This window comes from Heteronotia binoei, chromosome 1 (genome assembly GCF_032191835.1).
Source record: "Heteronotia binoei isolate CCM8104 ecotype False Entrance Well chromosome 1, APGP_CSIRO_Hbin_v1, whole genome shotgun sequence".
Taxonomy (NCBI): domain Eukaryota; kingdom Metazoa; phylum Chordata; class Lepidosauria; order Squamata; family Gekkonidae; genus Heteronotia; species Heteronotia binoei.
This window is the reverse complement of record NC_083223.1, coordinates 46,471,365-46,593,260: the sequence shown is the minus strand read 5'-3', so window position 1 is coordinate 46,593,260 and position 121,896 is coordinate 46,471,365. Positions and strand designations below refer to the sequence as shown.

General features: G+C 44.9%; 2 protein-coding genes across 4 annotated transcripts; one reads left to right on the top strand and one right to left on the bottom strand.

Annotated features, from left to right (window-relative positions):
* Positions 1–577: 577 nt before the first annotated feature.
* Positions 578–35,016, top strand: ATP6V1C2 (ATPase H+ transporting V1 subunit C2). Of its 3 annotated transcripts, none has more exons than XM_060233904.1 (14): positions 578–714; positions 4,141–4,299; positions 6,244–6,311; positions 14,028–14,113; positions 15,860–15,889; positions 21,679–21,773; positions 23,592–23,683; positions 24,203–24,301; positions 24,996–25,064; positions 26,701–26,793; positions 27,539–27,632; positions 30,319–30,416; positions 33,137–33,266; positions 34,574–35,016. In XM_060233904.1, the coding sequence occupies exons 2-14, from the start codon at positions 4,171–4,173 to the stop codon at positions 34,667–34,669; spliced, it is 1,179 nt and encodes a 392-aa protein (XP_060089887.1). In that variant the 5' UTR covers positions 578–714; positions 4,141–4,170; the 3' UTR covers positions 34,670–35,016. The 3 variants fall into 3 exon arrangements, with proteins under 3 accessions (XP_060089887.1, XP_060089903.1, XP_060089896.1); XM_060233913.1 differs by lacking the exon at positions 578–714 and adding an exon at positions 3,984–4,013; XM_060233920.1 differs by lacking the exon at positions 15,860–15,889 and having other exon boundaries at positions 580–714.
* Positions 35,017–36,669: 1,653 nt separating this feature from the next.
* Positions 36,670–59,191, bottom strand: PDIA6 (protein disulfide isomerase family A member 6). The gene is made up of 14 exons (XM_060254884.1): positions 59,142–59,191; positions 50,351–50,705; positions 48,382–48,533; positions 46,928–46,985; positions 45,570–45,696; positions 44,320–44,426; positions 43,428–43,564; positions 42,658–42,772; positions 41,837–41,977; positions 39,458–39,542; positions 39,293–39,365; positions 38,783–38,941; positions 38,250–38,346; positions 36,670–37,141 (listed from the first exon to the last, which is right to left on the bottom strand). Exons 1-14 carry the CDS (start codon positions 59,189–59,191, stop codon positions 37,073–37,075), a joined length of 1,725 nt encoding a protein of 574 aa, XP_060110867.1. The 3' UTR covers positions 36,670–37,072.
* Positions 59,192–121,896: the final 62,705 nt, after the last annotated feature.

The window sequence follows — 121,896 nt, the reverse complement described above, 5'->3', positions numbered from 1 at the left end:
GAAGCTAATGCTAGGAAAAGTTGAAAGCAGCAAGAAAAGCGGAAGACTCGACATGAGAAGCGGCTTACAATCTCCTATATCTTCTCCCAGCACAACAGACACGCTGTGAGGTGGGTGGGGCTGAGAGGACTCAGGGCCGGATCTAGGGGGGCGGTGAGGGGGGTGTTTGCCCCGGGCGCCACCAGAGGGGGGGCGCCAAATTGGGTATGGAGTCCATTCTATTCTATGGGCCCATAAGGAAGAATGGGACCATGGGGGGGGTGCAATTTTTTAATTTCGCCCCCCCTCAAAAAACATGTAGATCTGGTCCTGGGGCTCTCACAGCAGCTGCCCTTTCAAGGGCAACTCCTGCAATAGCTATGGCTAACCCAAGGCCATTCCAGCAGCTGCAAGTGGAGGAGTGGGGAATCAAACCCCAGTTCTCCCAGATAAGAGTTCCTACACTTAACCACTACACCAGCTCTCATAACCGGGGGAGGAGCTAAGAGATGCAAAGGAGGAGGAGCTTCAGACAGCACCGCCGCGGAGGGGGGGGCAGCAAGCCAGAGGCTATACAAGACACAGCATGCAGAATACGAAGCAGCTTCAGCCTCTGGCGAAGCAACGTGCGGCTGGTTGGTTCTTTCCCCTCGACGCGCCGAGCTGGATCTCTTGCTCGGCCGGCAGCAAGAAGGAGGTGGCGCGGAGCCTTCGCTGGGGATCCAACGTCGGCAGGTAAGGGAGGCCAGCCGCTCGCATTCCCGAAGGTCTTGGGTGGAGAGGCAACAGGATCCCCTGGCCCCCGTCCGGCTTTTCTGCAGGCCTCCTGGGGGGGTTGTTTGCCAGCTCGTGAGCTGCGGAACAAGGCGAACTTCTCCGAGCTCAGCAGAGGAGCGCGGCTGCGATTTGGTGCGCCTGGAGACGGCTGTGCGCGACTGCGGGCAGAGCGTAGCTGTCGCCGCCGGTTGCGCCTGCGGTTGTGTTCCGCAGGGGATCCAAAGTAGCTAAAGCCGAGAAGAGCGAGCTGGCCTGAAGTGCTCCAGTCGCAGTCGCTACTTTATGATGAGACTAGAAGGCTTTAATTGTGCCAGGCTGGCCGTTTTTAATTTCTCAAATCAATTTGAGCAGGGGTCATTTTGTAGAAAAAGGGGTTCCGGAGCGCATAGCACAAGTCATTTGCAATATGCCACACGCCCCTGTCATCACTGGAAGATATACTCAATTACAGCAGCTCCGCATTTTCCTTAAAATGCTTCTTGAATTATGATTGTCATAATAAAACCTTACTCCCATCACACTTTTAAAATTAATTTCTCCTATGTGGTCACAGTGGCATGAAGAAGATTTCCATGCGTCTGTTTTATATGTTTTGGTTATGTTCTCATTTTTTAGAGGGGAAACATATTAGAAAGTTTGTCATATCCTAGAGTACAGCAAAATTCTCACATGGGGTTTAGACAATGGAGTCCAGAAGCAAGTATTTTTTTTTGGGGGGGGGGGGGGTTAAGAAAGAAGGAAATTAAAGGTCCCCTGTGCAAACACCAGTAGTTTCTGACTCTGGGGTGAGGTTTGAGGTTGCTTTCACAACGTTTTCACAGCAGACTTTTTGGGGTGGTTTGCCATTGCCTTCCCCAGTCTTTTACACTCCCCACCCCCCACCAGCAAGCTGGGTACTCATTTTACCGACCTCAGAAGGATGGAAGGCTGAGTCAACCTTGGGTCGGCCACCAGAACCAGCTTTCGCTGGGATAGAACTCAGGTCGTGAGCAGAGAGTTCAGATCACAGTACTGCAGTACTGCTGCTTTACCACTGCGCCACTGGGCCGCTATAAGAAAGAAAGGGCACAAAAAGTTTAGAGGTTCTGGAGCTCTGCTTCTGTGAGCTCCTGCCCAAAATGAGGCCTGAATTTGAGGTAGTACCTTTCTTGTTTGATGACGCACTATCAAACAGCCTAAATAAAACAGGTGACTGTGACTTATCACAGTAAAACAACATTAAAAAAAAACAACCAAGCATTGATAAAAATTATTTGACCAATCTGGGTTAGCCTGAGAGAAACAAACTTTTGGATTTTAGAAGATTTATGCAAAGCAAACAGTACTAATCCATGCTTTACATTTTAAAACTGGCTCCCAAAAGTACGTGTGTTTAAATGGCAAGACTTAAAATGGCACAGAGGACAGCTTTGAATGTTAAGCATGCTGTTGCAGAGTTTCAAAGGTTCACTCTTGGATAGAAGGTTCTGAAGGGGGAAGTAGATGTTGTATTTTGGGAGAATTGTGGGTGGACAGCTGGATTGTTCTGCAGCAAAATAAAACAGTCCAACAGGATTTTTAAAGATTAACAATTTATTCCAGCATAAACTGGGAGTCAGAGCTTTCCTTATCAACTACATTGGGATGCATCCATCTTTGCTGTGATTTCACTGGATAGTCAACTCAGTCACACGTTGCTTAGGGTTCTTTCACCTTTTGGGTACACACAGCGTACATATAGGATTTTTCCCCTTTCTTTTGGCTGTGCACAGAGTACACGTAGGCTCATTTGATTATTTCTTTATTATAACAATTGTCATTGTATATGCTTTGAAACTTGAGGTGCAAGATTGCCTATTGGTGACCTCATGGTACATATTGGCTTAAACAGTTGAACCTCTCCACAATAAACAGAGCAACGTGTTTAGAAATTCAGCACTGCGTATACTTACTTGTAAGCAAGCTTCTTGTTGAAAACTGGCTGCCTTTTCTCTAGAATGTTAGCTATAAAAATGCTTTAAAATCTCTTGTTTGAACACATTCTTGTCCTGTAGGTTATCTGGTTCATTTGTTTTTTGCAAGTTGGGGGAAAAGGCTGGTTTGCACAATACTGACGGAGTCAGAATTTGACCCCACCTGGTCAGATAATTTTGGGAAGGGGCCGTGGCCAGTGAATCAGCCTTTGCAGAAGGTCCCAGGTTGAGTCCCTGACATCTCCAGTGAAAAAGATCAGGTAGTAGGCATTGTTAAAGGCCTCAGCCTGAGACCCTGGAGATTATGTAGTAATACTTTCCCTCATACTAAGAGAAGGAGTTCTTTTTGTTTACTTACGGTGAAGCCTTTTAAGGGCAATCCTGGTGGTGGAAAGTGCCATATCTTTCTGGGCCTATTAACTTCAATGGACATAGAGGGTTATATAAGTCTAAGGATAGCACTGCAAATACCTTAATGAAAAATGTAAAGGCAGTACTGGTCCCCAACCCTGATGATGCTATTTTCAGAAAGGGCGTTGATGCCTTTCTTAATAATATCAGATCATCCCTTAACTTGCAATTCACAGTGTGCTTATTTGAAACAGTTCTGCAGTCCAAGCTCTGCTCACAACCTGAGTTCAATCCCGGCGGAAGCTGGATTCAGGTAGCTGGCTCAAGGTTGATTCAGCCTTCCATCCTTCCGAGGTCAGTAAAATGAGTACCCAGCTTGCTGGGAGGAAAGTGCAGATGACTGGGGAAGGCAATGGCAAACAACCCTGTAAAAAGTCTGCCAAGAAAACATTGTGATGTGACATCACCCCATGGGTTGGTAACAACTTGGTGCTTGCACAGGGGACTACCTTTTTAGTTGCATTTGCCCTGACCTGATCTCAGAAGCTAAGCAGGGTTTGAAAGCTAACCTGATCTCAAAAGCTAAGCAGGGTTTGAAAGGAAGACTACCAAGGAATACCAGGATCACTACACAGAGTCAGGCAATGGAACATCTCTTACCTTGAGAAGCCTGCATGGTCACCATAAGTCAGCTGTGACTAGATGGCATTTCCCACCACTGCCACAAGTTGCATTTCAGTTAATAACGCTCCTCTAGGACTATTTTTTTTTTAAATGCATTATTACTTTTGCAATCAAAAAGTTGTGGATTGCAGTGTCAGACCACTAATGCCTGAAGCAGACTCCTCCCCACAGACCAGATGAAACAACCCAGAGCAGGAAAAAAGGAACCATTGTTTCCTTTTTCTGGCATTCAGGAGAAGGTCACATTTAATTCAAGAGCTGAATTGGAAGGTGAGTTAATTCTCTTTCTCATCTGTGCTTATAGGCTGAAATGCTAACCTGAAACAGAGAGGATTGCCTTTAGATTTATTTGCTTTGTTTTTCCCCGTATGCATGTGTGTGTTCTTTTTGGCTACAGTGACTCAGAGGGAAGGGGACTGCTTACACCATGACAGAATTCTGGTTAATTTCGGCACCGGGGGATACGGCAAATCTGGTGGCCTGGGAAAGAATGAACACAGTGACTCTCAAAGCCAACCTGTCCAGCAACAGCAAGTTCATCATCCCTGACCTCAAGGTAAAGATTGAGGGGTGGGGGAGAGGCAGGAGAAGGAAAAAAATCAGAATTTCAGCAACATGGAAGGGGGAGGCAAAGAGTAGGGATATTTTTATTTATTTCTTTATGAGGCAGATATGCATAGAAATACTAAAATAATTGTACAAGACGTCGGTGAAGATAGGGTAAACAAACAGCTTTATTTTGTCCTTGTTCTTTTAGATGTGTATTTATATCAAGGACGGAAGCAATAACTCCATTTTGCATAGTTAATAAATAGGTTAATTACCAGCAGACACAAAAGGATTTTGGATTTGCATTCACTCTTTCATCACTGAAGTTCTGCTGTAATTGAATTTAGTAGTCTGCCTGTGCTTGTCAACATGTTGAACCTGGGGGGATCCCCCTCATAATGGAAGCTAATAACAAATTTGGGAAGGGTTGATTCTGTTGGGGAAATGGGTGAGTGGGTTAGCCTCCTTTCTGCAGCATCCCAACTTTCATCTAATCTTACCCCCCCCCCCCCCCGGGCTCCTTTTTAGTGTTAAAGTTGATGCTGAGATCTCCAACCAGCCCTGCTTTGTACAGATACGTCACATTGAATTCAATGGGACCCACTCCCAAGTAAAGGGTCATAAGACTGTAGCTACAACATTTACTTGGAAATAAGCCCCATTGAATTTAGCAGAAATGTGCGCAGGATTTGACAAAACTTCAGTCAGATTACAACCCTGCTTTCCAGAGTTTGAGCTTCTAGTGAAATTCTGAGCAGAGTTTTTCACTCTTCTTTAAAAGGATATTGATGAAAATGTGTTCCTTTTTTTTGTGAGAGTAGTCGAGCCCTTATTCAGCATCAGCTGTGACCTTGCTATATAGATCTTGCTCAGACTTTTCTGTCAATACCCTGTTTTCTTTTTCATAGGCACCTGCGCTGATGTCCGTCTTAACAGAACCAGTGACATTAAAGCAGTAGACATGGCATAGGCATTTAGGAGAGGGGCTGTGGCTCATTGGTAGAACATCTGTTTGGCAGAATGTCCCAGGTTCCGTTTCCTGACACCTCCACACTTAAAAGCACCAGGCAGCAGATGATGAGAAAGGCCACTGCCCAAGGCCATCTTAACAGCATTATGGGCCCCAGGCAAAGCAGTGTACCGGGCCCCTGCGACAACTACTCACAGGAATAAAAATGTAAATGGTTATTAGTACTATATCATACACAGATTTGTATGGGGCTCCTATGCTCGTGGGGCCCGCAGGCAGGTGCCCATCAGGCTCATGCGTTAAGACAGCCCTGCCCAAGGCACTGGAGAGCTTCTGCCAGTCTAAGTAGGCAATACTGCCCTTGATAGTCCAAGAACTGATTCAGTAATAGGGTAGCTGCATGTGGTCATATGGCAAAAGACTGTGGTATCATAATCATGAGACTATGATTAAGGTGTTACTTCATACAAAAGGGGAAGCTGGTTGTAAGAAAGAACAGACAGCAGTAACTTATTTGGCATGACTGCTTTCCACGTGCTTTCCACAACTTTGGTGGTTGTAGTGAGAAGATGGTTCATTTAGAATGAAGTAGTCATGTTTCCTCCTTGCTGAAGCTGGGCAGCAAAGCCTGCCCAATGTGACATATCTGTACAAAGCAGGGCTGCACTTACTTGAGCAGTTCAGGATTTCATTTTCAGTCTTTTACAGTGTATATTACAAAGCTGTAGAGGAACCAAAAACAGGAAGAAGGCAGCACGGGGATATTATCATGGGAGGGACAGTCTTGTGTTACTCAGAATAAGTTCCCAGCATCTAAGAGGTATTACAGCCATTTTATATTGAGGAAGAAGTTCCCTAGACTTACCATATATGTGCTTATAAACGTGATAATTTAGGTATTTGCCAAATAAAGGTTGCTTAAAAAAAAGATCTGATAGGCATGCAGGTAGCCTGTTTATGCTTTTGCATTTCCTTCTGCAGGTAGGAACCCTGGATGCTCTTGTTGGCCTCTCAGATGAGTTGGGGAAACTTGATACCTTTGCTGAAAGGTAAAATAGGCCTTATTTACTGCACACAGATAGCAACTGGATGCTGTTTTTATAGCACACAGTATTCCTGTGTTGACCTCACTCTGACTTGTTTAGCCAGAGTTGGCAGGTTTGATGTTATTTTACTCAAAGGAGGGCTACTCTAACTATGTCCTAGGTGACTAAACTTCAGCTCAGGAACCACATGTGGCTCTTTCACACATATTATATAACTCTTGAAGCCTCCACCACCCAGTCGGCAGACTTGGAAAAGGCATTGCTCTCTGACAGGTGTATGCATAAGAAGGAAGAATAAGGTGCAAAAGCTATCAAATACCCAAAACCTTGCCACATCTTTGGGGCCAGCTGTGAAACAGTAACATGCTAAAGCAGGGGTGTCAGACTCATTTGTTATGAGGGTTGGATCTGACATAAATGGGACTTTGTTGGGCCAGGCCATGGGTATCATAAAATGTAATGCCAGGTAGTGGAGATACGAACCTTATAAAGGATACAGAGAAACATATTATTTTAAATTTAAAATACAAACTTACTTAAAACATTTGCAGTGTTTTGTTTAAAATGGAAAGGTGGGGGAATAGTGGGATTTGGCAATGCAATTTTTAAAAATAAAACATCAAGAAAAAGCACAAGAATCACAGCAGAAACTAAGGATTTAAACCAAAAACATAAAATGCTTTGGGCTTAGGAAAACATGAAATGGCTGTGCATTGCAGGCTTCTCCCCCTGCCCTCAGGTCTACTCAGATTGGCAATGGCTCTTCAGTGTAATATCCCCCTTTGGCTGTGGGTTCCCAGGTTTGAGTGCTCTCTAGACACCAGTTCTAAGGCCCATTTAGCAGAGACATGCTGGCTCAAAGCATCAACCCTTTACAGGGCCAGATCTAGGGGGAAGCAGGGGGGGGCGCTTACCTTGGGTGCCGCCAGAGGGGGGCGCCAAATTGGATATGGCGTCTATCCTTTTCTATGGACCCATAAGATAGAATGGGCCAATAAGGGGGCACCATTTTTAATTTTGCCCCCCCCTCAAAAAACAAGTAGATCTGGCCTTGACCCTTTATTTGCAAGGTGACACAACAGCAGCAAGTAGGGTTCCCAAGTCCATCCCCAGAAATATCTGGGGACTTTGGGGGTGGAGCCAGGAGACTTTGGGGGTGGAGCCAGGAGACACTGGGGTGGAGCTAGGGGAGGGGGGGGAAACGGCGAGCCCCGGCCGGCCTCCACGTCCCCGGCCCGCCTCCACCCCCCCTCCGCTTCCACCCCAGAAGCGGGCGAGGCGGCAGCGGCGGCCTTTTCTCCGCTCGCTGTGGCTGCTCCTCGCGCACGTCGAGGCCTTGGGGGCGCAGCTGGGGCTCCAGCGCCTCCAGGGCCAGGCTCAGGGCGGGTTGGACGCGCGGCCAGGCCCAGGGGTAGCCAAGGTTGCGCTCCGGCGGCAGCACCCCCACCGTCACCTCCACCGTCGGGGCGGCGCTGGCTTTGGTGGCCACGGAGGAGGGCACCCCCAGCAGGGTTACCAGCAGGGCCCCGAGGAGCAGCGGCCTCCGCGGTACCATGGACGGGGCGGGCGAGGAGCTCTCGGAGACAGCAGCTGCAGAAGCCAGAGAGAGCTCGTCTGTGGGGGAAAGGTGCCCCCCTCCCGCCGGATGTCTGGGCAGGGGCGGGGCGAAGTTGGACGTGGCCACCCCTCTGCGCCCTCGGGCGCAGCCATCCCGGACCCAGGACTGGCTGAGGCAGGCAGGAACCAGAGCTGAAGGCCGAGCAGCGCTCAGCCTTCTGAGCCCACCCCCCCCTTGCCCACTGAGCTGTCGAGGATTGTTAATAGATCCGCCCAGGGTAGCAGCCACGGCGAGCGGAGAAGAGGCCGCCGCGCCGCTGCCGCCTCGCCCGCTCCGCTTCTGGGGTGGAAGCGGAGGGGGGGGGTGGAGATGGGCCAGGGGCGTGGGGAGCCGCGAGTCCGGGTCCTAGAAGGGCCCGGATTCGCGGCTCGCCATGCTCCTGGCCTGCCTCGCCCTCCCCTGCGCTGCTGCCACCTCTTGGCTGCTCCTCTGAGATGGGCTCAGCCTGGGCTCATCTCGGAGGAGCAGCTGCAGTGGGAGGGGAGGGGACAGCAGCGGCACGGCAGCCTCACCGGCTCCGGGATGCGGCGGCTCGCCATGCTCCCCGGCGCCGTTTCCACCCCCTCCCCCCGCTTCCGTTTTTTGGGGGAGTGGGGGAAGAGGGTGGAAATCCTGGGGACCCCCGCCAGGGCGGGAGGGTTGGGAAGCCTAGCAGCAAGGAACAGCTTCTAACTGGCCATATAAACTGAAAAGTAAAACTGAGCTCCACGCCATTAAAATACATTGCAGCATAGACAAAGCTGGAAGGAAAACACGGAATGGACATTCCATTAAGGCCTCTGTGCCTGGATAGTCTGTCACTAGTCTATCTGGGCACAGAGGCCTTAATGAAAAGTTCGTTCTGCATTTTCTTTGCAGCTTTGCAAGCCCAGAATTGCTTTCTGCTTCTGCCTGCAAAGACAAGGAAGAAGGAGCTGGGAAGTTTGGCAGCCTTGGAGCTTCAAAGGGTGAGGACAGGAGGGGGGAAAGGGGGAGAAAAGAGCCTTGGGGGCCTGATTAGGCCCTGGGTGGGTCGGTTATGGCCCATGGGCCACATATCTTATACCCTTGCACCAGGGCTTTTTTTGTATCAGGAACTCCTTTGCATATTAGGCTACACCTCCCTGATGTAGCCAATCCTCCAAGAGCTTGCAGTAGGTACTGTAAGAAGAGCCCTGTAAGCACTTGGAGGATTGGCTACATCATGGAGGTGTAGCTTAATATGCAAAAGAGTTCCTGCTACAATAAAAGCCCTGCATAAATGCTCAATTCATTAATTAATGCCTATGTAAACTTTACAAAAGCATAGTAAAGTAACCCAATTTTACTGTCTCCATATTTCAGATTGGATTAATGAGGAGGAGAAATAAAGCCGCAGTATATTGCTTAAGGCGCTTTATGCACTTCTTTATAGCTCATGTTTTTTCCCGAGTGGGGGCCCAAAGTGGCTTGTTTCTTCCATTTTTTTATCCACACAACAATGCAGTAAGGTAGGTTTGGCTGTGTGTCACTGGCCCAAGTTTACCTGGCAAGCATCCATGGCAGAGTGGGAATTTGAACTGGAGTCTCTCAGATCTTAGTCCCAAACAGTAGCACCACTGTGATTCTACATGGGATTTACTTGTCTTACTTACTTGCCCCATGCTTACTTATTTCTCTGCATGTAGGATCAGGCTGTATTTCAATAGGTGGAGATCTAAACTAGGGGTGTATCAGAGTTTTCATTTTTACCCACCATGCTGTACTAGTTCTCACAAGGCCAACCAAGGAAAGGAAAGGAAAGGTCCCCTGTGCAAGCACCAGTCGTTTCTGACTCTGGGGTGATGTTGCTTTCACAACGTTTTCACAGCAGACTTTTTTACGGGGTGGTTTGCTATTGCCTTCCGCAGTCTTTTGCACTTTCCCCCCCAGCAAGCTGAGTACTCATTTTACCGACCTCGAAAGAATGGAAGACTAAGTGAACCTTGGGCCAGCTACCTGAACCAGCTTCCGCTGGGATTGAACTCAGGTCGTGAGCAGAGAGTTCAGACCACAGTACTGCAGTACTGCTGCTTTACCACTCTGCGCCATGGGGCTACTAAGGCCAACCAAATGGTGGCATTAAACAGTATATTTTGTACAGTGCCGAAGGAGCAGTGGATTTTCAAAAGAGACCTGTGGCTTCAAGGCTTAAAATGACAAATACCAAAGCCCAGTCTGGAAAGTGATTGTAAGAAGCAAGACAAAGGAAGTAGATATTTAAATTTCTGTTCCACTGAAACATGCTGGTGGTGGAACTGTTATTAGATAAACACATGTGAGAAGCCTGGTGGTAAACCTAGCTAGGCAGCAGAAACCTGTCAGCACTGCTTCTGGCCAGGACAGCAGAGCAGGGGCAAGTATCTACAGGGTCTATTGTTTCCATGTACTTTTATTATTTATTTACACACGGAGAGAGAGTATTTTTCCATGTCACAATAAGGCAGCATTTGGCACTCTGATGTTTCCTGCCTCTTCATTCTTGATTCGTTCCCTTATCAAATAGCATGTTTTCTTTCTATCTCTCTCTCATTTAAAAATTACTGGCAAAGGGGTACAGAAGGAACTTAAATAGAAAGTCTACTATTGCCAGTGGGTGTTAATTGTTAAAGAGCATTGGACTAGGAACAATTCCCAACTCCACCACAAAAACTCCTGGATGGCCTTGGGTCCCTCCCTCTCTCTCTCTTTTTGTCACAGCCTAACCTAACTTGCAGGGTTGATGTGAGGATAAAATGAAGGGGGGGGGGGGGGCAATGTATGCTTCACTGAACTCCGGGCGGGGGTGGGGGGGAGGAAGGGCAAGATAGAAAATTTGCTAAATGGACAGCTTTAGAAGCACTGCAAAATTAAACCTTATAGTTTTGTAAATCGGAGGGCAAGCACCCAGATAAGTTGGGATTTGCCAGATGATTTATTTGCCCTAGTTATGCATCCTGCCCTTTCCTTTTCCAGGAGGGTGGGGGCTTCAAGGAGCCTAGGCTGATAGAAATTGACAGGCCCAAGATGGCTGAAGAGATATTTAAACCTGGGTATGCCCACTCTCTACCCAGTATATTATCTCACCAAGCAACAGAACCTACTTGAGGGTATATAAAAACTTTTATATAAACATATACCTGCAGATATATACCTTAAGTAAATAAAATAAATGTAAATGAACCAAGGATAAGGCTATACTGAAAATGGTCAGAGTCACTAGGGCTAAGGATACCTTTATTGGTGGTAACTAGTAATGCTGTGGCTTTTAAAAGTTACATCATATTCGTCTTTCCACATCCTAGACCGCTTATGGACTACAGACTAGGCTCTGATCAAGCCAGTCAGGGAACTGCTTGGGGAGGCACGGTGATGCATTGCAAAACTTGCCTCTCTCCTAGCCATCTGTGGTGCATGGAGTGATGGGTATTACTTCCAGAATTCGTACTGTTGCCATCTGGGGCCAGGCGAAGCCTGAGAGGTAGAGTTGTCATTTGTCCACCCTTGGTGGGTAAATTTCCTTCCTCAGCCCCAATCCCCAGCTTCAAAAACTGAGGAGTGGGAGGAAAAAAATGCCCCTCATGCTGTAGCAATTTCCTCTTGTCTTTAATAGTCTTTACCATAGAGAAATTAGGGGAAATTCCTAGAGCATCACCCAGAAGTGATGTCACCAAACTCAACTCTCCCAGCTAGTGCCCTCAGATGTTCCCAGCATTTGCCAAGACAGTGCTAATGACCCTACTCAGAAGTGTTCCTGCTGTTGCAACTTTGTGGGAGGCACCATTGATGGCAGTGCCTGAGGAGGCATACTTTCCCAATTGGACTACTACTGCCGGGACCTCCCCGCCAATTTAGATACACTATGTGAACTCGAGGCCCCGAGCCCGTCACATGTTCCAACGCTAGACCATTTTGCTCCACTTGGTCTGAGGGAAGTCAAGGTCCTCTGTTCTGTGCGTCTGATTACTTGTGATCTGGACCCATGTCTGTCCTGACTGATAAGGGCATGCCAAACGGAATTATTGGTGCCACTTCAGCAGATCATTAATAGGTCCTTGACAGAAGGGACCTTCCCTATGCCCCTCAAGGAAGCAGTGGTTCACCCACTTCTTAAAAAACCATCCTTAGACCCGGTCAAATTGACCAACTATCAACCGGTGTGGAACTTGCCCTTTTTGGGCAAAGTCATTGAGAGAGCAGTAGCAGCACAGCTACTGGGGTTTTTGAATGACACTTCCACATTAGACCCATTTCAGTCTGGCTTCCGCCCGAGACATGGGATAGAGACTGTACTGGTTGCCATCTTGGACGATCTCCTAAGACATCTGGATCAAGGCGGATCAGCAGTGTTGCTGTTATTAGATCTGTTGGCTGTCTTTGATACAGTCAACCAACAGCTGCTGTCGCACCGCCTTGCTGACACAGGGATTCAGGGGTCTGCCCTCCAATGGCTTGCCTCTTTTCTCCAAGGTCGAGGACAGAGGGTGGCAGTGGGGGAGAAGTCGTCTTGGAGACACTCACTGGTGTGTGGGGTGCCTTGGGGTGGTTCTCTCCCCAACACTATTTAACATCTACATGCGCCCCCTCGCACAGATTGTCCGGAGCTATGGGCTGGGATGTCACCAATATGCGGATGACACCCAGCTCTACCTCCTGATGGGTGGCCAGGCTGACTGTGTCCCAGAAAATCTGGATCGAGCATCACAAGCCGCTGTGAAATGACTCAGACAAAGTTGACTGAAATTGAATCCAGCAAAGACGGAGGTTCTGTACCTAAGCCAAGGTGGCCTGGGAAGAGAGATCCCTTTACTGACCTTCGATGGGGTGCTTTTAGTGCCAGCTTCGAGGGTCAAGAGTTTAGGGGTTCTCCTGAAGCCTTCATTAACTATGGAGGCCCAGGTAGCAGCCACTGCCAGATCTGCATTCTGTCATCTTAGGCAGCTAAGACAGTTGGCTCCATACCTGGAACGCAGCAACTTGGCTACAGTAATCCATGCAATGGTCACCTCGAGAATAGACTACTGTAACGCCCTCTACATGGGGCTGCCCTTGACTCGGACCCGGAAGCTGCAACTGGTGCAGAATGCTGCGGCCAGGTTGGTATTGGAGCTGCCTTTATGGGCGCACATCCAGCCTGGACTGAAGACACTGCACTGGTTGCCTGTAGTGTTCCGAGCCCGGCTCAAAGTGCTGGTTATGATCTTTAAAGCCCTATATGGCTTGGGACCTGTCTACCTTCAGGACCGCCTTTCCCCACATGAGCCCCAGAGAGCACTACAATCAAGCTCGTTAAATCTGTTAAAGATCCCCGGGCTAAAGGATGCCCGTTTGACCACTACAAGGGCAAGAGCCTTTTCCGTGACTGCATCTGCCCTCTGGAATGCCCTCCCTGAGTAGAGTAGGGCCCTGTGGGATTTATCACAATTCCGCAGAGCCTGTAAGACTGGCAGGCTTTTAATAACTAAATGGAGGTACTTTTAACATCTATGGGGGTGTACTATCTACCCCACCATATCATCACAAATTAATTCAAAACAGACAGAACGCCATCTGAACTGTATTTAAACTGTTTTAATATTTTAATAATGTTTTATTGTTATAATGTGAATCTGTCATCGAATTGTGACTGTTGTTAGCCGCTCTGAGCCTGTTTGGGGAGGGTGGGATACAAGTGCAATAAATAAATAAATAAATCCACACATATAGTCATTCTCCCTTTTGAGCAAACATTTGACATACAGAAGTCACCTCAGGACTGGTTACCTTAAAAGCACTACAATAACAAATTTGTACAGTTGTCTCAGTTGTAATATAAAATGTTTAAATTTAAAAAAATAGTTTGGAGTGTCACACTAAAAGTTACTATGCATTATCATGGCATTGTTTTCTGTTTGTGATACCATTTTCTGCATTGTTTATCATATCTAATACTTATTTTTTCAGATTTCAATAATCCTAGGCCTACTACATTGCTTATCAGGTGCCTCTCCCTGTTGATTGTGTTGACTTACAATATTCACCTTGATTCTCTGTGGGAAAAGGCGGACGATAAAGAACATAAACAAATGTGCGCATTTTACCTGTTGTATTTGAACAATCATTAACCTTTCCTCACTTCTCTTAAGCGTAATGAAGAAAATTGCTCAGTATATTGGAGAAGTTTTGGAAGACTCAAAAGATAAAGTACAGGAAAATTTGCTGGCAAGTGGAGGTAGGCCTTATAAAACCACTGTGTTCTTGAAATGTTGTGCCTGCTTGCTTATTTATTAGCATCCAGATTCCAATGAAAACAGATGGGATTAATTATGCCCAAATGTTTAGGAACTGTAGCTATTCTTGCTCTGGAAATAGCTTCTGTTGGCAGTTTCTTTCCCACTGGAATCAGGGCAGATTTTTCATTATTTGTCCTGGATGTAGGCAAAGAGGATGCGGTTTGATTTGTTCTTTGTTTCAAAACACTGTTTTACCATGCGTCCATATCTTTTTATTCGTGGCTCCCTGGCCCTATTCTTTAGTTTTTATACATAGTGTAAAAAAAGTATACATTTTATTTGTACTGCTTATTTCACACCTGGCAACTGGCAGCTTTTGCAGACAGAAAGGGAAATCGAACTGTGAGTTAAGTAGCCTATTAAGATACGCTACACAGAACTGCTGCAGTCAGTGGAAGTGTACAAAAAATGGGATATAAATTGCATCCAGTGTTCTGGTTTGGGTATGGGAGCTGTTTGCTTGTATCTCTTATTTCCATTTCATGTTTTTAAAGTAAGTAAGAAAAATGGAAATGGGATCTGATCTGATCTGATCCAGCAGAATGTGTGAGGTGCAGCCAGAACAGCTAGTTCATAGAACATTTTAAAAAGCTAAAATCCCATGTAGCTGTTTAGTGGGGAAAGTATAGTGGGACGAGATGCAGAATCCAGAACCTCGACCCATGCAACAAGGTTTCAGCATCAGTTGGACTAGATTTTCAGCTTCAGTTGAGCTAGATAATCCTGGAGATCCCTTCCAACTTTATGAGTCTATGATATGGCTGTTGGATTAAGGAGTGGAATTGGGTGCATGGAAATTGTTTGTATGTTTTTTCCATCTAGCAAGGAATGTGCATATTGGAAGGCTGCTTCCACATGCATAATAGTCCCCAAAATAGATCAAGGAGCTTCTTCCTTTGAAAAACAGCAAATTGGGGGGGGGGGGGGGGGGGTTGGCATAAATGCTGCTGTGTACTTGAATTGATCAGGAGCCTGACCCACAAGTTTAATTCACCTGGCATTAGTAGCATAGGTGAGACAGTGACTATGGGAACACAGAATTGAAGTCAGAATCTGGAAAAGTAGTGTATGGCAGAGGGCAAGTTGCAGACTAAGCTAAAAGCAGAGTAGAACTTGCTAAGCAGTTCTTTGAAGCAGGATTACAGAACTGGAGTTAAGTTTCCATGATTTTGTACACAGTTCCAAACCAATCAGAAGTCTAGGGTAGGAGCCAGTGTTCCCTCTGAGCTGCAGAGTCTTGTGAGCAAAAATTCTACTTTGTGAGCTGCTGGCATGAAAGTTGTGAGTTGCTGGCATTAAAGCTGTGAGCCGCTACATAAATTAGTGTGCTCTGAGGTCATCCTTCCTGAGCTAAGGGAAAAATGTGTGAGCTGGAGGCTAAAAATCTGTGAGCCAGCTCACGCTAACTCAGCTTAGAGGGAACACCGGTAGGAGCTGCTTGGAACCTGTCAAATGTCCAAGGAAACAGATGGATTTCTTTGTGCTTTTTCCAGAGGACATGGGTTCCAGCTCTGTGTTGGTTAGTTCCCTCACCTACCTTTTTATTTATTGAAATGCCACATGTGCGTATAGGCTAAACTAAGGAACAAAGTGAATTCTGTTCTTTGACATAAATCCCTTAAAGGTAATAACGGTTATATTGAAGCCAAATACCTTAATAATCAGTCACACTTACTGTGTTTCAGGAATGAAGAATAAAATGAAATTTCTAAAGAGTATGTGGAGCATGGGTGACTTGTGTTTTGCAAGCATGCTTTGATGTGTTTAATGATAGATTTGAGTCTGCGTCTGGTTGGAGGGGTACAGTGATCAGGTTACGACGGATTTCTGTAACAACCACCTCGTAGCTCGATCACCATCTCCCTGTGACCCAGATAACAGCAGGTTTTGTGTGGTTTGTTATTTCTTTTCCCTCCTCTCCTCCAAGTTTTTCAGCTCCTTTTAACCATTCTGCTGCATGCATAACAAAAAAGGACATGGGGACTACTGGATTGTGTGAAAGCTTGTTGGGTGCATCCATTTACTCTTGTGATCAGCTGCTGTGAATTTATATCACGTGATTTTTTAAAACTTGGTCTTAACAAAATAAATTTAGTCAATAGATTAACCACTCGGTATCTGACTTTCACAAACCAGATGGGGTGATAAAAGTACAGTTGTCACCAAAAATAGCAGTTGTATCACTACTTCCCACACACTCCATCTGCAACATCTAGTAGAAGTTGCCTCCTGTTGTGACATTGTTTCATGTTTCTCTGCTCCTGTCATTGTTTGCTTATGGCAGAGTGTTGGAGAAAGTGGAGCATTTTGACATGAGGTGAACTATACCGGATGCTACAGGGGAAGGGAAGAACTCAGAGGGCAGCTGATATTTATTGTCACGTGAAGTTTGGGGCTATAAAATCAACACAGGAACTGAAAAGGTTCATTCATATTCATTTGGTTTAAACCATCACCATTAACATTAGTAGTTTTGCCACTGATTTCTCTTCAACATCAAGGCCCAGCACACTCTAATGAGCACATGAAGCTCTTCTGCAAGTGCATTCATTTCAGTGGAGGCAGCAGCTCTATGCATGAAGAGGAATGTGTATATAGAAAACACATACTCTCTCTCTCTTCACTCCTTCCCCATTTATTCTCATGACAACCCTGTGAGGGAGATTATGTTGAGAGACTATGACTTATCCAAGATCTCCCAGCTCCTAAAGCAGCGCTCTAACTACTACACAGCATAGGCCTTCTGTGGAAATTAATGGACAGGGAAACTCCATATGTAAATTGGAACCACCCATCACCAATTATGGGGAGAGGTGGTTGTGAAAGTCCAAGGAAATGATTTAACTATTATGTGGAAAAACTTGGTATGACTTAACCTCTTATAAAAACAAGAGGCTCCATCGCATTTTACCTTATTAGCATTGATAATAATCAGATTTATCTGATTTTAGCAGAGCATTAAAACAAGCCAGATCTCTCACAAAGAATACATAGAAGACAGGAAGATTTATCTAGACATTAAGTGAAGCCAGCCGTTGACAAGACATTGTGGAAGATTTTATCAAATACCCAGTATCAGGTCAAGACTAAATCTGGTTTAATGGCCTTCCAACACCATGGTCTATTATGATGAATATTTTTTTTCACCTTGTTTTGTTCATATACCATGCAATCCTATGCAATGTAAACCCTTTGAAGTCAATACAGGATTTGCCATAAAAATCAATGAACCTCAGAGTACCAAATTTGTCCATAGTGGCCTCAGATACCTCATAGCTGTAACCAGTGTTCCCTCTAAGCTGAGTTGGTGTGAGCCAGCTCACAGTTTTTTAGCCTGTGCCTCACACATTTTTGTCTCAGCTCAGGAAGGCTAGCCCTAGAGCAAACTAATTTAAGTAGCAACCAAGTCGCTCAGTCACAACTTTAATGTCAATAGCTCATAATGTAGAATTTTGGTTCATAAGACTTCACAGCTTTGAGGGAACATTGGCTGTAACCTCTGAGTGGACAATGGGATTCTGGTCCATAAACTACCAGCCCTCTAATACTGTGAGAGACATGTTTAATTATGGATGCCAGCCTTCAGGTGGGAACTGGGGGAGTCCCTGGAATTACAGCTGATCTCCAGGCTACAGAGATCATTTCCCTGGAGTAAATGCAATTTTGGATGGTGGACTAAATGGCATTGTATCCTTCTGAGGTCTCTGTCCTCCCCGTGCTCCATCCCCAATCTCTAGGAGTTTCCCAACCTGGATCTGTCAACACTATGCCCCCTCATCCCGCAACTAGTGGCTGCAGGGGGCGGGGAGGGGGGACTTGCAACAATATGTTTAATCTGTCCATATTCCACACAGGAATGCAGGTTCCGGCTGGCTGGGCATCAGGGGGTGTGCCCTAATATGCAAATGAGTTCTTGCTGGGCTTTTTTCTATAAAAAAGTCCTGTACTGAAATAACTCCACTTATGATTTTGTTGTCAGTACTGCCCTGCACCCCACTTCAGGCATTCTTTTATATGAAAATTCAGGCAGCCCAAAGTTGATTTATTGCAACATATCTAATTTTAAAAAGGAATTCAAATACTCCATGGGTGAGATTTGTAATTCCACAGGCACCAGCCAATCACTGCTGTACACAGTCAGCTGGGCCCAAAGATTTGGTATGTTTGAAAGACTGGCAAATGCAGTCCCCTCTTTTTATGTAAATTTTGGTATGAAGTGTAGTTTGCTGCCTTTTGGCAAAGTAAGCAATCTTATACATATTTTATGTGACAGATATCAAGGTGGAGTCCTTTGGCTCCAGGGTTCTTTGCTCCTTGTTCACTGAATGTACGATAGACTTTCTGCACCCAGGAAATCCAAGACTGTAAAGTGACTCTTGGCTGGGGCTACAGAAACTAGGGAAAGAAATTCAGGTACCAAAAAGGGACCAAGTTTCATGTGATGAAAGGAGAGGCTGCTGAAACTGCATGCTGTATCTGTAGGAAAGAGACAGCTTTTTCACAAATGCAAGACTTATACACCTCATTTTTTAAAAATGAAGATAAATGGTCAAAAGGCAGTCTGTTACAGGCCTGTCATCTATAAATACTTAAATACTTATCTAGGGGTGCATTCAGACGTACCATTAGTGGCGACACAGCTCTGTCTCGCTGATGGATTAAATATGTTCATCCAGACATCCACATCTGGCAATAGAGCGTCATCCGGGCTTGCTGCGGATCAATGCCGCGTTAATTTGATAGCGCAGAAAGTCCGGCCCTTTTTGACAGAAGCAGCACACGATTGTTTTTTTCCTGTTTGGACAGCTCACGCGCGATACTGCCCCTTGGAAGGTTTACTGCCCCCCCCCCCTTTTAAAAAAAAAGTCCCAGCATACATGCGCATTGCCAGATCATCAGGGAATCTGAGGCGACGCTTCTGCTTCTCCGATCAACACAGGATCGGGGGGAGGACGTTATCCCACTATTCAGAACAGGGGGAAAAAATATTTTTTTTCAATGTGGAGGATTTCCAGATATCATTGTTGCTGCCAATTTCTAGGAAAGTAGTTCTTGGCAGTCCCCTGGTTTGAATAGGCATCGTTAATTCTGGAAACTTTCTACCCCTTCCCCCCCCCCCCCACATCTGAAGCAACGTTTGATTTCCCACCTTCAAACAGTTGGGCGCATGTTCAATGGACCCCCCCCCCCCCCAGGAATCACCATCTGATCGTGCATGCGCCAAGAAAAGAGCGTGATACTATTGGACGTCTGATCGCTCAACAACAGGATGAGTCTCATTCTTGGATACTTGTCTGATTGACCCTGCATCAAATCAATATTCAGCGGTTCAAATTTGAGCTCTACACACCTGCTTTTAATGTGACGTGTGACCGCACCCTAGGAATTCCTTTTCCTTTTTAACACATACATACCCACGTCATTGAACACTGCATTGCTACTTTACATTTAACGTTTATTAAATTTTTAAAAATTCAATAAACCCAACCATATGATGGATAGTTGTATAAGGATATATGCAAAGAGAAGTGCGAGGGCCTGGCAATAGAAGCCAAAATATAAAAAGATAGAAGAAGATGGTCGGTATACAGCTGCATTCTTTTCTCTGTTACGTAGGAAGAATGGCATTTACTTTACACTGCAATTCTAGAGAGAGTTATACCCTTCTAAGACCGCTAAAGAAGGGTTAGAAGGGTGCACCTCTCTTTTGAATGGCTTTGTTAGAGTTGCTGTGTTCTGGAAGGAGTCTGCTTCTGTTTTTTTAAGAACAGCTGAGAAGGAAGAATTGGAGAGTAGTTTCTCCCATAGCCAGCCACACATCTGTCCTTCTACAGAGCTGCTATGTGATTTTTTAAAAGAAAGCTCATTAGGCATTTCTGTACAAAATAGCTGAAGTGTTATGAAGGATTTAAACGACACATCTGTTTGAAGACAGTTTATTAAGCCACAGCTGTTCTGTGAAGAATCTGGTAGCATCACTGGTAGTTTTCATCCCAAGCAGCTCTTCCACCAGTACATGTTTGTGTGCAGGGCTGCTGACTGAATGTCACCACAGGGTCTCCAAAGATGGCTTCTGGGTTGCCCTCTAATCCAAATCAAATAACACACGAAAACAGATCTCATGACTTGCCCTGCTCCATGAACCTATAAGGCTGATCAGGAGACCTGGAGCTGTTTCCCTCTAGTTCCCCTCTAGGTGACTCTGGCAGTTTTTGATAACTTATACCAACAATCCATCATATTTTATAAATGATCAGTTCAGTTTATTATTAGTTTATTTCTTGATTGAATGAGCAACATGAAACAAAAGTCACTAAGAAAAATTCCAATATACAAAAACTATCACTAAAAACAGTAATCCATAAAATGAGAAAATGTGAGAATTGTACAAAAGAAAAGTAGCCCTTGAAAGTAAAGCTAGAAAAATGAAAATGTTACCCTCTCCTAAGATACCTGCAGTGTTGGGCATAGGTAGGCATCTTTGTGGAGAGAGTTTCAGTACTGAGGTAATACAAAGAAAAAGGTCTTGCTTAGAAGACCTTGCAGTTTTATGGCTCAGTACTTGCTGTTCAGAAAACAAGTACCGAGCATGGGAACTCATCAGATATGCTGGGCCTAACAAAACAGAATGTTTCTGTTTACAGATTTGGCTTACTGTCTAATTTTTCCTTCATCAATAATTCCGTTAAATGTTGTATTTGGCTTGTGATATTTTAATTCTCCAATAATAAATTTAGCTCTGGGTATGTCTAATTTTCTGTAATTAGGGGCCCAAACACAGATTCATGATGACATCAGTGGCAAAACTCCTTTGTATTTGTATCAGGGCTTTTTTTGAGGAGGAACACAGTTTTGAGCAGGAACACAGTTCCAGCTGGCTTGGTGTCAGGGGGTGTGGCCTAATACGCAAATTAATTTCTGCTGGGCCTTTTTTTTTTTAAAGGCCTTGTGTGGAATAATGGTGGTGTCAGGGGGTGTGGCCTAATATGCAAATGAGCATGCTGGGCTTTTTCTACCAACCCCCCCCCCTGATTTGTATTCATCATGACTGAAGCCTTAGGTAAGGATTAGATACTCAGTACCTTTGGATTGACTGTTCACGTTCGAAGCCAACATTGATTTGAGTGCCAAAGCAACTGTCTCAAGTTGTATCTACCTTGAAATACAGAGATGGGATCCTAGGTGGTGGTTTACACATATGGAGTGTGGCTTTTAGGAGGATTTGTGTGGATTGAGTCACAGGTTTGTCTGAATGGATCATCTATATGACTTGCTCAGATAATCAGATGAGCCTAAACCGGATTCAAACAATCCCATTCATGGGTGATTTTTCCCAATGGAAGCTTTTGTTCATGTATATTCCCTGCATGGGACTTATTCCAAAAGCCAGATATTGGGTGCAAGTTGTTATGTTGAATTGGATTTTGAGTGCAGAATAATATTAACTGAAGTTGTTACTATTTACTGAAATGCTTCTCTAATTCATTTATTTATATAATTTCAGTTGACCTAGTTAGTTATCTCACAAGGTTTGAGTGGGACATGGCTAAATATCCCATAAAACAGCCACTGAAGAACATTTCAGAAGTATTAGCAAAGGTAATACAATATTTCTTTCTCATGGAAAAGCACCCTAAAATATGTTTTTATATTGGAGTCTATTACTTCAGACCAGGGGTGGCCAAACTGTGGCTCTTTCACACATATTGTATGGCTCTCAAAGTTGCCACTGCCCTGTTGGCTGACTTGGAAAAGGCATTTAAAGTTGCTTTTTTTCCACCTCCCCCTCTCCCTCCCTCCCTCACCTACCTACCTACCTTCCTTCCATCCAACATCTGTTCACATCTTGCAGTTGATGTCTATTCTGATGTCTTCTCATTTGATGTCTATTCTGTGTGGCTCTTACATTAAGCAAGTTTGCCAATCCCTGCTTCAGACCAACATGGCTGCCCACCTGGATATGTTCTCATGGTTAATAATGAAACACAAGACCGCTCTTTTTAAAGTCAGTGAGAGTTTTGTGAATTACTTTAGTGGAAGGAAATCCAAGTACCATATTTGTATTTAGAGGCTTTAAATTTCCTGATAAAATAAGCTAACATGCTACAGCAGGAAATGCAATAACCTTAGCTGTAAAGCAATGGCCTATTTCACACTGGTGAATGCAAGCATAAGGGGGGGGGCAGGAATCTCACCTCCCTTTCCCTCCATGTACTTTTTTCCACAGGCAGGGAAAGATATATTTGGATGTAACATCTCTCAGATCAAATTATAGCTCAGTGTCAATCCTCATTGTGCAAATGATGGTTTCTGTATCTCTATTCCACCTACTTCATTTAGTTGTGCTTGTAACACACTTACAAAGATTTTGTATACATATTGCTAATAATAAGATCTCTTTTTTTCAAAATGGCTGTTCTGTGCCTTCTCTGTTTTTCTATCTCTCTGCCTGTCTCTTCAACCATGGGTAGTTGGCAAGCACCATTTTACCACATATATGCTCTTGACATGTGCTGTAATTTATCTTACTGCTTGTTGAGCTGGTGCTGATAAGCTATCAAAGAGTAAGAAGTGCACTGCAACATAGTCTCTAAGGAAGAGAGCCGTATCTGCAATTACCATCAACCAAAAGAGTCACACAGGGCTGGCCCTGGACTGTCTGGCACCCTAGGCAAGGCTAACTTCTGGTGCTTCCGCCCCCCTCCCCGCACTGATGACATCACAGAATCACATGGGAGGCTGGTGCCCTAGGGCCTAGGCAATTGCCTAGTTTGCCTATTGGCAGGGCTGGCCCTGGAGTCACATTTACTTCCATTGCCTGCACCTTGGAGAGATTATAAGAGAGCCATGACAAGATTTTATTTGTGTTTATTTGTAAAGACAATAGGATCTCAGTGGGGCTCCCATTCAGACTGGGGTTGGGGAGGTGAACCTAAAGTAGATCTTTAGGGGTCTCTACCAGTGTCCTTACAAGGGCTTTTTTTCTGGAAAAAGAGGTGCCGGAACTCTCAAAAGGGAAATGAAGGAGAAACACATGGGTGCCTGTCATGAACTTTTAAACACTTTTTGAGAATTTTGTTTCCACAAAGAGCATCTAGAACTTTGTTCCACTGCATTCCCCCAGAAAAAAAAGCCTTGGTTCTTACACAGATGTACTGAAAAATAAACTCAAGCAAGAACAAGGATGGAATTTCAAATGTCTCTCTTCTAAAACATAGCAGTCATCTATGATCCTGTAGCATTTAAAGGAAAGCATGTTTGACCAAACCTGCACAACCAGTGTCTAATTCTAGTATCTAAGCAGTAAAATCCGCATTCATTAAAGTTTTTTGTATTTGTGGTACTGTATAAAACTTCTAGATAAGCAACATATAGACTTGATATTTCTGAGCTGGATTCTGTCCTTTTTATATTTAGCAAATGACACAAATAGAAACAGACTTGAAAACCCGAGCAGCTGTGTACAACAACATTAAGGGAAACCTCCAGAATCTGGAAAGAAAAACAGCGTAAGTATATAGATGTGCCACCACATACTGCATGATGACAGTGAATACAGCTGCAAGAATATCACTTTACAAATGAGTACGTGGGGCCTGGTTAGTGGCTCTAATGGCAGAAGAGCAGAATGTGATGTTAGAAGAACAGAACATAATTTAAAGCTAAACAGATACACAGAATTTTCTAGACAGGGCTTAAATAAAAATGTCTGTTGCACAGCAATTTTTGAAGAGTGACAAAACTCCTTTGAATTTGTATTAATCGTGACTGAAGCCTTAGGTAAGGATTAGATTCTCAGTACCTTTGGATTGGCTGTTCAGGTTTGAAACCAACATTGATTTCAGTGTGAAGGTAACATAAAATCAGTGGTAGAATTAGAAGCAGACTGCATATGATGGTACGGACCCCCTTTCAGGTATCCAGCCATATAACTGAGCTGCCAAAGCCCCACGCCATCCAGATATTTACTGGACTCACAACACCAAGGAATTATTCTGTTAATAGTTTCTATTTTTATCTTTTCTCAGGGGAAATCTCTTGACCCGTACTTTAACTGACATAGTGAACAAAGAAGACTTCGTTTTGAATTCTGAATATCTCATCACTCTGCTTGTTGTAGTTTCCAAGTGAGAAACTTCGATCCTCATGAAGATGGAGTTAAACATATTTATTTATTTAAAATATTTATTAGTCACCTTCCTACCTTACAGGACCTCAAGGCAGTTTGATAATAATACTCAGCATTTATGTATTGATTTATTCAGAGTTCTTCACTTACACCTCAACAACTCTGGAAGAAAGGTCATGGCTATTACATATTGTAGGCAGGGGCCCAAAGTCGAAGAATGGTGCCTTATAGGCCATTTGTTGTGCCAACCTAAGCAGAGTTATACCCTTCTAAGACTATTGACTTCAGTGGATTTTGAAGGGTATAACTGCTTAGAATGACATTAATAGAGATGTTATGGCAGAAGCAGAGTTCAACAGAGGAATTAAAAGCAAATCCATTCAGAAGCAAGTCCGATTTTATTCTGTGTGTCTTCCTCCCAGGAAAGCATTCTTAGGATTGCAGCCTAAACCATGGATTTCCTGAAACATAGCTCAGTCCTAGTCAATATAAACAGCAGTGCCAGTTCCCAAAATTTGTATATGCATGTTTAGTAAGAAATTGACCTAAACTGAAGAACTGGGATTTAAATTTAAATCTTGTTGCTTTAGTAATATCAAGGGTTTTGATAATGTTTCTCTCATTCAATATATTAAAAAGGCTATCCTCACAAAATAAGATCTTTTCTCTACCTTTGTTCTTTGTTGCATCAGGTCAAGTTATACACAATGGCAAAAAACATATGAATCCCTCTCTGATATGGTGGTTCCTCGCTCTACAAAGTAAGTGAGAGTTCTGATGAATTCCGTTGTAGGCATCATTCCTGCTATTTACAATCAATTACCATACCCACTCTCTCTCATTTACCTCCCTGAAGCAGACAGAGTCAATGAGAAATTCAAGGGCATTGAAGTACTCTGGTAGCAAAATAGATTGGCTAGAGATTATAAGATTTGAAGTCAGATCAATCCTGTTCCGGAGCAAGGCACAAGAAATTTAGAATTCCCCTGCTCCTTTCTGCATGATTGGAAGTTTCCCATCTTGGCTGGTTCCATGACTACCACGAAATAAGATAAGTAGAAAGATGCACAGGAAGTAAAGATGCATTGAGAAGAAGCTCAGTTAGGTGAGGGAGTGACTCCATACATTGGGGAGCAGGACTGCTGTACTCGTGATAGTTGGGTAGAAGAGGGAATCTGATCACAGCACCTGTTGAAACACAACTAAGGACTCGGGTGCCTTGTACTCTCCTTCGAGTTTAGAGTTTGAGACCCTTTAATGGCATAATAAAATAATAAATAAAAATACAAACAGGATCTAAAATGAAAGAAACAAGACACTGTCACGGAAGAAAAAAATACTAAAACCAGAATTAATCAAATACTCATTGCCTTTTCCTAGATATAGAGTAACTTATACAGTACAATACTCTGCTTGCTTTGGTAGTGATGTGAGGGACAACAGAGGAAAAACTGAAATGCAGATGTATTTAGTACAGGTAATTTAGAATTAACACCTTTTGAGAATTGCCTGCAGCCTTTGAAATGCTTGGAATCTAATTGACCTGACAGTTGAAGCTTTGGTGCAAGACTAAAACAGACACAGCGCAACATTTAAAGGAAAGCAGTTGCTAAAAGAAAGTGCTGCAGCCCTCTTACAATCACATCAGATGGCTTATGCATGTGTACCCAGCCCCTTGCTCTGGCTATATCCCCATATTATCCCCGCTTGAGACAATGGATTTTTTGACTCAGTCAGGAATCTGCAACACTCCCTTCCCATTGTGCCTCCGTTCTGTACTAGGGTGGCTGGGGGCACAGAAGATCAGGGTAGAGGGGTCATCAGGCATGGAGAAAAGTGTTCTGTCCCTTTAATAGAGGCTGAATTCATGACAATGGGCAGTTGAAGCTTTTCAAGGAATGGAGGAAAGCGGCATCCTATCAAGCCTCTTTTAGAGGGTGAGGACCTGTCAGTGTTCTCTCTAAGGTGCAGAGTCTTGTGAGCAAAAATTCTACTTTGTGAGCTACTGGCATTAATGTTGTGAGCTACTGCATAAATTAGTGTGCTCTGGAATAATCCTGCCTGAGCTAAGACAAAAATGTGTGAGCTGGAGGCTAAAAATCTGTGAGCTAGCTCATGCTAACTTAGCTTAGAGGGAACACTGGTACCTGTCGAAAATGGCCTTTCTGCAGTTGCAATGTATTTTTTGTTAATTAAAAAACAACACAATGCTACTCTGGGAAGTTTTAAACTTTTGAACCCTCCTGAAGCATTTTTTAAAATTATTTGGGAAACTGGAAAAAGCAGCACATGCCAGCATGCATCACAGTAATGTGCCCTAAATAAAAAATGCCAAAAGAGGTAAGCTGGTCAAGCACCTCCCAAGTCCCCTCAGTGTTCTGTATTTTACCCCTACAGGATGATTGCTGAAGATGGAGAGGGAGGACTCTTCACTGTGACTCTGTTTCGAAAAGTGATGGAGGACTTCAAAGCCAAAGCAAGAGAAAACAGGTACTGTCCATTAGTCTGCCATAAGGGGAGGAGGAATGCTTCAAGATATCCCTTCTTATCTTGTTGAACAAAAGCCATCCATACACCTAATGCCATGATTCATTCATGCTACACTTCCATGTTAAATTGTTTTTGAACCCATTTAAGAGTAGTTTCACACAAGACTTTATTTGTGCATTATGTGCAAATGTGGCTAATATGATCAGAAAGAAGAGAGCCATAAATCAAATGGAACCAGTATAAATCTTCTATTCAGGTTGCTTTCTAGGGAAAATACATTTAAGATCACGCTTCGACACTATGGCTTCTAGTCAAGAAACAATGTGAGCTGCAGATCTGTGAGGGGCTAAGGCTATTTAAGAAAGAATTCTTAGCACTTTCCAAAGTACTGGATACTTTGGAATGGGATGGAGACCCACAATAGTAAAGTTGGTTTTGAGTTTCTCAATTTCGTAGCATGGAGGATATGTTCTAAGACTAGTATGGGACTAATACTGCCATTGGTCCCAGACCAGTTAAAATGGAGTTTGTGGAACAAACTGCAGTTGGCTTGATAAACTGTCACTGCTTACTTTAGTTGGAGCTATACTAACATGAATGACTATTACTTCCTCCCTGGCTTTTAATTTATGCCACTTTTAGCATTACACAGGTAAAAATGCCAAGGCAGGCAAGATAATTTTATATGTGCATGTTTAATAAGGTACAGATGCTGAATGCCGGTTATTTGTTTATTTGTTTTAAGGTTCATAGTGCGGGAATTCTATTTTGATGAGAAAGAACTGAAATGTGAAAGGGAAGAAATGATGAAGTTAGCTTCTGATAAGAAACAACAGTATGTGAGTACACATCAAATTGACTGCCCTTTCCTAATGCTCACTGGGGAATCTGCTTTCATATATCACCTAGGTGGTAAGTGGGTTAGAAAATTGTCTTCCTAATAAGAGAGGAAATAAGTACACGGTCTCTTAAATAACTTATAATAGCCAGGACACTCTAATACCCCAAAGGCTTTCCGGTATTGTATTTCAGTACAGTAACTGTGCTGTTTTCACTGTTGCCTTTCCCTACAGTAGTGCTTTTTATTTTTGTTAACAGGAGTACTGCAGTATGCGTTTTAAAGGTCAATGTTTTATTATTTCCCCCCCTTCTATTGTATTGATGGTGAGCTTGAGGACTGTAACTGTAAATATTGCAAACAAACATCACAGACATCTGCTGGCTAGTTACATGTGACGTTGTCTTAAATTCTAGCTGCCTAGCTCTTGAAACATTCTTTTGAAAAGATGCATCCAGTGATAGAGGACATAAAATTAAGCAGTTAATATGAAATTAAGCAGTAAATATGGAATTCACTGTGGTATATGCTCTTTGAGTAAACAGTTTTTTGGGGGGAGAGATGGTGTTTTTGGTTTCTCAGCTTCCTCTCAAATGCAAATGTGGTCTTCCACCTGTGCGGAATGCTGCTCTGGATGACCAAAACACGTTATCAGCACACTTTGTGCAACACTTCTTAACCTCACTTACCTCATCCATCCACTTTTGTTGCATTCTCATTACTGAAAGAGTTATACCCAAGTTGAACAGACAAGAATGGACATTTAAAGTGCTCTTACTGAGTTGGATCTAGAAGTACATTTCTGGTGGAAAGGGGTGCATTTTTTGCCATTTCCGACTTCCATTGCACACCTCCGGCTCTCACCCCTCAAGCCATTCTTCCCTTTTGGAGTAACATTTTTGGGAGTAACATTTTTTGGGAGTATTTCAGGCTGAAGCAGGATTCGAGAGGTTAGAAAATCCTCTTCCATCGTCAGACATCCCTGCTATCACTGGACATTATCACTGTGTCCAGTGCATTCAGTCCCATGGCGCAGAGTGTTAAAGTTGCAGTACTGCAGTCCTAAGCTCTGCTCACGACCTGAGTTTGATCCCAGCGGAAGCTGGTTTCAGGTAGCCGGCTCAGGTTGACTCAGCCTTCCATCCTTCCGAGGTCAGTAAAATGAGTACCCAGCTTGCTGAGGGGGAAAGCGTTGATGACTGGGGAAGACAATGGTAAACCATCCCGTAAAAAGTCTGCCGTGAAAACATTGTGAAAGCAATGTCACCCCAGAGTTGGAAATGACTGGTGCTTGCACAGGGGACCTTTCCTTTTTCCAGTGCGTTGCCTGATTCAGGAACTAGTGCTTGCAAATATGGACTTGAGTTTCAGTGCATTGATTCTGCTTAGCTGTGTGAACCAGTGGTTTTTAGCAGTGAAAGCTTGCATGGTGTAGTGTTTGGACTAGGAACTGGGTGACCTTGGACCAGTCACCTACTCTTAGTCTAACTTACCTCACAGGGTTGTTGTGAGGATGAAACAGAGAAGAATGATGTAAGGTGCTTTGGGTTCTCATTGAAGAGCAAGGCAGGATCGAACTGAAATAAATCATTTTTGACCAATGGCACAGTTCCTCCCTTAAGCTGTTGTGTGTACTTTTAAAAGACATATTTAAAATTATACTTTATAGTAGTTCATGTGGGCAGGGTATTGTTCTATGTGACCAGAGACCATCCAACACATTTGAGTGCCTGATAAACCAACCAAATGGCACTCATGTCACCTCAAATCCAACCCCCAATAGGATAGGTCTGTCAGCACTGAAAACTAGCTAGTGTGAACACAGTGGGGGTGATGGTTTATTGTATGGAAAGCTTGTCTCCCAATTCACGGGTTTACTGTCTCTGAATGTGGCGGTTCCTTTTAGTCACTGTCACTGATAGACTCATGGAAGAAAGGCCTATTCCAGTTTGATGTAATAGTTAAGAATGATGGACTCTAATCTGGAGAACTAGGTTTGATTCCCGATTCCTCTACATAAAGCCAGCTGAGTGACTTTGGGTTCGTCAACGTCCCCTCAGAGCTCTCTCAGCCCCACCTACTTCACAAAGGTGCCTGTTGCGAAGAGAGGAATGGAAGGTGATTGTCAGCCGCTCCAAGACTCCTTCCAGCAGTGAAAGGCGGGGTTTAAACCCAACCCTTCTTCCTCCCCTTAAAGCTGTTTCTGCCTGTGGCCATCGCTACATTACTTGGAAACTATTCCACATTTCAGTCACTTTGTATAAAGAAATATTTTGTTAGACCCCATGACAGGCTGCTTGCTTCTGTTCACCCTGATAATAGAGTGAGGACCACTAAGTCGCATTCTGTCAACTTGGGCCTTTTCTCTGCTGTGAGGGGCAAACAACATGAGAACTCATTTCCTCTTTAGTTCTGCCAGGAGGCATAGCCCCTGCCCCCAGCGTGCCACTTTCATCATCTGCGAAGTGCTTGGGTAGTTTTAAAACCAGATACCCTGACAGCTGAATGAGATCTCCGTGTTCAGAAGCAATATGAATGCCAGTTGCTGGGGCTATTAGCACCATGGGTTAACTCTCTGTAGTGCTTCAAGGCATATAGTCAGTCACTGTGGGCAACAGGATGATGGGCCACAGATCTGAATTAGGAGGGGACAGCTAATAAATGCAAGTATAACTTTCCTACCTCAGGGTCCCCTGTTGCGGTGGTTGAAGGTTAACTTCAGTGAAGCATTCGTGGCTTGGATTCATATAAAGGCTCTCAGAGTTTTCACGGAATCTGTCCTCAGGTAAGCATGGCAATGTATGAGGGATAACTTTTCTTACAACAATGGTATGCAAAGGTAAGCAATGCTGATCTTAAAAGGATTTCATTATCCATTTAACTCCTCTCTCCAAATTAACAGGATTTCAGTGTGCTTGCTGAATCATGCCCAAGGTGCTATAACAACATCACAAACTAATAATAATAAGGAAACTCACTGTAGTCAAGATGTGATGTTCGTTAAGGGTTAAGCTGCAATTGCTGATGTTTAGACTGTACAAGTATCCTTCAACACTGCAAGGTTTGATCCTTCCAGTGGCTGCTCATTACTCCAGCACAAGATTCCTGCTGTTGATACAACATATATTTGCATCCCCACAAGAGGATGTTGTGTCAACAGGAGGCACCATGTACTAGAGTAGGGTTTCCCAAACTTTTCCCTCCTGTGGTCCGGTTATTTTTACACTTCTCCTTCGTGGCCCACTAAAATTTGGGGGTGGAGCCAGGAAATGATGTACAAACATGCTTAAAACTCTTGCAGTATTTTGTTTAGGAAAGGCAGGAGAATAGTGGGATTTTGCAATGCAATTTTAAAAATAAAACAGAAAAAGCACAAGGATCACACAGCAGAAAACTAAAAATATAAAATGCTCTCAGCCTGGGAAAACATGAAATGACAGGAAGGAAGGAGAGAGAGGGGGGAAGGAAGGTAGGAAGGAAGGAAGGAAGGAAGGAAGGAGAGAGAAAGAAAGACAGTCAGAAAGAAAGAAGGGAGGAAGGAAAGAGAGACAGGGAGAAAGAGAGAGAGAGAAAGTCAGAAAGAAAGAGAGAGACAGGGGGAAAGAATGACAGAGAAAGCCAGAAAGAAAGAAAGACAGCCAGAAAGAAAGAAAGGAGAGAGACAGGGGGAAAGAATGACAGAGAGAGAAAGACAGCCAGAAAGAAAGAAAGAGAGAGAAAAAGAGAAAGACAGGAGAAAAGATTGGCTGAAAGAAAGAGGGGGGTGTGTGTGGAAAATAAAGCAAATAGGGTTGCCTTCCAGCTCCCTTCCGGACATTGAAATTGACCTGGGGTGGGGAAGGGAGGGAGGAGGGGGGCAAACTAGGCATTTGCCTCCCCCCCCCCGGTGTGGTGCCTAGTTTGCCCGCCTCCTCCTCCCTCCCTTCCCCACCCCAGGTTAATTTCAATGTCTGGAAGGGAGCAGCTCAACAACGCCCCCCCCCCTCAATCACCTAATCCTTGGGGAAAACTGCTGAGCTCACTCAGCCTGGGCAGGCCAGCAGCAGGAACCAGCCCCGTCCTGAAAGGGCAGAGGGACACTGCGAGGGGGCTCAGGAAGCTTCGGCAGGGCCGGGCTGATTTGAATCACGCTGAAGGAAGTGAGGGAGGGGCGAAACTCCTCCTCCTCCAGCCTGCTTTTCCAACAACCTCAAAGTGGGTAGAGCCTCTGAGCTTCCTCTGATCGCACGAGTGGAGGAGGGGGGATGGAGCGCAACGCTGGGGAAAGGAAGGGAGGGGACAGGCGGTGGCGGCAGCCGAGCCTCGTCATGCTGGGGGGGGGGGCGTGTGACTGAGCGGCTTGTTGCTGTGCTGCGAGGACGGGGGGTGGTGGCAGCGGGGGGGGGGGGTGGTATCAGAGGGCAGGGAGTGGTGGCCCAGTTGCAAACAGGCCCCGGACCGGTCCCTGACCCGGGGTTTGGGAACCCCTGTACTAGAGGAATGTACGGGAGCTAGTGGAGCAGAATAATAGGGCTCTAATCAATAGCCAGTGTTGACAAGTGAAATATTTTATGCAGAAATAGTTGAAACTGCTCTTTCTGTAAACTGTCTTGGAAGATTGTTAGTTCAAAATGCAATGACCAGGTTGCTGCTAGGGGTCAGATATAGGGATCATCTCATCCCTGGGCTGCAAGATCCTCAAAGGCTGCCTAGTTGTTTCTAGCACAATTCAGAGTATTAGTGCTTGCCTTTTAAAATTCCTTAGGCCTAGGTAGGGGTAGCCAAACTCGCATAACATAAGAACCACATCAAATAAACATCAGATGTTTGAGAGCCGCAAGACAGGAAAGAAGGAAAGCAAATAGATGGGAGGGTGGTGGTGGAGGTGGAAAGAAAGCAGCTTTTAACTTCAAGCTGCCAGCAAACTTGGAGAAGTGATGTAAAGAGAGAAATGCCTTCTGCAAGTCAGCCGATGAGGCGGTAGGGGCTTTGAGAGCCGCCCAGTGTGTAACAGCTACATGTGGCTCCTGAGCCAGTTTGGCCACCCCTGGCCTAGGTCCAGAGTTTCTGAAGGTTCTCTTGTACTGTCCAGCTAACTTTTAAAGATTCTGTTCTGGGCTCCCACCAGCAGGGGTATGGCAGGAGGAACCAGAGACAGGGCCTTCTTGGCTGTGGCACCCCATCAGTTGAATGCCCTCTCCCCCCACCTCCATGGGTCTTATCACGTTGCTGTTTAGGTAGTAAGCTAAGACATTGCTGTTTGCCATGTGTTTAGTTGTTATGGAGTTTATGGATTGATGTTTTTATGTTGCCTTATGCTGCTAACGTATGGTTGGTACTGGCTTTCTGTTTTGTCTACAGTAGGGCTTTATAGAGTTGCTCTTTAAACTTTTTAATTTTTACCTTTTATTGTTAACCACCTTTGAACAGATCATTACAGTGGCCACATACCTATTTTCCAAATAAAGTGTTTTCTATCAAATCCTGTACTAGCTGACAGCTTACCCCATAACTTTATTTCAAAAGGTACGGACTTCCAGTGAATTTCCAGACGATGTTACTGCAGCCCAGTAAGAGATCAGCAAAGAGGTTACGAGATGTCCTTAATGCAGTCTTCAAACATCTGGATGAAGTAGCAGCAGCTAGTATAATGGATGTAAGCATTGGCTGTTACCCAAAGGATGCAGTTTCCATTTAAATCAAACAAATGTACAAAATCAAAGACACTACTATGTATTTCCTGGTCTCAGCTTCCTACATCCTTGTTAAGTTTGAGAACTCTCATTACCTGCATTGTAAGCTGCAAAACCAATTATTTGCTGGCAGAAAATATACAAGTAGCTGGGCAGGAGAAAAGCAAATTGAAAGTGGTTTGGGTGGCTTACAGGACCCCCCCCCCCTCATCAGTAGGTCTCACCACTTAAAGATGCTGGTTAGTAGAAAGACATCCGTTCATTTCTCCAGTGTTCTCACCATAAGGCAGATAAGATCACTATTGCTCCGAACTTCTACTCACTACCAGATTTACTCTTTTGCCTATCCTATTCTTGCCTGGGTCAGGTGTTGTATACCTAGTAATAGACCAGGTTCTTCCCAGCCTTTACTGGCCCCTTTCAGACTGAATCCCTGCTGAGAGAACCTTTACTAAGGTGCCTCACAGTTTTACTCTTTTCATTTCAACCTGACCCGTAAAGTCTATTTGGCTGTAGCATCTGCCTGAGGGAACAATGAAAACTCCTACCTCACAGTTGTGCACCATGTCTCATTAAGGTCACCCCATCATACAATTTTCATGACATCAAAGCTTAAAAAGACCTTTCCATACATATCCATTGTATGTCATGTACCTTTAAAAGGATCCTGGCTTGTCCAGATCTTTATGTGCTGAAGTATTACCTGAGCAGATGATTTCTCTAGATTTGCAGCAGTGACTTTATAAATCACAGACTTTGCAATGTTTCAAGAGGAACCCTCACAACACATTGAGTTTCCCAAAGGCTGTCTGTGCCTTTGAATAAGATTAACGGTTCCTGTTCTGAGGGCATATGATGCAGCAACCTTGCTGAGCTTAAGCAGGTTGGGCTAAGACCAGCATTTGAATGAGAGACTGGGCAGGAAGCCATTTTTAAGTTCTGTGAAATAACAGATTATGAAGTGACAGAAACCCATCTACTTCCCAGTTCCCTGTACTTTGTATTGTCTGTTCAACCTTCGTCTCATAGTGGGTGCATTCTGCAAAGTATGCTCTGCAACATCCCATTCTAGCAGTTAATTGGGGCAGGAGAGAAGAATGGGTCTGTGGAAGAATAACCCTTTCACAAGGAACATTTCTGCACAGCCTGTGGTAACCTATCTTCCCATCACCATTTGGTACAATACAGTAGTTAGATCACACAATAAAACATCTCACATACATATCAATGTTTATTACTTATACAGTTTATGTGACTGTTTTCTTTCCAGGCTTCTATGGACATTCCTGGCTTACAACTGAGCAATCAAGAATACTATCCTTATGTCTATTTCAAGATAGACCTCAGCCTTTTGGACTGCAGCTAAGAGAAGAATGACATATAAAGGCTTGTATATACTGTACTGGGTTATCAGAACGACCAAGTTAATGTGTATGTATCTCCACTCCAAGCTGTCTTTTTAATATAAGGGGGTTGTTTTGACAGGGGTATGGTCTTTTCCTAAATAACTGGACACAAGTTTTCATTATTGTTCCCAGGCTTGTCCTATTCCAAGTGTTAAGGCTCAAAAAGCCATTTCTGATCATATTAGAAAATGTGCTTCGTAAGGCAAAGGTATTACAGTTGTATTTATTTATTTTTTGTCTTTTGTAAATTACAAAAAAAAAATTCTCTATCATGATTTTAAATAAAATAAGATGCTATCCTGTTAAAGAGTCAACTATTCTTTTAGGTCACTGGATCGATCTATGACTGTTTGATATACAAATTAAATCAAAAACCATGCAACTTTTGCGTTAGGTATTGTTACATACAAATTTGGAATTTAATCTCTTAAGGGGAATCTATGAAATGCTAGCCCCTATTGTGACAGTGGAATATCTGTGAATGATTTTCATTTGACCCTCCCCCCCCTTAGAGGTAAACAGCCACCAACCCAAATTCAGGGTGTGCTTAGCCCACACATCATTTTCATTGTTCCCACTGCACCCTCCTTTGTTTGTCATAGTTTATTTAGAGCTTTATACCTTGCCCCTGCCTGCGGGATGTAACACTGAGATGACCTCCCCGCCCCCCCCCCCCCCAAAAAAAAAGTATTGGGAAGGATTAATAACCTATTCCACAGCTACAAATCTTGCTGTACATGGGACATGGCTGCCACTTAGTGGTTAAAGAAGCACAGAGCATTACCTCAATATCCTGTTGTTACATTTAATCTGAACAGAAATCCAGCACAAAATTTGGGGTAGAACTGACAAAAATGAAACTGCTCATTCCCTCAGTAAGGGAATTCTGTGTCTGATGAAACAGTTAATAATGAAATTCCTGCACAATGTGGCAATGAAATCTTAAACCACTGGCAGTCTGCAAGGCAAACACCAGGACAGTACAGAAGTCCTTGTGTTTATCTTATAAAATTAATACTCATTGTTAAAAAATTGCACAAAACCAACAATTATCTCACTTTAGAGAAAAATAAACTTAACTTCCTCAGTATGTAATAGAAGAGATTCCAAATACTTAATGACTAAACTTTCTTCAAAGAGTAGTTCAAAAAACATGAGATGTAAATCCAAGGGGGTGGAAGTGGACTGAGACATCAGGCAAGAAATACTGATCATAGCACTGTTTTCCAAAGTAGTGTTCTTCTGATGGCACAATACAATCATTTTAATACTGACTCCAGATTGCTTTCACATGTCCTGGTTGAAGAAAGTGAGGAAACACTGAATAGTCAGTGTCCTTCTGTAAGGCAGCTAAATCATGGTGTCTACATTTTACCTGGAAACAATTTTGGCTGTACCCTTTCAGACGGAAAGGATCATAGTGTATTGCTCTGGGAAGACTGAGAAATACTTGTCTCAGTCCTTCCCCAAGCATCATCAAGCAATAGATAATGTCTTTAAACCCCAAAGGCACCTAAAAAGAGATGGAATATGTCCACTCTCATAAGATTCCATTCTTGCGGCTCAAACAGAAGAGACAAAGATCATGAGATAACGATCACACAACTAGGTTTGTTTAGGCTCACAGCCATGAAGGAAACAGGAAGGAAAGGAAGAGGAGGCTTAATCCTTCAAAATCTACTAAAATGCCCTCCTCGCTCAGTAGTATTTTAGAAGACAAAGTAAAGGCAGGGTTCAAATAGCAAGCCAAATGGAAATTAAAGGATTAAATCCCCTCTTTTCCACAAGTAAAGAAATGGAACTTTGAAACTTTTATGAATGGAACCAACATGCAGTCTTCATATTGTCTCTTAAGTCCTATATAATAGTGCTCTGCAATGTCTTTGCTTACTATATAATACTGTGTTGCAGGCATCATTGTTTTGAGTCCAAACATGTAGGTTTGTACAACACTGACACCGTGTGTCAAAAATATTTTTTTTTATTCTTTCATTGAAATCAAGGCTAGAGCAACTGCCATTTGGAAGGGAGAAAGATCACATTTTAAAACTAGTTACAATAAAAAAATCTCAAGTCACGGTCAAACAGTACATACCAGTGGGACAAAGGCCAAAATGAGAATTTCAATGAAAGATCAGTGTTGTCTTCAAGATACCTGTTGCGCAAGATACAATCAATTTTACCAGATACAAAAAAACAAAAAAATTCATAGAATTTTTAGATGGTTTTCTTGAGAGGAACCCAGTTCGCTTGAACAGTGTTTCCGACAACTGAGGGTTCCTCCTTCAAAAAGGCTGCTGTATAGTGAGGATGTGCCAAACCACAACCCAAAGTCTCTCAAGAAACTAAATGTCTTCAGCCTCTCACAATTCATCCTTGTCCCAGTCATCAAGATCTATATCACTGAGATCAATATCCTCTTCAGCAGGTAGCTAGGAGACAAAGCAAAATATGTGTTCATGTAGATGACAAAACTGATGAGTTCCTGCACTTCAGAAAAATCTATTTCTCGAATCACAACAGGAAGCATTCTGGAGTTCACACAAAGGACGCTGCACCTGAGGAAGCCTGACTGCAGTTGGTAAAATCAATTTTGAAATGAAGGTCAAACTTGTACCTAAACCTTTTGGCACAGCAAATTACTGACAAAAAACTTTTACACTGGTGGGTGATTTTATTAAACCACAGTTTCATCCAATACTGCAGCTTACTGCTCTAGGAAATGGATTTTGCTCCTAAATTAGTTTTAACAATGCAATTTCAACTACAGAATTTTAGCTTGTACTAAATAGCATGTACAATAAAGAAACTCATTAGGATGGAACACACTTTTGTTTATCCTGCAGTCGTCTCCCCCTCCCCCAGTTATTTCATTCTCAATAACATTCTCAAGTAGTTTAGAGCTAGCTAGATGCAAACGGCTCTTTATAGTTAACAGATTCAGAAGTCTGTTGTACTGCATTAATTCAAAGCCACAGTTAAAAACAGCAGCTTAATTGTAAAACACTTGCTCTGAGAGCATCGATGAAGACTAAATTTTCTGTCAGCGTATTAGAAATGTCCTACCTCCTCTCAATTAGGGAAAAAAAAATTAAAAGGTTGAGTAAGGTCTCCAGCTCTACCTTCTAACAAGCAACCAACCCAGTTTGCAGGAGAAAAATCCAAAGCAAGGAAAAGGAATAAGAAGATGCCTATATATAAATCAGGAAAAGGACATTAACTGTGACAATGAAAAAGCGAAACAGGATCACAGTGAGAAAAAAAAAGTCAGCCTAGCTTTGAACAGAGATCAGGTGTCAGACAGGAAAATAACACACAGTAGTAAGTGCTAGAATTAAGTTTTCAGTGAGATCTTTGAGGAGAAAAAATGGATTTTCATCAATACTAAAAAGATGCCTGTGGGAGTTAGCAAACGAACTAATCTGAAGACGACGGTCTGGAAACATGCTTGAAAAGTCATCCCATGCCACGAGACCACATCTGAATTGCTAGAGACACAGTGAAAGTGTTCATGTATTCAGAGATTAAAGAGCTCCTTACCTCACCATCTTTCCCGTCCCATGGTTCTATTGTGTTAATCTTTGTGAAGCCCCCCGCAACTACTGGTGCTGTGGACCCACGGCCAACAGACAGCTCCCTAAAGGAAGGAAGGCCCAAAACATTAGGATTCTGTTGTTGCCCCCCCCCCCCCCGCCACAGTGGTACAGTAGCATACATTTTGCTCAGAAACAACTCAGGCTGACACACAAGACTGTAAAGCTTTCTAGACTCAAGTACACTTGCTTTTGCTGGGCAACAAACACTGCAGATTTTTGTTTCTTTCAAGAGTTAAATATGCTCAGCACGGAAGGGAAAAAAAGGTTTACATTTACAATATGCCTGACTTCAAGTAAAGATAGCCTTGATATAGAGGGAGAATAAAACAGCTACAACAGATTTCAGATGCTGGAAGTGATGTTGCCTATCAACACAGAACTTTTAGCAACGTTGCTCAAACTCGACAGATAATGCATATGCTTCTAAAGATTTAGATGCCAAAACACATATATGTATAAGTACATAAGTTTTTATACCTTAGGAATTCATTAATCCCTTGTTCACTGAATGAGCCTTTCAGGAGTGCGAATTTCATTTTCCGCGCATTAACCGCTGCCATTGCTGGATAGCCAAATCCTCCAATTCCCAAGGCATTTTCAAGATCAGGCTGTGCTCCTGCTTCAGACCACAACCACCTAAGAAGAAAGGAAACAGACCCATGGCTATTGGGATTGAGAAAAAATTAAAGCGGAACTTGGCTATATGTATCAAAGCTACTTTTTGAACCCGAGGGTTTGCGTCAATGCCACTGAAGTAAGTCGCTGAAACAGGATAAGGGTGGTGGGTATCCCAAGCCCAGATCTTTTACATCCAGTTAGTAACCAAGCTAGCACTTTAGAGCATGTTCTAAGATTATAGGTGTGCCCAACTTTAAGTCTACAGAAGTCCTTGGCATAACGAAAGCATCCTGCCCCCCTAAAATTCAGACATATGAAGAGGCACCACCTCTCCTAACAATACTGAATGGCAAAACAGCTGGTACTTACCCCCACATTTTCTTTTTGTATTTGTCTGCCATCTTTAACATTACTTCCAAGTAGGAGTTTCTACCTGCAGCTCCTGTTTGATGGGGGGAAATTACCAAATGAGGGGATATGTTTTACGCAAGTAGACAAACGAGGGATAAGTGCTTTTTTTTGTTGTTGCTTTACCTGTATCTAGAATATGAGGCAAAACAGAAATGATACAGAGCTGGTGAGCATCGCATGTTTGCTTCAAGACATCCTCATTAATAATCTGAAAAAAGGTAAGAAACAAATGCGTAATCACCAGCAAACATAATGACAGAAACAGATTAGCAAAGGAGCAACTCTGCACCATGGGCTAATTTCAAACTTCTCTCTGCCTCCAGTGGCTCCATTCACTTTTCTCTCAGTGCCACTGACATGCCCTGCTCTGTCATCAGAGCAAAGCCTTATGTTCATAGCTATCCAAGCTCCATTACCTGCCACTTGGCTTAGCTGCTCTGGCTCCCGAGGGCTTATAACAGCCTTTGCCCAAGCGCCACAGAACTGAGACATTCCAGCATCAATGAGCAGCTTCTTAGACTTATACCCCCCCATGAACTTCCAATCTGCGCTTGTAAATGACAGTTATACTTTCAAAACCCTTCCCAAGAAACGAGTAACTTTTAAGCCCTCAAGATGTATAAACCTGGTGGGTTGGATCCAGCCAGCTTTTTCACTCAACTTCACCCAATTCCCCAACCTACTATACAGTCCCTGTCTTGCATAGCTTTTTGCCTAATATGTTCCACTTTCCTTTTTACCAGCAGAAAAACTGCTTGGATTTAACCCCAATATGGCATTGTGTGTAGTATAGCCAGGAGATCCTAAGGTTGTCCAGCAGCCTGAAATTCTAGTTCTTTTAGCATTATGCACTGCTAGGTTGCCAGGTAGACTTATTTTTGGATCTGAAAGAACTCTGAAAGAGCTGTGACACCAAGTCAGTTTGGTGTAGTGGTTAAGTGTGCGGACTCTTATCTGGGAGAATCGGGTTTGATTCTCCCCACTCCTCCACTTGCAGCTGGCTGGAATGGCCTTGGGTCAGCCAAAGTTCTCAGAGTTGTCTTTGAAAGGGCAGCTTCCAGGAGAGCTCTCTCAGCTCCACCTACCTAACAAAGTGTCTGTTGTGGGGGAGGAAGATAAAGGAGATTGTGAGCTGCTCCAAGACTCTGAGATTCGGAGTGGAGGGCAGGATATAAATCCAATAACATCATCTTCAGATGGCTTCACGTGGAGCAGTATGAAATTGAACTCAGTTCTCCAGATTAGAGTCTGCCGCTCTTAACCAATTTTACCATGCTGGCTCTCTAATCCCATTATATACAACGTTCAACCAAAAATTGACCTGTTTTCCACCCCAGCAGCCCCAGCCTTGTTGAGCCTGCTGATCCTTTTGGAATTTTGAGACAAGAATAGGGGATGACACTACAAAATGCTATAGAGGAGTCCTAGCCATAACCTTCCTCGATAAACTTTCAGTTTTGACTAAATGGAAATGTTGAGGGGAAACAGAATATTTTCAATTTTTGAAGGTGACAAAAAAAAGCATTCAGGTAATACTGTAATTGCCTGTCTGATTTTATGGGGGGTTTTTTTTGGGGGGGGGGGGAGACAGGGAATGTATATGTATTCTGGATATGGTAGGTGCTAGGTGGATGGGGAGGGTTTCACTGGCTGAGTATAAGCCTTCCATTCTTCTCCATGTCATCTCATTTTTATTTTCTCTTCTTGTAATGAACTACCTGCCCCTACTGGTGGTTAAACTGTTGTTATGAGGAAGCTGCTTCTCTCACATACCCCTAAGGAAGCCAAGATGCCAGTTTCTGCACACGTTATTCTTTAAGCTCTAGTTACTGCCTGGGCAGCATCCCTTCACATTTAGCACTCCTCTATGCTGGCTAAAGCACCATTATTATTTCTCAAATTTTTATCTTGCTCCCTCTCCTGTGAATGGGACTCGGGGCCACTAACAGCATATAAAATACACCTGATAAAAATAATTCAAGAGATACGATAAAAAATACAAATTAAAAACCTATCCCCATTAAAATCTTGCTACTATCAAGCAAGGTAGGATGCATGGATGGTGAAGACACAGCTGAAGTATAATTTACCAGCTGTCTGGTAGACCGCAATTATCCAGGGGATGCCCCCAAAAGAGCAGCCTTGTATGCCCTCTGGAATCCCGGGCAGGGGTAGGGGTTAAGGACAAAGCAACTAAAAGAAAAAAGGGAAAGGCAAAGGAATATGAAAGATAGCAAAAGAAAGGAGTGAACAGGTAGAGAAAGATAAGCAGAAAGGAACATGAAAAGGAGTCAGACGACAAGCCACAAGGGAGCACTAAACTACTTTTCTCACATTGATAACAGTTTTTCAAGACTACCAGAACTCCAGTTCATTGGTTTTTGTTCTAAATCTTCTTCCGTTCCATAACAGAAGTTATGTATTTCCAGTTAAAAGGACTGTAAACACAGAACTCAAAAGCAAGCTAAAAAGCAGTTACCTCACAGTAGGAAAAGAGCTCACCTCTAGGAGTTCAGGTGGCGGTGCATTCTCAGAAAACAGGTCCAGAGCACGAGCAACAATATCTGATCTAGTCCGTCCACCATCATAATCAACAGGGTCTTCTCCTTTCTGGAAGATCTTGATGGTAGGAAATCCACGGATCTGCAACGAGGTTTTAGAATGGTAACAATCAAGACTGACAGGTGGATCTATATTATACGGTCAACCAAGTCAAACCAGGTCAACCGATACGATTTAACCAAGTCAAATTCTTGGGATGGAGAATGCAAACTGTCTATGCTTATAAACAGGGCTTTTTTGGTAGAAAAAGCCTAGCAGGAATTAATTTGCATATTAGGCTCCACCCCTGATGCCAAGCCAGCCAAAATTGCATTCTTGCTATATAAAAAAAGCCCTGCTTATAACCCGGTGCTGATTGTAAAAACTGCAAGTCAAGTTGTAAGACAGCCATTAAATTCTTAAATATTAGATATATTCTTAAATACCCAACAGTATCAATTCTTCATCGGCAGTAGAAATAGACTACTTTCACAAACTGCCCCAACTGAAAGAAATTTAATGTAACAGAATTTCGTGATCTCATGTGGTAAAGTACCTAGAGTGCGTGGAGGAGATCTGGGAAACTTTTGGGTCAATCCTCACTTTGCCATGGAAGCTTTCTTGGGGACTTGGGGCAGCCACTCTCTCTCAAGCTAACCTAACTCACAGGGTAGTTGTATGGAGAAAATGAAGATGGGGAGAACAATGTACACTGTTGGAGCTGCTTGGAGGAAGGGTGGGATTTAAAAAAAAATCACTTATGTAAATGTGCAGTTACTCACCCCATACCGGCTTGCTAACACTTGGCTCACTGTAGCGTCAACTGCAGCCAGCTTCACTTTTCCCTTGGTTTGCTCCTTCACTTCTGTTGCAGCTGAGGCCCATTCTGGCTCTAGACTGTTGGGAAGATAAGTGTAATTTGTTTTTTAAAATTCATGAGAACTGGTAATACGTAGCATGAAGGAAAAACAAAGAAAGAAAAAAACATTAGAGATGTGAATGCCGCGAAGACAAAAAAAGGGTGGAGGGGAAAGCGGAGAAAAACCATTTTCTTTCCATCCCCATATGCAGATTTTTGGGGACTGCTGGAAAAAAATTACTTGAAATACTCTCATTTGGAAGGAGCACAATGCTTTCTAAGGCGTTTTTAGTTACTCAAAAAGTATAATATGAATGTGTGTGTGTGATGGCAATTTCTGTATATATTGTAGACATAGCATGATTTCAAACATATATGTATTCTTTAAGTGTGCCTAACCTTGTCCACCATTAGTATGCTAAAATGTATACGATGGGAATATACTACTGAAGGGCTTTCACTGCTATGAAAATTTAACTCCATAAACCCAAATGTCTATTGTTCCTGTACTTCTTTTTACTTCAAAACGTGTGTCTTCTGCAAAATGGAGGGTTTGAACCTATTTCCAGCACTCACAAACACCCAATGCTAATCATTCCTTTTATTGTGAAGTCCCATCTCTAGGAACAAATTTGTTTCCATGCACAAAAACATCTTAAGAAAACCACATGTTTAACTCATAGCCCAACCTACTTTTTGCAATGTCCACACCAAGGAGCATAAAACTCTACCAGCCAGACATCGTCGCTATTCAAAACATTCTGATCAAAGGTGTCATCTGTCAGGTCAATCACATCTTTTTTGCCTGAGCCTCCACTATCTCGGCTGCTCTGTGGTTTGAAACAAACACACACACCCCAGTTTAGTTAGAACATCTCTTGTGTCCTTCCTTTTAAAGATTGTGGGTGGTCGGGTTTAAAGGAAAAAAAGAGAAAAGGATAGGACAAAGTGTGCAATTGGATGTGCTAAAGTCCCCTGGGAAGTTGCCTCAGAGGCCCCTCCCTCCCTGCCCCCCAACCAGGGGTGGAATTCTAGCAGGAGCTCCTTTGCATATTAGACTACACACCCCTGATGTAGCCAATCCTCCCAAGAGCTTACAAGGCTCTTTTCTGTAAGCTCTAGGAGGACTGGCTACATCAGGGGTGTGTGGCTAGTATGTAAAGGAGCTCCTGCTAGAATTCCACCCCTGCCCCCAACGCTTCCTCCCGGGTTCAGGAGACACCTGAGAACAATGCTATGCATGCTATGTACAGAGAAAATGGTCCCCCCACCACCAGAAATGCCTTTCCATCAGATATAACCTAATTTGTGTCATTACTTGACATTCATCAGTCAAACCGCATCATTATTTTCTTAGCAAACAGAGCAGTATTTCTCACATTGTCCTCCCAGCTTGAAAATTCTTGAAACAAAAACCATAACGTATTAGAATTAATTTGCACTAAATGGAAACACAAGGAGTCCAAAAGAAAGAACTCCATAAATAATCTCCAGGGTTACAATTCAAGAACTCCTAATTGGATTACATGCTTATTTTTGAGACCTGTTCATCACAAGGAACTGACTGAGAGTTGACTAGAAGTACCTGTTTGCCAGAACTATATCCACCTCCTCTGCCGTTAAGGCGATCTTTCACCATTGACCGAAGGGCACTTAGAGCACCATCAACAATAGCGTCACTTGTCCTGCCCCCTAAGACACAAGTGAAAGACAGTGAAAATGCTGAGTAGCGATGTTAAGACAGCTGCAGGATGTCAACACTTTCCAATGAAGGCCTTGGAGTGCAACAGCTGCAGACCAGGCAGAAACACCTGATGGCGTTTTGCAGCAGAAGGGGCTGTGGCTTAGTGGCAGAGCATTTGTGAGGCATGCAGAAAGTCCCAAGTTCAATTCCCAGCATCTCCAGTTACAAAGGACCAAGCAGCAGGTGATGTGGAAGACCTCTGTTTTGAGACCTTGGAGCGCTGCTGCCAGTCTGAATAGACAATACTGACTATGGTGGACCAAGGGTCCAATTCAGTATAAGGCAGCTTCATGTGTTCAAAAACTTGTTCCATCACAGCCTTGCCATGCCTGAGAAAAACCACATTTGTCCAAGGGATTCCTATGGTAACTAGTATCAACTGGGGGGCGGGGGGTTGGCACAAAGCCAGGGAACTACAACCTACAGCTCCTTCCCATTTCACCATGCAATGGGACACCGTAATGCCAGAGCATGGTGTAGCAGTTAGCCTGCTGGACTAGGATCTGGCAAACCCAGGTTCAAATCCCCATTCTCCCTTGAAATCTGCTGGGTGACCTCACTGTTTCTCAGCCTAATCCGCCTCACACGGTTATTGCGAAGATAAAATGGAGGCGAGGAGAATGATGTAAGCTGCCTTGGGTCCCCACTGTAAAAATGTCTGAATAAAGTCTCACAATTCAGTTACTGAGGCAGTCTTGTGGCAGCTTCAGTATCATATAAATTGACTCATAACAGCTCTTTTCTAACTGATCAGGCCATGAGAATTTTTGAGGCAGTTATGACAGCTTCAACCTACTAATCTCTCATGAAGAGATGCAACCCCCCCCCCCCCACCAAAAAAACCCCCAGAGCTCATTAAAGAGCTTTTCCAGAGGCAACCTGTTTGGGACAGTTGATTTGTATGGACTGTTTGACTGCCATATGTAGCAGCTGGTACTATTGCTTTTGTGTTTCATCTGATTCGTAGGCTATCTTGGGTGCTAAAGCGGGGTTACATCTTTGGTACCCAAGGTTACATCTTAAAAAAATAAACTGCTCATCCTTTAAATATGAAAGGCATGACAACAAAAAAGTACATCCTCAACATTTACCTTGGTAATCTTCTGCTTTGTTCTTGTTGGCACCAAAGATCTTGATTGTGGGAAATCCTTTCACACCATACTGACTACCTAAGGACTGGTGCTTATCTGCGTCGACGGCCCCTACTTTCACAACGCCCTGCAAGAGAGAGAAAGAAGTCTATGTTAGGATGAATGCATAAGACAAAAAAAAAGGTCTGTAATTGGCCTGAACGGACCTGTTCAATCCTGGAACATTTAGAAACACACTATTTCAGTGTGGCTGCCTTTATTTAGCTTGAATAGTAAAAATAAGCTGCCCTGAGAATTAATTTAAAATATATGTAAAATAGTTCTTTAAATTGGGTCTGAAAATGGTGGGGAAGGGGGTTGTTAGATAGCATATCTGTATTCCTTTTCAAGACAGATTAAAATCACCTATTACAATAGCCCACAAGAACTGCATGGTTGTGATCACATTTGTTGAGGGCGCAATGTTCACAATGGTTTTCAGACAATCTGTGTTTTTTCTAGTAGTGGCCGATTCAAGTTCAATTACTACGTTGCACAAACGAAATAACAATCAAGTCTCTTTGTTCAACTTGACCAGAATATAACAAAACAGGAATGAATTTATTTGCAAAAAAAATGCCAGATGGAACACTCAGATCAATGCACTACAGCAGTCAGGGTGTTGGACAAGAGTTTGGGAAACAATCCCTTTCTGCCATGAAGCTCAATGGGTGACTTTGGGCCATTCACACTGTCTCAACCTCACAGGTTTGTTGTGAGAACAGAACGAGGAAGAACAGAGTATGCCACACAGAACTCCTTGGAAGAAAAGCAAGATTAACGAAAAACAAAACTAGATGGATAATTGATCCTAAATTCATGGGAGAGGATAGAAGACTGACTACAGTCTAGTTACTAATAATATGACGCAGTCAAGGAAGTAATGATGGAAGCGAAAGTAAAGTGTTCTTTTGTATAAAATCTTGGTCACAAATATGTAATGCCTTGCCCTTTCCCCCCTCCTGAGACCCTGTACTTTTTAACATGTAACAGGCAGAAATTCAACAGGCATGGCTCCAGGCTCTTCCAAAGCCATACACATTTTTTTTTAACCACAGAATACAGGATGTTCAAGGTACTACTAATGCAATCTCAGGTGTCTCAAAGGGCCCCAGAATTTTTAAAATCAGAGTCAATAAAATAAGTGCTAGTTTGTGTAAGATCACCCAACACTGAAATTCTATGCAGAGTTACTCTGCTGAAAGCCCACTGAGACTGTGCTCTTTCCATACCATTGCGAAGCAAGAGGGACAACACTTCCCAACACCCTGGCATCTGATCCCCACCAGTATCCACTACCTTTTGGAAAGTTAACTCACATTTAATGCTGTTGCAGCTTTTTTCCACTCAGGCGTCAGTCTTTGGCAGTGACCACACCTTTCAGGGGGGAAAAGAATCTCAGTAAGACTTAAACAGTTTCCAGAAGTTATCAGACATAAACCTGGGTCCTGTTCAGCATAAGCATGACAGGGCAGCAAGAGAATAGTACTGGCAACAGACCACTGGGCTACACATCATAATCCCTTTCAACAAGCCTCTGTGCCCTTCAGCAGGCGTACCCTGAGCAAAAATAGTACTGGGGCTCCATCACAGCCTTTTCATGGAAGGCCAGCATGATCAGCCGAAAGCTCAGAGGCACTTAAAAGGTACAGAACCTTTATCAAGAAAAGACAAACAAGGAAATGGCAATTACTGGCTTTGCCAGGATCAGAACTCTCTTGGGAGCTGGGCCCAGGCTCAAATTCACCACATAACTGCCTGGCACGAGAGAAAGGCACATCTGCCTCAGGAAGAAAGCTGCAGTTCATGTTCTTTAAGGTCTGACTGCTGCCACAATGAAAACGTTAGGCTGGTTCAAGGCAGGGGTGAGGTGGCAGGGAAAAGCCTCACTCCCAACCTCCTGTGAGACTTTCTTGTCTCTTGTGAGAGAACCAACTGGCCATTTGCAGCTCATGGCACTGGGTTTGAGTCCCTACACATGAATCCAGCTGGGTGACCTTGGGTCAGTCACAGTTCTCTCAAGAGCTCTCTCAGCCTCACCCACCTCACACAGGGTGTCTGTTGTGGGGAGAGGAAGGAAAGGCAGTAGTACTTTGCTCTGAGACTCCTTTCAGTAGTGAAAGGCAGGGTATAAAAACCAACTCTTCTTCTTTCTCCTCATAAGGGTTCAGATTGTGGACCAGCAAGGAAGGCAGAATTGGCTCACTTCACAGGTTGCGGGAGAGAAACTGAGGAGAAGTGGAGGAAGGAGGAGACTGGAGCTCCTCCCTTCTCCATATTGGAGGCCCTGCAGGCCTCAAGAGGTTTGATGTTGAGGGTGACAAAAAGAGATCTGCCTGGAGGAAGTTAAGATACCCTCCCCAGCTTTACAGTAACAATAATAAATAAGGCTGACAGCAAGATCAGTCACTGAGCCACAAGATGCACCTGCCTCTGCTTTAGATGCCAATCCCCCAGAAAAGACTCCTCCACCCCCCCCCCCAAAAGTCCTGTAGGCAGAAGGAAATAGCAGTTGAACAGCCAGACTCTAAAAAAAAAGGCCTTTGAAAGTGCATTTCCTTGTAAATTAAGCAACTTAACTGTGTTCAAGGTTGCAGCCAAAATGTTCAAGCTTTGGATCAAACCAAGTAACAGACATTGTGCCCCAGGACACAGAATGAGGAGGCTCTTTGCCCATAGGCTAGCTAATGTTTATGAGCTGAGACAGCTACAGGCAGAGCATATACCTGTATGCATTATTATCCAGCTCCCCAATAACTCAACATAAGCTTACCATGGTGCATAGAATTCTACTAGCCACAAACTGTCACTCTGAATGACTTCTCTGTTAAAGTTTGTTGGCGTCAGCTCTATAACATCGTCACTGGAGGAATACAAGCTGTTGACAGCCAGAAACAACGTGCAGCTTACTGTTCCTAGAATCCAAAAGAGATAACAAAATCAGAACCAAAACCTCTTTGAAGGAGACAAATGACTTTACTTTATTTATTTAATATGTTTATGTCGCCTTTCCACCTAATCAGGGTCCACACAGCAGTGAATGTAAAAACATTAAAATTCACTTAAATACATTACTGAAAGGTTGCATATTTAACAGGGGGAGGGGGCAACAGATGCCAAAGGAGGTTCCCCCAAACTACACGGGATGGGATGAGGCTTCCTGGGACACAAGACAATCATGAATCATGCCCCACAAAATTCCACTCTTATGTCTGCCAGCATCCATTAAAATCTATGGGTGTAGTCAAGTGCTTCTGAATGAAGACTGTACTGTCAACTGCTTAAATCATTCAAGGATTAGCCCTAGGCCAGGGTTTCAGATACACAGACTGTGTTCAACCCCAAACCAAGTCCTATTTTTAGAATCCAAGAGTGCACAAGTATGTTGACGGTACAACCAGTATATATGAAAGCTGCTCTAAGCGCATGCTAGAAATGTGGTACACAAATGTTTCAAATATTATCTCCACTTACTAGGATGGTGATACTTTGTAAGTTTTATTACTGTAGGTTTTCACAGCTATGCTGGGACAATATTTTAACTGGTCAGAATTTAAACAAAAGGCTGGATTTCAGTTATTAGAAATAGCAATAAGACTGATTTTTAAAGTTAGGAGAAAGTAAACTTAACTCAATACTGAACTTTTTTTAAAAAAATCCACTTTTCAGTACTTCAAGGTGTTCCAATTCCTAAAGAAGAGCCTACTGTAGTTTTAGTTTAACCAGTGTTACTACTCACTTCCCATATAACTGGCACAAAAGGAATTTGTTGTAATGGCTCACTCATGCGAGTTAATATCTGAACAATCCAGTGAATGGGACTCAAAATAAAGCATATTTGCCTACATTCACTTGCCCACAGGCTTATAGAAATAGCTGAACACAACTTTTTTCTTCAAGACGGCTTTTTATATTACAATTTGAATGTTCACAGGAACGAATTCGAATGATTCATGTTTGTAAAACACATGAGCAGAGAAGTCTTTACAATGGCTTGCACCCATTTAGGACAGTACTAAAAAAGTTTTTGTTTCTTTCAAAAAGGGATCTCAGCACTACAAAAACTTGGGAGAGCCTATTCAGAAACTTGCGTCAAGCCCGGCAGGCCAATGCAGAATCACCACAGTGGGCAAGCTTCAGATCCCACACCCTGAACAGCTTATGGTGTTGCCTTGCAACTGGCCATGAGTAAAAGACAACAACTTCAAGAGAAGGAAAGAGCCCCTTGTAAGCATTAAGCAATCCTCCTTCCCTTCACACTCCAGATAGAGTTTAATATGCTGCACCCCGTCTCACTGCCCCCCACTTTTTTGCGTGATTTTCATTTTACTTGTTATCTTGGGGGGAACAGACATAGTTTGCTGTGGTTTTAGAAAACATTTTTTTTAATGCATGGAGACAGCCAGATTTACATAAAGGACTTTTTAAAAAAATGATTGCTTGCAATGCCTGGAGACACCAGCTCCCCCAGAGGAAACAGAAAACACCTCTCTCACCTACCGGCCGGTTAGATTCGAAGTTACGCTTAATATTTTTTGACTCGGGGACTGTAGACCTATTTGCTCCCCTCCTTCACTACGACCCAGCCCACTCCTTTCAAACGGGACAATAGAGCTAATCCCCTCCCTTGCCATAGCGAGCTTCTTCCGCCAGGCCCTGGCTCGCTCCCCAACAACCTTGCAATGGTGCCCATCCATTGCCCACCCCCCGCTGCAACACCATAACCTTCCCTGCCCCATTACCCAACAACAGCCGCCTTCCGGTAAACGAGCCCATGGCTGTCGCCGCTCCACTGCCAAGCCACTCCGATGGGGCCACCGCGAGTCTCCGCTCCCCTTCCACGCACAGCGCCAAATGTTGCTCCGATCCCAGCCGTGGCCGTCGCTCATTGGCGCTCGCGACCTTCTCTCCTTTGCATAGCCAATGAGAAGCCGCCGGATCATGCCGGGGTGGAAGAGACTCCGGAAAGGAGGAGGCGAGGCTTCCAGCGTGAAACGGCGAGAGGAGCTTCGAAAGTAAGGAGGCGGCCCGAAGAAGAGATCCGGAGCCCGTGAATCCGCTTCCTGGCCGCCGCGTGACGTTGCAAGCAGCGACTGGCTGTCCGCGGAGGCAAGAGAAGAATTAGGAATTCGGTTGGGCACTGCCCCCCTCCAGTAAATTTCATCAGTTCTTGCTTGCTTTCCGGTTCATTGATTTTCTTTTTTTGGTCGAAAGAAAAAAGAAGGCAGCAACAATGACAAGAAATTGTACAAGTCAATTTTGCTCCCTCCACTTTCCCTCAACGTTTATCTGTTAATGTTAATCTGTTGGGTTCTGAGAAATTTGTCAGCCTCTTTAACGTTCTGCACCGCTAGGTGGTGAGCGAGACTTGTTTTTAAGGCAAGAGCCATTTCAGAGGTGGTTTGCCATTGCCTGCCTCTGTGTCACGCACGCCCCTGGTATTCCTTGAAGGTCGCCCATCCAAATAGTAGCCAAGGCCAACCCTGCTTAGATTCTGAAATCTGATGGAATTAGGCTAGCCTGGGTTATCCAGGCCAGGGCAGTGGTCTTCCTGCTTGTCTGACATGTCAATTCAGAAATAAATCTCATTACCCAGGCTTTACTCCTGGGTAAAGGTGCTTAGGATTGCAGCCAGTTGATGTCTCATGAGCCTGCCTTGGCGGGGAGGGCGGGGTATAAATAAAAACTTATTATTATTATTATTAAGTTTGTGTATGTAGAAGGGAGGGGCAAAGTCATACTTCGTCTAGGACTCCGAAACCCTTGGGCCATTCCTAAGTATTTTATACACAGATCTTGTGTCCAAAGCCATGGAATGTGGAGTTGTGTTAATATGCTGACAACACCTACTCCAATTTTAATTTTTTTTTTTTTGTCATCAGCTTCATCAGGAGTCAGCCTGAGCATTATTATGTGCTGGATAACGAAAGATAAATTGGCAGTGTATTCCAGTAAGGTAGAGGAACTGAAGGTTTGCAAGGCAAGTGCGAGAGAGTGCATGTTTGTCTTGTTTTCAATAAAAAAATATGGAAACAAGCATACTTAAAAATAAAATTAAAACACACATTGTAAAAACTTTAACATTCCAGGCACTTACAGGACAATCATTTGTAAGAGCCAGGGCTTTTTTTTTTTTTTTGCAGGAACACAAAGGAATGCAGTTCTGGCTGACTTGGCACCAGGGGGTGTGGCCTAATAAGCAAATGAGTTCCTGCTGGGCTTTTCCTACCCAAAAAAGCCCTGGTGAGAGCCAAAGGTGCTTCTAAAGACTTCCAGCTAGGGATGGCAACAGTTTAGGAAATACCTAGTGTAGATTTTTTGGGTGGAGGAGCTGGGAGAGACAAGGGTTTGCGGAGAGGAGGGACCTCAGTGTGGTATAATGCCATAGAGTCCACTGTCCAAGGCAGCCATTTTCTCCAGGGGAATGGATCTCTGTCCCGTGAAGATCAGTTTTATTTCCAGGAGCTCTCCAGGATCCTCTAGGAACAGGGCCGTAGTCAGCAGGGGGAGGCACAGGGGCAGTGCCTCCTATGGAATCTTTAGCACCCCACTCAATCTTCCCTTTTGCTGGAACGGAAGATTGGGTGGGTATTATATAGTGGGTTCTATGCATTGATGAGTTGAAAGATAAGTGATAACGAGCTCTTTAATAAGTACAGCATAGTAGGTGGCTGCACTAACAAAACTGGGAACTGGGCCAATGGGGCTAAACTTCTATACATCTTTGGGTTCCCGCGCAAGCACGTTATTGGGTCCTTCAAACCAGTGGGGGCTTGTGATTGGTCCAGGGTGGCAGAGATTTGGATCCTGCAGCCTATTGTCCCCAAGTTCCCAAACTCAGTCCGTATGGCTCCAATGAGCTAGGCAGGAACACCCAAAGTCTTCACTTGTCCACATACGTAACAGTGGAGGTGCTGCAGATTTTATGGGGCACCACCCCTGTTCCACCACCACCCCTGGGTTACAGCCCTGCCTTGGAGGCTGGCAACCCTAGAAAAAGTCCAAGGAGACCACAGACCTTCTGTGCGGAAGGATGTCCCATAGTTCCAGAGCAGCCACCAAAAAAAACCAACCAGTGGATCAAAGCATATTCCACTTGCATGGTTCAGAACAACTGTATACCAGTGAAGCTGCCACATGCTCTTATACCAGCTGTAGTTATGCAAAGGTCCTGTTTTTATTTTTTAATCTCCAATATGTTTCTTAGCAGTCTTAACTGCACATAAGGTGAAGCAAACTCTTGATTCTGGAAACTTTCACCGTTACAAGAAGTTCTGGCATGCTGTGTTGTGTAGCAGCAAGTTTTATATTGCCTGAAAGACACATCATCTTTGGCAGGTTTCCTGCTGTATGACCGGTAAAAAGCTAATTACTCTTTCACTGAATGCAAGTGGAGAGCAATGAAAAAGCAGCTGCCCTTGAACTACGTCAGGAGCCAATCTGATGTAGGCTAGTATAAAGAACAGCCATAATTTGGTTTACTCAATTTGGCTATATGCACCATTGGGCAATGCTTGATCCTGACCAAGCTTACAGAGAAATTTGGACCACTAGATACTGCCATCTGGAAAGATATCTCCAATGGTCCTGTTTAATCTCAACAACAAAGAGCGGTACCTATTCCATTAAAAAGTTTTTAAATCTGGATGTCTGGTGCTTTGGTCTTTGTTGCCAAAAAGGGGCTATTAACCTGGTGCATGCCGTTCCAATTAACACACACAGGCGAGGCACTCAGTTCAGTGTGTGTGGGGACTTTATTCCAGGAATAAGGGGGATACAGAAAAGCAAATCAACTCCACCCATTCTTCTCTGATTTCATTGCAGCTTTTATACCCTTACACAAGCAACCTTTTACACATGCACAAGCCTTACTTGGTTCTACTTCCCATGGCTAACTTCTACATGTCAGCAAGCAAGAAGATAAGCTTGAGATATACTGCAGACCATTTGTTCTCTCCCCGGCCCCCGCCCTTTCGTATTCTTCTTGTTCTTTTGTGATCTGCATTTCTCAAAATGTTCCTGTTTCTTCCATTGCAGAAAACTATCAAATTTCATGGAGTTGGGCAGAGGCAGAGTGTTAGCCGCCCACAGCCACCTGCCAAATTCTAACAAAATGGCATTACTCTTGCTCATCAGTCAGGTATGTTGTAATTTTAACAAATAAAGTCAAAATGTGTTTGGGGCACAAGTATTTTATGTTCTTAATAAGTGTACCTGATCATAGAAAAGTTGCTTGTACATTTGAGACATTTCCATGTGTGTAAGTATAATTTCACAAAAAGGGGGCGGGGTTTACACTAGAGGAAGGTGCTTATGTATGTAACTAAAGTGGATGGGGTTTTATGCACAGTTTTTAATAACAATTTGGTTTACGATTCTGTGGTTCTATAGACTTCTAGAGTTTTTTTTAAAAAAATTGATCTTGATATTTCTGCATATAAGGTTTTTCTTTTTTTTTCAACCTCCTGGGTTACTTACAATATTTTCATCATGGGAGAGGAGAGTTAAAGAAAAATGTTTACTTTCTTTTTGGTTTGATTTGCACAACCCAGTCAGGTAAATTCATAAATTGATTTTTTTTAAAAAAATTGGATTGTTGTATATATTTATGGTTTTAGCCAACCCAGTTTACAAATCAGTAACACATGCATGTACTCTCACAATTAGATCAGCTCTTGTTTTTATAGACTTAATGAGCAAAAGGTTTGGATCCCAGGGATTTTTCGCACTAATGGTAGCACCTTCCACTGGCAACAAGGTGCCTTTCTCTGATGCAGGAGGCTCTTTCGCTAGCTTCAGGGGAAGGCACTTTGTGCTGGAGGAAGGTGCTGCCCTTAGTAGAACAAATCCAGAGGATCCAGCTCACCATTTGCAGTGATATGTGATGCTTCTTCTGGTCTCCATAGCTTGTAGCCTTTGGTGAGCCTATTCTCCATAAATCTGTCTAACCTTCAAAAGCCATCCACACTTGTAGATGTCACAGTATCCTCTGGCAGTGAATTCATAATTTAATTACCCACTGAGTAAAGTGTGTGTATGTGGGGGGTGTCTTACTCCTTTTCTTCAACTCGTCTGAGCAAAGTTGATCTATTATTTCAATGTACCTCACTTTTACTTTTAAGTAAAGCTGAAGCCTCTCTCCAACTTAAGTGGTTCTTTCATTTGAGGAAGAGCTGCGTATGTTGGAGGAAGAATAGTTGGATGCAATACTCCCTCTAAGCTGTGGAGTCTTGTGAGCTACTGGCATTAAAGTTGTGAGCTACTGCATAAATTAGTTCGCTCTGGGGCCATCCTTCCTGAGCAAAGACAAAAATGTGTAAGCTGGAGGCTAAAAAGCTGTGAGCTAGCTCACATTAACTCAAATCAGAGGGAACACTGGTTGAATGAGATCCAACCCAGAATATTCTTTTGTCTTTCCTGAATCTATCACCTCTCAACTTCACTAAGACTTATGTCAGGAGTTCCCCTGACCTAAGTCAGGGGTGTTGAACATGCAGTTTGGGGGCTGAATCAGGCCCCCAAAGGGCTCTATCAGGCTCCTGAACAACTGGCTGTCATCTGCTTACTTCTTCGTCTTTCCTGCTTCCTTCCTATATAAACACCACAGTTCCTGCACTAGAATGTCATTGGGTCATTTGAACCAGTAGGGGGCTGGTGATTGTTCCAGGGAAGCAGAGTGTGCTTTGCAAGGCTTGCTCAATTGCACAGCAGAGCTACTGAGCCAAGCCTCTCTTCCTTCTATTGACTGAGACTCCTCCCCCTCCTGGTCCCCTGGGGCAGGAAGGAAAGAGCCAGAGCTTTCTTTGCCCAGTTCCCTGGATCCCATGGGAGAAATACAAAGAAAGCATCTTTAAGACCAATGAGTGCTAACATTTTAAGTATGTTTTAAGTTTTTAAAAATATATATTTGTGTTTGTCTGTGTCTTTATAAAATTTATATATCTGCTACTTAATCTTAAATAGGTACACACATGGCCCAGCCCGACATGGCTTGGCCCAAACTGACATGGCCCGGCCCAACAAAGTCTCATTTATTTCACATCCAGCCCTCATAACAAATGAATTCAACACCCCTGGCCTAAGTACTAGTATTTTGACAGGCCCTTTCTACCAGCTGGTAGAAAGGGCCTGTCAAAATACTAGTACCGCCAGGACCCAGACTACTCTGCAAAGAGGCAGTAGGGAGTTTGGGGATGTGTTTGCTCTGTCTAAGGTAACTGTCTTGTATTCTAACTTATCTAGACTCATGTTTCGTGTTCTTTTCCTTAGATCTGTATCCTCAGGGCGTGTATGTGCTCTTCCATGTATGCGCTCCAGTTTAATCTTTAGTAATAACATTTCTTTCCTGTTTCAGAAAACAGACTGTGATTCAAATCCTACCCACACATCAAGACCACTATTACATGCAAAGAACATGCATGCATGGGGGGAGGGGCTAAAGTAGCTGGAAGCTCTGCCCTTTGTGTTTGCTCAGAGGCTGTCTTACCAGGGTCCCCCAAGACACTGGATACCTAATAGGCTGAAGTTTATATCTTAGGGTGGTACGTAGCATGAATACGAACACACCCCGTGGCGGGTGGCTGCAGTGCGCCTCTTCATTTTGGCTTCTGTTGGGTGTGTGGACATCATGTTTAGTGTGGGGGGGTAGTTCCTGCCTGGTTCATTGGAGCCTTAAGGACTGAGCTTGGGGATATGTGAACAATGGGAAGCTTGATCCAAATCTCTGCTTCCGCGGACCAATCACCAGCCCCTGCTAGTTCAAATGACCCAATGATGTTCTAGTGCCGGAACTGTGGTGTTTATATAGTTGGCCCTGTTAGCCAACAGCAGTCTTTTAGTCTGTTTATTACCATGCTGTAATCACAATAAAGAACTTTGATTCACCACTACCAAGTCTCCTCATGCATCGAACCCACTATTTAAACAGCTTCTCTTTGTGGGGAGGAGGCTGAGGCAGGTCTCTTTCCTGAGGGAAACTCAAGGCCTAGTGGTGGTGGCGATGAGCACAAGAAACAACATCTTAAAATCAGGAGTGGTAAGTAGTGGGGTCGGGACCCTAGCCTTGCTATTGAAGCAGTGGGGCTGGAGCCTGAAGGGCCCCACTGTAGCTAAGGGGCTGATCTGAAGCAACAGAACAAATTTGAGTCTTCTGGCACCTTTAAGACCAACAAAGTTTAATTCTAGGTATAAGCAGCCGTGAGCATGCACAGAACTTTGTTATGAGACACGGTCCTTAGTCTTGTTCTGAAACTGATGAGTTTTATTTATCTAAAATTTTTGTGCCCTGCCCAGTTTGGTGTAGTGGTTAAGTGTGCGGACTCTTATCTGGGAGAACCGGGTTTGATTCCCCACTCCTCCACTTGCACCTGCTAGCATGGCCTTGGGTCAGCCATAGCTCTGGCAGAGGTTGTCCTTGAAAGGGCAGCTGCTGTGAGAGCCCTCTCAGCCCCACCCACCTCACAGGGTGTCTGTTGTGGGGGAGGAAGGTAAAGGAGATTGTGAGCTGCTCTGAGACTCTTCAGAGTGGAGGGCGGGATATAAATCCAATATCATCATCATCTTCTTCTTCTTCTTCTTCTTCTTCTTCTGATTTAGGGTGGCTAACAAAGCAGCACTAGCTGTAAGGAATTAAAGACAACAAAGGTGTGTGTGGTAATGCAATTAAAAACAATACAAATAAACCGCTAAAGTAACTACAAAGAGTCCCATAAGAGGCATTGGAGTTGTCTGGGGATGCTGAATGTAAGAAATGCTGAAGAGCCGGTTGCGTCATAGAAACAATGGAACAGATCTTCTAACCACCCACAAAGAATGAGTGTACATACTTCTCATTAAGTTTGAAGCTGAAAAGAATGACCACCTTTGGATCAGTGGATATGAGCACTCATGCTCTAGAAAAAAGGCTGCAGTTGGGAGAAGAAAGAATTCTGTTGTATGGTTGCTTTAGCCAGGTGTTCAAGATAGCCAGCAGATGGTGCTGTATACTTTGATAAGAATAGGACGTTGAACAGATTCCAGTACAATGGTTGCTGGTAGGGTACATTTTTGACAATAAGAAAATTCAGTTCATATCAAGGCCATCCCTGTCACTGGGCAAACTTGGCAATTGTCTAGGGCGCTGGCCTTCTGGGGGGTGCCAAATTGGGTGCTCCTCATGTGACTTGGTGATGTTATCAGTGCAGGGGCGGGGCACCAGAAGTTAGCCAGAGAGTCTGGGGCCAGCCCTGGTTTGTATGGTAAAGTGTTCTTGCTGAAAAACTTCTTTGTTAGTGAGGTGCCAGGTCACATTGACTGGGTGGATTCTTGTGAGTCTTTGGGGCTCACAAGGCTACTTCATACACAAGCTTCACACTTGCATTTAGGTCAGGTTTCTGATGCTGCCACGAGTCTTTTCCTTTCTCTCTCCGTTAGTATAGCCTGATTCTCAACATGACTCCAGCTGCCAATTCTTAAATCTGAAGACTGGGGCCATGTGCTAAGAAGGAATCATCCAGGTTTGTAGAAAAATGTAAGATTTAAAACAAATTGAGGGGGATTTGGATCTCTCAAACAGAAGAACCTCTGCACTTGTGCAGACAATGTGAAGATACTGTGAGTGAGGAGCATGCAGCTGATGGTGGGGCTGGGGGGAGTGATTTTGTATATGCACATGTGGTTTACATGCTCTTGAAACACGTGTTTCTTCTCTGTGGGTGTCCTTGCAGCGCCTTGCTCACATGAAGGATTTCCCTTGTGGCAGTGAATGTTGTGGATGAGCCCTGAAAGAGTAATATTAGGAAAATACTTCCATTTCCTAAACTTTATAGTGGAAGCAAAGGAGAACCACTCCAGTGAACATTTATGGTCCCTTAATGCCTTAGAGGAAAGTTTTTATGTGTTGGATATTATGTCCTTGGCTTGCTCACATGAAGGATTTCCCTTGTGGCAGTGAATGTTGTGGATGAGCCCTGAAAGAGTAATATTAGGAAAATACTTCCATTTCCTAAACTTTATAGTGGAGGCAAAGGAGAACCACTCCAGTGAACATTTATGGTCCCTTAATGCCTTAGAGGAAAGTTTTTATGTGTTGGATATTATGTCCTTGGCTAAAATGTCATCCTGGGAAGCTGCTTTAAGAGAAGCATAACCTTTCTTCAGACACTTGCAAAACAATTGCTGCAGAGGCTGTGATGTTTTCACCAGGGCTTTTTTTTTTTACAAAAAGCTGAGCAGGAACTCATTTGCATATTAGGCCACACCCTCTGGTTGTCACCATTGTTTAACACAGGGCTTTTCTGAAGAAAAAGAATAGCAGAAACTCATTTGCATATTAGGCCACACCCCTGGTGCCAAGCCAGCCGGAACTGCGTTCCTGCTCAAAAAAAGCCCTGGTTTTCACAGTGAAAAGTACCAAGAGGAACCTCAGAATGTTCTGTAAGTGGCACTGAAGCTCACCTCTTGGGCCTGAATTGGCAAAATTCCCTGCACCCAGCCTCATTATGGCTATGACCCATCTCTTTTTGTTTGTTTGTTTCCTCTTTTCCATAGTCCTACCTCTGAGGATCTTGAGGTGGCATGCTGGACTCCCCGCTCCATTGCTTCATCCCTACCACCACCACCAACCCTGTGAGGTAGTCCAGGCTGAGCAATCGGCCCTGGGTGACCCAGCCAACATGTTTCTCGCCCAGAAGGAGTGGGGATCTGAACCTGGCTCTCCCAGATCCCCCCCACTGCCAGTTCTGATCCCTTCTGCCCAGAAGGAGTGGGGATCTGAACCTGGCTCTCCCAGATTCCCCCCCACTGCCAGTTCTGATCCCTTCTGCATTTCCCTCCCCCAGAAGCAGCAAGGCTGAGGGGTAGGCCTGATGGAAAGGCTGTTTCTGAAACCTCCAAGGGGTGCTTTTTGTCTTCCTGCCACCCCTTTTCCTTCATGGGCTGAGAACAGGTGTGGGGAGAAGGGAGGTTGCTGTCCCCCACCCTTCGCAACACTCACTCTGACTCTTGGTTCAGACGTGTGGCAGCGATAGCAGTGCCCCTTTTCCCTTTTGCTCCTCCCTTTCCCCCTTTGTTTCTGAGAACAGGATGTCTTTCCCCTCAGAGCAGCATGCACAAGACAGCACAGTTGTCTCTCAAGGCAGGACCAGCCAGGACAAGCTACAGTCCTTGCCAGTCTCCTAACAAGGTCATAATTGCTACCAGTGGTTTGTTTTTTCCTTTAGTCCCACCCAGCTGGCTTGCTTTTTCTACTGGTTTGTTTTTTCTTTCAGTTCTACACAGCCAGATCGTGCAAAGGGGCAGGCCTGTTAGTGCATGGTAATTAAATAATTTTAAAAACCCTTTTGTAGTATTTTTCTACATTTCTCTTAACTCTTTTTCACACTTTTTTCCTCTTTAATTTTGCTCTCTTCTTTTCATGATCTGCCATTCATCTATCTCCACTTCTAAGCTGTGCATGGGATAGAGAAGGCAGAGAAAGAAGTACTTTTCTCCCTTTCTCACAATACAAGAACTCGTGGACACTCAATGAAATTGCTGCGCAGTTGGGTTAGCACGGATAAAAGGGTTAATCACCAAAGGGTTATTAACACATGGAATTCATTGCCACAGGAGGTGGTGACAGCTACAAGCATAGATGGCTTCAAGAGGGGATTGGATAAACATATGGAACAGAGGTCCATCAGTGGTTATTAGCCACAGGGTATATAGATGGAACTCTCTGTCTGGGGCAGTGATGCTCTGTATTCTTGGTGCTGGGGGTGGAGGCAACCGTGGGAGGGCTTCTGAGGCCCTAGCCTCACTAGTGGGCCTCCTGGTGGCACCTGGTTTTTTTGGCCACTGTGTGACAGAGTGTTGGACTGGGTGGGCCATTGGCCTGATCCAGCATGGCTTCTCTTATGTTCTTGTTCTCTCTCCCACTCCAAGCAACTTATATGATTATCTTCTCCTCCATTTTATCCTGACAACAACCCTGTGAGGTAGGTTAGGCCAAGCCCAAGGTCACCCAATTTGCTTCCATGACAGATTGAGGGATTAAATTATGGTTTCCCAGATCCTAGTCTGACACTTTAACCACTACACAAGTTTAGCTTCCATTGCAAATAGCATTTTGGTGTGTGTGTGTGTGGGGGGGGAATCTGGAGCTAACTCTGGCCAAGATGTTCCAGTTTCTTTCATTTTTGTCCCTGGAACTCCCATGATCATCCTGAAGCTGGTGGCCAATTTTGAGAAGCCTAGTTTTTCTGATGGGTTATAACTTCCACAAATAGACAGACAGATGGACATGCAGATTCTTTATTATTATAGAAGCATAGTAACAGCCAGCCAAGTGAATCTGTTTTGTTATGATATTTGGTTTGGATAAGGCTCATTGTTTGGGGGGGGGGGGGGGACCAGATGGAATCTTGCTCCAAGGGCCCATGGTGGCTCTCAGCAGCCCTGCGCATAGCTGCCACAGATGGTATCTTTTATTTTAAAAACTGTATCAGAAGAAACTCCTCCTGGTATGTCTTAGGCACATGGAATAGCAGCAGGGGTACAAACACATTCATTTTGGGCAAGCAAGTAGCAAGAAATAATTTGGATGCTTCAGCTTGCACAAGGATTGTTGGGCATATGGAATTCCTCCATGGGATCCTACTCTAAGGATGACGCTGCCAAGTTTTGAGACAACTCTGTTTCGTTTCAAAAGTTCAGCTTTCCATTATGGTTTCTCTGCACTCAGAATAAAAAAAGCAGTCCTGTGATTTGACCAGGTCTATAGAACAATCCCTGTTAGAAATTCATGCCTTGGGGGCAAGGGTGCCAACATTCAGGTGACACCTGGAGGTCTCCTGCTATTATACTTGATATCCAGGTGAACAAGATCAGTTCCCCTGCAGAAAATGGCTGCTTTGGAAGGTGAACTCTCTGACATTGTACCCTGCTGCGGTCCCTCCCTCCTCCAAGCCCTGCGCTCCTCAGGCTCCACCCCCCAAATCTCCAGGTATTTCCCAGCTCAGAGCTGAGAACCCTACCAAGGGAGAGTATCAGTAGTGGAAGACAGTGGCATCTTGCATAAAGATCTATACAGTCACACCAAAATGAGAAATTTGCTAAATAAAATAGGCAGAAAAAATAGCTTTCCTGAGTAGGTAGGTAGATAGATAAATGTGGAATTCTAGCAGGAACTCCTTTGCATATTGGGCCACACACCCCTGATGCAGCCAACCCTCTAAGAGCTTACAAGGCTCTTTTTTGTAAGCTCTTGGAGGATTGGCTACATCAGGGGTGTGTGGCCTAATATGCAAAGGAGCTCCTGCTAGAATTCCACACACACACACGGGTCATTTTGTAGAAAAAGAGGTACCAGAGCTCATTAGCACAACACCTCTGCAGAATTCATTTGCATATGCCATACACCCCTGACATCACCAGAATCAAGCCTGCTTACTTTTGTGCCAAGACAAAGGTATGAATTGGGCCACAGAAACAGGAACATATTATTATGGACCAAGCCCTAAGGCGTTTGTGCAGTTTCTAATCCTTTTGTCATGGACTCTGTTGTTAGTCTGTTGTGCCTTCCCATGAGGCATATCATGTTTGGCATCAGTGACGTTGCTCCAATTTGTTGCCCATTTGCAAACAAAGGAAGTGAAAGTTCTGATTCCGGAAAGCTGAAATCAAGTGACAAGTAGAAAGTTGAGATGCTAACAGAAAGGGCAAAGCAATTTTTAACTTTGAGCAGCAATAAAAATAGGAGACTAATTAGCAGGCTGTCTGAAAGAAGAACATCTTTAGCAGTTTTTAAAAATCCATTATTAGATCATCTGAAGGCTAACTGGGAAAATTACTGATCAGGTAATAAATGCCAAGAATGTTCCAAACCTGATGTTAGTGGTGTGTGTGAGCTGTCATCAGATTCCTAATTAGCATCTTTTCTTAGAGTTATCAGCCTCTGTATTTCCAGATTACAGAGATTAGGGGCAACCTTATATCTGAGCCATGTGACTTGTCACTCTGTCCTTTTCTGGAATTAAGTATACATACTTTAAAACTGGAAATGGATGAAAAGTTGCACTGCCTGCATCAGCTCTGTTATGTTTACCTGCACCAGATGCTCTCTCCCCATGTCTGAGTAATTCAAGGCCTTGCACAGAATCGAGCTAGGAGCCATGCTTTTCCATGCATCAGGCAGACCCATTGAGCCGGAGTAGGTGGCTGCCTGGAGCACCGAGCTGGGGAAAGGGTGATGGCTTCGGCCTTTCCTTCCACCTGTGCTTCTAAGTGGACTGAAATAGTCTGCTTAGAAGCAACAGCAAGGCTCCTGGTGCCAGCATGCGCAATGCCGCTGCCGACCGTCGCTCTGTCTCTCACGTCACAGATGCGAGAGGCAGAGCGACGGTGGGCAGCAGCGGCATGCATGCTGACACCGCGAGCCTTGCTGCAGCTGCACTCACCCTCGCCGGTGCTGGCATTGGGGTGGCAGTGACACCTTGCCTGGAGTGCCGGCCTCAGCCTGGCATCCTAGCACTGCCACTGACATCAGATCTGGGCTCCAGCAAACCAGTTCTCACAACCAAACTAAGTTTTCAAGCACTGATTCTGATTGAGACCACAGTGCTGAGGGAAGCATCCCTTGGGGGGCATTATTTGCTCCACTGGGGGTCTTTTTATGCAGTGACTGTTGTCCCCAATGGGACAAAGAACCCTTCTGGGGCTATGTTAGGTCAACAAACAGGGTGAAAGGTTGAAACCCTTCTCCTGAACCTGCATTGTGATGCCAGGCTCAACTGGGCCTCTGCTACATGTAGGAACTTAGTTCCCAGCAGCTGCCACTTGATTTTCAAAGTACGAGAGCTGAGTCAGGAGTAATGTGGCGAAAGTCATGTCTACTTGGGTTCAGACTGAGGTTCCTTTGAATTTTCCTGTCATTTCCAACAGTATGCTTTATGGCACTTTTACAGAAATGTTGCAGTCCTATGAATCGGCTAGACCTGCCTGAACCTTTCTGTCAAAAACTCTGTCTTCCTGGATGATCCCTGAACTCTGCTGCTGACTGGTAATTAACTTCTGAACCGTACTCTTGACTGCTAAATTAGCACTATTGACCTACACTGCCTCCCTCTCTAACTGCCAACAACCAACCGAGGAGAGGCTGTGGAGCTCAGCTGAGAGAGCTCATTCTGATCCAATAGAGCAGAATGGAAACTCTGTTATAGGTAGCAAGCAACGCCTGTTACGCTTTGGAGGGTATTTCCAAGGGTGGAGAATTCTGCCCCCCCCCCCCCCCCCACTGCTTGGAAGTTTTGTAAATATTTTAATTGAGCATAGACAGTCTGCCTGGAAATGTATCCATTCACGAACTGCCACACACAGCATGAATGCTCATGGAATTTCTGTGCTGGTCACCCTGCCACAAACTTTGCTTTGAGAACCATGAACCATTTGTGACAAACTTTAGTTCATGAGCCATTTTGTGCCCATTCTTAAGTAAAGGCTTCTTTCTAGCTAGCTATCTGAGCTAGGATGGAAAGAGATTGTAGAAAATGTGCCCAGCCCTCATGGTAGACAAAAAGAGAGAAAAGTGAAGTGGAATGATGGGAAGGAAGGAACAGCAGCATGAGTGTACAAAGGAAAGGTCAGAGAGCACCTTGTCCACCCCCATACTCAGTCTATATTGCCTTCCCAAGACACCAAAGTCTGCGCTAGCAACAGTCCATTCCTCCAACATAAGGCTAAAGGGAACAGCCTGGGAACTCAAGAAAGATGCTTGCTGGAGGAAGAAAAGAAGCCTGGAAGCGCTTCTTAACAAACAGATTTCAAGTAACTATAATGAATTGATTTCTACTTCAAGAATATTTCATCATTCTTCCACGTCTCTTTAAAATATATTTATTGGATTGGATCCAAGTGCCTACCAACAGAAGGCAGTTCTGCCCACAGAATGAATTTTCTCACTTCCTGCTGCAGCCCACTAAACTTAGTAAAATGGGAAGGAGACAAAGGATTCCCAAGAACATGTGTGTAGGAGGGGGAATGAACTAACATTTCTCTACCTTCCGCTGGAGTAAAATGACCATTGGATTCAACCCATTATGTTAGTCTTGGTATCTCTCTCTATTTCTGAGAGAGCATAATAAAAGCCCTGCTGGATCAGACCAGTGGTACATCTAGTCCAGCAAACCATTTCACACAGTGGCCAACCAGTTGCCCTGGAGTGCCAGCAAACAGGATGTAGACGCCAACGCCTTTTCCTGATGTTGCCTCCTAGCCACCTCTAAATGCGGAGGTTCCCTTTAGTCATCCTGGCTAGTAGCCATTGATGTATCTCTCTCCCCAAATCTATGGCCATCACTACCTCAACTGGCAGCAAATTCCACAATTTAATTCCTTGTTGAGCAAAGTAGTGTTTCCTTGTGTTTGTCTTGAACCTATGGCCTGTTGGGGAGAAAGGCTTAAAAGGATTAAATGAAGTAAATTGACGAAATAATTTCCTTATTTACACAAAATGGTGACCTTGCATATGCACAAAGTGCACTCTCTCGGGTTGCAAGTTTGGAGCACCCAAAATATAACAGCTGAAAAGGGTTTCAGAAAAGGATGTTAGAGTGCTAAAACATCAGGTAAAATCTGGAGATCCTGGCAACCCCACTAGCTGCACTAGCGCAGTTTCACTGATGCAAGATCTGTTCACTTAAGGGTAGCTAATGTTTTTGAATTCTACCACACTAACCTCAAGGTGGTGGCTGGAGATCTCCTGCTATTACAACTAATCTTCAGCTGACAGATCAGTTCACCTGGAGAAAATGGTCATTTTGGAAGGCAGACTTGAAGACCAATTTTGCACTAGAGCTTTATTCCTGGTTTAACTCTGTCCCCAAACTGATTTTCTACACTAAAACCATAGAATCGTAGAGTCATAAAGTTGGTTTCTCCGCTTCTATGATTCTCCTGTTGAAGCTCAGTTTGAGGACAGAGTTAAACCAGGATTAAAGCTCTAGTGCAAAACTGGTCATAGTTCCGCACTAGACCTTTAATCCTAGTTCAGCCCTGTCCCCAAACTGATTTTCTACACTAGAATCAAAGAATCATAAACTCATAGAGTCGGTTTCTATGATTGCATGATTCAACTGTAGAATGTCAATTTGGGGACAGGGCTGAACCAGGATTAAAGGTCAAGTGCAGAATTGATTGCCAGCCTCTAGTGGGACCAAAAGATCCACTTTTACAACTGATCTCCAGTGAGCAGAGATCAGCTCCCCTGGAGAAAATGGCTGTTTTGAAGGGTGGACTCTATGTTGCTTCTCATGCTGAGGCCCCCCCTTCTCCCCAAACCCCACCCTCTCCTGGATCCACTCCCAAAGTATCCAGGTATTTTCCAACACAGAACTGGCAACCCTACTATGGCACTATACGCCATCAGTGCCCCCCCCCCCCAGCTTCACAAATCCTGCCTTCCTCAAGCTCCACCCTCAAAATCTCCAGGTCTTCTTCAACCCAGAGCTGGCAATCACCTCATTATGCTTTAAAAATGGGAGTGGCATTCACAAATTGAGCCCAGGGATGCTGTCACATCTAGTTTGGCCCTCAGTGGGGTTGCCAATCCCCAGGTGGGGACAGGGGATCCCCCAGTTTGGAGGCCCTCCCCCCGCTTCAGGGTCATCAGAAAGTGGGGGGGGGGGAGGGGAGGAAATGTCTGCTGGGAACTCTATTATTCCCTATGGAGACTTATTCCCATAGGAAATAATGGAGAATTGATCCGTGGGTATCTGGGCTCTGGGGGAGCTGTCGTTTGAGGTAGAGGCACCAAATTTTCAGTATAGCATCCAGTGCCTCTCCCCAAAATACTCCCCAAGTTTCCAAAGGATTGGACCAGGGGGTCCAATTCTATGAGCCCCCAAAGAAGGTGCCCCTCTCCTTCATTATTTCCTATGGAAGGAAGGAATTTTAAAAGGTGTGCTGTCCCTTTAAATGTGATAGCCAGAACTTTGGAGTTCAACGATGCTTGTCACACCCTTGCTCCTGGCGCCACCCCCAATGTCTCCTGGCCCCACCCCCAAAGTCTCCTGGCTCCGCCCCCAAAGCCCCCAGATATTTCTTGAATAGGACTTGGCAACCCTAGCCCTCAGACATACTGGTACAGATCAGGTGCCATAGTCTTCCTCTTGGGCCTTTACCAGAGCTGAATGGCAACAACACAGTGAGGCTCCATGCCCTATAATAAAGCCTTAATGTGTAGAAATAGGAAGCTGAAAACTTTCATGGCAAAGGGATAAATAACAGCCCATTAAGCCTCTCTTAAAGGGACAGGACATATTTTTCTCCCGACTTGTAGGCCTACAGGGTCACTGTGTAAAACAGGAAGCTGGACTAGATGGACCATTAGTCTGATCCAGCATGACTGCTCTTAGGCAAAGCAAGACAAACCAAGCTCAGCGTCAGCCTTCCGCCCCCAGCTTTGTGGAGAAAATAATGCTCATCTATTTTATGAATTTACTATAAGATACTGTGTGTGAAGCACTTTGAACATTTGAAAGTATACACCTTAAGTATTAGTTATTACTGGTCATTTCAATCTTCAAAGAGGTTCTGATGAGGAAAACCAACAGCACTAAATTAGGGCCTCAATTCATGTGTTGTAGTGGAGGCCAGAACCCAGTTTGGGGTGCAAGCACTGTTTCTGAGCACTCAGCAAGATGGCAACAACTGTGCCAAATGCAACAGAGCAATCGGTTGCCTGACAAATGGAAAAGCAGTGCAGAGAACAGAGGGAGAGATGCTTTCCAACTTGCAATTAACATAATAATGCTACAGCATATTTGAGCAATGAGAGGGTGATGAAAGCTTTCTAATCGAAAACTGTAGGGTTGACTTGGGACATTTATAATTTGCTAGGAGATAGTGATTAGAACAAATTCAAGCATGACAACAGAAGGGGAGGAGAGCTAGAGACCTCTCAGCGTACTGGCAGTGTGTGTGGGCTTGTGTGTCTTATGTTTGTGCATGTGCAGACCTAGGAAGTTATGGTCTTTGTGAATTTAAGGAAAGAAAATAAACAGAACCAGAAGGGAGGGGGAGCAAAGCCTCGTTCTGTGCTCTCTTAAGAAAGAACACAGTACTGAGATGCCCATGTCGAAGTGGGTAAGGACGGTACTACCGTCACTCCTCTGAGTGCACCTTTGGGCCGGGGGGGGGGGGGGGAGCATGGAAGGTGGCCTGCCCACCCCCGGCAGCCAGCGAGCCAGCAGACAAACGGCAGCAGGGGGGAATTAGACATTTCTCTGGGGTACTGGGAGGGGGGAGCCCGATTCGGAGCACCCCCTCCCAGCGCCCTAGGCAAATGCCTAATTTGCCTAGTGGGTGAGCAGGCCCTGCTTCTCGAAGAAGTGTATTGTTTGAAGAAGTGTTGGTAAAGAAGCAAAGAAGTGAGCGTTGTTGAAGACACAAAGAAGTGTGTTATTTGAAGAAGTGTTGCTGTTTTGGGTCTGTTTCCTGACATAGGACTCATTTTGAATTGGTTTTGGAGTGTTTATGTTATCATACATTTAGAAGGGGAACCAGGATTTTTGAAATGTTGAAAATAATGTTTTAAATTCTCTCTCTTCCCCCCCCTCCCCCCCGCCTCCGCTTTGTCTTCTTTGGTGTTCGGTGTAACCTTCTTTTCCTCCCAGTTAACTGTATCTGGATACAGGGATGCAGTCCTGCCTGCTTAAAATAAGGCTGTCAATAGCCTGAAGAAAAATTGTCCTTCTCCTTTTTATTTACCGGGCTATGTTATCAACCTGTATGTCAGCGAAAGTGTCAACTGCCCATTTTCACACATTAGGCTTCTGCTATATGGGGCAAGACCTTAGACTTTAAAAATAGCTTGTGATTCAGAAACACAGCCTGTGTGCCACATGTGAGGTAGGTCAGATGCTGGAAAATGAAAAGGTTCTTTCTTCTGTAAAGAAGTGTACAATATAATTATTTTAATTGCAATTTGCTTATGAACATTTCCCCAAATAATCTTGTGTTCTTTTAAGTGTGAAACTTTGATTCCAAACTTTAGTAGCAAAATAATATGCCTTTTGAGGGCTGGTAGGGTGGTCAGAATATGAACATACAAAGCTGCCTTTTACTGAATCAGACCCTCAGTCCATTGAAGTCAGTCTTATCTACTCAGACTGGCAACAACTCTCCAGGGTCTCAAGCTGAGGTTTTTTACGCCTACTTGCCTGGACCCTTTTTAGCTGGAGATGCTGGGGATCAGGGCTTTTTTTGAGCAGGAATGCACAGGAATGCAGTTCCAGCTGGTTTGGTGTCAGGGGGTGTGGCCTAATATGCAAATAAGTTTATACTGGGCTTTTTCTTCAAAAAGCACTGCATAAAACAATGGTGACATCAGGGTGTGTGACCTAATATGCAAATTGACTTGCAAATTGACTTGGGGCTTGACTTGGAGTGGTGGTGTGTGCTCCTGCCAAGACTGCACGCACACAAGCATATACTGTAGCACTTTAACTATAATGCACTTTATTCCCATTTCTATTTTACACTATTGCTGATAATGTGCTATTAATTAATTATCTATTTATGGTTTAGCTGCTAAATTTAATGGAACCTAATTTATTAGTGGTTGATTGATGTGGGATGAATGAAATTGGGAGATGTATTAATCTGGGAGAATTAAATGTAGGTTTAATTATTAATTATTATTAATTAGCTATTAGGAAATTGATTTACTGGATATTTGAGTTGGAGTATGAATTGGAGTAAAAGAGGGTTTAGAATTTAACTAGCTTAAGGGATTATTATTAGCTGATTGATTGAGGGACCAGGTTAAGGGTTTGGTATTAATCGGCCATTTAGGGTAGGTTAAATTGGCAGGGTTGATAAAGTGTTTGGGGGAGGGCTCTTAGTTAGCAAGGGCAGTGGTGACAGAGACAGAACTAGCATAGGACTACTACAGGCTATCTGACACTGGTTGGAGGTGGTTGTGGAGACCAGTGGAGGGATGACCAGCCTGGGGATTCCAGTACTCCTGGGGAGGGAAAGATATGATGGTGGGAACAGACAGAAATGTAATGAAAGGTGGTGGAGACGTGTGGGTGCTCGACCCCCTTCTAGTCTGTGTCCCATCCCAAGGGTGACAGGGGGTGGGGACAGGTCACTGGTGTTATGCAATGCCGGGTCCATAAATAATAAGACCGTGATCCTTCGGGACTTTCTGTGTGAACAGGATATGGACCTGGCATGCGAGACTGAGACCTGGGTACGCGAAGGGGAGACGGTAGCCCTCTCCCAGGTAGCCCCCCCAGGATACTCAGTCTTTCACCAGTCACGGACTAGTGGGCAGGGGGAAGGAGTGGCATTATTCATACGGGAGGATTACTCTTTCAGGGTGCTACCAGTGGCAGAAATCGACGGCATTGAATGTGCAGGTCTGAAGTGGGATGTGGGAGAGGGGTTGGCGATCTGGCTGGTGTACCAGTTGCCTAGCGCACCAGCCAGCGCCTTACCGTCCCTGATGGAGGCCACGACAGGCTGGGTGTTGGAACACCCAAGGCTTTTAATCCTGGGTGATATCAACGTCCATGCCGATGATGCGGACTCCAATCGGGCGACGGACCTAGTGTCATCCATGGCTACGCTAGGACTCTCTCAATTTGTAGCCACACCCACTCACCAGGCTGGGCACATGCTGGATTTGATCTTTGCGTCGGGGGTTACAGTGACCCGAATTACTGCTGATGGGGTGCCATGGTCGGACCACTATGCCCTGAAGGCCCGCATGGATAAGCCACCCCAAACCTGTCTAGGCGACGAGCGTATTTTAGCTCGCCCAAGGAACCTAATGGACCCACTACAGTTCCAGAGGGAACTGAGGGATCCTTGGCCCCCTGGCGACTTGCTCAATGACATGGTTGAGCTATGGCAAAATCGGCTCACCATGGCCATTGATGAGATCGCTCCTCAGCGTCCTCTGCACCCCCGTGAAAAGATGGCGCCGTGGTATAATGCAGATTTGCAATCGATGAAACGGAGGCTCAGACGACTAGAGAGGCAATGGCGGCGGACTCACGATGAAGCAACCAGAGCATCTTATAGAGAGTATATGAGATCCTATGAGATGGCAGTCAAGGCCACAAAGAAAACTTACTTTGCGGCCAAGATTGCATCCATGAATTCACGCCCAGCACAATTATTTAGTATCATTCAGACTCTTACAACTCTGCCACAAGGCAGACCAAACTATAGGGAATTGGAAATAGGCTGTGAGGCTTTTGCAACATTTTTCGTGGATAAAGTCTCGTTGCTCCACCGTGACCTTCCTGCCACAATTGAAACAGTAAGTGAACTCGAGGCTCCGTGCCTGTTTTCAGGGTCGGTTTTAGACAGTTTTGCAACACTCAGCTTGGAGGAAGTTGACAGAATCCTCACAACTGTACGCCCAACAACATGCGATTTGGACCCTTGCCCATCCTGGCTGATTAAAGCTTGCTGGATGGAGCTTCAATATCCTGTACGGGATATCATAAATAGGTCCCTCTCGGATGGGCTTTTCCCAACACCTCTTAAAGAGGTGATAGTCCATCCCCTCTTGAAAAAACCAACATTAGACCCGGCTGAATTGGCACATTATCGGCCAGTCTCAAATTTACCCTTTTTGGGTAAAATTATCGAGAGGGCAGTAGTGTTACAGTTGCAGAGCTTCCTGGAGGATGCTTCCGTCCTAGACCCACACCAGTCCGGCTTTCACCTGGGCCATGGGACGGAGACGGTGCTGGTCGCCTTAGTAGATGATCTCCAGTGACAACTGGATCAAGGCGGGTTAGCAGTGCTGTTGTTGTTGGACCTATCAGCGGTGTTCGACATCGTCGATCATCAGTTGCTGGTTCACCGCCTTGCTGATGCGGGGATTCAGGGGTTAGCCTTACAATGGCTTTCCTCCTTTCTCTGTGATTGGGGACAAAGGGTGGCGATTGGGGGACGATCGTCCCAGAGGCATCCGCTTAATTGTGGAGTGCCTCAGGGGGTGGTGCTTTCCCCGATGTTGTTTAATATCTACATGCGCCCCCTTGCCCAGATTGTCAGGAGATTCGGGCTGGGTTGCCATCAGTATGCAGATGACACTCAGCTTTATCTGCTGAAGGATGGCCGGCCTGCCTCCGCCCCAGAAAAACCGGCCCCGGCATTATAAGCCGTGGCGGAGTGGCTCAGGCTGAGTCGTCTGAAGCTGAACCCAATGAAAACAGAAGTCCTTTGTCTGAGTCGTGGTGGCCTGGGAAGCGAAATCCCTTTACCAGCCTTTGATGGGGCACCAGTGATAGCGGCGTCTAAAGTCAAGAGCTTGGGGGTCCTACTGGAGCCACATTGGCTATGGAGGCCCAGATAGTAGCCACTGCGAGATCCGCCTTTTTCCATCTTAGGCAGGCACGACAGCTGGCACCCTTCCTAGAGCACAGCGACTTAGCAACAGTGATTCATGCTACGGTCACCTCGAGACTAGACTACTGTAATGCCCTCTACATGGGGCTGCCCATGTCTCGAATCCGGAAGCTGCAGCTGGTGCAGAATGTTGCAGCCAGGCTGTTACTGGGTCTCTCTATTCAGGATCATGTGCAGCTGGGGCTGCGGAGACTGCAGTGGCTGCCAATAGTATTCCGGATTCGCTACAAGGTGCTGGTTATTACCTTTAAAGCCCTATATGGCCGAGGTCCTGTCTACCTTAGGGACCATCTCTCCCCACATATTCCCCAGAGGGTACTGAGATCTGGATCACAAAATCTATTAGAAATCCCCGGGCCGAGGGAGGCGAGATTGAAGGCTACCAGAGAACGAGCCTTCTCTATTGCTGCCCCCCACTGGTGGAACCAACTCCCTGATGATGTTAGAGCCTTGCGGGACCTTGCCCAATTTCTCAAGGCTTGTAAAACAACACTTTTTCAAATGGCCTTCAACTAAAGTACAGAGCTGCTTAACATCATGGTATGGAACTTAACACCAAAACTGTTTTTAAAATCTGTTCAATATTTAAAGTGTAATTGTTAATTTTAATTGATTTTACTGTAATCGTTTTTATTGCTTTATGGTTTTATTGTTTTATTGTGGATATTTAATGATGTTGTTAGCCACCCTGAGCCTGCTTTGGCGGGGAGGGCGGGATATAAATATGAAAAATAAATAAATAAATAAATAAATAAATAAAATACCAAAAAAGCCCTGCCGGGGATTGAACCTGGGACCTTCTGCTTACTCAGCAGATGCTCTACCACTGTGCCACCGTCTCTTCTTTTTTGAGTTCTGTCTGTCAAACTGTCTCGGTTCTGCTTCTGACCAATAAAATTAGCTGAAGGGTTTGGTTTTGATTGCTGAATATTTGAGTAACAGGCCGTTTCTCAAGATGCTGAGCTCTGCTTGCTGCCATGGACAGAGCTGCATTTCTATTTGAATGATGTGTAGGTTTTTTTTCTGAGCATGCAAATTAGCAAATTTAAATACTGTTTTCCTTTTTAGAAGATGAAGTTCGCTTTTTTGGTCAGCTGTATGTGGACTGATGAGCAGTACAGGCGGAGTGTATGATATGAAGCCACCAAACTCCATGTAGGGATTTCCCCCCATAATGAAAGCAGGAAGCCTCCATCCGCATGACATTGTGCTTGTTCTGAGCATGTCAGAAACTATACTTTTGTTTTCCCTTGTTTTAAAGGAGAGTCCATGGAGTGGCTGTAAGGGAAGAGTACTTGGATCCTTTCTCCACCACCATTATGCAGAGGGGTTCATGAAGCTAAGCTCCACTTTCAAAATGGTGTTGGCCTGTGCCATTCCTCTTTTTTAGCTCTTTAAAAGGTTTCCCCTTTTTTCCTGCTGAGCCACAGTACAACTCAGTATTTATTTATTCATTTTCTTGGATTCATAACCTACTCTCCCTGAAACTAGCTCAGAGTGGGTAACATCAATTTATAAAACATACAGCTTTCTAAAACATTAAAATACAATAAATACACCAAAGCAGGGGTGTCAAATATGCGGCCCGGGGGCCAAATCAGGCCCCCGGAAGGCTCATATCAGGCCCACAAGCAGCTCACTGTTGTCTGCTTCCTTCTCCTACTCTTGCTTCCTTCTGCATCACAACTTGCTTTGGCAGGCTTGCTCAATTGCACAGGAGCTACAGAGCAAAGCTCCTCCCTTGGGGAAGAAGTGAGGGAAGGAGAGCTAGCTTTGCCAGGCTCTCTCAGTTGCACAGCAGAGCTACTGAGCCAACCCTCTCTTCCTTCTGTTGGCTGAGGCTCAACAAGCCTGTGAGGTGGATTAGGCTCTCTGTGTGTGTGTGTGTCTGTGCTCTTAATAAAGTTTATATCTTTCCTACATGGCATTACATTATATGACGCACATGGCCTAGCCTGACAAGGTGAAGATCTGGACCTCATAACAAATGAGTTCGACACTGCTGCACTAAAGAGTATAATAATTACAATAAATACAATAAAATACATAAAATACATCCACTATTCAGTTAAAGATGGCATAAAATCCTATGGAGGGGCAATATATAACCGTCTGATGGGAAGGGGAGGGGAGAGAGGAGGAGGGGGAGGCCAATCTTAGATGAAACTGGTCAGAAAGGAGCCCATCACTGCCCTCAATCTTAAGCCCTGTGGAACTGTAACAAGTCCTTCAGGGCCCTGATCTCTCCTGAAAGAGTGTGCCATCAGGCTGGAGCCAGAGCTGAAAAGGCCCTGGCTCTGGTCGAGGACAGCTGGATGCTCTTTGGGCCAGGGACCACCAAAATGCTCTGACATAACCAGGAAAGGCAGTCCTGAAGGCATGCTGGTCCCAGACCATTTAGGGCAGGGGTGTCAAACTCATTTGTTATGAGGGCTGGATCTGACATAAATGAGACCTTGAGGGTCCGAGCCATGTCGGGCCGGGCCATGTGTGTATCTATTTAAGATCAGGTAGCAGACAAACACAAATATATATATTTTAAAAACTTAAAACACGCTTAAAATGTTAGCACTGATTGATCTTTAAGGTGCTTTCTTTGTATTTCTCCCATGGGATCCAGGAAACTGGGCAAAGGAAGCTCTTTCCTTCTTTCCCAGGGACGGGGGGGGGGGGGGGAGCCTCAGTCAATAGAAGGAAGAGAGGTTTGGCTCAGTAGCTCTGCTGTGTGATTGAGGGAGCCTGGCAAAGCAAGCTATTCCTCCCCGCTTTCTCTCCAAGGGAGGAGCCTCAGCCAATGGAGAAAATAGAGGTTTTGCTCTGTAGCTCCTGTGCGATAGAGCAAGCCTTGCAAAGCAAGCTGTGATGCAGAAGGAAGCAAGAGAGAGGGAGAAGGAAGCAGATGACAGCCAGTTTCTCGGGGGCCTGAGAGGAGCCTTCTGGAAGCATGATTCGGCCCCCGAGCCAAATGTTTGACTCCTCTGATTTAGGGCTTTAAAGGTCAGCACCAAAACCTTGAACATGATCGGGTCTTCAATCTGGAGACTAGATCAAGTAAAGGAAAGAGAGGGGAAAGGACAGTTTCAGGGCCATGAGGAAGGGGTTGCATCACAGTTACCATTGCACCTATTCTTTTCCACAGACACAATAGAGGAAGGGGAAGGGGAAGGAGCAGGGGTAGCTGGGTGGTAGCAACAGTAAGCTGCATTGGGATATGAGTGTATGGATGGCATTCCCATCTCCTTTCATACTGCTTTCTGTTGCTGCCATTCATGCTGTCAAAACTTGTAACTTTCCTGTACGCTGAACTTAGTACTGTTAGCCTAACTGACTCCATGTTGGAAATATTTACTAACCAAGTGCTTCTGCCCTTGTGCCTACTAACCAAATGCCTTTGCATTTCAAACAAATTCAAACCACTGAAGGGTGACTGATAGGCTCTGGGAAGCATCTGCAGGTGTCCTTTGAAGCCAGCTTGCCAGAGCAAAGCAGCAGGGTTCCTTCCTCCGCCTTAGAGATAAGGGGCCTGGGAACAGACAACTGTCTCCCTAAGTGTGAGAAAAGGTTTTATTGTTTCTGTTACTCCTGTATAAAGAATGCGCCGATAACCATTCCGGTTATCAGAGTCAATTTGCTTCCTTGCTGAATGTAGTTCTCAATAAACGCCATGACTTTTGAAACAAAGTAACGCGTCTCATTTGAAGTTCTCCAGTTCTCCATGCACCCACACATGGAAGTTGCCTTTGTAACATATAAGCCTGGTTCACAAATAGCCAGCATATGTGCATACAGCTGTTTGTGAGAAAAAGCCAATGCGTGTTCACTTGACAAATTAAACCAGGAACCAATACTTGGGTAACTGTGGAGTTTAAATCACACGTTCAACTGTACATGTATTGAATAATACAAAAGGATTACTCAGAACCAGGACTTTTTTTAGCAGGAACGCACAGGAACACAGTTCTGGCTGGCTTGGCATCAGGGGGTGTGGCTTGATATGCAAATGAGTTCCTGCTGAGCTTTTTCTACAAAAAAGCCCTGCTCAACACACATATGAAGAAAATCAAGTGTACACCACACAAGATTTACATGCTTTCACTATAACTTGTGAACAGAGTTTCAGTAAACTATTAGAGCAAGGGTGTCAAACGTGGCCTGGGGGCTGAATCAGGCCGCCGAAGGGCTCCTATCAGGCCCCTGAGCAACTGGCTGTCATCTACTTCCTTCTCCCTCTCTCTTGCTTCCTTCTGCATCACAGCTTGCTTTGCAAGGCTTGCTGAATCGCACAGGAGCTGCAGAGCAAAGCTTCTGTTTTCTCCATTGGCTGAGGCACCTCCCTTGAGGAGGAAGGGGGGGGGGAGTTAGCTTTGCCAGGCTCTGTCAGTCGCACAGCAGAGCTACTGAGCCAAGCAGCTCTTCCTTCTATTGACCTGGCCCCTAGGGAAGAAAGGAAAGAGCCAGAGCTTCCTTTGCCTACTCTCCTGATCCCACAGGAGAGATACAAAGAAAGCACCTTTAAGACTGACGAGTGCTAATGTTTTAAGCATGTTTTATTTTAAGGGTTTTTTTTTAAAAAAAATAAATCTTTAATTGTGTTTGTCTGTGTCCTTTATAAAGTTTATATCTGCTACCCCATCTTAAATAGGTACATACATGGCCCAGCCCCAACAAGGCCTGCTCCAGTGAGGTCTCATTTATGTCAGATCTGGCCCTCTTAACAAATGAGTTCGATGCCCCTGTACCAGAAGGTCAGGTTCTTCATGCTATTGCTTGTGGCCTTAAAAGGCCAATTAAGTCTGATGATGTGGGATTTAGGAAAGCTTATTGCTAGGCTTTTCTCTGCTCCACAGACAGATAGGATCATTCCCTGGGGTGCAACCAGTACTTTCATTGATTTTCCATTTCCATTAAGCATATTCAAGGGGTGGAAAAATCCTGCTGGATTTAAAAGCATCTGAAGCGATACAAGATTATGTGATGCTCTGGTGACTGATGGGAGTCTTTTGCGCACTCAGTCAAGTGATTGCTCAATTGATTCCACTGTAAATTATCCAACTCTGTGGTGATGATAAAGTATCTAAGTTACACAGTGCCCATGGCATCTATAATTGGAAACCTAGCCAATGGCTTCAAAAGATTACAACACCATTAAGGAAGATGAGCTGCAGTTGCTGTTATGAAATTCTTAAATAACCCCTAGCATAAAGAGTCCTTGCAACCAGACATCCATGTTAAAAATACCAAAGTCGTCTATGTTAAAATCTTGCCCTTCCCTGTGGGTAGTAAGGATGTCACCTAGTCAGTGTGTTAGCAGGAAGAATCAAAGGCACATAGTAGCAAAGTATAAACAATAGACCAACAGTGAAATTCTTAAAAAATAAAATCCTAGGGGTAAACCATATTGAATAAAATAAACTTTCTTTTAAATACACCTTTGGATCATTCCCAAGAGTATAGGCTCAGTATCTATAATCAGGAGTAGTGGCTTTTCAGGGTTCAGAATTGTGTGAACAGAATCTATGCAAGTATAGTCTGTGCACACATGGTACTTTGCATATGTTATGCTTAACCCATGTAGGGTTAGAGATTGGGACAGCAGGTGCAACTGTCCACTGCATGACTGACAGAGTTCTAGAATTAGAAGGGGTCTAATGTGTCATAAAGTGATCCTTAGGGCATAACTACATTACTGATTGTAACTAGCAGTCATTCCCTCTCTCCAGGGAATCCTAATATTGTAGCTCTGTGAGGGTCGCTAATGATCTTGAACAAAAAGTTCTCAGCACCACTGCAAGTTAGGATTCAGAGGATTCATTGGCAGTTCTAACCCATATTCCATAGTGCAACTATAAACTTAGTATGTAAGAACAACAAACCCGGAAGTGAAACATTGTACAAAGAATCCTGTTTACAAGTCTGTGGAAGAACTCACTGCTAAATCCAGATATGCAGGAATCATTACTTATGACTTAGTATTTACCCCAGAAAGAGACTAGGTGTGCAATTCAGAAATCATCTTGAATTCAAATACAATTTACATGTAAAACCAGCAATAATAATAAACCCTTGTGCCTAGGGTTGCCAAGTCCCCAGCATTCTGGAGCAGGGGACTTCTGTGCGCATGTGATGCAATAACATTACCCGGAAGTGACATCATCGTGCTGCCAATGTTGCGTGCAGCTGCCTTGGGGGTTTCTGGGAAAACTCTATGGTTTTCCCAGATGCTATAGCCATTTGGGAGGGAAAACTCTATGGTACAATGGGTACCATAGAGTTTTTCCCTCCCAAATGGCTAGAGCATCCGGGAAAACCATAGTTTCCCCTGAAATGCCTAGAGTGGCCACCACGTGGCATCGCCAGTGCGATGGCATCATCGTGCCAGCAACATAGGGAGAGGTTCCCCCCGCTGGCTCAATGTGGGATGGCGGGTTGGGAACCTCCCAGGTGAGGGTGTCCCTGCCTGGACCAGGGGCTTGGCAGCCCTACTTGTACCTAATCTTTGGGGGGAAATCTTACACTTAGAATCATCCCCTTTTTGAGAAAATATAGCAAATCCCAAATAAAAACAGGAGCCGTAACATTTTCAGGAATATGTGAGCTCTCTTTTAAATCTGAGTATCATGGTGCAATGTAATGTGATCATGGTCTATTTTTTCTCTTTGTTTTATAAATCAACAAGGGAGTGATTTTGCTTAAAATAGATGTTGGTATCTCTACAGTTCAGGAGCCAAGGCTTTCATAGAAACAGATTTTGCATAACATTGGCAGAACAGGCAAACATACAATAGCTGTGGCTCTATCCCCTAAATATCTTGCCTCCTTTCTGACGAAGGCCATCAAGTCCATTCATCGGTATAATTGTTGTGAGGCCACCTACAGTTCAGCAGGGTTCTGAAGAAGATAGAGGGCTTTATTGTTTGATGCCCTACCTCCATTAATCATTAGGCTGCTGTCTTTTTCTTCTAAGCCAGGGGTCCTCAACCTACGGCCCGCGGGCCAGATGCGGCCCGCTGAGGACGTTTATGCGGCCCGCCGGGTTATGGCAAAATCAGACCGGAAGTGACGTTCGACCTAAACTTGCATTAGCAATGCACACTTCCGGCACTGGGCTGAGGCGGCGGAGACAGAGTGTGAGGTGATACCGAGGTGAGGTGAGTTCCCAGGCCAGGGTGTGTGGTGTGGGGAAGGGAGAGAGATGCAGAAGACGGAGAACTGACGGCCCGCGGCCTTGTACAGTAACGGCAGTCTGGCCCTCCAACAGTCTGAGGGACAGTGAACTGGCCCCCTATTTAAAAAGGTTGAGGACCCCTGTTCTAAGCTATGGAGAGGACAGTTTCAGAAAGAGATAATGCAGCTCAGCATCTGGTTGTCTTTTTCTGACCTCTGGAAATCATCTCCAGCAAACTAGATACTTTATTTTTCTACTTTCCCAAAACAAAAACCCATATGGTTCATCGTTGTGTCTACTGTGTTGTTTGTACATATTTAGTTTATAGTTGCACTATGGAATATGGGTTAGCTGCAGATATTCATTTTGCAAGTTTCCAGCACTTTCAGAAGCATCAGAGGGCTCCCCCCACCCCTGTCGTGAGTCTAGAGCAGGAAACTTCCAAACAGCCATGTGCCCTCAGGTCTTTCTTTGCCGCCATGGAGAAAAGATGCTTTGTCTTCTAACTCTTCAGGTACTTTTCAGAAATTATCTCTGAAAGTCAGGGAGATGACCTTATTTAAGAAACACCATCAATGCAACATGGAAATGGACCCAAGTAACAAACATTCTGAATGTCTCCTTTGTCTGGGTGAAGGGCATAATACCTCCTAGTGCCAAGTGGGCTGGCTGATTATGCCCAGGGCAAGACAGGATAGAGGCTCCAGGTGGCTTTGTGGGAGAAATCTCTCACTGCTATGGAGCAACTGATGGGAAAAGTATCAAAACAGGCTTGCCTGTGATCATTGGCATCACCCAGCTCCCCCAAACAACAAATCCTGCTGTGGGCCCCATCAAACATGAAATCCTGGCTACTACGTGTAGATATGTGGTCTGCAGTCCTTGACCTGAAGGATACATATTTCAATACTATGATCCATGAGGCGCACAGGAAGTTCCTCAGGTTCCATTGTACCAGTCCCTCTTATGCGTATACTTATTGCCTTTACAAAATGCATTGCAGAGGTAGTGTTGTATCTGACTCTGCAAGGTTGCTGTATCAACCCATAACTTGATGACTGGCCGCATCCTGTAACATTCTCAGGTACTAGCTACATCTGGCCACCAGCACATTAGAGAATTTGGATTTCATTATTACCTCAGGAAAATTCTATTTTGAGCCCAGTCAGTCTATAAAATTTATTGGAAGGTACTTAGCCTCTCATTTCAATAGAGCCTATTTTCCTACTCAAAGGGAAAGCTCTTATTTTATGGTTTTGGAGGGGCAGATTACACAAAGTGGTGCAAATCCAGATATTGTTGGGTTTGATGTCCTCCACCATTGCAGTAGCCCAGCACACCAGACTCCACATGAGGACCCTCCAAAATTGGTTCATACACAAGTTTCCTATCAATTATGATCCTCAATGGCTCAATTTATCCCCAGATCTGTTCTTAGGTCCACCATATGGTGGTTAAATGGTGAGAACCTTTGGCAAGAGATTCCTCTGAGTCTAGGCTATTCCTAGGGTGACCATAATGTCTGAAGGCCAGCCAGGGACACGTTGGGGGGGGGGAAGTAGGGGTGCGCGTGCGTCGCCGGAAACAGGAAGTGACGTCACTTCCGGTGACGTCATGCCACCACAGGAAACAGGAAGTGACATCACTTCCTGTGACATCATTTCCCCGCGTCACCTGCCGGAAATGGGAAGTGACATCACTTCCTGTGACATCATTTCCCCCAAATGACATCATTTCCCCCAAATGCCACTGCCGGAAACAGGAAGTGACTTCACAGCACTTCCTGTGACATCCCCAAAAATCCCCCAAATATCACCGCCGGAAACAATTTTGTTCTAAAATCCTGTATATACTTCATCAGTATATGGGATAAGGCACTTTTCCACTGTGCTGCATAATGCAGCCTATTTATTTTGTCCTGTTTGCTCTGTTGGCTCTATCTGCGCCACCTTCATCACTTTCGGGGTGTGGATCCCCCAGTGGGGTGCTCTCCCGACTCCCTCCGCCGGCTGTTTCTGATAGCCCTGCGCCCCCTCTTTCATTTGATATGTGTCCCGTGCGGGTGCCACCCTCCCGCCGGGAGATGCCGCAAAATGAGCCCCCTTGAGGCTTATGGCGGCAGGGCTCGGGGGAAGCGAGCTAGACTGCTGTTCTTTTGAGGGGTTATAGAGTGTTTCGAGCCCGTCCCTGTGGCATCGGTCCCATCGTTGTGGGGCCCAGGGGGCCGGCGCAGCGGCACGCCGAAGCAGCCTGTCACTAATAACACAGGTCGAGATGCAGGACAGGAACCCGGAAGTGACCGACAGGCCTCCAGGGACCAGCGGAGGCCGCGGGGAAGCCTTCGCTGGCCGGCGCTGGTCCCGGAAGGCCTTCCAGAGGCTCCGGAAGGCCTTCCGGGACCAGCGCCGGGTGCCCCGCGGCCTCCCCACGGCCTCCGCTGGTCCCTGGAGGCCCTCCAGAGATTCTGGATGGCCTCCAGGGACCAGCGGAGGCCGCGGGGAAGCCTTCGCTGGCCGGCGCTGGTCCCGGAAGGCCTTCCAGAGGCTCTGGAAGGCCTTCCGGGACCAGCGCCGGGTGCCCCGCGGCCTCCCCACGGCCTCCGCTGGTCCCTGGAGGCCCTCCAGAGTCTCTGGAAGGCCGCGGGGAAGCCTTCGCTGGCCGGCGCTGGTCCCGGAAGGCCTTCCAGAGGCTCTGGAAGGCCTTCCGGGACCAGCGCCGGGTGCCCCGCGGCCTCCCCGCGGCCTCCGCTGGTCCCTGGAGGCCCTCCAGAGACTCTGGAGGGCCTCCAGGGACCAGCGGAGGCCGCGGGGAAGCCTTCGCTGGCCGGCGCTGGTCCCGGAAGGCCTTCCAGAGGCTCTGGAAGGCCTTCCAGGACCAGCGCCGGGTGCCCCGCGGCCTCCCCGCGGCCTCCGCTGGTCGCTGGAGGCCCTCCAGAGTCTCTGGAGGGCTTCCAGAGACCAGCGGAGGCCACGGAGAGGCCTCCACCACTGCCGCCGGGCCCCGCGCGCGGGCGGGGAAGGCAGCGAGTGAGGGAGGGAGCGTCCCTGCGCAGGCGCAGGGACGATCCCTCCCTCACTCGCCGCCTTCCCCGCCGGAGCCCGCGGCCCACCGCCTCCGGGGCTGGCTAAACCAGGACCTTTAATGGTCCCGGTATAGGCAGCCTGGGAGCCGGGATTGGGTGGACAGAACCGGGAATGTCCCGGGAGACCGGGACGGTCTGGCCACCCTAGCTATTCCTCACATGACATTCAAGTGTTCATGGACACCTCCCTTGGAGGTTGGGAAGGTCATTCTAGGGGTCTCTTGGTGGAGGTGACTTCTGAACAAATCTAAAATGCATATCAACTTACTGGAAATGATGGCCATCAGGTTCTGTCTGGCCTCTTTTACAGATATCATCAAAGAAAAGCGGGTACTAATCGCCACTGACAACATGACAACAAAATATTACATCTCCAAAGAGGCACAGACTCTCTGTAGTTTTGCAAGGAAGCCAACCTGATTTGGCACTGGCCAATAAAGCATCAAGTCACCTTAACAGCAATACATATCGCAGGTCAGGACAATATTATGGCACACATGCAAGGCAGAGACTCAGCAGAAAACTACAAATGGTCCCTAAACAATCAATACCTGTTTCCATTCTTTGAGGACTGGGAGTTCCTGGCCATAGACCTCTTTGCCACAGTGAGCAATGCAAAATGCCCCCTCTTTTGTTTCCAGGGTGTGTGGCAAGCCAGGGTATTTGAGGACACTTTTCATTTCCACTGGCATGGTACCATATTGGATGCCTTCCCCTTTCCATTACTTCCCAAGGTGATAACCAAGATAAAGGCCGCTTGAACCTCCTGCATACTGTTAGCCCCGGATTGGCCAAAGACAGTGTGGTTTGTAACCCTCTGGACCCTAGCCAAGGGAAAATTCAGAGTGTTCCCTGCAACAGGGAAATAAAGATAGGCCCCCTATGCCACCACTACAGTTAATTGCTTTGCTAATACTACAGTAACCTAGTGGTCAGAAAGGGCAGCTGATGTCTTGGGTAGAAAACCCTCCACCTGGAAATTGTACACTTCCAAGTGGCAACACTTTTCATTTTGGGCTCAGGTCAGGAGAATCAGGCGTGATGAGCTCAATATAAGAAATTTTTAACTACTTATTGTCCCTTATAGAAGGGTTGTCTAGTTTGTCAGTGGAAGTTCACTTTGTGAGAGTCTCAGCATCCCACAAAGGACTGGATTCGCACACTTTTTTCTCACCCTCAGTCTGCAAAATTTCTTTGAGGTTTGAATAATCTTGTTTTCTCCTATAAGGTCTCCAGTTCCTCAATTGAGCCCATCTGTGGTTTTTTCTCAACTAATTTATAAATGGTCCGAACCACTAGCATCTATGCTTGCCAGTCCCCAGGTCTAAATGAGGGATCCCCTGGTTTTACAGGCTCCTCCCCACCAGCAGCCAGCTGGCCGGTGGGGGGCCAGCCCCGCTGCAACAGCCATGCTGTGCCTTTAGATCTCAGGCAGGTTCAGAAGCTTGCAACTGCTGTTGTTTTGGAAGGTGTGTGTGCACCTATAAATCTCAGTGAGACTGAAGCTGCTGGGGGGGGGCAAACACGAAGAGCCACATGTGCAGAGACAGCCGTCGGAGTCAGCAAGGTAGGTGGCAGCCTCAGGCACCATCTTGCCCTCTCCCACTTCTCCGCTGCTCAGTTTTCCCGGTTGCAAACCTGGAAGCTGAGAGTGGCAGAATTGTGCCTCAGTTGTGCTTTCCTCCAAGGCTGACTTCCTAGACGGCTTGGAGGAGAGTGGCCTTGCTCTGAAGCTGCCTCCCCTGCAGGGGGAAATGGCCTCAGAGCAAGGCAGGGCACTCCCGCGGTGCTCTCCCCTGCCCAGCAGCCAGGCGGAGGAAGAGGAGGCGCTGCGTCGCTGTGGAGCTTTCCCCTGCAAAAGGAGCCTCAGAGCGAGGCAGGCAGTCCCATGGGCCCTTCTCCCCCCCCACCATAGCCGGGCAGAAGGAGGAAGAGGCCCAGCATCACTCTGAAGCTCTTCCTTGCAAGGGGAGCCTCAGAGCTGGCAGACAGTCCCATGGCCCCTTCTCCCCCCCTCCCCCAAAGCTGGGCAGAGGGAGGAGGAGGCACAGTGTCACTCTGAAGCTCTTCCTTGCAAGGAGAACCTTAGAGCCAGGCAGACAGTCCCACGGCCCCTTCTCCCCCCCCCCCGCCCCCACAGCAGGGCAGAGAGAGGAGGAGGCCCAGCATCATTCTGAAGCTCTTCCTTGAAATGAGAGCCTCAGAGCCAGGCAGACAGTCCCATGGCCCCTTCTCCCCCCCTCCCCCAAAGCTGGGCAGAGGGAGGAGGAGGCACAGTGTCACTCTGAAGCTCTTCCTTGCAAGGGGAACCTTAGAGCCAGGCAGACAGTCCCATGGCCCCTTCTCCCCCCCTCCCCGCAGCCAGGCAGAGGGAGGAGGAGCCCTGGCATTGCTTTGAAGCTCTCCCCATAGGCAGTCCCATGGCTCCTTCTCTCCCCACCATAGCCAGGCGGAGGGAGGAGGAGGCCCAGCGTTGCTCTGAAGCTCTTCCTTGCAAGGGGAGCCTCAGAGCAAGGCAGACAGTCCCACGGACCCTCTCCCGCCCCGTTGCCGGCAGAGGGAGGAGGATGTTGCTCTGAAACTCCCCTGCAAGGGGAAACAGCCTCAGAGCAAGGCAGGGCAGTCCCGGGGCCCTTTCTCCTGCCCGGCAGCTGGGCAGACAAAAGGAAATGCAGCCTCGTTTAGAACTCCCATGGGCGCGGGGCCAGCTGTGCAGGTGGCCTGAGGTGGCAAAAAACCCAGTGCCGCCCCTGCATGTGTGTGAGAGAGAGGAAGCGAGACAGTGCAATCCCTCTGTTCATTTTGCATTCCCTTCAGTAGCTGTTTGCATAGTAAAAGGGATAGTAAAGAGTTAACCAGAACATGAGTATGGGATAGAGGAAAACTCCACCCCCTAAACTTCTCTCTCCATAAGTTGGTTGAAATACAGCAGATTGTTACATCTAGCAACTGGTGAGTAAAACTATCTATACCATTGCCTCAAGGAGATCACAAAAGTGTGGGCATGCAAACTGTTGATTTTGGCTGCTTTGTGAGTGTGTGTGAGTTCACTTTCATTTAGTGGAAGTACAGCTGCTGTGGAACCAATGTAAAACAGAGGAGGAGGAAATGACTATATTCAGGGGAATTGCACTGCTGTATTTATATTTATTTATTTTTAGGGAATGGGTGTCACGAGCTGGGGCCAGGCCAGGCGAAGTCCAGGGGCAGTCCAAGGTCTGTAACCGGTGAGCAAGAGTGTCCAAGGTGCCAAAGCCAAATCGTTGTCCAGGTATCGTAGGTCAGAGGTTCAGAAGCCGTAGTCAGGGGGTCCAGAAGTCAAGCCAAGGTCAGGAGGTCCAAAGTCAAAAGCCGAAGTGGATGCTAGGACGTCAGGTAGATGACTAGTTGCTTCCACAAAGCCTCCTCCCAAAGCCTACAGCTATATAGCCCTCTGCTGGCTGTTGCCCATTTGGGCTAATTGCTGGCTCAGAGAGGCAGCCAGGATCCTGTTGCAACTCAAGCATCCTTGCTCTTAGAAGGGCCAGAATCCTCTCAAAACTCAGGGCTCAGGGAGCGTCTTGCTCGTGAGCGTGCCGCCCTCCTCCGATCCCTGAGGTCCTGACGGAGGCGGTCACGCACACGCGCCACCCGAGAGGGCGAGGCAGGGGGGCTGGGATCTTCTCCAGCAGGAGGCAGGGGCACTGGTGCAGGTGGCAGGGGCACAGTTTCTGCTGCAGGCTCAACTTCCTCTACAGGGTCCCCAGCACCCATGACACTATCCCCCCCCCAGGGCCCCCCTCCGTCGAGGGGCCTGGGAGGTCGGGGTGGTCGTTGTGGAACCGTTGCACCAAGTCTGGGGCATGAAGATTGTCCACGGGCTCCCAAGACCGGTCTTCTGGGCCGTATCCCTCCCAGTCCACAAGGTACTGGAGGCCTCCACGATGGTACCGGGAGTCCAGGATCTGGCGCACCTCGTATTCTTCTTCATCATCCACCAACACTGGTGGTGGTGGCGGTGGAGAAGGAGGCCAAGCTGGGTCAGGGCGTGCAGCTGGAACAAGGAGAGAGCGATGGAACACGGGGTGAATGCGGAGGTGGGGTGGCAACTGGAGCCTGAAGGCGACGGGGTTTATTTGTTCTAAGACAGGGTAGGGTCCAATGAACTGCGCATCCAGCTTGTGAGACCGACCAGGCCGGCGCAGGTAGCGAGTTGAGAGCCACACCTGATCCCCCGGCTGGATTGGGGGGCCTTCCTGCCTCTTCCGGTCCGCAGCTAGTTTATAGGCTTCCTTGGCCCGCTGTAGCTGCTCTCGGAGCAAGTCTTGGCTGGCGCGGAGTTCTTGCAGGTAGGCCTCAACGGCGGGGACATTCGTGGGTGGCAGGATCGCCGGGAAGAACCGAGGGTGGTACCCGTAGGTTGCAGCAAACGGGGTCATTTGGGTGGAGGAATGGACCGCGTTGTTGTATGCAAATTCCGCTAGAGGCAACAGAGTGGTCCAGTCGTCCTGCTGGTAGCAGGTGTAACAGCGGAGATATTGCTCTAGCGTGGCATTGGTGCGCTCTGTCTGACCATCTGTCTGTGGGTGGTAAGCTGAGGACAGGTGCACTCGAGTCCCCAGGCTGGAATGGAGGGCTTGCCAGAACCGAGAGGAGAACTGGGGGCCCCGGTCTGAGATCAGGTGGGCTGGGAGTCCGTGCAGACGAAAGATGTGTTGCAGGTAGAGCTGGGCTGTCTCCTGAGCTGTGGGAAGTTTCGGGCACGGAATGAAGTGGGCCATCTTGGTAAATAGGTCGACGACCACCAAGATGCACGTCTGACCCTTGGATCGTGGAAGTTCCGTGATGAAGTCCATCGAGATGGTATCCCAGGGTCCTGAGGGTGTGGGCAAGGGCTGTAACAACCCCGAGGGTTTGGCTGGGACGTCTTTGGCCCGTCGGCAGACGTCACAGGAGCTGACATAACGGGCAACATTGGAGCGAACTCGTGGCCACCAGAATTCCCGTGTCAGCAAGTGGGTGGTCTTATGTTGTCCAAAGTGCCCAGCGGGTAACGCGTCGTGGGTCATGCGTAGTACTTCTGCCCGCAAGGGCCCGGGCGGCACATAGAGGCGTTCGTGGTGTAGCAAGAGGCCGCCTCGAGTCGTGAACTCGCCTGTTGAGCCATCTTGGAGTGCCTGGAGGTGTTGCTGGACCCAGGGATCATTGGCCTGGCTAGCACGAATGTCCTCCATGAGTGCTGGTGAAGTGGAGGTGGCTGCAAACACTGAGGGTGGCAGGATGGGAGCAGCAGGCACGGTCTCAGTCGAAGCAGGAGCGTATTCCGGTTTCCGCGAGAGCGCATCGGCTTTCCGGTTCTGGGTATGGGGGATGTAGGTGATCTTGAAGTCAAAGCGGGAGAAGAATAGGGACCACCGGATCTGGCGCTGGTTGAGACGGCGGGTGGTCTGGAGATGCTCCAAGTTCCGGTGGTCGGTGAGCACTTGGACAGGGTGGCGAGCCCCTTCAAGGTAATGTCTCCAAACCTCAAAAGCCACCTTGATCGCGAGCAACTCCCTCTCCCAGATGGTGTAGTTCCTCTCTGCCGCAGTGAGCTGGCGTGAGTAATAGGCGCAGGGCTGGAGTGGCTGGGACGGCTCCTCGCGCTGGGACAGCACTGCTCCCAGGGCCACGTTGGAGGCATCAGCTTCCACCGTAAAGGGAAGCTGGGGGTCGGGGTATCTCAGGAGTGGCCCGGTGGCGAAGCGGGTCTTCAGGGTGGAGAAAGCGTTATCGGCCTCTGGGGACCAGTGGAAAGGTTCTTTGGGGCGGAGTAGTTGAGTCAGGGGTGTTGTCAGAGATGCATAGGCTGGGATGAATTGCCGATAGTAGTTGGCAAAACCAAGGAACCGCTGCAGGTCTTTGCGATTCTGAGGGGCCTGTCAGGTCAGGACCGCTTCCACCTTTTTCGGGTCCATGAGGATTCCCTGTGGTGACACAATGTGACCAAGGAACTCGACGGAGCGCAGGTCAAAGTCGCACTTCTCCAGCTTGGCGTAGAGGCCATGGGCTCGTAGGCGCTGTAGGACCTGGCGGACGTGCTCGGCATGCTGGGCAGGATTGCGGGAGTAAATTAGAATGTCATCCAGGTATATGATCGCGAAGCGGTCGAGCAGGTCCCGGAATACATCATTCATGAACCTCTGGAAGACAGCGGGGGCGTTGGTCAATCCGAAGGGCATCACCAGGTGCTCGTACTGCCCGTATCGGGTCCCAAACGCGGTCTTCCATTCGTCTCCGGGCCGTATGCGCACCAAATTGTACGCTCCGCGGAGGTCCAGCTTGGTGTAGATTTGGGCCCCCTTTAAACGATCCAAGAGTTCAGGGATCAGTGGTAGAGGGTACCGGTCGCGGATGGTGATCTTGTTCAGGGCCCGGTAGTCATTGCACAGCCGGAGCTCCCCGCTTTTCTTCTTCACGAAGAGGACTGGAGCAGACAGGGGAGAAGTTGAGGGTCAGATGAATCCGCGCTTCAGGTTCTTGTCCAGGTAGTCTCGCAAAGCTGCCAACTCAGGCTCCGACATTGGGTACAGACGCCCCACCGGGAGTGGTGCCCCAGGTACCAAATCAATGGCACAGTCATAGGGTCGGTGAGGGGGAAGCTGATCTGCTCCTGTCTCTTCAAAGACATCGGCGAAATCTGCATACTTCTGAGGGAGCTGAGGACCACCACTCGGGATGCCGGCTGCTAGAGTGGTGGGAGGAGTCAGATGGGGGCATGGGTCTTGGAAGCGTAGTTCTTGCTGAGCCCAGTCCACGATGGGGTTGTGCAGCTTCAGCCAGGAAAGGCCTAGAATCAGCGGGAAGCGAGGCATGCGGGCGACATCAAACTGCAGCTGTTCTTGGTGCTGCTGGACGTGGAAGGTGATGGGACAGGTCTCCTGGGTGACGGGGCCAGAACGGAGGAGGCGCCCGTCAATAGCCTCCACCAGCGTTGGAATCTCTTTTGGCTGCACTGGGATCTGGTGCTGCTTTACAAAGGCGGCATCTACGAAACAGTGGGCCGCTCCCGAGTCCAGCATGGCATACACGAACAGCCAGCGTCCATCGGGCAGATGGAGTTTGACTGGTAGCAGGAACGGGCCCGGGGTATCAGCCTGTTGTTCGGAGGACCCAGCTAGTCGCCCCAGGCTGGAGGGTCCACTTACGCCTGGGGCTGGCCTTTTGGCGGCGGTGGCAATGTAGGTCTGGGTATTCGATGTTTAGCAGGGCAGCCAGAGGCATAGTGGCCTGCCGTGCCGCAGTAGAGGCACAGGTTCTGCGTGCGGCGTCTGGCCTTTTCTTCTGGAGTCAGGCGGGGTCGAGCAGCTCCAAGCTGCATAGGCTCACCCTCGTCTCTGGTACTAGCTGGGGATGGGAGAGGAGCCAAGTGGCATGGCGCAGGGAGCTGGCGCCCTCGGGTCTTGGCTTGGCGGCGACTTTCCAGGCGGCCATCGATGCGGAGGCAGAGGGTGATAAGTTCCTGGAGCGTGGGGGGCCGCTCCACCCTGGCCAGTTCGTCCAGGACTTCCTCTGCCAACCCCTCGGTAAACTGGTCCATCTGAGCAGCCTCATTCCACGCCAAGTCTTGGGCCAGGAGCTTGAATTCGGTGGCATACTGAGCCACCGAGGACTGGCCTTGTTTCAGGGCCCTGATTTTCCGGTTGGCTGTGGCTGCTTGGACTGGGTTGGAGAAGGCAGCAGACAGGTGGGCCTCAAACCCCTGGTAATCAGTCAGTAGGGGAGAGGACCCAACCAGTAGGGGTGTGGCCCACTTGGCCGCCTGCCCCTTTAACAGACTAATGATAAAACACACCTTCGTCATGTCATTGGGGAAGTCCCGTGCTCTTAGTTCAAAGTACAGCTGACACTGTGCCAGGAACGCAGGAAATTCTTCCACAGCACCCCCAAATCTGTCAGGTGGGGGAACTGGGCACTTGGCTGGAGCACTGGCTGCAGGCTGTTGCTGCAAGTGCACTACTGCCTGTGTCAGCTGCTGTACCTGGGCTTGGAGGGCAGCCAGTAGTCCTGCGGTTCCACTTGCTTCAGCATCCATCCTGTGGAATGGGTGTTTGTGTGGGTGGAAGCAATCTGTCACGAGCTGGGGCCAGGCCAGGCGAAGTCCAGGGGCAGTCCAAGGTCTGTAACCGGTGAGCAAGAGTGTCCAAGGTGCCAAAGCCAAATCGTTGTCCAGGTATCGTAGGTCAGAGGTTCAGAAGCCGTAGTCAGGGGGTCCAGAAATCAAGCCAAGGTCAGGAGGTCCAAAGTCAAAAGCCGAAGTGGATGCTAGGACGTCAGGTAGATGACTAGTTGCTTCCACAAAGCCTCCTCCCAAAGCCTACAGCTATATAGCCCTCTGCTGGCTGTTGCCCATTTGGGCTAATTGCTGGCTCAGAGAGGCAGCCAGGATCCTGTTGCAACTCAAGCATCCTTGCTCTTAGAAGGGCCAGAATCCTCTCAAAACTCAGGGCTCAGGGAGCGTCTTGCTCGTGAGCGTGCCGCCCTCCTCCGATCCCTGAGGTCCTGACGGAGGCGGTCACGCACACGCGCCACCCGAGAGGGCGAGGCAGGGGGGCTGGGATCTTCTCCAGCAGGAGGCAGGGGCACTGGTGCAGGTGGCAGGGGCACAGTTTCTGCTGCAGGCTCAACTTCCTCTACAGGGTCCCCAGCACCCATGACAATGGGAAAGTCTCCCAGCTCCACCCTCAAAGTCCCCAGATATTTCCTGAGTTGGACTTGGCAACCCTACTAACATCATATGACTTGTCATTTTTATCAGCCAAGTCAGCATTACCGGTAATTGTCACCTTGACTAGAAGGGTAGGGTAATTAAGGGCCCTCTGTTCCAGTCCTCCCATTTACTAAGTTCCATCAGGACAAGGTGGTTCTATGCCTGAGCCTGGAATTTTTACCCAATGTAGTTTCCATGTTCCATGTTTCACAAGACATTGTCTAACTTGTGTTCTTCCCATATCCCCAGACAGAAATTGAGAAAGCTCTACACACTGTGGACATTAAAAGAACATTACAATTTTATTTGCAGAGTACAAGCACTTTTAAGAAAAATAAGCACCTGCTTGTGTTCTTTAAGGGACAGAATAAAGGAAAGACAGTCTGCTCATAGCCTCTGTCTTGGTGGTATCAGCAATCTGCATAACCCAGGGCTTTTTTGGAGCAGGAACGCAGCTCCGGCTGGCTTGGCATCAGGGGTGTGACCTCATATACAAATGAGTTCCTGCTGGGCTTCTTCTACGAAAAAAGTCCTGGCATAGCCTATAAGAAAGCTAAAGTAGATTTCTGGCTGCCGCTGAAGGTTCACTCGACCAGAGCATAGGCTTCCTCAGCTGGCTTTTGCTTCCAGAGTCAACACTCAAGACATTTGCAGGGCTGCAACATGGTCATCTCCGTCTACCTTTGTCAAACACTATTTGGTTGATATGGACTCAGAAGAAGTGTGGAAAAGAAGCAATGGTTGGGACAGCAGTATTACAGTCCACACCCACCTTCATCTGTAAGTGAGCTCACTAATCTCCCATGGGGGACACTACAGTAGACACAATGATGAAAACATGGTTGCACTTACCTTTATTTATTTATTTCTGAACAGTTATACCCCACACCTCCGAAAACAGCTCAGAGCGGCTTCCAACAATATTAAATCAGTACAATAAATACAATAAAATAGTTACATATCAATAAAATCATACCTTTAACTATTGTTCATCAAGTGTTGTTTCTGCAGGCACACACCTCCTTCCCTGCTGTGGGCTGTAGTGGTCATCCAGGGGCTGTAGCTCCACTGCGATGAAGGAAGAACTGAGGGAAGATCTCTTATCTTTGCCTCCATCACATGACCATTTCAGTAGAAGGATTTCCATTCTCAGCTCAAGACGGAGGGGAGGGGGGAGCACTCTAAAGCTTCTCAAAACTGCTGGAATCTTGCAAAATGAATTTCTGTGGCTGGTCTGCGCATGTGCAGTTCCACGTGTGCCTACACAGACACTTACCTGTAAGTAAGTGCAATCATGTTTTATATGCAAGAAGAATTATATCTTTTTCAAATTAATCAACATTGTTCATAAATGGTATATTCAGGGGGGGAAACCACATACAATTTTAAAAAACAGCTCTTCTGAATCAAATGAATGATCTATCTAGTTCAGCATACTGTTTCACACAGTAGACAACTAGTTGCCCTGGGAAGTTAGCAAACAGCACAGAGGCCAAGACCTTCTCCAAGAACTTTATCTCTTGTGGTTATTTTTAAGTCAATGTGGAAGTTTTTGATGGTCAAAAGCATGTCAACTTTTTATTTTGGTTATTTTGTAGAAAATATCACTTTCTTTATGCTACTAGTTGAGGCACAATATTTGACTGTTCTACAGCAAGTAATACACTAAACAGAATTGAAAGCCCATCTGCTTTCAGTAGAAATAAATATGTTGTTTTTATTCAGTGATTGCTTTCTTACTAGCTTAACTTCTAACTTGTGTGATTTACGTTTAACTTGCAAGGTATGAATCATTCTAATAAAAAGATATGACTATAAATGTGAGACAGATTTCTAACTTTCAAGAATCAAGGGACTATGCTGGTTTGTGATACTTAGTTAACTTAATGATATACATCAGAGGAGTTGCGTATTCCCACAGTCACCTGGCTGAAAATGTTCTTGGAGTGGTAGAGGCACAAAAACATGTCATTCTGCCATGTGCCACCAAATACTGGGAGAATTGTGATGATATACAGAGCAAAGTCAAACAAAGCCCTCAGACTATCACAACCACAATGAACTAATTTAAAACGTATACAATATTTTCATTTATAAACAATCTAAACGTAATTTCAATCCATATACTTAATTCATATATTCAAATAATTAATTACAAAATCATTCATACAGCACCATATGTCGCTAACTGTAAATGTCCTTGTAAACTGGGACCGTAGTCCTCCTACAATATAAAGTCATTTGTCTCTCACCAACCGGTGTTCACAATACCAGTACTCCTTTCAAGAGGAAATAAATCCAAGCTTCAGTTGTCCTCCTCCCTGCAATGATTCCTTCAAAAGCTGTCATAAAGATTTGTAGATTTCAAAAGAAGGTATCATGGATCTTCAGTCCCGGCCAACTAACCCATTAACATGTAGTTTGTTCCCCATAGGTTATCCAGGATGGGACCACTTTCTGCCTTGTTTATGGTATATCTTGCCCTAGACTGTTTGTGCTATTTTCTAATTCCATAATCCTAGTCCTATTGCACTGTTCGTCAGAAGTGTTATGATGTCCAGCTGCATTTTTAAAATATTCTGTAACCTGTCTTGAGTCTCAGTAAGTATAATATAGTGGGTTTAGTGCATAGAAGAGATGTGGTGGCAGTGATCATAGCTCTCTTTATTGATTACAACATGGTAACCGCTGAACTAGAAGACTGGAAAACTGGGCCAACACCATTGGATCGTTTGAACCAGCAGGGGGCTTCTGGTTGGACCAGGGCAGCAGGGATTTGGATCCTACTTCCCATTGTTCTAGAGTCCCCAAGCTCAGTCCAATCAGCCAGGCAGGAACACGGTCAAGGAACATATGCTTGAGCCCACATACACAACAGGTAGGCTATAAACAAAGTAAATAAATGAATATATTTTAATCAAGGGGTTTTTTTGCATATACATTTGCCCTGAACTCGGTGGTTATTCTGCATGCTAGAAGTACCTAAGGCTGGAGCATTGAAAATAAGGATCGTTTGGTTCCCTCTGAATTGGTCTAAAATAGATAGTTGATCAACAATGCTCTTTTAGTATTGAAGTCCAAACAGGTTGAATCCTGTTAAATTGCTGTTTCATGTATTTGTTTGAAGATAAAACATAAAACAGTGTATCTGCTTGTGTTTTATTTTCTGCTGTGCAAATTCGGCTTGGACACCAGATGGCAGCTGGCATGCTCACTGAAACGAACCCATAGCAGCTTCCACAAACAGACAAGTAAAGCTGCTTGAACATTATGTCAAGCAGCACGAGTGTGAAATATTTGTATTGCTGCCAGCAATTCTGTTCTCCCCAAGAGCTTCTGTTTACTCATGGAAGAGCTCCAGAAGTCCTGCTACAGCTGAAAATTGATATTTCCTCTTCAGGATTAAATTATACTTCCATTACTCATTTGCAATATGAATCAGATTTCTTTTTAAAAAATATCTCATCATTTTGATATGTTATGTCCTGTCTGTCTATCACATTAGTTACCTTCCTTCCAAGGAACCATATGTGGACACCATAAACCAGAAGAGAAATGAGAACTGGCTTAAGGGTACTCCATAAAATTTACACCTGAACTGATATTTGAACCCAGGTCTCACCAGCCTGATGCTGAATTCAGTATACTATCCAGAAGTGTAATGAAACTGCTTTATATTAAGACTGCAGTGTAACTTTAAGTCAAGGTTGTTAGTTTTTTTTAAATTCAAGAATATAATCATGCTCTATACCACTTACCCTTGGCTCCATGCTCAAACAACATGAGAGTCAGAACATGCTTAAATCCTTAAATTAAAACACAAACTAATTAACAACCTTGACTTAAAGCTACACTGAAGTCTTAATATAATCAAATCTAATAAATTTATCCACTTAATATAACTCACATCTATCTGTTAGGCCTATATTCAAGCAGTTTTTCCCACCATAACATTCATTATTCACATTCGGACAGTGATATTGTACTTCTTTCATGTGACAAACTTTCAAGTTAGATTCACATGCTTAGAAAAATGTTAGCTTTGAAGGTGCCCTTGACGACTATTATCCTGGATGGCTAATTCTCAAGGTCAGACTACATATGATATTACCACTATTGTACCTATTTCCATCCCCAAATAGGTGCTAATAGAAGATTTCAACTGGAAAAATAACTCAGGCGAGGGTTAAATCCCCCTCCTCAGTGCCATGACCTCAGTCCAAATTGGATTACCTATTACTATTTTTAAAGGTTTAAAAATACATTGGAACATTGCAGATCCCTCCCATAACATGTCGTTTCATCTTTATAATATAGCCGTTTTTTTACCATCTGGATCACATGAGGCTTCTTTTATTTAGCCTGCTTTCTGCTAAGACCTCACCACAGATTGCAGCACCATCTTGAGAGCACTTGCACAGCCCACAGTCATATTTTATTGTATTTGAAGAGGAGGCCAACATATACTAAGTGGGTCTTAGTGGAACCTATATTTTATCTGGTAACCAGGATTGCACATATGCAAATACAGCCTTCCTGTTTGACCTCAGGAAGGTCACAGAAGCTAAGGAAATGGACCTGTCGCATCTCAAGCCACTACACAACCACAAACTGAGAGCCAGTTTGGTGTAATGGTTAAGTGCGTGGATGCTAATCTGGGTTTGAGTCCCTTCTCCTCCCCATGCACCTGCTGAGTGACCTTGGGTCAGTCACAGTTCTTGAAAGAGCTGCTTTCTCTGCTCTGTCTAGTCCTACATGTGTGTTCATGTCCTACAAGGATAGCCAAGGTTGTTTAGCTAAGCAGTGTACGTGACACAAGCCAGTCAGGGGACCTCAGCCCAGCTGGCAGTCTATGTAAGGACTATCAGGTGATTCACATGCTGAAGGCCCCACTGCATGCAGAGACTTGTGAGCTCTGCAAGGGCAATGAGGAGTTTCATCCTTCTCATGCCACTTTTCTGAGAGGAAATGGGGAGGCCTGCTTGCCCCTTTCTTGGGCTCATGTGTCCAGGGATCGTGTCACTAAGGACCTACGAAGACTGAGACTGAGGCAAATAGCACCCCCACTTCAGCTCAAGAAGAGGAAGCCTGAAGACCCTTCTCCCCTCTTGTAGCTCTCACAAACCTCTGAGAGGAATGGGTGCTTTGGTAGGCAAGCCTCCTTACCGCTGGTATCACATGTATCATTTAGCTAGACTGGTCCAGAATGTGGCAGCACGAGACCTGATGGGAACACCCCAGACAACATACATACAACCTGTGCTGTGCCAGTGAAGCACCAAGTCAAGTTCAAGGTTTTAGTATTGGCTTGCAGGGCCTTGAGTGGTCAGGGACCAACGTACCTACAGGACTATCTCCTCTAGTATGTCCCTGGGAGAGAGTTATGCTCCTTAGACAGCAATCTGCTGGTGGCCCCTGACTCTAAAGACATCCAGCTGTCCACAACCAGGGCAGAGCCTTTTTGGTTCTCATCCCAACCTGGTGGAACTCCATCAGGGCCCTGTAGGACCTTATGCAATTCTGCAAGCCCTGTAAGGCAGAGATGTTCTGCCAAGCTGTTGGTTGAAGATAGTGATTACCATCTAGCTGGCCCCCCTTCTCCAATGCATTTTACCTCTTCCCCAGCTTCCAAAGCAGCTGGCTGAATTGGGATTAATTATCACCATCTAATTTTAAAAATGTTTTAAAGTTATTGATTGTTTTAACTTCTGTATGTTTTAATGGATTTTGTACATTGTCCAGAGTTATTCAAAAATACAATACATAATAATAGTAATAATAATAACAATAATAGACCTATATACAGTTTTCATAGCAATGCTTAAGAAAATCAATCGTCACCAATATTATGCCTATGAAATCTGACCAAAGTACAGGGATCTGTACTTTGGTGCAGTGGTTAAGTGTGTGGACTCTTATCTGGGAGAACTGGGTTTGATTTCCCACTCCTTCACTTGCAGCTGTTGGAATGGCTTTGGGTCAGTCATAGTTCTTGCAGAGTTGTTCTTGAAAGGGCAGCTTCTGGGAGAGCTCTCTCAGCTCCACTCACATCACAGGATGTCTGTTGCGCAGGAAGAATAAAGGGGATTGTAAGCAGCTCTGAGACTCTGATTCAGAGAGAAGGGCGAAGAATAAATCTACGGTCTTCTTCATCATCTGGAGTCAATAAGCAAATCCTCCTTTAAATGTTGTTTGGTTTTGGTTACCATTCAGTTAAACAAGCTTGCAGACACGGAGAACCCAGTTGATTCATCTTGAAAGCTGTGGATTTGTCTGAAGAAACTGAAATCGGGTTCCATTTAACAACCTGAAAACTGAGGAAGATATAATTAAAACATCTTGGAATATCTGGAATGGGTGTCTTTGGAAGGCTGAATAAACTTTTTGTCTTCTGCCCCTTCATTAGAAATTTGTGGACTTAATAGCAATTCTGTATTATGAATGAAAGCTACTGGGGGGACAATGGAGGTGTGATGTATTGAAGTATTTGTACAACTGGTATTTTAATGTGTATTATTAATCAGCTCTGTATATATATCTTTGAATTTTGATATTGAATGTAATTGAAATTAAAAAAAATTGGAAGATATTTGCATTATATTTGAATGTATTTTGATACTTAGTGGATATCTAACTACATAGTCTAGACGCTAAGACCCCTTAGATTTTTGCTCCCCTGGAGAAAATGGCTGCTTTGAAGGGTGGACTCTATGGCATTGTACCATGCTGATGCCCCTCCCCTGCCCTCTCCCAGAACCACCCCCAAAATCTCCATGTATTTTTTAACACAGACCTGGCAACTGTAGTAGAAACCGATGTAACCAACTCATGTAATGTCTTAATAATCCTATACCTTCAAAAAAAAAAAAGGAAAAAAAGATTGTGTCAAGCTAATTTATTATCCCTTTATTATTTTGGAACTGGGCCATAAAATGTAGATTTTTTTTAAAAAAAAATCACTCAAATTGTTAAGAAGAGGTGATTTGCCATTGCCACCTTCTGCAAAGTCTTCCTTGGTGTCTCTAGTCCGAATACTGACCCTCCTTGGCTTCTGAGATCTGATGAGATAGGACTATACTATGCCATTCCACATCCCCACCTAAGCCAAGTTATATCCTTTTAAGGCAATTAACTTGATTTGGAAGGATGCAACTGGGCATAAGATTTCACAGTGAATCATTTGCTATGATTGTAGCTTGAGCATGTGGCAATTCATTTACCCTTCCAAAAGCAGTTTGGCAGAACAGTACAGAAGCCAATGAGCATACAACTTTCATGTGTAAAATATTGTTCTTTTCCAAACTTTTATATTCAACCCAGACTGGAACAACAGTGTGTTCTAGATAGGATTCTATAAGCCCTCTGCCTTCACAGCAAGGTCACATTATTGTTGGGGTTGAATGTTGGTCGTAAAGGAAACAACTGCTGTGGTAGGTCGAGTGAAAAGCTTCACATGTCAGACTGAAGCCAGTGGATGTGAAAAGTAATTCTGACCAAAGGAGAGGCATGATAGGATTGGTGTGAGTCACTCTGTGGCTACCCATTTGAAAGGTTAACGTCTATTTACAAAGCGGAAGAGAGTCTAGATGGATTTACAAGAGAATTCCCATTGCTAGAGAGATGTAGTTTATAAAAGATGAACAGGCAGCATTGAAGGAACTTTCACATCCTCTTTCTACTTAAGATTTCAGAAACTATAAAAGTTTAAATAGAATTCCAAGCAACTGCCTATAGACGTTGTTTATGAACACTACAGGAAAGCAGTTTTGTGCTTTACATTTTTTCCTGCTTGGGTCTACATTTTTTTTTCTTTCAGGTGTCAAGTCACAGCTGACTTATGGTGACCTTTTTGGGGTATTCAAGGCAAGAGATGTTCAGAAGTGGTTTGCCATTGCCCACTTCTGTGTTTTGACCCTGGTATTCTTTGGTGGTCTAAACGCTGACCAGGGCTGCCCCTGCCTAACTTCCAAGATGTAATGAGACTGGGATGGCCTGGTCTATTCAGGTCTGGATGAGGGTTGTAACATTTAAGCAAACATTTTGGCTCAATGATGTCTCATCGAGGGCAGATATAAAGAGGGGTTTTTTTGACTGGAAGCATGTTTGCTGCTGTATCTGGATTCTGGAAATAACAGTGTGATTACTACTAAGTATGCTGTGAACTTCAGCATGAACACAATTACTAGGAGAACTTATCTTGTTCAAAGGTTGCCTTAGTCGTTGTTAGTAGCCTCAAGCAGCTTTGCATCTCTGCTGTAGCCAGTTCTACATGGCCAGGTTGTTGTAGCCTTTGACTAATCCAGGAGCTATGTCTTCTCCGCTGACAACTGAAGCTATTATCTTCCTGAATCATGGGTGGGTCATTAAAGTGACCTAGTTGTATAATAAAGCAGGATATTGGTTGCAGTTCTCACCCTGCACAGTTATCCTTTAAATGACAGACATTTGCTAGATTGCATTGCCAGCTGTTTGCATCTGTCCAGTCAGGGGCAACTATCTGAGATGTGATCAGAAGACCACTTTAAGATGGAGAAAACAACATGGAAGGAAAGGCAGCCACTGCTTCTACCTGCATGACCTGATCATGAGGAGAAAAATGTTCAAACAAGTCCAGGAGCCACTAAATACCTCCACTGAATGTCTGTTTCAGAATCTTCATGTCATTGCTCAACACTGGCCCTTAGTCTAGAATAGCTCTTCATAGAACTGGACTGTAACATATAGAGATGTTATATGATGTGTCTAACAATATGGAATAAACAGTGGTAGCGTGAAACTAACCTATTTTGCACAGGTCACTTTCCCTCAGTTTCACTGTCCATGACCAGCTGGCTTTCTTTGTAATTTTGAATTGGTTTTCTTCCCTTCAGCACTCAGTTCACTTTCTGGTGGCTTTTTTTTTTTTTTAGTTTTCAGAGAGTGCTTTTGTGCTGATTTCCCCCTTGTTTTGCTTCCGAGCTGAACATACTTCAAAAGTGTACAGATTCCCTTGGATTTCTCCTGAGCGCCTTTGATACCCCTCAAAGGTCACTCTTCACCCACATTGAGGTTGTTCCACCCACTCAACACTTTCTGCCATCCTCCCCCCTTCATTGGTGCACAAGCTCCATTTCCCACTCATTTTTTAAAAATTGACAAGCGGCATGAGTCTACCAATATGAGACTATTATTAGTCATGGATTGCTGAATAAAAAATAAAATAAAATGATTGGGGGTAGAATTAAAAGGAGTTGTGTGAGGTTTAGTTCCCTGCTGGTGTTGACTTGAAAGGGGGATCAGAGAGGAGGCAAATGGCAGCATCTTCAGTGCAAAATTTAAAAAAAAGGATTTCAGTACTGCATGCAAACAAAATAAAGGCAGAGAATCATCAGTGCAAAATGAAATTGACATGAGATGTAAAGAAAGAGAGACTGGATAGGAAGCCTAAAGCTTTGAAAACATTTCCCCTTTCATTCTCTAGTGAACAAAGTTTGAGAGGAAAACATCCCCGCCCATAAAAAAATATATGGGGGAGGCAAAGACCAGGAATGATTAGCTTAATTATATCACTAATAATTAGATTAGTAAACTCAAATTAGAGAATTACAAAGAGATAACCACATCTTTTTGAAAGGAAGGGCAGGAAATTAGCATCACTATGCAGGGAAAATACCCCAACCCATTTTCTTTTCAATTCAGTGGCACAAGACTAAAAAAAAAAAAAACTCTCCAGAGCCTCTGCCAGAGGACTCCTCTCCCCCGCCCCATACAAATTGCACCCCTGTGCAAAGCATGGTGAAGTTGCAGCTGACTTTGCACAGGCATACACGCACATTGTCAGCAATCACAGTTTGCAATGTCAGTGTTAGTGGGTTCTTCCATACATTCTGTACACTCAACATGTTTCCCCATATTATGAGACCGTGTGACTCTTTCCCATTTTTCACAGTGGCTGATAACACAGCAGAGAATCCCCTAGTGCTCAGTAAAATGGGAAATGGGGCTTCGCAACTGCTTGTCAGCTTCAGAAAAAGATTGGTCAGTTTCAACAGTGGAGTTTCCCCCTTTGTCTGCATTCCTTTCTGCTCCATTTCAGTCAATGAAATAATGCTAAAATGCATGCTCAAAACCTTAACCATGAGGATTTAAATGGAATGTGCTTGCTGGATGCTACTGTGCAGCTGCAACAGGGCAATTGCATAATTTTTTTTAAAAAAAACTTTGGACACAACCCCCCACGTGTCACAAGTGACGTTCCACCCTGAGTCAGAAAAGTGTGTTTTTGAAATGTAGTTGCAGAATGTAGCTACAGTCTTCCCAGTGGGAAGAAAAAGAATGGTGTGTAGGGTGAGTACAGAATCCGAAATCAAGATTAAAGACTTACTGCTCTGGAAATCTTCAGTAAAATGTGTGTACATAATGGGCCACTGTTTCCTCAACCCCATTTTTTATCACTGTTTTGCAAATAGTAACCAAAAGTAACAAAAAGCCATTTTGGATGTATATGAATTTACATTTGGATGTAAAATATATTCCATGTACCCATGTACACAGGCATAATCAGCGCAAACAAAAAACATATAGGTTTTATTAATGAAAAGAATCTGTATGATCTATGTAGAGTTAGGCCTCCCAGAATGATTCATTGCTGCCTGGCCACATCTAGCCTGTTAACACTGAGCAACTGCTACAGCCTGGGCCAGAGCTATTCTGGATATTGACTTAATTAAGGCTATACTACAGGTTACAAAAAGATATGTGATGTTGACAGTTTTAAGCTTTCCGGAGTCTTACCAAAAACATGTAGCTGAAAAAAGTAACATGACATCAATGTATCATTCCATTGTTTGCTATAATCTGGAGCCTGACGTGGCTCTTCCTCCAACAGAGAAACCAATTATGTTGGAGGAAGGCCTCTTGGGATAGAAGAAGGCTCCAGAATTTGTGAACAGGTTGGCAGGATATACCCCAGTGTTTCCAGCTTCACTGACAGCCACCTACAGGATGGGGAAGACCTATGTCATTATGCCATATCATGAGATGTCTCCCCCCTCCCACCGATCTTACGGGGTGCGTGTGTGTTTCAAGTCAGTGGTATTCAAGAATCTTCCCAAAATGTGTACTAGTTTGGGTATAACGTTTCTACAGATCAGAGAGACTGGAACGTTGGAGCAAATTTGTAAATATTGCAACTCTGGGAGTGCCACTTGTACGCTCAAACTCAATTAATTTGGATGTAAATTAATATTTAAAACAACCAGCCATCCACTTGCTGAATAATCTCTTTGCAGCATGGTTACAAACATGATCTCTTGAGAATCGGTAGTAAATAACAATTCTGCCTCATAGGTACTTGTCTGACCGTATTTCAAAGGATGGGCTGCTGTTTCATTTCAAGCACAATGTTGCAGGGAGTATCAACTCTATATTTCCTAAGAAAGGGGATTTCCATCCTCTGCCTAGGACAGAGGCTGATGTTTTGTTTGTCAAATTCATAACTGCTTCAAGGCAAAAAAGAAGCAAAACATAATGGGTGATGTTTTAATTAGAAAACGACCATGGCCTGGAACTGAAACACTTGCTTAATGGACAAAATGTTAATAAGGAGGAACAACAAAGCGGCAAGGTAATTGGATCCACTCTGTAAAATATGGCTGGGTCAAATGAAGTTAATACTGAAGGCTGAGGGTCAAACTAGATGTCACATTGGAGTTCTGTGATCAGGATTTCCTTAAAGCAGCTTCAAGGGACTACAAAGCAGATGGAGGCCTTGGGAAGAAGGGGCTATTAACCATCTTCTTGTGGACAAAAACACTATATGCTATTTTGTATATTTTCTCTACAATATATGCTATATATTGGTACTATATGCTATTTGTATGTTTTCTCTACAGTTCAAATAGCAGCATCAGAGGAAAATTTAAACTAGGAACATGGTGGGAGGAAAGAATTAAACTTCCCTCCATGTGATGGCCTTAATATAATATCCCATATAGTTGTTTTTTTAAAAAATTCGGGGCATCCTGATAATTGACCTCTTATCTGTCTGTAGGAAATTACTGTGGCAAATCCAGCTATCTGTAATGTATGCATGTCATTGCCTATACGCATTCATCACCGAAGATCTAGGCAATGTAGAACATTCGTATTAAAATGACAAACTTGTTTAGCTTCAACACAATGCTGTGTTATTTAAGCACTTTCTTTTATGCTGTTGAGTTGCAAACTAGCAGCTCAGTCCTGAGAACAGATTAGCAACAGAAGGAATGGTGTACGCACAGCATGACTTTCATGGCTATTGTAAGATGCGAGAGTACCATTTCCTTAAGCCTTTACAATATCCTATGGTGGTAACTGCCTCTTGACCCAGCAAATTCCTGATAATTACTGCAATAGAGAGGGAGGGTTGTACTATGGTCTCACCCCCTGAACAGCGTAGAGCAGGAAAGGATGTGGCAATGAGGGGTCTGGACATTAAGGTTTTCTAGTTGACAATAGCAGTTTGTAATTAGTGTAACTCTGGGGTATTTGCAATTGATATTGTACCATAGCAATCATTTGTAATTGGATTTTTCTCTGCGGATAAGCCAGTCTGACTGCTTATACATATATGGTTTTCTTGGAGAGTCAGTTTGGTGTAATGGTTAAATGAGCAGACTCTAATCCAGGAGAGTTCTCAAAAGAGCTCTCTTAATGTTGCCTATCTCACAGGGTGTCTGTTGGGAAAGGAAAGGAAAGGAAAGGAAAGGAAAGGAAAGGAAAGGAAAGGAAAGGAAAGGAAAGGAAAGGAAAGGAAAGGAAAGGAAAGGAGATTTTAAGCTGCTCTGAGACTCAGAGTGGAGGGCAGGGTATAAATCCAATCTTCTCCTCCTTCTAAGCTAAAGCATTTTTCAGTATCCATACAACATAGTGTTGTAATAATCCTCTTTTTATAATGAATTCATGCGGAAGGAACAGTATGCAGTTTCTTGCTGCAGAGTTCCCTCCCACATTCATGCTATTTTCCTATGATCAGTCCTTTATAAGTTCCACTTTCCCAATATCTTTTCCTGCCATGCCACCACAGGCTTTTTATAGTTTTAAAAATGGTAATGACTTCTATGCTCTAGCACTAGAATGAGTTGTGACTACTTATCTGTTCCCATTTCAAATTTTAGTTCCTCTGAATTCTCAGTGTTCATTTTTTAAACATGAATCCTCAAGCCCTTTTCAGTGCTCAGATATTAGGGGAAAGATGTGGGTACTTTTTGTTTAGATTATCTGAAAAGGAATGGAGAGGGACAATGCAAGAAGTTTGTAGGTGTTCTATTTGTTGACGTTGTGTTATAATGCATGAGGGAAGGGGAGGAAACAAAAGAATGGTGGCAAGTTGCCATAATGGCAATGACTACCGTGCCTCTAAGAACTAATGCAGAGTTGTTGCAGAGTATGTAGGAAAAGGAAAGTTCAAGTGAAATAAGTGGTTAAATTAGTAAGGTAAAACTAGTACAAGAACATACTTTTGATCTTATATATCAGGCTAATGAGAGGTTCTTAATTTATTCAATTACTTTGATCTTTAAACTGAGAGGCTTTTGTTCCAGTGTTTTTATTTGAGTAATTGCTGACTCTTTTGGTGCCCAGAAGGCTTGTACCTTCTTCCTGGTACCCAAACCCCTTCTCCTGGAACACCAGTACTCTTCTTGAGTTGTTTGCTGACTTTTAAGGTCTCTACAGACAGACCACACCAGACCAGGGAACTCTGTCCTCCTCAGAGATAAAGCTCTCTGTTTGACTGTGTAGGGAATCTTCTCTCTCTAGAAGATCTATTCCCTTTCCTTTGGCCTGAATGGGAGTCTTATCCCACATCTCTTTGGGTGCTTTTACACTGACAGTTTGTGACTCTCTGTCACTGCATTGGAAACTCATCTTTTACATTACCTAATGTTCTCACAACTGTTTTGCATCATTGCTGCCCGAAGCATCTACATTTGTTTTGGTGAGATGAGTTTCGGAGTTGCTGCTGCAACGTTTTTCTCGACACTAGTTTTGATCTGGTATTTTCTCTACAGGCGTTTCAAACTTGTATTGTAAAAGTTTTCATGCGTTTTAAAAGACTCCTCCAAAAGCCACAAGGTGCAGTAATTTGCATGAGAATGGACAGCACTTGAAATTTACATATCATTGCTTGCCTCATCTAGTAATGTAAATTTGCATTAGGGTTTGTAAAATCTTTCGGGATCAAGTGCCGTGTTCTACTGGAGAAAGTTTTCCTTCCAGACATTTCATTCTCAGCTGCGGAGAACATCCTCAGTGGCGTTGCAATCGGAGCAGGCGCTCTGACCTTCTTGGCTGCTATGCATTGAGTGACTGACCCCCACTGACCCCCACTCAATGCACAGCAGCCAAGAAGGTCTGAGCGCCTGCTCCGGCTGCAACGCCACTGAGGATGTTCTCCGCAGCTGAGAACGAAATGTCTGGAAGGAAAACTTTCTCCAGTAGAACATGGCACTTGATCCCGAAAGATTCTACAAACCCTAATGATGTTACCAGCCGTGAAAACCTGAAATCTTTGATAAATTTGTATTGTTTTTGCAGTGTTGACACAATTTCTAAGCAATCATATAAGAAGTAAATAGCCCCCCATGCATTTTAATGAAGGGGGCGTGGCCAGTGACATCACTTCTGATGACATCACCGGAAGCTGTGTCAACCCTTGCATAATTAATGAAGGGGGCATGGCCAGTAACGTCACTTCCGCTGACGTCACCGGAAACTGCGTCATCAGGGTCACGACCCCAATGACGTCACCCATGTCATGACCCCACCCCCACGTGACCTAGCCCCCGCCAATCACCATCTATGCCCCACCATGATGTAGCTACCCCGCATATTTAATTAATTAAGCAGCCACCCACTGCAGCGTCATTGAACTTCCGCCTGTGGCACCCCACCCTGGAAATTGGGGGCTGCCACTGAGAAGGCCTGAGTAGGTCCATGTGACCCCTCTAACAACACGCCCAGTCATCCCTGGCCAATAGCAAATGGGGCCGGGACCCACCCCCACCCTCACCCTCACCAGGTTATTTTAGGAAAGAAGCCATTTGTGCTTGAACACACATGCGCAGGCTCTTGTTGAGAACTTGGAAACTCCGGCCAGGTCCAAGGTATTCACCACACCACCGCCATTGGGGAGACACTGTCAGAGACACTCCGGCCAGGTCCAAGGTATTCACCACATCACCGCCATTGGGGAGACACTGTCAGAAATCTGTCTCTATCAGCACTAAACCCCTTTTCCTGTCAAGGCTACTCTCAGAGGGTCTCAATACACATATCTTCTCAGTTAAGGCAGGAATCTGACTGAATCTCCTCAGCATCCATCTCTCTCAAGAGCTTCCCTCCCCCTCAGCTGATGCTAACTAATCAGATTGCTTAGAGCAGCCTATCACTCAAGGCTCTCTGGTTCTGTGAAGTCCTTTATGTTGTGGTAAAGAGCCCTGTGACACAGAGTGGTAAAGCTGCAGTACTGCAGTTCTAAGCTCTGCTCAGGACCTGAGTTCGATCCCAGCGGAAGCTGGGTTCAAGTAGCCAGCTCAGGTTGACTCAGCCTTCCATCCTTCCAAGGTCGGTAAAATGGGTACCCAGCTTGCTGGGGGGAAAGTGTAGATGACTGGGAAGGCAATGGCAAACCACCCCTTTAAAAGTCTGCTGTGAAAACGCTGTGAAAGCATCACCCCAGAGTTGGAAACGACTAGTGCTTGCACAGGGGACTACCTTTACCTTTTTTTTTTAAAAAAAAAGCACTTCTAAGCCTTTTAAAAAGTGCAATCCACCACATACCCAAATGAGTCCCCATGTCAGGCCAGGCATTTGAGGAACATGTCCTAGATGAGTAGAACTAGAATATGAATTCTGTTCCCAGTAGAATATAATTCCAGGATAGAGAACATTCAAGTCTAGTGTATAGTCTCAGTCAAACATAATAAATCATTCAGGGAAAGAAAGATAGAAGGGAGACAGGTATTTAACCAGAAAATAACCTGTGTTAACCTAACCAAGATATAAAATAGAAAAAGGGGAAGTCCAACAGTCATAGTCAAGAAAGCCAGACTGAACTAGTCAATGGCAACAATAGAGTAGAAATTTATGGATCCAATAAAAAAAATTCAAATCTGTGGGATCTTACTATTCAGTTGTATTAATTTGATACCCAGTTATAGAGTTACTTTTAAGCCAAATTGTGTTCCTCCCACATGGCTAGTTCAGAAAAACCAACTAGAAGAGAAGGCATAGGTGAGGGCTTGCCCCAAAGCATCCAAAAAGGAAAGAGGGAAGGAACCATTTGAGAGGCTTGTGGGCAAGAGTCCCTAATCAGGTTAGAATGCTGTTGGAGGGAGGATCAGGTTAGCTGCAAAGCCGGCCAGTTAAGCATGGGGAAGGGAGAAACGAAAAGACAGGGATGTGAATAAAAAGACTTGGAGGATTTATTCAGGACAGGAAGCAAAGAAGAAGCATTAACGGATCAATAGAGGAAGAAGGTTTAAGCTTCAGGATTTCAGGATCAATAGAGGAAGAAGGTTTAAGCTGCCCAACCAGCTACAAGAATGGAAGGCTATGCATACACTTTTATGCACTTGGATTTACTGGGCTGTGAAGCGGAGAAGCAGTGGTACTGGTCAAATTTGGTGCAAAACCAGGATTCATAATGATATCGGGCCAAAACTTCAGGATCCAGCTGCCTATTGGTGAAATGTAGGCTGTATTGTGATTGGTGCAACTTTACAAACTGAGAACCCATTGAAGTGAAGGTCAGGATCCAAGTTCCCATAGAAGAGTCTCAACTTTCTATACCTAGGTAATGTAATGGGGAAAGGAGATTCATCCACTTGTAGGTGCTTCAGTTAACTTGGGTTGCAGACCTGTTGACAATGGCCAAGAGATGGATTGATGGCCCTTCCTGGATTCGTGATTGAATTATTAGAGAAGGGGAATCCTGAGAGCCACAGTTACAGTCCTGTAAACTTGGCCATATTCGTGATCATGGTGTGAGGAGTTTTAGAGAACCATACAAAAGATCCTAGACTAATGTGCCCCTAGAGCAGCGGTCCCCAATCTTTTTGGCACCAGGGACTGGTTTCGTGGAAGACAGTTTTTCCACAGACCAGAGGGAAGGGGATGGTTTCAGAATGATACAATTGCACACTTTATTTCTATTATTACATTGCAATATATAATGAAATAATTATACAACTCACAGTCTGGTGGCTAATAGGTCATGGGCCAGTACCGGTCCATGGGCTAGGGACCTCTGCCCTAGAGTTCCCAGACAGCCAAAATACTTCATCTTGAAAGAGCCTTGGAGAAATACCTGCTTTAATTGATATAAACAGGATGGATTTATCCATGCCTTTGACTTGGGAAGACTAGTTGATCTTGGGGTGCAAAAAGGCATGGGTATCAGTGGAGGGGAACCCCAAAAGGGGTAACTACTTCAATGTATGTAGAAGGTTGTGACTCCATTTATATTACATGTGGACAAAATATTATAAGCCCTTTCTCCTCTAATGCTTTCTTGGACCACTAGTCTGTTTTTATTTTGTATTTCTTGAGAAGAGACATTGATAGTTTGGGATGCAATGTCAATTCTCATTAGGATTGTAAACTCTGAATAAGTAATTCCAAAGCTTGGGTTTTCAAATGCCAGTTCTCTACTGTACAAAGCTGCAGGTTTGACTATTTTCCAGTTATAATTATTCCCTCCACTAGCCGTGACCAATTGCATTTGAAATGCCATGAAATCAGAAACCTTAAGGCACATACTTAAAGCATCCCATGCTGCTTATTAATGTATGATATTTTTGGTCCAGTACTGTGGATTTAAAGTCCAATAGGGAAAAAATCCCAAAACCAGCAGAAGTTTAACCTAACTGAGAATTGTAGCATCAGGTCAAAATTCATGATAAATGGTGTATGCCTCCAGTATCTGACACTATATAGGCAATGAATATGTATAACCTATCAAATATGAAAATCATAAGCATAAAATTCATTTAAGGGATTCAGCCAATAATCATTGCATATATTATGTACTTTGTATGCATTATGTGCTTTTCTCTGGTGTTCAGTTCTGAAACATTGTACTCGACTGTCCATAACCATTGAAAGAAATGGCTTGTCAGTACACAATTATAACATAAGCGTAGTAAATGCATTGCTTTTCTTTTTGATAGCAGAGGACATGCATAGAATTTAGAACAGAATTGTCTTTTGGTTGTTTGCTACTGTGTTTCTCCAAAATCCCTTAACACATGCACTCCATTGCACAAACACATGTGTGCTTCATGGATATAACAGGTTGGATCCCGTGTAAAATTTCTGCCAATAGATGGGGATCAATTTTCCTCAATTCCCCCCTCCCACTGTATTATTATTATTATCCATCCTGGTCAAGGCCAGGCTCTGGGCAATGTACAACAGATAAAACAATACAAATCAAGACAATTCCAATTAAAACATTTCAAAAAGTTGAGCCAATAAAGCTCTAAAAACCTACATAGTTAAGTTCTCCTTCCGAACTATCAGAGCATGGGAGGGACTAAAATTTCTGAAGGGGGGATGGACCAAAAAAAGGAGGAAAAGATGCCAGTCGCTGCTGTCCTTAATTGAAATGTAGATATCCATGATCTCCCTTATGCTGTCCTTGAAGGCCACCCGTTCTCCAGGAATAGCAATTTGAGTGTTATTTGGAGCAGGAATAGTTGTAGATTAAAGGCAAGGAAATCCTGTTCTCCCGATGGAAATCCTTTCCATCGGTGGAAATTTGCTATGGGACCCAAGCCATTGTTTTGGAGCATAGAATTTAGGAAGAAATATAGAACTGGGAAGGTTTGGAAATACATGTTAACACTGCAGGGTGATATTACAAACAAAACTGCCTGGATCAAAACTGGATTTATGAATGGGCTAGTAGGCTGCAGTTTAGTGCCTCAGATTATGAGGGGTTTCTGAATCCATTATTAAATTACCATGCTTTTTTTTTTTTGTAATTCTATGGGGCCTTGTACATTTGACATAACTTTAAATAGGTATTTTGGAGTACAAAGAAAGGACACAATTACAGATTTTAAGCTTCTGATTAAGCATTTAGAAAATTTGGGAAGTAGCCTACTTTTATAGAAATATGTATCTCAGCCCTTGATAGGGTTGCCAATTCCCAGGTGGGGACAGGGGATCCCCCGGTTTGGAGACCCTCCCCCCGCTTCAGGGTCATCAGAAAGCGGGGGGGGGGAGGGAAATGTCTTCTGGGAACTCTGTTATACCCTATGGAGATTTATTCCCGTAGAAAATCATGGAGAATTGATCTGTGGGTATCTGGGGCTCTGGGGGGGCTGTTTTTTGGGGTAGAGGCACCAAATTTTCAGTATAGCATCTAGTGCCTCTCCCCAAAATACTCCCCAAATTTCAAAACGATTGGACCAGGGGGTCCAATTCTATGAGCCCCAAAAGAAGGTGCCCCTATCCTTCATTATTTCCTATGGAAGAAAGGCATTTAAAAGGTGTGCCGTCCCTATCAATGCAATGGCCAGAACTCCCTTTGGAGTTCAATTATGCTTGTCACAGCCTTGATCATGGCTCCACCCCCAAAGACTCCTGGCTCCACCCCCAAAGTCCCCAGATATTTCTTGAATTGGACTTGGCAACCCTAGCCCTAGATGTTATTAGCACTAGAGGGGTTTTTTTATCCACATGGGAGGCTCATGAATCACTACTAGATGTAAGCTTCAATAATATTTGTTGGATATCCTCTACAACAAACCTTTTTGGAACTAAAGTATCCACCTGATGAAATCAGGAAACAGATTAACAAAGCCAGAATGGTCCTCAGATAAAACCTGTTGCAAGACAGGCCCCCAAAAAGTCAATAATAGAACACCACTAGTGGTCACATACAACTCTCAACTAAAAACAGTTCAACGCATCATCAATCACTTACAATCTCTATTGACAACAGCAGTTCTCTTTCACAAGTACTGGGGGGGGGGGGGGGACTTTTTCTTGCACAAGGACAATCCCCCGATCTCAAACAACTCCTCATCCACAATAATACATCTAACTTCAACAGAGACACTGGTACCAGAGCTTGCAATAAAATCAAGTGCCAACTTTGCTGCCATTACACCCAACCTATGTAGGGATCTCAGTGTTAGTTCTAGACAATGAAAAGATAACTGAGTAGAATAATATTTTCAAATTTGATTAAACGTATATTCAGTTCACTTCTTTACTAACACTTTACTAATTGATATAAGAATTTGAGAACTGAATTGAATATATGTTTAATCAAATTTGGAAATATTATTCTACTCAGTGGTTTTTCCATTGCCACATACACCCAGACAACATAATCAGTGGACCTAACAACATCAACTACACCATCTCAGGCTCATTCACGTGCTCTAACATTGTATATTTGTATATGCCATTAAGTGCCAACAATGTCCTTCAGTTCTATACATAGGGCAAACAGGTCAAACCCTACATCAAAGGATAAATGGACACAAATATGACATCAGGAATCACAAAACTGAGAAACCTGTAGAACACTTTAGCCTTCCAGAACATTCAATGAGTGACCTCAAAGTAGCTGTTTTTATTGCAAAGGAACTTCAAGAACAGAATGGAAAGGGAAACTGCTGAATTACAAATTAATTACAACACTTGGAACAAATACCCCGCCCAGGACTCAACAGGCATATTGGTTTTTGATCTCATTAAGTAAAAGGTAAAGGTAGTCCCCTGTGCAAGCACCAGTTGTTGCTGACTCTGGGGTGACATTGCATCACGTTTCCATGGCAGACTTTTTACAGGGTGCCTTGCCGTTGCCTTTCCCAGTCATCTACACTTTACCCCCAGCAAGCTTGGTACTCATTTTACCGACCTCGGAAGGATAGAAAGCTGAGCCAACCTTGAGCTGGCTATCTGAACCCAGCTTCCACTGGGACCAAACTCAGGTCGTGAGCAGAAAGCTTGAACTGCAGTATTGCAGCTTACCACTCTGCGCCACAGGGCTCCTTTTTTATCATCTACACTTTCCCCCCAACAAGCTGGGTACTCATTTTGCCAGCCTCAGAAGGATAGAAGGCTGAATGAACCTCGAGCCAGCTACCTGAACCCAACTTCCACTGGGATCGAACTCAGGTCATGAGCAGAGAGTTTGGACTGCAGTACTGCAGCTTTACCACTCTGCGCCACTCACCAAACAACTGTACATCCACTGTATTCTAACATAACTCTTTTTTGCATTAATGTTTTGGAATAATGTTTGTAAAACTAGTGTACATGTTAGAGTGGAACTTTCAGACAAAAACACCTCTAACAAAAAGATGTTAGTTTAATTTAACTCATGCTTGAGAAGAAACTAAAGAAGCATGATAACAGACACCAAATTTATTATTCTTTACGTTTAAGAAACCTAATAACATAGACTCTCACCATCAAGCTCCAATTCTGACATGTTTATTGCCTTTGCTGTCCTCCCAACTGAACCCAGGCAGATGATAATCAGAAAACAAATTTGTTATTCTTTTAATCTGTAAAAACATTTTCACTATTTTGCAGACTAATTAATTGTCTGCCCACTCTCTCTATATGCAAGCCTGCTAATTCCATTTCATACCATTGTCTGACGAAGTGTGCTTGGCACATGAAAGCTCACACTTTGAATAAAACTTTGTTGATCTTAAAAGCTGCCATCTTTGTTCAGTACACAATTATGATGTTTAGGAAGCTACTTTTAACAAATCAGTTATCAGGTTGCTACACTCAAGAAAACACCATTTTGCACCGTCACCTCACCAGGGCAGATGCTGCAAATGGCCCATTATCTGCAGAGCTAAAATCAGATGCTGGTCTCATTAGAGTCCAGGGACCCTTGGGCATAGAAAAGCTCTGTGCACACAGGATCCTTGACTCCAAGGCTTTCCCTTCTTCATTTGCATGGAGGGCCAGCAATGGGCAGCAGACCTTCCTTTGTGTGGAGAAGCAAGCGCCTATAATTTAAAAGAATCAAGGAGACTCACCTATGATTGTCACTGAACAGCAAGTGAAAGTTACCTCTGTCACATGTGACTGTCTCTTTAATTAATAAAAAGAGCTTTGAAGTCACCGTTTAGTAAAGCAGTTTTTGCGAACTGTTCTTCCTTGTGCTGTCTCGTTAATTCATACACAGCTACTTCAGAATGCAAGGCAGGTACACGCAGCATTTATACATCAGTGAGGGAAAACCAGGCAATGCCTTTTTTAGTGCAAAATGTAATGGGAAAAGTTGCCTTCGGAGAGTATTTTGACGTTATCTTTGATGTACAGGTTTGTTATCATTTCCTATTTACTGCTTCATTTTAATTACCGTGGCTGCTGGGAGTTGCTCTTTAATTAAAGTAGATGAGGCCTAGGGATTTGTTCAGAATAATTCACAAGCTTCATGCTCCACTAATATATCTTTAGCAAGAAAGAGATTTCATAAGTCCTCAAATTATGCTAAGCCACAGAAGACCAAGTACATGCCTGAAGCTGCACAGGTATTTCCCTACCTCTGGTATCAGTTAAGGTCTTTGGATTGATTCTTTTTAGCTAAATAGCTAAAGGCCTTTTCTCTTTCCATGCTGAACTGCACTGTAACCTTACAACACAGCTCAGTACGGGAAAGGGAAGGAAGGTTTCTGGGCTGTTAGGAGGGGAAGGTGGGCATTAGTGATAGCGGCAAGCAAAGCAATAATGAGGTTTGTGGACACCGTTGTTCTATTCCTGCCCTGCTTGCTGCTGCAGGGACACACTTTTGCATCCGCAAGTAGATGCATCCTGCATCATCATCATCATCATATTTTACATTAACTATGCTGTTCATGTTAGTTGTTGGGCATGATCTGGCACATAGCAGGAACTCGGAGTATAACTCATGACCCACACAAGCAGAAAGAGCCCACAGGAGCCTCTCCACCACAGTGTCTCACAGCTGTTTGCCCACAAAACCTATGTGTCTCAGGAAGAGGGTTTGATGTGATATCCATGGGTATATTCACACTACCCTAAATAATGCATTTTGCCACTGGATTTTTGCTATGTAAGAATAGCAAAAATCCAGTGGCAAAATGCATTATTTAGGGTAGTGTGAATGCACCCAATGTTTCCACACAGCAAATGTTAATAAAACTCCACACAACAGGCTTGTGTTGGCTTCTATATACTGGGAGCTGCCATTTTGCAAGCAAGAGGAACACAACCACATGGGCAAGCCGCAAGGAAGGAAAGCTACAACAACTGCAAAGTTACAGCAAGTCAAAAGAATTGGAAGAGACCTTGGAGATAAGGTCCAACTTCCTTCTCAGTGCAGGAATTCCCACCTAAAGCATCCGTGACAAATGGCCATCATTCAGTGAGCTGGATAGTAGTTCAGAATCAGAGCAATCCAAAGAGCAACAGGAGCTTGGAGTTTCATTACTAACTGTGGAAGATGTTCAAAAGGTTCCTATAAAATTCAGATCTTAGCTTTTAGGTATCCTACTGATATTTTTATTTATTTACATTGTTTATACCCTGCCATTCTCTCCATTGGGATCCAAAGCAGCTGTCGTCACTCCCCCCCCCCCCCCATTTTATCCTCACAATGACACTGTGAGATACATTAATCTGAGATTGTGTGATTGGCCAGGAAGCTTGTGTGGCAGAGTGGGGGTTTGAATCTGGATCACCTAGATCCAAGTCTGACACTCTACTACACCTCAAAAACAACAATAATTTCAGAGAGAAATGGGAGAAGCAGCAAAATTAGAACTCATATTTTCAGTCGGAGATAACACTCTAACCACAACTGACCTTATTCTGATTGCATCACTGTCAAATATGCATTAAATGGGGCAACTAATGCCCTTGAGAGCGCTTGTGGCTTGGGGAAACAGCATGGGAATCAGAGGCCACTCCTCCCTTCCAGCACGGCCGAGAAAGCCCTTTAAGCAGCTGGGCCATTGTAGCAGGCTGCCTCCATAGCTCAGCTGTTTCTGATCATTTGGCAGTTTTCATGGGGATGTTTTGGTGGCTTTCACAGGGAGGAGAAATGGGTTTAAAACACTGCTTTTTGTGCCTCACAAACCTCCATGAACTGTCTTAAAAGTTCATGGAGGTTTGTGGCCAGGCTGCAGTTTGCAAACATTAGTCCATAAACCACAAAACAGTCAAAATTCAACATGCATAAAGGTTCATGAGCCAGTTCATACCCATCCCTACTAAAGACCTTCAATTTGTGTTTCTTATACAATTCCTTCCCTTAATCCATAGCAAACCACTTTAGAAACTGAAGAGATCTTCAAAAGTAGATTGCAATACAGCATCCACTGGGGGAAAAAATCCTTTGAGATCTCTAAAGTAGCTCTTTGGATCCTAAGCAGACTGTTTGTAAAGTTGCCAGACAAGCTCAAATAGAATCACCAGCAAAGAGCTTGGCAACAGGCTTTTAAGGCTCAGCCTGCCTTATGGCTGTAGAATTCCATGGTTCTCAGAAAAATAGATTGCCTGGCACAAACCTTGGGGATCCAAACCATATGTGCTTGACATTCAGTGAGTTGCCCAATTGTTAACTAATTAGTGCATTATCGGAAAAGTTCTGCCCGGGCGCCATGTTAGGGCCTGTAGAAGGAGAGCCAGTTTGGTGTAGTGGTTAAGTGTGCGGTCTCTTATCTGGGAGAACCGGGTTTGATTCCCCACTCCTCCACTTGCACCTGCTAGCATGGCCTTGGGTCAGCCATAGCCCTGACAGAGGTTGTCCTTGAAAGGGCAGCTGCTGTGAGAGCCCTCTCCAGTCCCACCCACCTCACAGGATGTCTGTTGTGGGGGAGGAAGGGAAAGAGATTGTGAGCTGCTCTGAGACTCTTCGGAGTGGAGGGGGGGATATAAATCCAATATCATCTTCTTCTTATCTTCTTAACCCTGTACCCTCTCTTCCATCCATTAATGGACTGTGTTCACTCCGGCCTTGATGCCAGATACAAAAGGACTATATGCTACTTTGGACTGGTGCTATTAAAATCATGGGCAACCTGCCTAATTGGACATTTAGTTTCACTAGATACTGAGTATTGGGTCTAACTGCCAACCCAATATGGACATTTTCCTGGTGTGCACCAGACGACAGTGCTTGAAAGCTAGTTTCCAGACAGTCCCTTTGTCTGCCCTGCTATTGGTGTGATTGTTTGAAACTTCTTCCAACAAGAAGGACTTTAGGGGGGCGGGGTGTTGCTGAATAATGGCGGACGCATCTCAGTGAAGCTCCTCAACCTTCCCTGCTAAATCTGGGGGCTACGGCCAAGTCGCAGACTCCAAAACTGGTCCCAGATGGGAAAATCTTTAAAAACGAAAACTAAGGCAAAGACCAGAGCTAAAGCTACAGCGAAAGCTGCTAAGGAGACCTCACCATCAGTAAGAGTCTTTTTTTCTTCAGGCTCTTCCCCTGCTCAACCCAGCTGCTCTCCTTCTACAGGCCCTAACATGGCGCCCGGGCAGAACTCTTCCGATAATGCACTAATTAGTTCTGATGATGCCCCGATCTGCAGAAAAGATCTAAACCTATTCCAGTCAGTAAGCAGGACTTAAGAAGATGGCAAAATGCCTTTTTAGATTTCTTATGGAACTCAAGGCACCGTAGAATTTCATCTTCTCTAATCTCAAAACCACCAGCGCTTGGAGGTTTGGGAGTTCCGCTTCTCGAAAAATATTATTTAGCGTCCCAGTTAAAATACATTTTCATCTATGCATTACCAGAGTGCAGTACCTCTTGGCTCAGTATAGAAAAGGCTGCCTTAAAAGATGTTCTATTACATGAGAATATCTGGCTTGGGAAATTTGAAAGATCAAAATTAATTTTGAACAATCCATTTCTAGAACACACGTTTAAAATTTGGGACCAATATAGGGAAGTTCTAACACCGGCAACATTGCCTTTCATGTCTTTTCTTGGACAACCGTGGTTTTCACCAGGTAAAGCATGATGCGATTATAAAGTTTGGCAAGACAAAAACATCTTTTGGCTGCTTGATATTACACCCAATGGTAAACTTAGCACTAAACCAGAACTAGAAGCAAAATACAAAATAACAATACCTTGGATGCAGTATTATCAGCTGTTTGATGCTTTACACAAAGTAATACCATTTACTTGTGTAAATAGAGCACCAAATTCCTTTGAATCTCGTTTAAAATCTGGATCTTCTTCTGTTAGAGGAGCAATTTCCTGTATTTAACAATTACTAAATGGGAAAGATTGGGACCAATGTAGCTCACAACAGAATCAATGGCATAAAGACTGTGAAAGAGTATTTTCAGAGGAGCAATGGAAACCTTATGGAAAAGTTCTTTATTTAAATCCAGATCTACATATATTAGAATACAAACTTTAAGGTATGGTCTCAGTGGTACTGTACGCCACATAAATTGTTCCATAGTAACTTGATCCCAACTTCAGGTTGCTGGAAAGGATGTGGAGGAACTGGTACTCTGAAACATTGCTGGTGGGACTGTCCAAAAATTAAGGAATTTTGGAAATCAGTAATTAAGGTAGCCAGGGAAATAATAGATTTTGACATCCCTTTTTTGCCAGAATCTGTCCTGCTTAATATTTGGCAAAAAAAAACCCCTGTTCTAATCTAAAACTAGAACTTCTTTCATTATTGTTACTAGCAGCCAAAATTATTATAGCTTTATGTTGGAAATCTGATAAATGCCCCACTATGTGTCAATGGTATGATAAGGCTTGGGATTTGATGATCCAAGATAAACTGTCTGCAAGTATTTTAGGATATGAAAATCCAATGTTAGCAGACAATTTTGTTGAAAAATGGTTTTCTTTTCTTTCATATATCAATGAGAAACCCTCAACTAGCTTATCTGTTCCAACTAAGTATCTTGACTTTATTCTGTATTAAGTATTTGTCTTTATGCCTTGCCAGCGATTAAATTTATGTGGTGTATTTTTTTTCTTTTTTGTTGTTGTAAAAAGTATTTTGTTTCTAGTATGTAATATTTAATTTATATTTTGGTGTGAAATGGTAGTTGCCATTTTGCTTATATGTTAATGATTGGTTATTTTGTACTGACGTGTTAAAAATAAAATTTGTGAGTTATTAAAAAAGGACTCCAGATTGCACTTCACAGAGAAGAAGAAAAGAGAGAGAGAGCTGCCCAGCCCTGCAGACCGCAACTTCAGCCCTGTCATCAGAAGAAAGTGACCTGAAGCAACCCTTCCCGAAGACATGTTCCTGGATGTCCTAAGAAGATAAACTCTCAGTGCTGCCAGCCTCCATTAGGGCAAGATGAGAGACCAAGGTACTCTGGACATGCCATGGAGATGCAAATTGAGAAGCCAAACAATCAACAATATACTCACTGTCACATCTTCACACCCAACAAGCTACAGTTCCTGCTGACCATTGAAGCAAGCGTCTACCTTCCTACCGACCATCGAATGCAAGACTATGATCAGGCAGGCAAAAAGGGACTATCAGGAGCATATTGCAAAAAACATAAAGACCAACAATAAACATTTCTTCAAGTATATTAGAAGCAGGAAACCAGCCAGGGAGGCAGTGGGGCCCTTGGATGACCAAGGGGTCAAAGGATTGCTGATGGAGGATAGGAGAATGGCAGAGAAGCTGAATGCATTTTTTGCCACCGCCTTCACTATGGAAGTCGAGAAGTGTTTGCCCGCTCCAGAACCACTAATTTTGGAAGGGGTGTTGAAAGATCTGAGTCAGATTGAGGTGATAAGAGAGAAGGTCTTACAACTGATAGACAAATTAAAAACTAATAAGTCACCAGGTCTGGATGGCATACATCCAAGAGTTCTGAAAGAACTCAAAGTTGAACTTGTGGATCTTCTGACAAAAATCTGTAATCTTTCATTGAAATCTGCCTCCAATCCTGAGGACTGGAAGGTAAGCAAATGTCACCCCCATCTTTAAAAAGGGTTCCAGAGGAGATCTGGGAAATTGCAGGCCAGTTAGTCTGACTTCAATACCGGGAAAGTTGGTAGAAACCATTATCAAGGACAGAATGAGTAGGCACATTGATGAACATGAGTTATTGAGGAAGACTCAGCATGGGTTCTGTAAGGGAAGATCTTGCCTTACTAACCTGTTACATTTCTTTGAGAGGGTGAACAAACATGTCGACAAATGGGACCCAATAGATGTTTACCTTGACTTCCAGAAAGCTTTTGATAAAGTTCCTCATCAAAGGCTCCTTAGAAAGCTCGAGTCATGGAGTAAAAGGACAGGTCCTCTTGTGGATCAAAAACTGGCTAATTAATAGGAAGCAGAGAGTGAGTATAAATGGGGAGTCTTCGCAATGGAGGACGGTAAGCAGTGGGGTGCTGCAAAGCTCAGTACTGGGTCCCATGCTTTTTAACTTGTTCATAAATGATTTGGAGTTGGGAGTGAGCAGTGAAGTGGCCAAGTTTGCAGATGACACTAAATTGTTCAGGGTGGTGAGAACCAGAGAGGATTGTGAGGCACTCCAAAGGGATCTGTTGAGGCTGGGTGAGTGGGCGTCAAAATGGCAGATGAGGTTCAAAGTGGCCAAGTGCAAAGTAATGCACATTGGGGCCAAGAATCCCAGCTACAAATACAAGTTGATGGGGTGTGAACTAGCAGAGACTGACCAAGAGAGAGATCTTGGGGTCGTGGTAGATAACTCACTGAAAATGTCAAGACAGTGTGCGATTGCAATAAAAAAGGCCAATGCCATGCTGGGAATTATTAGGAAGGGAATTGAAAACAAATCAACCAGTATCATAATGCCCCTGTATAAATCGATGGTGCAGTCTCATTTGGAATACTGTGTGCAATTCTGGTCACCGGACCTCAAAAAGGATATTATAGCATTGGAAAAAGTCCAGAAAAGGGCAACTATGAAGAAAGGTTAAAACACTTGGGGCTCTTTAGCTTGGAGAAACATCGACTGCAGGGTGACATGATAGAGGTTTACAAGATAATGCATGGGATGGAGAAAGGAGAGAAAGAAGTACTTTTCTCCCTTTCTCACAATACAAAAACTCATGGGCATTCGATGAAATTGCTGAGCAGACAGGTTAAAACGGATAAAAGGAAGTACTTCTTCACCCAAAGGGTGATTAACATGTGGAATTCACTGCCACAGGAGGTGGTGGCAGCTACAAGCATAGACAGCTTCAAGAGGGGGTTAGATAAAAATATGGAGCAGAGGTCCATCAGTGGCTATTAGCCACAGTGTGTGTGTGTGTGTGTGTGTGTGTGTGTGTGTGTATGTATATATATATATATATATATATATATATATATATATATATATATATATATATATATATATATATATATATATATATATATATATATATATATATAATAAAAAAAAATTGGCCACTGTGTGACACAGAGTGTTGGACTGGATGGGCCATTGGCCTGATCCAACATGGCTTCTCTTATGTTCTTATGTACCACAATGGAAACACCCAGGACGATGATCACTGTCAAGGACTTTATCCAGTCACGTAGACTGTCCCCATTGTGCTTGCTCTGGTGTCACTATAGATAATGAGTACTAAATTCCCCACTCATATTTCCTTGTTTAATGATGGTTTGCAATAGGTAAAACCAGGGCTTTTTTTGAGCCAGAGCACACTGGAACGCCATTCCGTCTAGCCCAGGTAGCATTTCGGCTACCTAGGCCAGCGTTCCAGCTCAGCCCAGGCAGCTTCCCCCGCTGACTGGCAGGCTTTGGAGAGGCTAGCTGTGAGTGCGCAGGGGCCTCCGGAGCTCCAGGTGTCCAGCGGGGTCTGGGGAGGCCAGTCACACTTGCGCGAGGGCTTCTGGAGTTCCGGGTGTCCGACGGGGGCTGGGGAGGCCAGCCGTGCGTGTGCAGGAGCCTCTGACCTTGGCTCCCCGGCAGGCAGGCGACCACGGAGTTGGTCGATGTGTCGCCTCAGGAGATATCCACCCTCCAAGGTCACTGCATAGGAGACCGGTGTCAGGGCCCGGGTTGCAGATAAGGAACGACGGCTGCCAACGTCCGGCAGCTGGCCAGAACTCTGTCAGCCGGCTGGGGAGGAGCGCAGGGGTGGTCGTTAAACAGTCCAATTATTTCAACACCGTAAATCAGTCCGGCCGAAGGAGGAGACAGAAAGCTTGGTCACAGGAATGCAGGGGGTCGGAAGCCAGAGAAAACAACGCCAATTACCTTGGTCAGTCCACAAAGCAAAGTCAGAGTCCAGAAGTTCAAGTCCAAGGTTCAGGCCGGGTCAGGAGTTACACGGGTTCTCGCAGCAAGCAAGAGGTTGCAGAGCGTAGTCACGTCCCAGGAGGGTCATTCGTTGCCAGCACAGTTTGCCTTGAGGTCAGGGTTACAGATATACTGTGCTGGCTTGTTAACTTGTTAGTACTCCGGGCTGAGATCTCTCCTCCCACGCATGCGTGCATTTTTCCGTCTGTTTCTGAACTCCTGTCGCCTCCTCTCCCGTAGCCGGCTTACAGGAGGTGGTGATTCAGGAGGGGATGCGCTAGGGCCTGGTGTGGCCTGATCAGTTTCAGGTGGCTCCTGCTCTGAGTTAGCAAGGGCGGGGGCTGAGCTAGGGCCCGGTGTGGCCTGATCAGTTTCAGGTGGCTCCTGCTCTGAGTTAGCAAGGGCTGGGTCTGGGGCAGGCACGACAACCGGTCCGGTGACGTGGTCCACCTTTCCAGGGAGCCAGGCGGGGCCAGTGGTGGCATAGTTCCGTGCCCACACTGTCTCACCTGGGTAGAACCCTCTGGGGGCTTTAAGGTGTTCCGGCGCCGGTCGCCTGTCTGGGGCTCGGTCAGGGTGCAGCTTGTCCAGCAGGGTGGTGATGCGGCGGCCCATGAGGAGTTCAGCTGGACTGCGACCTGTGGAGGCGGTGGGTGTAGTCCGGTAG

Excerpts from the sequence above, each read along its gene's own strand:
- PDIA6 (XM_060254884.1), bottom strand. The coding sequence starts at position 59,191 with ATGAAGCAATGGAGCGGGGAGTCCAGCATGCCACCTCAAGATCCTCAG. Across the intron at positions 45,697-46,927 it reads AAGCTGCAACAGCATTAAAT|GGCGTTGTGAAAGTAGGGGC; the intron begins GTGAGTTAACTT and ends TCTCTCTTGCAG. Across the intron at positions 38,347-38,782 it reads GGGATTAATGAATTCCTAAG|GGAGCTGTCTGTTGGCCGTG; the intron begins GTATAAAAACTT and ends TCCTTCCTTTAG.
- ATP6V1C2 (XM_060233904.1), top strand. The coding sequence starts at position 4,171 with ATGACAGAATTCTGGTTAATTTCGGCACCGGGGGATACGGCAAATCTG. Across the intron at positions 6,312-14,027 it reads CTTGATACCTTTGCTGAAAG|CGTAATGAAGAAAATTGCTC; the intron begins GTAAAATAGGCC and ends ACTTCTCTTAAG. Across the intron at positions 33,267-34,573 it reads CAGCAGCTAGTATAATGGAT|GCTTCTATGGACATTCCTGG; the intron begins GTAAGCATTGGC and ends TTTTCTTTCCAG.